This window comes from Passer montanus, unplaced genomic scaffold, assembly GCF_014805655.1.
Source record: "Passer montanus isolate IOZ18808 unplaced genomic scaffold, ASM1480565v1 scaffold16, whole genome shotgun sequence".
Classification (NCBI taxonomy): domain Eukaryota; kingdom Metazoa; phylum Chordata; class Aves; order Passeriformes; family Passeridae; genus Passer; species Passer montanus.
Genome location: NW_024363160.1, coordinates 3,383,649 through 3,527,827, shown reverse-complemented (window position 1 = coordinate 3,527,827; position 144,179 = coordinate 3,383,649). Strand labels below are relative to the sequence as shown.

General features: G+C 39.1%; 1 protein-coding gene across 5 annotated transcripts; it reads right to left on the bottom strand.

The window, feature by feature from the left end:
* Positions 1-48,495: 48,495 nt before the first annotated feature.
* On the bottom strand, positions 48,496-131,905 carry JPH1 (junctophilin 1). Of its 5 annotated transcripts, none has more exons than XM_039702748.1 (6): positions 131,340-131,905; positions 124,195-124,951; positions 76,534-76,652; positions 58,802-59,463; positions 51,245-51,340; positions 48,496-51,138 (listed from the first exon to the last, which is right to left on the bottom strand). In XM_039702748.1, the coding sequence occupies exons 1-5, from the start codon at positions 131,716-131,718 to the stop codon at positions 51,260-51,262; spliced, it is 1,998 nt and encodes a 665-aa protein (XP_039558682.1). In that variant the 5' UTR covers positions 131,719-131,905; the 3' UTR covers positions 48,496-51,138; positions 51,245-51,259. The 5 variants fall into 5 exon arrangements, with proteins under 5 accessions (XP_039558682.1, XP_039558681.1, XP_039558683.1 ...); XM_039702747.1 differs by having other exon boundaries at positions 48,496-51,079; XM_039702749.1 differs by having other exon boundaries at positions 48,496-50,995.
* Between the last annotated feature and the right edge of the window lie 12,274 nt (positions 131,906-144,179).

The window sequence follows — 144,179 nt, the reverse complement described above, 5'->3', positions numbered from 1 at the left end:
TGTAGGAGATGAACAAATTTAAATGTATTTCATGCTTGTTAATGCAAGAGAGATAACTAGTAGGTTTTAACTTTGACTTATACCAACCATGTGCTAAAAAAAAATCCAAATAGTTAATAAAAATTATTATAGTGTCCAGACAGGGTCAGTTATAGGTGAAACACAGTTTCCACTGATTTTTGCTGCAGAACACTCATGTTGCTCCATTATTTCTCAAAAAGTCTCACTGAATGCAAGCAAAATTATCCTGGAAAAGTAAAGGAGACACTCTGAAATTATTTCAAAGCTTTTTTGTTTTCCAAGGTGGAATGTGTTCTGTATCTAACACATACAGTGCTTTGCAGTGAGATCCTGCCTAGCTGGAGATGCACACTAATGCTGGCAACACTTTCTGTTGCTAGAGAGGACAGGGACAACTGTTTGTAATTCATAAAATCATAGAATGGTTTGGGTTGGAAGAGATCTTCAAGATCATCTGGTTCCAACACCCCTGCCATTGGCAGGGACACTTTAAACTAGACCAGTTTCCTCAGAGGTCCATCCAGCCTGGCCTTGAGCGCTTCCAGGGATGGGGCATCCAATTTTTTCCTAATCTAAATCTACTCTCTTTTATTTTAGATCCATTCTCCCTTCTCCTGTCACTACATGCTCTTGTCCATAGCCACTCTCTGGCTTTCTTGTGGCCCCCATTTGCTACTGGAAGGCTTCTGTGAGATTTCCCTGGAGTCCTCTCCAGGCTGAACAACCTGAAGTCTCCCAGTCTGTCTTCATAGGAGAAGTGCCTCAGCCCTCTGATAATTTTTGTGGCCTCCTCTGGACTTCCTCCAGCAGGCCCACATCCTTTTTTACATTGAGGACCCTACAGCTGGATGCAGCATTCCAGGTGGGATCCCATGAGGGCAGAGCAGAGAGGCAGAATAACCTCTCTTGACCTGCTGGCCACTCTGCTTTTGGTTGGCTTTCTGGGCTGCCAGCACACATTGTCATTGGGTCATGTTGAGCTTCTCATCAACCAACACCCCCAAATCCTTCTTCTCAGGGCTGCTCTCAATCTGTTCTCCACCCAGCTTGTACTCATGCTTGGGATCCTCCCTACCCAGTGCAGGACCTTGTGCTTAAGCATTGTCTCACCCCAAGCAACCCAGGTGGTGTGAATTGTCTTTGGGATAAATGAGGGGGAATACTGTAACAGTGCCAGATTTAAAGTTGTTTGGGAGTTTTTTGTAAACATACTAGTGACCTTATTTTGACTGGTAGGTAGCCAATAGCCACTTCAGTTAGCATTCAGTGCTATAATTAGCTATAAAGAGTTTTGACAGGATCAATAATTCACCCATTGATTTTTTACATTCATTATTTTGCATCTAAAGGGTGCCTAAGCATGAATCAGAAAATTATTTACTGAGATGATGTCTTGTGAAATCACTGTCTACCTCCTAAAAGGTGAGGGAAGGAAATGCTACATGGATTTCAGGTGAGTTACTGATGACCCCTTGTGTGGGTCTGGCAGGACCCAGTGGAGGGAAGTGCCTGCTACCCTTGCCACCACTGATTTCTGCCAGTGCCATGCTCTCTTCAGGCACCTGCTGATCTGTATAAATCTCCAGGGCTGGCCAGAACAGTTCTCTGCTTAAAGGCTTTTGGCAAGACCACCCATCTTTCTGAGAGCTTTGTTTGTGGGACAGTGTGGCCTGGGAGTGCAGGGTAACAGCGTCTGCCACCTCAAGTGCATAAATAGTCCAGATGAAGACAAAAGGCAGGTGGCAAATTAGGACATAAACTCTGTCTGTAGGACCAGCAGCCAGTTCCCTGTGTGTCCAAATGACACTGCTAATCATCAGGAATTTGTACCCTCCCCATCCTCACTCCTTGGCTAGCACCCACCCACCGTCTGCTGCAGTTTTGCAAGGCACTCACACTGTTTGTCCTGGTCCAGTATCTCACAGATTCAGTGCCATTGGGTGTAAAAATGTCTCAATATGCAGACAAGAGACCTGCAGAGAAGAGACAAGGACAGAAAAGCAGCCGTGGTTGCAGCAGAGGCTGTGGCCTCCTGCCACTGGCAATATTCAGGCTGATTCCAGCCTGGAGGCAGCTGCTGATGCTGGCAACACCAAAGCCAGCCTGTCTGAGGCCACCCACCCCAATTTAAATTTGATCTACCTTGCTACACTCTTAAGTAAGGAAAGCACCTTCTATGCTAGTACCTCTGTACCAGTTCACACTGTACAGTTATTTTCATCATCTAGCTAAAATGGTTGTGTTCTCTGCACAAACCTTCAGCCACCAGGAAAAACTTTTTTCCCCAGGGCCCCTCCCTTTCCAAGCTCAAATAAGTAGGAAATTAAAAAAAAAGTAGTTATTATATGAAGCTAGGAAATATGTTATAGAAAAGGACAAATAGCTGAATAGCAGCTAAATTCCAACTGGAGCATATCTGTCATTCTCCCAAAGACCTTTGGACACATGCCTGCTTCATGCAAGCTGGATTTGTATTTCAGGGAATGCATGTGCACTACTACTGTGCTATAAATAAACAACTGCTGTACCAGGTCCACTGGCTTAGTACATCCAACTTCTCTGAGCCCTCCCACCTGTGCTTTTTGCCTTTGGATATGCACTGCCTGACCCAAGCAAAGAGCCCACCTCGTGTCTCAGAGATAGGAGGACTGAGGTCTTGAAATATTTTTGCTGTTTAAATAATGCTGTGATCATGTGTCAGTTAAGACAGGAAGAACTTTCTGTGGGTTTTAAGACTGACTTATATCACTTTGGGTTGAGCCAATAATTAATTTGAAACAGGATTGCACACATGCAAGTTGTTGGCTCAGTTTCAGTAAAGCTGATGTGACTTCTGCACGTAGACATGGCCTACAGCTCTGAGGGAATGAGAGAGGGAAGGGATTGCAGAAGCAAAAGCTGACAATGCTGTGCCATGGCTCCCCTCTCTTCCTCCTCCGCTTTCTAGTTTCACACTGCAGATTAACTGAGTAAACATCTGATGTGTGGCATCCTGCACCTATGCCTAGCAAAGCTGCTCTGATTATACTTCCCCAGCTTTTCATAGGAGTCAAATGTCCATTCTGGGGTTGATGGTGAAAATCTCTTTTTAGGGTATATCACAGCCAAACTTGGGAAAAAACCTCCTGGTTTTTTTTTTATTTGTTTTTTTTTGGGTTTTTTTTTTTTTTTTGCAAGTATGAAGATGGTTTTATAACTGCAAAAATTTTATTGCCATTTTAAAAATTGAAATTTAAATGAAGGTTAAAGGAAGCAACACAACTAATCTTAATGGAGATTTGTTGTCATTTAAAAAATTGTACTTGCAATTTTTTCTATTTTCCAATTCGGGTCACCTTTTGGGCTCCCTCATCTTGAATACTGCTGTAATATTATGGTACACACATCGTATTTGAAAGCAGAAATATTCACTTAGGCAGGTGTTCTTGAATTTTCAGAGAAAAAAGTTCAGACCACAGTACAAATGGACTACCCTACAGTATGGAGACTGGATTTGATAATTACAGGAGCTTGGATCAGAAACTTATTTCTTGAGCCATACGAAGCATGCTGCTCCAGATATCTTCTCTCTAAAGCTGCAACTTTGGGGAGACATTGTATTGAAACTTGGCTGAAGCTGAGGACAGATTCAGAGATAAATATTCTCTGTTGCCATTTGTACAGTCTGATTATATAGCACGGCAAAAAGAAGACTTGCATTAAATTTAAACTACATATATTTTGATCTGACATGCTTACATTTTTTAACTTCCTTGGCAACATTAGGCAGCAATTATTTCTGTAATTTTACAGTGACAGGAAGTTCAGATTCATTAATTTAAACTTCTTCAAACTGTGAGACACTTAAATTTTGAATCTGAATCATGTTTTGGACCCATTTCTGCTGTATGCAATTAATACCATGATGAATTCCCAAGGAACACAATGCCAGCATAAGTGGTTCTTGTATTACCATTGCCATAATCTCAGTCACAAAGGTCACCAAGAGGAAACTGTTCTGAGTGCCTTTCCCTGGCAGACAGGTTTTTGATAATGTTGCTTGTTGAGACATCCTGAATCAGCTCCCCTGCAGCTGCATTTCCCAAGCAAAAAGTATAGGAGCTCTGACTACTTCCTTGTCTTTACATCTTCTATCTGTATTTAAAGGAAATAACCTGAGATATTTTGCTGAGGCAAAAGCTCTCGTAGAGTTCTTCTACCACACTTGAAGAAATAGTCTGAGTGGTTTTTTTGGGGGACCAGAACATCTCCCCCCTTTCCAAAATAATTGACTAGCTCTGCTCTTGCAAAGGACAAGGAACAGAACTGTGTGTTCATCTTCTCTTTCCTTCTTGTCTTTTTAAGAGCAGAAATTCTGGATTATTACACCTAAAATTCTGAGTCTTGAGTCATTCCAAGAAGTCATTAATTCAAAGGTCCAGAGATATTCAATCTCCATGTTATATTTTTGATCATTAATAAGATGACTTGCAATTTGATCGATTATTACACCTAAAATTCTGAGTCTTGAGCCATTCCAAGAAGTCATTCATTCAAAGGTCCAGAGATATTCAATCTCCGTGTTATGTTTTCATCCTTAATAAGATGACTTGCAATTTGATGACAATGCTTGTTCTCTTCAAAGGTGGTTTTGGGGATGTTAATGCTTGGAGAGGCAGAAAAGGTAAATTATTGAATTAACTTGTGATTACACTGAATTTTGGAAAACAGTGTGGCTTATTTCCTGGCTTTTGTTTTTTATTGTGGAGCTGCAGTACAGCAAAAGTAATTTGGATGTTAACAGCTTGTGCTACTCTGTGTACATTAAGTCTTCCAGTTTTGAGAAGAAAATAAATCTAGCTGCTGTCCACACAAACAACTTTTCATAATTTTTTACTTTTATAATTGGCAGTTGTGCATAGGGTGGAATAGGCATAAAATGAAAAGTTAATTTAGTCACATGCTTGTATTTTATGCAAAGGCAGAAAGGCATCCAAGCGTTATAGATCTGTTAAATATCCAAGAGACGTTACATTGTGTCAGTTTTTGAGGCAAAGTTTAGCTATTTAGTCTGTAAAGTCCTCAAGATAAGGGGTTTCAAGATTTTCTTTCAATTTTTGTTTAAATAGTTTATTTCAAATTGTTCCCTCAAAGTACTTCCAACACAAGAGCTGCAACATAGGTTTGCTGCCTGACAACAGAACTGATTGAAATACAAATGGAGCTGTCACCGCTCAAGTTGAGTGAGACATAAAAAGGAAACAAATTACATGAATGATGAAAACTAACTTAGCTTTTAAAGCATCTCTGTTATTGTTAATGTAAGATGTTGTTATTGCAGGCAGTTTACAGCACCTTGTGTTCTCTATCTTTACATATTTGTTGCTTATCTTTAAAAACCTTGATCCTGCATTTATGTATCTCCTTGAACACAATTGCTCTTAAAATTACTTTTGGTTTCTGCTGTTGGGAGCAGTGATGGTGACAATAGAAACAGCTCCAATGTTTTCTTTTATGATTTACCACAGGATATTCAGCTCTTCAGTCAGTGCTTGCAGCTTGATGTGCTGTGGCAATCATCACACATACATGAACCACAAATTGGTAAAGCTTGGCACTTTAACTTCAGAAATACCGCACCAATCTAAATAACAGAAGGTGAAGGATAGAAGGGATGTGAGAAGCAGTTGTTATAGTCCTGGGAGCAGTTGAGGAGAAAAGAAAAATCTGGGTAACTACAGAGTTGCTACTCTGACCTTAGTGTACATGAGGAGCTGTGTAATACTACAGCAGATACAGATTTTTAGGAATTATGATTAAAAGCTTTCACTTCTGAGCTATGAAACAGAGTACACATTACTAGCAATGACACGGCTTAGTTTTTATGGAATGTCAGCATTATTCACCAATGCTACTTTGATCTAAAAAAAAGGAACGGCATTTTTTTAGTTTGTTTTCAGTTAACAACGAGAACATGACAGAGAAACACTTTTTGCTGAACCAACAAGCCTTGATATGAGCTGGGGAAAAGAACACAGAGACTTCAGCATGGAGGAGACCTGGAATTTCATTGCAGCAACAGCAGACTCGAGAAGAAGCTTTGGGAGGATCTGTGCCATGTTAGCCCTTCTGAAGGGTAGGGAGAAAGGGCACAAGGAGCCCCAGTGAGCTCCCTGGGGCAGGGCAGGAAGAAAGAAGTCACTTTTCAGTCACAACGTGCTTGAGATGGTAGTTAAAGCCATGAGGCAGGTTTGATAAATCTTTCCAGGCAGTTTTTCCACCAAGTCACTGGAAAACAGCTGAAGCCTTTACTCTTGGTAAAAGGCTCTTTGAAACAGGGCTGCAAAAGGGCTGCAGCCTCAGACAGCAGAAACCCCACATTTTTTCTTTCATAAATCTCTCCTAGATTACTCTGATACTCTGCTACTCTGACTTCAGCATATGCAAGGATTTAAAATACATTTTGAAGAAGGCTTTTAAATAAAAAGCAGAAAGCAAATTCTAAATGTTTAAAATTCAATGTGAGAGGCATGAAAAAAATTTAGCCAGCTATTCTTTGACAACCTTGGCTAGATAGGGCACTACCTAATCCCAATTGCCTGCACTGACACCTTAGGTACAGGACCGCAGGAGAAGTTGTTTGAGCTGGGGAAAAGGGCTGAGGGACCAGGCACAGGGAGACAGCTGTGGACTGTATTGGAAGGATCTCAGTCAGACTGGGAAGAGGTCATGATTTCGCTCTGGTGCCAGTCCTGTTTTATGTGTTCGTTAATGGCCTTGTCACAGAGAGTACTTGTCTGTTAATGGAATTTGCTGATGACATGGTATTAGGGCAGAGAGGATTCCTACAAGAAAATAAAGGGATGACTGTGATAAATAAATAATAAAAATAGGATTGGATTTAACACTACAAAGTGCTACCTCATATGTTTAGGGAAGAATAGCAGCACTTTCTTGCAATATGGCAGGAGTTCATCTGTTGAAAATTACAGATTAAATAATAGAAGGAACTGTAGTAGTCATGGAGAAAAAAAAGTCATTAGGACACCAAAATACATCAAATATTTCACTTCCAGCAGAGATTTACATAGGAATTAACTCCACAGGGGTACATTCCACTATATACACCCGTCTGCAAGGCACTGGTGAGACCTCTCCTCCAGACTCATTGTTGTCATGGTCACACATAGTCAAGCATTACAATACTTGCAGAAAACAGAATTACCATTATATTAATAATGTTTTAGGACATATTAAAAAATATGTTACTTTACTCAGCAAAATGAATTGCTTTCTGGTAATGTCTCAAGGGTACAAAGGCCAGGGAGTGAAGGAAATACTTAAACTAAAGAACAGTGCTGTCATTGCACTAAATGCATATGTAAAATAGAAAGAAGTTCCTAACAGAGAAATGAGGATTTAGATCCTCTAATCAGAGTAGTAGGGCCCAAATTCCTGCCCCTTCCTCCCCAATACCAGTGTTTGATAATGATGGGCAAAGAGATGCAATGTTTTAGAGGTTGTCTAAGATGCAAAGAATAAAGATTTAGTCATGAAATACCAAACATTATCTCATTAAAGTTCTATTGCAGCAGCTGCCCTGACAGTTCATGACTGGTTTTGTCAGTGAAATACCACCCACATGAGAAGCCTTGGAGAGGTCTAAGAAGGGTGTCCCTTACAATACTGCAATCTACTGGGTTTTCATGGTGAGAAGGGGGACAGGTGTAATATTAATATGCCAATAACTTGATTGCAACACTCAATTGCATCCACAGATGATGCAAATGGACACATTTGCAATTGATGAAGAGGCTGCACTCACTCAAACAGGCTGGTAACACCTGTTGGCTGTTAGCAGTGTAATGCCCAGGATGTGGAGCATACTGGGTGTGATTCTGCCCAGTAAAGGGCCTTGGTAGAAACACACAGCCCACCATGCCCCCCAGAAGTGTTATCAGTTGTACCTTGCTGGAAACTCAGGCATGAGCCATGAGCCATCTTCAAGGTTGTAACAGGACATCGTTTTTTAATCTAGCCAACTTGTCTCCTCTTCCCTAAGAAAAGGAGCAGAAAGGATCTCTCTGTCCAAGGCCTGACCCCTCTATACATCCTGTCTTTCTTAAAATAACCCTTGTTGTACCCCGATTAAGGAAGTTTATCTTCTCCAGATCCTGTTACACGTGGTGCTGGTGTAACCCAATGCACAAAAATGCATTATCCTTTATTTTTGTTATGCACCTGAGCATGAATGTGTGTGTGTGCACACTGGCCTTTTAAATTATTTTCTTTGATTTACAAAGTGTTTACTGTTAATAAGTTACATGAATATATACCAGTATCTGAATTCAGCTAAATAAGCAGCCTTAAAAAAACAGTGGAAAGGTAAAAATACACTCAGATGTCTTTTGGCTCAATGGATTCACTGAATGCCCCATTTCTGGTCAACAAGCATATAAATATACCTACTAACGAAAACTTCAATTCTAATGGGGAGCTATGAGGGAGCAGCAGAAACAAATACCTTTTCCAATATTGCTCTGTTTTCCTGAGGTCAGATGTAGTGTTATCAATGGGACTGCAGGGGTACATGCTTGCTATGTGGGTGTGTTGGAAGGAAAAGAGAAGTTATTATGGTGGGAAATTGCACAATTTTGGGTTGTTTTGAGGTTTGACTGGCATGACTTCAAGTAGTTCTTACAAATACTCTCCTCAATATATTTTTCTTACTTTTTTATTTTGATAGAAAAAGTTTAAGCAAGAAGTAATCAAAATACCTTCAATTTTGAATATTATAATGAGGTAACAGATACATAGCTGATTTTACCAGTTAGGATGAATAGTCATTATTCAGATTAATGTAGATAACATCTACAAGATAAGGCTGAATTGGAAGGGGCTCTGAACAACCTGGTGTTGTGGAAGAGGTCCCTGCCCATGGCAGAGGGATTGCAATTACATGACATTTAAGGTCCCTTCCAAACCAAACCATTCTAGGATTCTAAGACAGATGACATCAAGATCAAGGACTTTGGGAAACATTAATTTATGTAGCCCAATGGCACAGATTTACTGGATGATTCTTGAAGTCTTAAAAAGTCTGTGTCAGTGTTGCAGATTATAGAACTCTTATGTGTAGGGAGATGTTTTATGGAAATATTGCAAGACAGTTTACAAGATATTGGGTACTTGTTTCTTAACAGAGAATTTGTTCTGGAAGTGGAAAACAAAATAAAATTATAAGCTCTTTGAAATTACAGGATTTCTTTTAAGCCTTTTGGACTGCTTTTTGTTTTCTCTTCCTTGTTCCTTCTTTTATATTTTATTAACTTAAATAGAGTGAAAAAGAAGATATAAAGGAATTTCATTTCAATTATTATAATTTTTGCAGGACCAAAAGGTAGAATTTTATGCTGGGAAATGACATATTTATTAAAATTATTCACTCTAAAGTATTTATTTTCCTCAATTTTTAATGGTGATTACTGTTGGAGTGATGGTCTGATTACTATTTGCTCCATCCACCACCGTGCAATAACACTGAATCTGTTTCACAGTTCCTGGCTTAGAAGTCACTTAATAAAAACCTGCAACTGCCACAAATTTCACTATTTCCAAACAGCAAATTTAGCCCTCGGAGTCTTCCCAAGCAAACAGAAGGCATATCTATTCCAATGGAAGCACCAGCCTGATGGGCTGGAGGAGGCTTTACACGGGCATGGCTGTGCTGGCCGCGCGCGGTGGCTCCAGGGGTGCAGAACCTCGCTGGCGGAGCAGCGACGCTGCTGCGTGCTGGTGGCTCGCTCTCTGCTACCACTCCCTGCTGAGCTGCCAGGGAGCAGGAGGAGAATTCTCCTCGGTTTATCCCCTATACATCACTTGCTTATTTAGCCTAAAGCACCCTTCCTTCCCATCTGTGAGGCTGCATATGTCTAAGGTCGGCTAAGGGAATTCTGTTCTCTATTAATGAAAGCTGTTTTAAAATAAACCCACCATGTGTAAAAAAAAAAAAAAAAAAAAGGAGAGTTAAGAAAGGGTATAAAATCTCAACATGGATATTCATCCTATTTTTCACCCTCAATTAAAAAACCCAACATTTTGTGAAGGAAGTATTTTCCTTCTGGGACTTTGTTGCTTCCATCATAAAGCCCAAATTAAGATTGCACTTTGCTGTATAGGTGAAAAGCTGTATCTTCAAATGACGCAGATTACAGAGCAACTCAGCACCCTCCAGATTTAATTCTGACAGGCAGGAGCAGATGTATGCCATGAAGTGCAACCTTGGAAAGATGACCCCACATGACTATTAATTTACATTTGATAGTTGTAAGATAAAGTAAGGGTTAATTAAGGAACTTCCAGAAGGGGCACAGGATGTTCAGGTGAAAGGTGGAACAAGGAATATGTGCTGACCCAGAAATAGGCTAGCTGGTTTATGTTATTATTTTATTTTTTCCCTGAGACCTTCAAGTGATTGTAAAGCTCTACAGGGAAATGTGCTCTGTGATGACCTGAGTATTATGTCAAATGCCTTAGAGGCTGAGGCACTGGTTTATCATATCCTGCTGTGAGAGCATTGGAAGCTAGGATGGTGCCTTGTAGACAGAGAACAAGGCAGGCATGCTTTGCAGTATTGTGTTATGAAGCTTTGAAAAAAATATGCTTTTCACCACAGGCAAGCTTGAAGAAATGGACAGGACCCAATAAAGACTTTATTTAAACTTCTTCCATTCCTTTCCTACCATTTTCTTTCTGCTAGCCATAATCTCATTCTATTTCTCTGTATCAGGTAAACTAGAATGAATGTTCCTGCTTTTGATGGTTTAACTTGTCTCTCATACATCATATCTGCTCATTAATTTTGCTGTTAGCAGTAATAACATGGGCAGATGAGCTACTGCTTCATCAGGCAGAGCTCCCATTTGGGAAAGGAGGTTTGCTTTGCTTTGGTTCCATCTCTTTTTCTTTTTTCCCTCAGGAATTATTAAGTCAGTAGGAATGTAAAAAAAAATTAGTAAACCCTGATGCAGAAGAGAAATTTCTGTTTGCAATATTTTGTGGCTGTGTGGTTTTATTTTGCTCTGCTAAGAATCCAAAATAACTGCACCTTCTCAGGAAGTGGAAAAGACTGTTCTCATTAGCCAGGGAGTTGGATGGCTCTTTTACCAAGAACAAGCCTTGGATCTTCTAGGCTGTGGTTTCCTCCTTTCTGATAAATACCTCCTTCCCTTTCTCATTTGTTCTCAGGCACTGCAGCTCTCCACATTGCACCATCTGGGCTGCACATGCTGATTTGTGCTGTTGGAAATAAGAGAGATTCTTGCTGTTGTGGGGAGAACTACATTTCACAGCCCTTTTGGTCATCTCTCAGGTGACATCTCTGCTCCTCTGTTCCACCTCTGGTGGAAGTTCACAACCTGTCCAGGAAGGGAGACTCATTGGTTGGTTTTGTAGTGACTTTCTAGCTGTGATATTGAACAGACACAACACAGCTTCACACTTGTAGATTTTTCAAGGTGCTGGAAGTGGCTCAGACCCACCTGAGTCAGCATCAAAGCGAAGCTTATTATTACACTTCCTCTCATTTAAATCTACTGCTTTTTGACACAAGCTTATGAAGAAAGGCAGACCTCTTACCCCAGCCTCTGGGCTAGAAGGAACACACTGTTCTTTCTTTCCTTTTGCTTTTCTTCCTTTCTTCCCCTTTCTCCTCCCATGGGATCACTGGTTGCCACTGTATTTATTCCCAGTCTGTCCACATGTTCACCTGCCTTGGTCACTCAAATGTGCCTTTAAAGATATTAACAAAAGACAGTGATGCTTCTAAGGTAGGGAATGTATTTTATCTTTTCCTGTCCCTTTGCTCTCCCTTTGTCAGACTTTTGATTTTACATTGCCAAAGTTTTCTGCCAAAACTAAATTTGAGTATTTATGTGGATGTTTTCAGCATCTCCGTGTTGCTCAGATTCAGGTAGTGAGGTAGGTTGATGGGCACCCCAAGTATCCAGGCACAAGACACTCCAAGGAATTTGGGGGAGCAGGAAGATTAGCACATCTTCTGTTCCCATGTTATCTAGATTTTCTTCCTCTCTGTCCCTCAGTGGGCAATGGCACACACCCCTCTATTCTGAGTACCAAGGGAAAAACACTGCTTTGGCACTAGACTGACCAACTTTTCCCTGTGTCAATGTCCTCCACAGCAAACAGGGCTTAGCACTGAAACACTGTTGATCTCCAACAACTCATGTATGAAAATTTTGATGTATATTGGACTTTTCCAGTTCTTTGGTACTTTCACATTTGCTCTTAAAAAAAATAATACCTGGGAAAATTCACAGCCATTAAAATTTGTCATGTGACACTTCCCTACCAGCTTTATTTAGGACCAACATTTTTCAGCATTCTTTTGTCATCCTTAATTCATGAATGAAAAACACCTTTGTTACAAAGTGAATCAGTTCAGTCAAGTTCCTTAATGACAGGTCTTTCTTCCTATGTATAAATAGTTCTCATAGTGCCAGACTTAAATATTCAGGCTTGTTTGTTAATTCAGGGCCTGGGTCTAGTGCCTGCCTTTGCATCAGCTACTAGTACAAGGGTTACACTCTTATGTTGATTTTGGTTGTTTTGGCATTATTCAAAGCTTTAAAGATAGCTCCCTATTTTTTAAAAACAAACAAATTTTAAAATTTAAATTTTAAATTTTAAAAATCAGTGTGTCAACTATAAGGCTACTTGTCATGTTAAGAATAAGGCAATTTTTTCTGTTATATTAAGAGAAAGATTTGGCAGAAAATAATCCCCCTTTCATTCCAGCTGGTTCTCAGATATCAGAGGGGCTGGGGGTGGCTGGGCTTAGGTTTTGAGCACTAAGCACCAGAAGTGCAGAGCCAACTGGCTCTGTAAATCCAGCCACATTCTCCGAGACAACCACGATTACAGATTCACAAATAGTGCCACACACTGTAGGTCTGGTCTTGCGAAATGAACTCTCCCAGCTGGATTAGAAGTCTGGTTGTGTTCAATACCTCTCATGGGCAGGTGCAAAGTAGCTTATTGAGTAACAGAAATGCAGGTTTTTATTGGATTGTCAGTGATAAAGACACTGTCTGCAGAAACACGTGTGAATATACAAAATTCAAATAATGCAGCCAGCAAAAAATGCTGTAAATTGAGAAATGTCTCCATAGTGCTAAAGGCATGATCACCACAAGGTTGCATTCTGAATTTCCCAAGGAAGTATCCAGTACAGGTGACAGCTTCAGTCATACCCAGTGGGTGTCCTTATGAGGGAGGAGATGGATGCAGCCATAGTTGACCATCCCAGGATACCAAGATGAAATCTCTGACCTCCCTTTCCATTGAAACTAAATGTATATTGGTTTGGGTGTGTTTCTTTTTTTTTTTAAGGGAAGGGGATATATAATGTTGCAGTTGATGTGATTTCATGTTTAGGAGGAGTTTGAATGATTTTAGTCATACATGTAAAGCATGTACAGGTTTTACTTAATTTGCATATGCCAGAGTATGAAAAGTAATATGTGTTTTTGAGTCAATAGAGCAAAGTTCAGCTTTCAGTCATTGTTTCTTTGACTCAGTTCCTGTTAGCTGCATTGTTTTAAACAGAGCATGACCACAACACCTCTGTGCCACCCCATCCTTTGTTCCATGTCTCCCCCAGGGCAGTACATCACGTTCCTTCAGTATTCCTGCTCCTAAGGAGTGCAGTCTGTTTCTGATGAACTATAACCAATGCTTGCACTCCTTCTTGATGAACTTTGTTTTTCAGTATTTTCTCCACACTCCTATATGTTAGAGAAATTAGGTTCTGTAATAGTCTTCCAAACAGTTCAGGAATTGAAATATGAATGGAGATGCCTCAGCTGATGTTGTCTGTGACATCCTGGGGCTGAACAGATCCTTTCTACTGCTGCATTTAGTGAACAGGAAAAGGAACAATGCCTTTAGTTGTGATTCACTGTCATATGTAGACACCTTCAACAGGAGTTTATTTTATGCAGAAATATACAGTGATTGGTTTTGAAACATCAGTCCAAAATATTGAAGTTTCATGTAGCACAGCCAAAGCCTGAGAGTTCATTCAGGTCAGAAGGAATCACCCCTGTATAAGCGAAGGAAACATGAGGGGCCTTGGTTTGCTTGAGGAACCTCTTGACATCCAGGCGTGCAAAGCTCAGAGGGTGGCTGTGCCCAGGCTTGAAGGAAAAAACAAGCAGTTCTGCAGTCCCAGACCCTCCTGCCACGGCCCAGCTGCGGACACCTCCTGGGGCAGAAGGAGAGGTTCCGTGGGTGGGCAGGGAGTGCTGCGTGTGCTGATGTCAGATGCTCAGGTGCCAGCCCTCACCTGCCTGGTGACAGCCCCGAGAGGGCTCCGTGCCCCTGCCAGGCTTGGGGGGTGTTCCTGCTTTGGGTGTTCTGGAGCAGAACTCTCTCCCGCATCCGCGTACCGCGCCTCACCCTTTGGCGTGAAATCCAAGCCACCTCAGGAGTGAAATGTAAGCATTTCCTGGACCCTGCAGAGGGAAGGGTGGCACTGGGACTGCGATTTCCATCTGTCCTTGCATCAGTATTGTACAAATGAGCATTTGTGTGGTGTATTTTTAGCCAGTATTGAAAAGTCTCAGAAATTTTGATACCATATGGAGTTAGTGATTGCCTTCAGATCTAGAGAAATAAATTGGTTTTTATTGTCTTTGAAACTATTTCTTTTTTTCTTATTTCTAAGGAATTTTTTTTGTTTTTTGAACACACCTAGTGTCTTTAATCCTTAGCTCCTTAATCCTTTATTAATAGGATTATTAAACCTGACAAACAGCTTAACCAGAGAAGCAAATCCAATGGCAAAGCAGAATTTGTGTCTGAGAATGTAAGCCCACAGAGTAATTGGCCTGCACATAATTCGAAATACAACTCTCTGGGTATATGCTCATCTTGTAGTATATAAACTGCAATAAATCACACAGAAAAGACAGACATAATATTAAAATTCTTCCAGGAATATGTTTATAGTGAATTTTATCTGTCTAAAGTGATGTATTTTCAGAAAAAGAAAAGAAAACAGCACTACATCTTTGACTTCAGAAAGCATTTTTTAAATTTACAGGTGTTAAATTTAATTCTGTGTGCTGGAAGCAATTTAAAGTGGCAGTTCAATTATCATTTTTTTCACTATTTCAGAGTTGGTCTTGTAATTCCTAAAATTCCAATAATATTCAAGAATCTTTAAAAACACACAAAAATTATAATGAGGTAATAAAATCTTTGAGATATTGCAAAATGCCTGCAGAGATGTGGAAAAAATATAATTCAGGAAGAGATTTTTCTTAGTCTTCATAACCCAGACAAGACATAGAAAGCTCTTACTTTTTGATCTCAAGTTAACAAAGAATTCAAGCATATATGAAAAATATAAGTATAAAATGAGCTCATGAGCACATGAACAACAACATAAATATATCTGCATAAATACAAAACTATACATATATAAATACAATGTTATGCACAGAAAAAAAAAATCCAAATGTGAAATTGTTATTTCAATGAAGATAAAAACCATAGTGATCAGAACATTCAGGGAAACATCTAAATTTAAAAAAAAATAACTTAAAAAGGACTAAACATAGTCTCATAAATTATTGTCTTCTTCCTGGGGAAAAAATAAGTATATTTAAGTTTTATATTTATCAAACTGTTGCATCACAGAATCAAGTTACTTAGAGCTAGATTTTTGCTTGAAAAATATCTCCAGTGTATAGAAGAATAAGGGCTTGAATGCAGTTCCAAGTGAATTAGGAAAGCCTTGGCATGCTATTTGTTTGGGGAATACCAGTAGTATAAGCTGGAAGTGGGAAACCAGAGCATAGCAAAAAAGTGACTCAAAGGAGATGCAATGTTTATCTCTGACAGGAAAAGAAAGAGGAAAAAGGGATTTTGATGCACAACAGAGAAAGGAGACCCTTTGAAAAGCTTCCTGAAAAGCAAACTCACTCATTCATTTCTGTGACTTCAACAGATGCCTGAGAGCCTGGTACCTTGAGAGGGTGAATGTCCTGATCCCTCTGGTGCCACCGAGCCCAGGGAATTTGGTGGCCTCTTATGCATCCCTTAATATCAGGTCTCAGATGAAGGTAATTAAGGCAATGCAGATTTATGTGGTGGGAGAAAGTAATGGAGGCAGCAATATGTGCTACGGCATCAGGAATGGATTCCTGCAAAGCAGCTTTGGAGAAGACAGAGCAAGTTGGTGCCAGTGATTATTGATTTGGGGGCAGGATATCTCAAGGACAAGGTTTGCTGTGTGGAAACCACAATGGGATAGAAAATGCACTGTCCAGCCCTGACAAAATGGGCTTAGCTGGAGAGGTCAGCGTATTTTAACAAGCTTTTTTCTACTTGATATAATACTCTGTGATGCTACCTCCTGTAGTCCTTTAATTGTGTGTGATACTAATTTCCCTTTCTAAAATAAATTATGGTCTTACTGAGATGCCCTCTCTAGCTGAGCAGGCCATCTGTTACCCCAGGACTGACACCTCAGCCTGTCCACACCTTCCACACTTCCACCATCCACAGACTCACCTGGACCACAGCAAGTCACACAAGACTCACATGAGAACTTACACAGAAGTGGTCATTGTCTAGCAGACCTTGATTACTTGGGTCTCCATCTCCTTAAGGTTAAATTCAATCTGGCCAGTTGAAAACAGAAACCGTGTAAAACAGCCTTCACAATCTGCCAGTATTTTGCACGTACATGTTTTTGAAAGCTAGTTATTAGTGATCAGCTATACCAGCGACTGGGAGAAGCCACACTGCAGTGATGGAGCTTTGTGAATGCAAGAGCAGCAGTGCAGGACTGACTGCTGGCAGGCTGCCAGAGCCCCTTGCTGAGGATCTGTGGAGCAGCAGGAATTCCTGAAACGGAGGATCCTCTGCTCTGTACCCCGGGTATTCCATGGGCTCTGATGTGCCCTGATGAGTGGCTTTGCTGGGATGCATGGGCTCTGTCACAGGGGGTCTCAGAACCAGGCGCTGCACAGAAAGGAAAACTGATGAAAGTGCACAAAAGACTCAGACACCAAAGTGCTCTTTGTTGCAGTTTGTCCTGCTTAGCTGAGTGAAAATTTTCACACTCAGAAAATAAGCTGTTTAGGTACCTGGTATCTTAATGCAAAACTATTTCTCTAAGGTCCAGACCTTTCAGGTGGCTGACAGAGTTAAAAATGAACCTGATAAACATGTGGAAGGCCTGGATCTTAGTTAGAGAAATGGCTTTGCAAGGAAGACAGGCAATTGCTTTTGTATTAATTTGTAAGACTGACAGCAGATCATTTCCATCATTGTTACTGAGCTACAGGTAGAGAAAGTTTCATGCTGAAGAACTGAGCAATATGATTCAGTGAGGTCTTAGACTTCCACAATCATAGACTTAGTCAAGGCATGGAAAAACACCCCAGTTTTGGCCAGTTTGTCCAGTTTTCTTGGAACAGAAAGAATGTAATGGTAATGGAACAAAAAAGAAAGGCTGGTAACAGCTCTGCAGTTGGAGGAGATGATGGAAGAGAGTGCTCATGAGCAGCACAGCAAACTCATCCCCCTTGGCTTTACAGAGGGGATAAAGTATCAGTAAGATGAGCTTCCAAAGTGCAAGCTCACAGTTTTCCCCACTGTCAGAATTAGGACACCTCAGCTCCCAGAGCATGTGGAGCTTTGGGTGAGGGATTTCAAAAGCAAGGCTGGATCTTACCATGCCCCCAGAGCACAGGCAGCACAAAGCTCCTGCTGCAGGTGCTGGATGAGTGTCTCAAGGTCTTCTGGCTGTGCCTCTGCAGGCAGCTTCTTTGTTCACTTACAGATATACAAAAGAAGGTTTTTTATTTTTAAATATAAAGTAAATAGGACTGCATTTCTTGATGGGCTGTGAGGGCAAGTGTATTGTTTTGTTATTGACCAGCAGCTGCAGCTCTGGGGCAGGACTGGGCTGTGCTGGGCTATTCACCTGTTAGGAGGGGAGTTTACAGCCAGCCTGGACAATGAGAAAATGAATGCCTTCAGGTGGAGGAGGACAAGGAAGAGGCAGATAACTTCACATGTTGTGCTCTCACCATATCAGTGGTTTTCCTTACACCATATTCTTACACTCCCTATTCAGTGAATAAAATATGGAGGTTTTGGATGACATTTAAGCCAGCAGTTAAACCATCCACTCACATAAAAACAGCCTGTATTTCCTCAGGAGTTGTCACTGTAGTCCCCTGATTAATTTAATTTATCATCCTTAAAGTGTAAATAAAGGTAATACAGCAAACATAACATAACATGACAGAAGTAGGAAATAGGGCAAAATAGATCATATTAATCCCAGCTCATGTGATCCTTCTGCACCATGAGTCATATAGACAGTAATGGTTCATTAATTGTGTGGAGAGAGATGGCCAACAGACACATTCCCTTTGTTTGGACAAGGAGTTTTGGGAACAGATATCATTACTGGGTAAAATCAGTTAGCTAGAAATGTTAGTGCTGTAGGAATTGAGGCCTTCTTCCACTAAAATCAATGCAGGAAACATGTCTATTTGCATGGTAGTAATGAGCAATTTAGCCACATTATGTGGGAATTAATGTGGTTTTGCTACTCATTAACAGATGCCCATCCCATCCTTCTCCGTGTCTGGAGACTTACCCAGGCCTCAGCCTGTGGTCCATGGCTGGTCTCCTCCAAGAGGTCAGCCAAAGGCAGCTGTCAGAAGTGAGGCTGGTGTGGGAAGGTTAAGTCTGTGAGACTGGAAACCATAACCAAACCACTGGGCACATAGAGGACCTTACAAATCAAAACAGCTTGATCACTGCTGCTGCAAATCTAAATAACCACTCAGGAAGGCACAAGAACAAATGTTAACCACAGCTGTTGGTGGTGATTTGATGCTGCCAAGGCTTTGTTGATCAGATTTTGCCCTCCTGTGCTACCTGTAGGTTGGCTTCACTTTTTTGAAGCTGCAAATATTGTGAAATGGAGACTAGACGGGTTTGTAATGTGCCTCCTCCTCTTTATTCTCTGCCTTTTCCTCAGTGCCTTTTCATGACTTGGCTAGCTATGTGAAGGTACTTATTTTATAAAATAGTTATTTTCTAAAGTATGTTATAAAGTGAATAAATACTTTATATATTGTGTATATATAAGAATATGTGCTTTATAAAGATATATTCCAGGGCCGTCCTGTGGCAGCCTTCCATTACTTACAGAGGACTACAGGAAATATGTGGAGGTAGTCTTTATCAGGCAGTGTAGGGCCAGGACAAAGGAGAGCAGCAGAGATTGTAGCAGGAGATTCTGTACTGTGAGGTTGCTGAAGCACTTGAACAGGCTGCCCAGAGAGGTTATGGATGCCCCATCTCTGGGAGTGTCCAAGGCCACATTGGATGGGGCTCTGAGCAATCCGGTCTAGTGAAAGGTGTCCCTGCCCATGGCAGGGGGGGTAGAACTGGATGAGCTTTGAGGTCCATTCCAATCCAAACCATTCTGTGATTCTACTCAACAGAAATTACTATGACCGTGGCATGTTTAACCCCTTCTTTCCCATCCCTTCCCCCTCCTTCTTGCCCCATTCTGTTTGTGGGGTCTCTGTTGTGTTTTTTCCTGCAGTTTGTGTTTTCCAGGTTATCATTAATGTAATTGTCCGGGCTTCTTCTATCCATGGCAAGATGCAAACCTGTCAAAATGTAAATGTTTTGAAGTAATATGAGAATACAGTATATGTAGATTTTAAGGTATTTTCTTTGACACATATACACAAATATAAACATTTTTAAGTTGATAAGGTGTTCATCTCACAGAATAGACTGAAACATCACCACCATTATCTTCCTTCATTCTTTGGTTAAAAACCAAAAAATCACACCACAAACAAACCTCATATTTTGTCTTTCTTGTCAGTGTACTTTTTCTTAAAACATGGTTAGGAATATGTTTTGGTGAATAAGTGATATAATAAATCCTGATTTATAACACATCACAGTTTTCCTTATCCTAAATTTAAATACAATCAATAACAAATGTTAGTATCTGGTCTAAGTTAGAATTTTCAGGGATGGGTTTTAACTAACTTGCTGACATATGACCAACCCTCTCAGTGGGACTGCATCCACCCCAGCAAAAGAACTTTACTCTTGGAAATAACAGGCTTTGAAATAAACTAAATAGGAAGCACAGGCCTGAGAGTGTGGGCAAAGATGATGTGCTCAGGAATCAGCTCTAGAAGCTCTGTGCTCTGGGAAGGTCTCAAAATGGTCCAAATGAGTGGTTTTGAACATATAAGCAGCAAAATTTACTTTTGGAAGAGGTGTCTCTTAGAAAATATGTATGGATCTTTTCCTTACTACCCTTCCTCCTTCTCTTTTTTTTTTTAATGCCAAAAATCCCCCTCAAACCAACCCAACACCCACAGTTTTTTCAAATGTCAGTTTTAAAGTATCAGACATGAAGTTTTAAGCTGTACTCCCTTCAGACTCTTAAGAAATAACTTTCAAGGTCAGGAAATTAGAAAACATCTCCATTTCTCATAATGAAGCTTTTATGCCTGCCTTTCAGGTTTAGAAATTGCCCTCCCTGTGTCTGTGATTTGTGGGTTAAAGCTTGATGGCTGCTGTTCCAGAGGACAAACAATCTCTTACAAAAACCCCCCAAACCCTACAGAGTGTGGTACTGCCTGTCAGTCACCTGTAATTTCCTTTGTTGGCAATCCAAAAAGATAACAGCAGAGCAGCCTCAGCCCAGCAACTGTTCCCAGGCAAAGCACCCTGAGAAAGCTGGGTGATGGGAGGAGGTTTGTTGTGACTAATGGAAGCTGATAGTCCTTGCAAGGGGATGGCAGCGCCTGGGGGCCCTTCGCCTCCTGTTGTTTCACGGGAGCCAGTGGAAAGCAGCCTGGGTCAGGAGGAGCTCTTAGTATTCCCTCTCTGGAAGAGAAAATGTGTGCTGGCACTAATGAGCGTGGAAAAATTCTGTGATAGAGTTCCTGCATATTTCAAAGACAGAGATCAGGGTTGAAAATAATGTTTTCTTTTTTTTTTTTTTTGACATTAAGGGGAAACTTCCCTCTTGTTGCATGAGTTGTATTTTTAAAGGTGGTTATTTATTTATCAGCCGCTGCCATATTTCCCTAGCTTTTCCTCTGACTGGCCCTTGATATCCCTGCTGACACATTTTTTCTCCCTCTTTATACTGTTTTTCAAAAAGAAATGCCATAAACAGATCACTACCAATTGTATAACCTTCTTCTGAATTAACAACCTCTTCATCAGATGCTGCCCACACTTTTCAGGCTCTTTGTCCTGCTTTGTTTTGAATGCCTGAGATTGCCAGCTGGGAAGAGAAGACAGAGCTTTCCCTTTGCTTCCTCCCCTGCCCACTCCTCCTTCTCCTGTTGTCAGATGTCAGATGTGATTGCCCTGTCCCAGAGAGGGGGATCCTTGCTCTGGCACCGTGAGAACCCACAGAACCGGCGGTGGCGTGGAGCTGGTGGGAAGCAGGATCAGCTGGACTTGAGCACGAGCAATAAACAGCCAGCTTTTACACACTGAGAGCTCTAGCCAGGCTCACAGTTTAATCTGCAAATGCTGGTGGTAAGAGGATGATAATAACAATAATATGTCACTGTGGGTGATGCCACTCCTGCTGTGAGTGGTCAGGAAGCTGCCGGCGCTTCTTGGAGGCGGGAGTGACCTCAGGTTCCCTTCTGCATCAGGATGCTTTGATGGCAGTGCAAAGCTGACCTTTCATGAGCCTGCCAGCATAATTTAGAGAAAAAAAAGGATGTGTGAGCTTAAGGAAGAAGAGGAGGGAGTGCCAGAGATTGTTTTATCCTCCTTTTAATAAAGCTTTTCAGGAATAATTATGAATAACAGTTAATAAAACCTTGGAACACTGTGTGGGTTTTTGATCAGAGTGGGAAAAATATAGGGTACTGAAAGGTCTCTTTTGTGTTTCTATAATAAACATGCTGGTAGCTAGAGAAAACTTTTCTGCCTGTATGGGAAACCCACCACCAATTGTCCCAGCAAGATAGACATCAAATCCTTGTGCCAAAAAGGGAATTTGGGTTCAAATACTTTTCCATTGTGCAGAAAGCACGTGGATGGGGAAAGCTAAGTGGGTACACGAGGTTATTTCCAGGTCAGATTTAGTGGCTAGATGGAAAATGGGATGTCCTGAATGTAGCTGGGGTGTTTGACACTGCCTGGGGCTTGGCAGCAATTGGCACAGCCTGTGAAAAGGAACATTGGAGAAGAGTGAGAGTTCTGTGTCCTTGTTCTGCCAGGGAACTTGGGTTGCTGCTGCTTTTGCACTTGCATTTGCACTTGCATTTGCCACAACTTCTGCTCAAGAATACACCTGTGAATGAAGGAGTTTGGGAGATCAGGGCATGATGAAATGGCTCTTAAATCAAGGAGTTTGAATTTAGTAATCTAAATGCATTTATTTGAATGCAAATAAGAAGCCAATGTAAATCAAATCTGCAGCCAAAATGGTGGCTGTTTTGAAAAAGTTATACAAAACCAACATCAACTCTCCAATAAATCAAACTAGCATCTCTTCATATCCACAATTCCATCAAAAAATTGTCTAGTTTTAAAAAGAGGTTTTTCACAAGTGTCAGTAAAATTGGTGAAAGAGGGAGGTACTCAGTGCTTTTGGAAATAGATCTGCATGGATATAGAAAAAAAGTAAGTTCAGTGCCTAATGATGATTTACATTCTTTGTCATGTTCTGACTACCTTTGCTGTTCAGAAGTCTCTTGTTTTGCATGAAGTGAGCAACCCCAAACCCCACAGGCCTTAATCTCTTCAAGAGAAGCTAACTTAATGATTTGGAAAGCCTGAAGTGATGGAAAAATGGAATAACAATAAGTGATTTGAGGATGGCTGGTCTAGAAGACAAATGTCCAGATGGAATAGCCTTGGTTGGAATAATTTGTGTATGTAAAAAGATGACTTATTTAGATCTCTTAGAAAAATAATTCATCAATTACAATTACTGAACAGGTCTAGCAAATGCTTGGCTTTGTTTTAATATTACTTACCATGTTGGTGACCACAGTGAAAGTGGGATTTTATAAATAACTGGAAAAAAAATTGTAGATTGAAGGGTTTTGGCTAGAGAAAGGTACATATAGCAGATTAGTTCATTGTTTAAAACACAAAACTAGCAATACCTATTTTATGTAAGTTTTTTTAAAACCTGTCTCTGGTAAATGGCTGCAGAGACAAGCAGTGCATTCAGAAATGTGTATCTGAAATTGTCAGTGGAAAAGTTGGTGTCTTAGGAGAAAAAAAAGAGAGTGAGCCCAAAATTCAGATATCTTCAGATGCAGAGAAGATCTGGCAACACTGCCACAGTACTGCTGTTATGGCAGACTCATCATCTCCATGATGAATCACTGGCTTCCTATATTTTCTTTCTAGAAAACTTTCACCATGTGTTTTTGAATCACATATACTGGGCTCTTTGGTGCTTTTTTTTTTTTTAAGATACGTAATTTGGAGTTTGTTAAAAAGTACTTATCAGGTATGCCTCAAAACTATTTTGGTAAGATTCTATACAATTCAAATGCTAAAAATAAAAGTAATTCAAGTTGATCAAATTATAGAATTATTGTTACCATACTGTAAATGTCACTGTGACAGAGCAACAAATTTCAAAATTCTGAAGACATCTGTTGGTTTCTCAACTGCTATCATTATTTTGCTGCAGTGAATATGATTCTTCTTTTTCTGTACCATTTTTAGGTTGTTTTTGTGCCATATGGGCATCTTTTGATATTTGGAAAAAACTTAAAATAGAGTTACTTTGATGCACAAAACTTGATATTGAATGTATTCTTTGTTCTCCCTTTATTTCTAATTTGCATGGAGTGTGATCCATGCATGCAGAAGGAGGAGAGAAAATGTGCAGTGCTTTGTTTATTCTATATAAGGCACTGGCTTCTGTTGTACCTTGTACCCTTATGAAATAGTTTAGGATCTCCCTCCAATTGTTTGCAAACAGCAATTCCAAAAGATAGTTAAGAATCTCTGCCACTCTGGCAGTAGGGTGAGCAGGACTTTTTCCAGGCTGTACTGCCCTGAGGAGTGTTCCTCCTGCTCTTGGCATCTCCAGTGCCCAGCAGCACACCAGCACTGGTTTAAATATTACTTCTCTCATGCTGGGAAGTGATGAGTACAAAAAGCTCCTCTTTCCTGACTGATAGAAAATATTAGGACAACATGGTCCAAGCCAGATCCTGGGCTGGTATTAGTAGGCACATGTACACCAGCTGAGCTCTTCCTTCTTGTCCTCATCAATGTGGAAATATCCTCCCACAAAGACAAATGGCTGTTTGATTCTCTCTGAGAGAATGGGGTGAAGGAGAGAAGGCTCTTGACCCCCAAGGTGTTCTCAATTCACCTACTCAGTTCAGTGTCAGCCCATGTGCACGAGGGGCATCAAATTTTGGGGACTCACTGGTCACCCAGCTCTTTTGGGGAGGTCAAGCCAGCAGCCTGGAGGACACATATGAGGGGCACCTGTCCTGCCAGGGCTGGAGGGGAGGGGAAGGGGACCAGGGACTGTGCTCTGCCCTCTCATTCCCTGGTCACAGCTTTCCTGCCTGCTCTGTGCCTGTCCCGTGTCACCCGGGTCAGGCTCAGGGCTGGGCTGTTTTTAGTGGGCCATGAGCCAAACCTTTGGATAACTGTTAAATTCCGCTATTTTATGAGGTAACATTCAGAAGTGACTGAAAGGTCAATTTTTCTTCTAAAGCATTTTTGTTTAAATTTAGTTTTTTTCTCTCAAATATATAGTGTTAAATTCTCAGAAACACATTTCCTCCTATATTCTAAACCTAACTAGAGAGAATTGGCTTCTTTTTTTTCACGCAGAAATATGCTTATTAGAATGTTAATTTAATACACCCAGTCTGCCCTCTCATTCCCTGGTCACAGCTTTCCTGCCTGCTCTGTGCCTGTCCCGTGTCACCCGGGTCAGGCTCAGGGCTGGGCTGTTTTTAGTGGGCCATGAGCCAAACCTTTGGATAACTGTTAAATTCCGCTATTTTATGAGGTAACATTCAGAAGTGACTGAAAGGTCAATTTTTCTTCTAAAGCATTTTTGTTTAAATTTAGTTTTTTTCTCTCAAATCTATAGTGTTAAATCCTCAGAAACACATTTCCTCCTATACTCTAAACCTAACTTGAGAGAACTGGCTTATTTTTTCACGCAGAAATATGCTTATTACAATGTTAATTTATTGCACTTTCATCAATGATTTCCAGTTCTCTGATTCATATGATGGAATCAAATTGCACTGGAGCAAGTGAACTGCAAAGCACAGCCTTCTTCCTACAACATGTATCTCCAGGCATTAGAAATGTCCTCATACTGAAACAAAAATATATGTAAGACCCTACTGTGAAGAGGGGAGAAGCCAAGCATGTTTTTGCTCAACTGACAAGCTTGGGAAGTCAAGAGACAACTTAATTGAACAATTGATTCATCGACTGGATGAAGTCCTAAGTTACATGAATGACAAAACCATCAATTATTTTTTTTAAAAGACATGGTATTTCTTGCAGCTGAGGCAGCATGTAGTAATTAGAGGTTGGGTTTTCTTGCTTTCACAGCTCAGGAGAAGGACTAGACTCCAATTCCAACTGACACAGCATAAATGAAGTGTACTTTCTCATAATGTAACTTTAGAAATCCTTTGCATCTTACATGTCACTTTATATTTTTCATGGGTTGTAAAGAACAGTTGGCAAAGAATAGCTGTCTTACCTCAAACAAAAAAAAAATAAATTCTTACTCCTCCTCAACATCTCTGCTTCCTTCCTTAAAGCTGGTTTTCCTCATTGCTTGGTTTTTTTCATGGGTTGTAAAGAACAGTTGGCAAAGAATAGCTGTCTTACCTCAAACAAAAAAAAAAAAATAATTTCTTACTCCTCCTCAACATCTCTGCTTTCTTCCTTAAAGCTGTTTTTCTTCATTGCTTGGTTTCCTCTGTGGTTGACAGGCAGGATGCTGGTGAACAGACAAGGTAATCTCCCAGCAAAGGTATCAGGCAGCAGCTGAAGCTCAGCAATGGGTTATTCCAAGAGTGATGTCTCCTCAGTTCCTGTGTGCTGGATTCCTATGAGCTGCCTTGAAAAACAGGACTCCCAGGCTGCAGGAAAACCCAGGAAATGAAGAACTGGGAAAGTAGTGAGAGGGAGACTGGAAGAGTGATGTCTCCTCTGAGTTCTGTCACTGACCTTCTGAGCTTCTGCCAGTTCTGCAGAGCTCTGTCCCTCATGTAGGTTTACTTATCTCCAGTGACAGCTTGAGCAATGCAACACCAGAGCTGAGTCTTCAGCAAAATAAAGTCCACAGGTTTCTCCTTATCTACATTAAACCTACCTGCTCAGTGTTGCCTCTAATTATTTCTAAGGGTGAATAGAAACCCTAGGCCTTTATTCTACCTGTCTTCTGATTTATTCTGTACAAGGGCCTGCACACAGGTCTGTAGTATTTAGGTTTGTATCCCCTTGAAATTTCCCATTGTTGAGTTCAGGCTCCAAGAGTAAACACCACTGAAATGGTGTTTACTTTCAGACCCCTTGGCAGGAGTCTTTGAGCTCTCTGAGGATGGCAAGTTAAAAAACCCATATATGCTCAGTGAGATCTTGATAATGTTATGAGCCCTGTGGTAAAGGAAATTCTAACATTTTTCTCTTTAAATCTTGCCATAAATACAGGGAGAGCTGTGTCACATCTCTGAAAACTCTGTATATTGGTGATAATATCTAAACTGAAGCATTTGCTAGTTCACGCACATAAGTGCGATAGATTACAAAAGTATTTTCCTTTGAACAGGAAAAATCATGAAATTTTGAGCAACACCCCCATCTGCTTCCTGGCCTTATGCTGTTCTCAGTTTCAAAATTTCACCAGTAGTAGTGGGTTGACCATGGTTAAAAAACCCATATATGCTCAGTGAGATCTTGATAATGTTATGAGCCCTGTGGTAAAGGAAATTCCAACATTTTTCTCTTTAAATATTGCCATAAATACAGGGAGAGTTGTGTCACATCTCTGAAAACTCTGTATACTGGTGATAATATCTAAACAGAAGCATTTGCTAGTTCATGCACATAAGTGAGACAGATTACAAAAGTATTTTCCTTTGAACAGGAAAAGTCATTAATTTTTGAGCAACACCCCCATCTGCTTCCTGGCCTTATGCTCTTCTCAGTTTCAAAATTTCACCAGTAGTAATGGGTTGACCATGGCCAAACACCATGTGCCCACCACAGCCACTGTTTCAGTCCCCTCCTCAGCTGGGCAGGGGAGAGAAAAATGAAAATGTCAAGATCAGGACAGGAAGAGATCACTCACCAACCACTGAAATAGGCAAAACACTCAATATGTGGAAATTAATTTAATTCAAACACCATGTGCACACCACAGCCACTCCTCAGCTGGGCAGGGGAGAGAAAATGAAAATGTCAAGATCAGGACAGAGAGAGATCACTCACCAACCACTGAAATAGCCAAAACACTCAACATGTGGAAATTAATTTAATTTATTACCAATGAAATCAGAGTAGGAAACTGAGAACTAAAACCAAATCTTAAAACACCTTGACCCCTTCTTCACAGGCTTCACTTTTCTGACAAGACCTCTACAGTCTCTCCCCCAGGGGGATGGGGTAATGGAGGTTACAGACACAGCTCATCCCACGTTGTCTCTGCCTCTCCTTAAGGACTCCTCATACTCTCCCTCTGCCACAATGTGGGGTTCCTCCCAAAGGAGACAGCCCTCCACCAATTCCTGCAGTAAGAGTCCTTCCCATGAGGTGACAAGTCCCACTAGCAAAACTATTCCAGAGGGGGCTGCTCTCTTCATGGGGCCACAGTGCTGTCAGGAGCCTGCTCCAGAGTGGGCTTCCCACAGGGACACGGCTCCTCTCAGGCATCCACCCGCTGCACTGAGGAATCCTTCATGAGCTGCAGGAGCATCCCTGTGGTCCTCCATGGGCTGCAGGGCAGAGCTGCTTCACCCTGGGCTGTACCACGGGCTGCAGAGGAATCCAGGAGAGGAGAGGAGAGGAGAGCACCTGCCTGGAGCACCTCCTGCCCCTCCTGCACTGACCTTGGTGTCTGCAGAGCTGCTGCTCCTCTCACACGTTCTCACTCCTCTCTTCTCTTGCTGCAACTCCTTCTGTGCAAGAGCCTTTCCCTCACCTTCCATCTGTGCCCCAGTGGTGCTAACACAGGTGCTGGTGGGCTCAGGCTTGCCTGGCAGCAGATCTGTCCTGGAGCCAGCTGGCCTTGGCTCTGTCAGATATTGGGAAAGTTCTGGCAGCTTTTCACAGAAGCCATCCCTGTGACTCCCCCCCCACCAAAACCGTGCCATGGAAACCCAATATACCAGTTACCATGGATTTGGGAAATTGACAGGCAGACCAAAGAGAGCACCACAGCTTTAGCAGTTTATTTTTAAGGAATTTGAGAAAATTGGGATGCAGAAATTGTGTACACGACCAGTTTAAACAGTGAAGCCTACTAACCAGTGGAACATCACTAGGATCTCAATATGCTCTTACATTTACAGGAAGATTGACAGAATAACAGAACATTTTTGCAAAAGATACAAAACTATTCAGAATATTCTTAAAGAATTGATTGTGCAGAGCTACAGTGAGATCTCCAGACCTCACAGTAACATGTCAAGAAAGGCAGATGATATTCAGTGCTGACAAGAGCAAAACATGCACATGGGGAAAAGGAAGTTCAATTATATCCATGAATCAAACTTGCATACTCTACCAGAAAGAGATTTTCAGGAAGCTGCTCTGATCTTGCAGAGTGTCAGTTCAGGACTCAGTGGTGATGCAAAAGACACAGAGATTGTCAAGGGTCTTGGAAGTGCTATTGAGAGAAAGGTTTGTTTTCATTACTATTATTGCTAAGCTGTAGAACTCTGTTTTATAGTCCTGGGGGTGCAAATAAAGTGCAGGACATTTGTGCATTCTGAAGCTCATGAGCTCTGAAGAGAGAAAACCAAAATAAAGTCCTTTGAAATGTTATTAGAAATCTGATTTTGTAAGCATATTGACTCTGAAATCTCCAGATTAAATACAAATTTATTTCAACGCTTGGGGAAATTGTGTTACAGGAAAAAAAAGTCTCTTTTTGGGATAAAGAAGTAGGGGTTTTAATGTCTGAACTGGATCATAATCTTTCTAAAGACAGATTGCAGCCCTCAGGAAAAAAAAAAAGGAAAAAGCAAAAGGGAGAATTTCAACTCTTGAGCTCGGTTGTAAAACCATTTTGATTTTTGCTGGTCTTACTGACATCCATGGGAGTTCTACTTCAGACTTAAAATCAATAAACCAATGGGATAAAGAAATAAATGCAGTATTTGGTATTTTAATTAGTGGTAAGAAGTTATGAAATATGAGCATAATGCATAAAGGAGAAAAAGCTGAACTCAGGGTAACCTCCTTGTTGTTTATGTCAAAGTTGGTCTGACAGCACAAATATGAACTGAGACACCACTGCCACATTTTTTAAAGAAACATATTAAGTGTTCCTTAAGCTGATTAAACTAGTTTTATTTTAAATATACAGGTTGTGAGCTAAAAGTCTCTAGTTACATTACAGAGTTGCTAGCCCCGGACATACAAAATGCATGAATCAGAACATTTAACTTATGGTATTTTGAAATAGGCTACTGTCCTGCTTTTTATTTTCTTTCTGGATTTTGAGCTTAAAAATACCACACTGTCTTTGTAACCACAGAAGAGAAAAACTTTTCCTTTTCCTTTTCCTTTTCCTTTTCCTTTTCCTTTTCCTTTTCCTTTTCCAAAAATGCAATTGAGAGGCTTCAGGAGTTAATTCTCACTGTCTGGTCCTAGCAGATATGAATGAAATTGCTGTGACCATGGAATACCCCATGACTTGCAATAGGAAAATGAGACCTGACAGCTGGATGGTTGACATATAGGTAGTGTAAAAAGAAAGCAGGAGACCAGAGCCTGAGAGGCTGGTGTGGGGTTTGACAGCTGCACTTCTCCAGCCATCTCCAGGCAAGGCTCAGGTAGCTCCCAATGACAAGCCATTCTGCTACAAACTTCTCCTAGAAATTCATATTTAACTCCAGAAAAATGTGCCTACAATAGTAATTAAAGATGAGGATTTGTATCCTCAAGCACCAACCTCTTCATTATTGTTACCACATGAGAAAAGGGCTTGAGAAAGGGCTTGAGGGAAGCTGAGCTGGGGAGGACTGGATTAGATATCAGGAAAAGGTTCTTCACCAGGGGGTGTTTGGGCCCTGGAACAAGCTCCTCAGGAAAGTGGTCAAGCACTAAACCTGACGGAGTTCAAGAAGTGTTTGGACAACGCTCTCAGGCACATGGTGAGACTCTTGAGGTGTCCTGTGTGGGGCCAGCAACTGGACTCAATGATCCTGATGGGTCCCTTCCAACTTAGCATATTTTGTGATTCTGTGATTCTAAATGCTGTGTTTTTTCCAACCTCTGCAGTCAGGAGAAAGCCATGGTTTATGTTTCACTGTGGATGGATGTTTGCAGAGAAATTAGGTGCATTTAAGTACAAACATGCATCTAGAGAATGTTTCACTGCATTCAGAAAAATGTGCTTTGAATTCTTAGAATGAGATACCTGATGGAGAACCCTCTCTCTTCTCCTTTGTGTCTGTGGAAGGACAACTGACACTTCACTCAAATGCTTGGGGTGTGGTGTTGCAGGCAGCTGACCAGACCTTGAGAAGGTAGGTACTGCATTTCCCCCTAATTCCTCATATTTTCCTTCAAGCCTAAAATAAAACTGGTCCCTTCTCTTCTCTAATTTTTGGGATTCAAAGATAGGCACATTGTGCTATCTCTGAGAGATGGTGCCTTGTGGAGTTAGTTTGAGAAAAAGTTTGCAGAGAAATTAGGTGCATTTAAGTACAAACATGCATCTAGAGAATGTTTCACTGCATTCAGAAAAATGTGCTTTGAATTCTTAGAATGAGATACCTGATGGAGAACCCTCTCTCTTCTTTGTGTCTGTGGAAGGACAACTGACACTTCACTCAAATGCTTGGGGTGTGGTGTTGCAGGCAGCTGACCAGACCTTGAGAAGGTAGGTACTGCATTTCCCCCTAATTCCTCAAGCCTAAAATAAAACTGGTCCCTTCTATTCTCTAGTTTTTGGGATTCAAGGATAAGCACATTGTACTGTCTCTGGGAGATGTTGCCTTGTGGAATTTTTGAGAAAAGGCCCCCATTCTTGTTGGATTATTCCTGTTAGCTTCCAGAAAGCCAGTAATATAGACTTCTGTAGGAAGCCAGCAGTGTGCACTGGGAAATCAATCTGACATTGATTTAGTTTCCCAAAACCCATTCATTCTCTATTCCTTTTTGTTTGGTGGGTATCACCTTTGGGTTATTTCATGAGGGCTGTGAAATCCCATGGTGTGATCCCGCAAGCCCCCACACGAGCCAGCGTCCCTGAGCACTGAAGTGCTCCTGCAGCTCTGGTCACAGTGCTCTAAAGCAGGAGCATGTTTATGTGCTGCACAACTCAGATTGGTAATTTGGCTCAGCAATACAACCTTAAAAGTCTGGCAATACCAGGATTTTGATTCCTTGTGGATGTTTGATGATTAACTGCTTGTGTCCCCAAATGTGTTGTTGAACAAGGACAGGACATTTTATTCCAGGACAGTTATAAAGACATTCAGCTGGTTTTGGCTGAGGTAGAGTTAATTTTGTTCACAGTAAGCTGGTATGGAGCTGGTTTAGATTTGTGCTGGAAACAGTGCTGATAACACAAAGATGCTTTTGTTATAGCTGAGCAGGGCTTACACAGAGCCAAGGCATTTTCAGCGCCTCACCCCATGCCACCAGCAAGGAGACTGGGGGTGCACAAGGAGCTGAGAGTGGGCACAGCCAGAACAACTGATCCTAATGGACCACAGGGATATTCCAAACCACATGGCACCATGCTGAGCATATGGTGATGGGGGAAAAAGAAAGGGAAGAGAGATATTGGGAGTGATGGCATTTGTCTTCCCAAGTCACCATTATATGTGATGGATCTCTGCTTTCCTGGAGGTGGTTGAACACCTGCCTGCCTGTGGGAAGATATAAATTAATTCCTTGTTTTTCTTTGCTTGTGTGGAAGGCTTTTGCTTTACCTATTAAACTGTCTTCATCTCAACCCACAGGATGTTTTCTACTTTTACTCTTCTGATCCTCTCCCTGATCCCACTGGTGGGGGTGTGAATAAGTGTCAGTGTGAGGCTTAGCTGCTGGTTGGGTTAAACAACAGTGCCACATTTTAACAACATTTAAGTACATTTAAACAATGTGCCACATTTTGTGGGACGAGCATGCCTGTGATTCAGGGATACAAAAAAGACTCCCCTCTGGGCATGCAGCAGTGCCCAGTTATGAGATGGATTTATTCAGATTTCTGCCTCTGTTTGTCTATCCCTTACACTTACCACTAAAATACTCCCACTTCCAGAAAGAAATGCATCAACAGACTGAAAGCTCACAGCATCCTACGTAACAATCCTTGTCAGAAAGTACCAAATAACACATTAAGTCAAAACTACTGCAAGAATAACACTACTGTTACGTACAGAAAAAAAACTGGCTAACGTGTATTCTCCATTCTTGGAAGCAGCGTCATAAGATCCATATTGATGACAACTGCCAGACATCAGCTCAGAGTGATTGAGATTTTTTATCTTCAGCATCTGTTCCCCTCTTTTCCTTAGCAGTACTTTCATTCAAAGTAAGACATGCAGATCTGAAATATTTGATCAAGTAGCTTGATTTTTGCATTATATAGGAGGAATACAGAAAGGAAATGTTCAGAAGTTGAATACCTTAGAGGAAAGTAAAATTCTCCAATCACAAGCCCAGAATGTAGATCTTGATCAATGGTTTGCAAGATTTTTTTGTCAGAGGCTCTGTCACAAGGTACAGAAGAGGTAGGACAAGTAACCTTTCAACAAGAACCTCCTGCTCACTGGACCTGCTGAAAAGCATCATCATAAGACAGAGCTTTTAAACCCATCTTTAGCACAGGCCTGCTGAAGAGTATGTATTTAAACAATCTTTCATCTTGGACCAGTTGTGAGTTTTCTGAAACTTACTCTGCTTGAATGCTCATTCCAGTGAATTTAAAGCAATCTCATCTGAAATGTGTGAACATTAATGACTTGAGACATTAATTTTTTTTTTTTTCCTATGTGGACTTTCTGCACAGCCTGCCAAATGAAGGAGGGGGATTTGTGTCCCTGGGGAGGTTTGGGAGCAGGCTGAGCAGACTCCCTAGAAGCCGTGTGGGTGCTGCTGGTGCAGTGCAGTTGTAGCTGAGGGAAATGGGCACGAACCTCCTGAGCTTACTCCAAGAGAGGCTTTGCAAACTGGTTTTCTGTGAGGCACCCTCATGGCATCACTTTGATGAGCTTAGAGATAGTAGCTTTCAGCTGAACCTGTCCTGGGCTCCCAGCACTAATCTCCATGTTTGTAAGTGGGAGCTGAGGGTAAAGGCACCTGTGCTGGCTGGAAGTCTAATTATGTTCCATCCTAGAGTGATTTGCAGGAGAGTTCAAACTACAAAACTCATAATTCTTTGTGACAATACCATCTGCCATGGGTGATCTATATAATCAGGGAGAGTTCACTTAGGACCCAGTTATTTCAATGGCTAGAATTATTTTTTTTTATTTTATTCATATAACAGTTATTTTATTTACTTCAGGCCAATACACACGGCTTCTAAAATAATTAAATGTGTAGATAGATTGTAATTTTTGAGATTATACTGAAGAACTTTCTAAATTATGATCAGATTGATTAGTTGACACTCATTTAGGAGGAGATCAAATAGATGGTAACTCAAATGTAAATATATGCTTGACAAAATGGCCAAAATTATATGGGCTTTTACATTCCTCTGGTCTTAGGATGTCAATTACTGTCCATACAATCAAGAGGAATGATTTTGTAAGTCTTAAATGGACGGAAAATGTATGTAGATGTTGGAAACTGGTTCTTTGCAATTTTTGCTTTCATGGTAAACAATTTGCTATATATTACATTTCAAATGGGCTGATATCCTTTCTCTCTTCTGCTAGCAGCAGGAACTATGTGCTTCCTTCCTGCTGAATACATATGTGACATGGTTTTTGCATATCTCATTTTAAATTGTGTCAGAACCATATAACTCAGAGACACCAGAAAAGAGTCTGTACTTTAACACTTGTATAGTCATTGGAAGGACTACTCAAACATAGTCAGGTATATTTTAAAAATCCAGGATGTAGAACATATAATTTGGTCTTTAAATTATAAACTTGGCCCTTTTCTTTTTCATGATAAACTCAGTCCAAATACTTATAGTGCTATTATAGACTCTGAAGCTTTTATTGTTAATTTGAAGATCTCTTAGGATTCACTTTTTATAGCTAAATGCAGGCTTGCTATGAGAAGAAGAGACCATGTCCAATCACATCATCCAGATCAGCTGATGATCCAATTTCTCATCTCAGTAATGGGGATGCTGCTTCTCTGAAGTCTTTAATAGCCTTGAGATGAAAAATTGGCTTAACAGAGCTGCTTGTGATTTGTTCATTTTCCTGAACAGTGCTACACTGTGCCTGACCCTCAGGATGCCCTGAAGTTAACAAAGAGTATCAATGAAGTAATGATAATTGAAATAGCATTATAAATTCACTAATTATTCCCAGTACTAGACAGCTATCCTGCTGAATATATGCAAACCAGAATGCAACCAGACAGTGCCAATTATTTTTTCCCTTCCTACTATAGCTGTCTTGATGCTGATGTAACTGTGCAACGATGACTTTGAACAAGCAGAACCAACAAGCAGTGAACTTACAGTTCTGGTATCGAAAGCGTGTCCTCTCATAGGGCCTCAGCTAGAAGATAATCTCCATGTTCCTTCTATGTCTGCAGAAGAACTGAATTCAAATCAAACAAGTCCTCAAATGGGGGCAGAGTGTGTTTCAGAGTTGGATGTTTGCTGCACAGCACCCGGGGGAACCCGGGAAGCTGCAGGCAGGGGATCCACCAGGAGATTTGTCTGGCCCCAGCCAGGAGCTCCTGCAGACTGTTCTGTGTATGCTAAGCATATATTTTTTCAGCCAGATAAATCTAATGCAAAAATACCCTCCCAACTCCATTATTTCTAAGGGAAGCAGTGCTTCCAGATCCCTCAATGGGACCCCTGAGTGCAGTGATTTCAGGACACCAAAGAGTTTGGACGCTAATTTCCATCTGTAATCTTTCCGGTAGAAGAACTCTTTGGTTTTGGGAACAATGGTGCCCGTTTGCTTAGCTCACCAGATTTACACCCTGCCCTCTCCCTGTCTCACAGCTCCATCTGTTTCCCTGATTTCCTGCTTGTGTGCTCTCCTGGGCTGGGCCTTAGGCCTGCCCCAGCCATCCCCACTGGGGACAGCTCCTTCAGATGTGCTTTCTCCAGCTCAGCCTCGCTTTGCAGTTTTGGGCCATTTCCTGACAGCTTCCCATCCTTCTTGATCTTGAGGCGTTTTTAAAAGTAGGGTGGACTGGCAGTCTGGTAACAAAACCATGAATCCTTTGTTTCTCAGCTGGAAAGGGCTAAAGTAAAATTACACTGGTTAGAAAAAAATCTGCATCTCCAAATAGATGCTAAGTGGTGACAACAAAGAAACACACATTATTTGTTTGTGGCTCTACAAGTGAAGTATACATTGTACAAAATAAAAGCATTGAGTCAGTCCCATCTTGACCCATCCTAGAGAACTTGCCTCTAATGCTCTGTGCATATGGCTGCTTAGTAGGGCCTCCAATAGTGACAAAATTGTCAGTGAGGCCTCTCTGCTGTCAAATATAAAACCCCTTCAGCAATTTGTACCTGAAAATCCATTGTGTGTGTGCCAAATAAGCAAGCATCCAGATTTTGCTGCTAGTTTTGAAGAAATTTTTAAATTGTGGTGTTTGCTGTAAGAATGTAGCCTGTCACTACAGGGAACTGGAATCTTTTACAAGTTATGCATTTTCTAGCAGTCATTACTTTGCACACTTTGTATTCGTCCTGTTCAAACAAATAAAAGTAACTATACTCCAAAAACATCAAAGGGAGTTAAAGTACAAAACAATGTGGATTTCTATGTTTCAGTATTCATCCTTCTCTTTTTAAAATTTATTTTAGGGCACAAGTGGAAAAAAATTAGTTGTTTAGCTGGTTGGTAACAGCTGGTGATACTTTATTTCAGTCTTATCATTATTAACATAGCAGATAGTCACCATAATAACATTCATCAATAAATTAAATGTTCCATCTTATATGCTTCAATTGGAATCTCATTGTAATTTAGCACAACTGAAATGTTCATTTGAGACAAAGTACTGTTAATACCTGAGTTAAACAAAATAATTCTCCGTATGCCTGAGCTCTGGGATTTTCACACTGTTGCTTTAAAGTTGCATATCCTGAACTAAAGATTCAAAAATGCTGAAGAACTTCAAAGGGTTCATAATGCTCAAGTAATCCAACAAGTATTAACAGTCTCTCCTCCCTAAAAAGAGAATAATTACATAACTAATTAATTTGCCATAGTACATAATCCGCTGACATTTACAATAAGCACCCCTATTGGCGGTTGAAGTAAATATTAAGTTGCACATAAAACTATAAATAGCAAGAATTCTGATGCCAGGCAGTTTCAAAATACTGTAGAAAATAGATGAGCACTGGCTAGATGAAATAAACTTGAAAGTCTCAGCAACAGGACCATGGAAGCACACAACTATCAGTGAATGCAAGCACGGAGCAGACATACCCAGTGCCCTCTGGCCATGCTGGCAGGGAGCTCTGGTCAGGAGTTCCTATCAGGGACTAAAATGAAGGGTCTGAAGTTTGGTTTTGATAACTTTTAGCTTTTTGGTCTCAGCTGGAGGGAGTCTCAGCATGAAGTCTCCATTTAAAGGCTGAAGCAGAGCTGTGTGTGGGATGGGATCTCCCCTTCTACTGCCATGGATGGCAGGGACAACCCCTCGTAGGATGGAGGCAGAGCAGTTCTGGTGTGAGACCTTTTGGGCAAGGATTTAATGCAGTTTTAGTTGCTGTCACAGCTGCTGATCCTAGCTGCTGACAAAGCTGCCCATCGTGCCCCCTTCCCTCCATGGAGGTTATGGAACCCTTTGGTTCCATTGCTTGGATGGGCTTGTTCTGCTACTGTCCTCTGAGTGCCGGAAGCGGGAGCCTCTTGGCTCAGCTCCAGGGCAGGTGGCACAGCTCACAGAGTGATTTAAAGAGCCAAGGATGGAAGCTGCAAGCACAGAGTGCTCCTGAGTGTGGGATATGCTGCGCAAACTCAGGCACTTTGAGGTGCTGGCACAGGATTGCACCTTGGCTACCAATTACTGCAGGTCTGGCACAGGTGACATAAAAGCTCACATCTCTCTCCTTCCAGTGAAGTGCAGGTCCCTTTGCAAATGCTGTCTCAAATTTGTTAGCAGAAAGGCTTCAGTTTCTATGTCAAGGATGACCCCCCCAAGATTTAGCACAGTGCATGGGCTCCTCAGTACAAGAAAGACAGGGAGCTACTGGAGGGGGTCCAGCAGAGGCCAAAAGGAGACTGCAGCATCTCTTATGAGGACAGACTGCAGGAGCTGGGCTGCTTAGTCTGGAGAAGACTGAGAGGGGATCTCATCAGTACATATAAATACCTCAAAAGTGGGTGAGAAGAGGATGGTGTCAGACCCTTGTCAGTGGTGCCCAGTGACAGGATGAGGAGCAATGGCCATAAAGTAAAACACAAAGAATTTCACCTCAGTGAGGGAGAACTTTACATTGAGGGTGGCAGAGCACTGGAACAGGCTGCTCAGGGAAGTTGTGGAATCTCCCTGTCTGGAGACACTCAAAACCCACCTGGACACATTTCTGTGTCAGCTGTTTTAGGTAACCCTAAAACAGGGGTTGGACTAGCTGACCTCTAGAGATCCCTTCCAACTCTAAAAATTCTGATATGCCAAGAGTCTCAGGTTCTGAAAAGTTTTAATTGAATTTTGCTGAATATTTAGAAGCAGACTTATTAAGGCTTTATTTTACAATGGAGGTAAAAAAAAAATTAAAATATTAATTTTACTTCATTGTTTCATCTTAATTGAGAAGAAGCTGAAGATTGTTCTGCAAATGTTCCTTCCTCCTGAAAAGATAGCATTCCTGCATTTGGATGAATGTTTATTTATTCACTTGTAACAGTAAGTCTATAATTAATCAGATGTTAATTACATCCTTAATGCAATAAAATTAATGCAATAAATTATCACCTATCTTTTTTATTAGATTCCAAGTAATTATTTATGTGCTTGTGATATTCTGATTTTGTTTACATGGCATAAAATCTTCCTAAATTTCCTATTCTTCCTGGTGAAAACAGTAAAGGTGTCAGTGGGAGAAGGTAAATCACCTAATGTGTTGGTGTGCTTGAACTTTTCCAGTAGGTGGTACTCATTTTGAAGTCTTACAATCTTGACAAGAATTGTGTATGTGAAGCCAAAGAGAAACAACATGCAGCATCTCTCTGTCCTTAAACAAACACTAAACAGATATTTTAGTAAATATCAGAGGTTTACTGGTGAGCCAGAGGAAGAAGAAGGAAAGGTTAAGACTACGGTTGAGACTGCCATTTGTAAATTTTAAATCACTAATTTGAAAGCAGGATGACAATTTAGACCTTTGAAGTCTCCTGGGCTGAATGGTGTGAATGCTCACTGTCGAGCCCTCCTGCTGCCTCTCTTTGGAGCTGTGACAGTGCAGCACATTTTGTACCCATGTCCTGACTGAAATTTTTCTTCTCAGCATTAAAAAGGAAGATCAGTGTAAACTCTTACATATTCATTAACAAAATGCTACAATTTGGATTGCTGATTCCCCTTTGTTTTAAAGACCAAAGGGACAAATTGTATGAATCTCTGAAGAATATGGAAAAACAGGTGAGACAGGCAGACCTTAGCATGTCAGGAGGAAATAGGCAGCTCATGTTTCTGGCCTGGCTTTTCTACCTGCATCATTCATCTAAAGTTGCCAGTCAAGATTCTTTCATATCAAATAATTTTGCTGTAAGAAAGCAAATCAGCTTATAAGAGCTCCTCTCCAGCTACACAGCAACTTTGTTAATTGCCATTGAATTTCCTACAGTTTATAAAAGATACAGATTTAATCAACATTACCACTGAATTAGCATATTAACTGTCTACCTTATATGACTTCAGTAATGCAACAAAGGTAGGTGAAAATGGTCTGTCTGCTGTAGATGTGCCATGAGCAGCACCTGTGGCTTCCAGGAACAAAGTGTCCTCTATAAGACACACAGAGCACTAAGGATTCAAAGGTTGTTCTGGAGTCTGATCTGTGCTTGATGTTGATTACCTCTGCTATGGTAAATATTAAAGTTTGTTACAGTGGCATTAAAAAAAAAACCAAAAACCAACAAAACACAAAAGGGAAAAGGTAAGGATGGCAGAGAGCAGGTCTTACTCTGTTCCTAGTTAAAGTAGTTCTATAGACAACAGTGGTATCTCAGGTCTGCAAAATTAATTCACCTTTGTAATAAATTCTGGAAATAACAGACTTATTTTCACATTTTCTTACCTTGACTTTTCCCAGATTTTCCCAGTGTCTCCACAGCATGCATTCCAGATCCATTTTCTCCACTGCTGTTATTATTTGAGACAATATTCCAAATGCAATTCTACTCTAGTTAAATATCTTAATAAAATGAATATATTGCAAATGTATCTGTAACTATCCCCTTGGAATATTTGGTGCCCTCTGAAATGGGTTCCTGTTTAGTCTCTTGATACAATGGGAAGGTCTAGAAGAATAGGAAATAAAACACTGCCTGCAAACTCATGTCATGCCAGCTATTTCATGCCAAATGTTGTTCTCAAGCACCTGGCAAGCACAATTCATTCATTTTCCAAATGTCAGTGGCCAGCCAGCTCCTCAGGACATTCCCTCCCAACACAGGGACACTTGATAGGCACAATCGGGCAGTTTTGGCTGCCAGCCTCATTCCTGCGTCACGTGCATGAACTGTAAGGACGGAAGCGCCTCTTGTTTCTGTTTTTGTCTTCCAAGTGGCAACTTTTTATGCTCTCCTTCCAATTTATTTCACTCTGCCACCAGTCTTTGCACAGTAGTTCAAGAGAGCTTTGACAGAGGCATATCTGGAATACTGAAAATACCCTGTAGGTGCCTAGATGCAACAACTGGTCCCTGCTGTGACATTCCAACCATTAATGGCACGCTGCAAGCACCGAGCTCTGGGGGGCTGCAGGAGCCAGGCATGTGCAGGTCTCCTGTCAGCACCATCATACACCACTGCCCTTTCCAGGACACAGGGAATGCTCCAGACCAGGGCTGCTGGGGCAAGTGGAGGTGTCAGGAGGTCTCTGCCCCAGCCCAGGGTGCTCCAGCTTCCTAGCCACATCACCAGTCCTCTGCCCTAAAGCTTGCACCCACAGCTGGCTGGCAGCTGGAATGCCGTCCAAAGAGGGAACTGAAAGAAGCCTTGTGCCCACACAAGGGTCCTCAGTAGGGCGTTTGTGTGCAGCCTGTCTGGCCGGCCTTGAGACGCAGGCTTGGCCCCTGTGTACATAAAACTGCTGTACACAAAAGGGCTTTGAGGTTCTTGGACTCATAAATATGACCAAAAAGCACTTTTCATTTCCATCCAAAGTAAATTCAAGTGATGCTTCTTCCCATGCCTGAAAATACATTTTCTTCAGTGTTTTCAGTCTCTCTCATTTAGTGTGAAGAATGTGAGATGTGTGAACGCAGGGTTTTGAAATGTCAGCCAATTAGCTACTAGTCATGAGGTGAATTGAAAATATTTTTCTTTCTGCTTTTTTTCTTCGCAAGATGACATCTCACCTATCTGAACACTTAGCAGTCCCTATTTCTGGCAGCCAAAGCCTCTGATTGACATTTTTTATGCCAATCACTGAAGACCTGCAATTTATGCAACCAAAAAACCTGCCCTGATGCTTAAAATAATTTAAAAAGACGTTTGTACGAGTGGCCAGAAGCATTAATGGTAGACTTTACAGCTGTCTATATGATCTATGCATCCTGTATTTTTACCTGTTTGGCAGCAATGGACTACAGAAGTGCTCAGTCTCCAGGGCAAAGAATGAAGTTCACATGTCTACACTGACTCTCTGAAATGTCTCTGCTGCCTTCAGGCTGCTTGATGGGGAGAAATGACCAACTGCTGGCAGGAAACATCAGATCTGCTGTTTCTTGTTGCCTGAGAAGGATGGACACCAGACAAGAGCAAGTGCATGCATGAGCGTGTATGCAAAAACCCCAACAAACTCCAGTGCCCTGCCACCCAACCCCACCTTCCATGAAAGAGGTGGGGCTTGGATGAATCCCTAAATCCTCAAAGGGGTGCAGGTGCCCACACAGCTTTTTGAGGACCTGCTATAAACTAATTAGCATTCAGGTAACCAGAGGAGATTGAGTGAAGTCTGGTTTACTAGAAGGGGTCTGTGGCTAAAAATTGTCCTTGACCCTACACCTTTAGGGAAAAGCCCATCTTTCCTCTCAGCATGGTCAGGCAGGAGAAAGGCCAAAGGTGAGTGGTCAGGAGGCAATGCTGATGCTTTGGAGAACTGTCATTTGTTTGGAAGGAGGGCTGCATTACTGATTATGCCTTTCAATGGTTATGTTCTCACCCTGGTTCTGGTGACATTTACACTAGCATGCAGCAAGGAACAGCACTCTGGATACAATTAAACCCCACTGCAACTGCTAGCTGTGACAAGGAGGAGGAGAGGGCAGCACCTGATTACCAGCACATATGGCCACTGGTGTCAATGGAGCATTATAGTTTACTCTCTCACTGAGTCATCTCCCCTTGAGGAAGTTGCATGAAAATAACATTTAACAAGGGTGATAAAGACTGTAGAGATAAAAGAGAGTGAAGAATCTGTTAGCAATATTTCTGTAGCAAGCAGATGACTGAATGTATTTCCAAATGTTACGTAATTTGTGTGACTCACAACACCACAGTCTATAGAGCATATGCAACATTTGGTACAGCAGCGAATCACTGTAAATACCAACAACATTTCTGTAGTCTGAGATCACTGAAGTCTGAGATGTTTGGAGACATAAACCTGCATATTTGCATTAAGGTTCTTTTCAAATAGCTGATAAGATTGTGCAGTGGTTAAATTTTTTGTTTGTTTGCTTTATCACATCTTTATGAAGAGCAGGAAACTCCCATTGTATAAAGTATTCTTGGAGAAATTTTACACAAGGAGTTAAGAAAATGCACTGCAACCATGTCTGCATAACTAACTCTTTTCAGTGGAACTCAAGCCAGCCTGCTGTAACAGCAAGCTGTTGTTTTTTTGCAGATTTTGCACACAGATGTTTCCCTGAACATTTAATTATTAAAAGGAGGCTTCCTGGTAACTTCAATTATTCCCACAATTTAAAACTTGTATCAAAGTCCACAGAGTATCTTCAGCTGAGAAAACGACAAAGATGGACACCTGTGGTGTTGCTGAACACCTGATGCTTCCTTGCTTTACGCCTTTGTCTCCTAAGCCCTTTTGGCTGTGCTTCAGTGTGCTGTTCTTGCAGGACTGCCTAAGGCTTCCCAGCCCACTTCCCATCTGTATTCCTTCCTCCATTGCAGCCCTGCATTTCTGGGTTTTGCCCATTTATATCCTTCGCTCTTGTGTGCCTTGTGTCAACCCCGACACTCTTCTTCACTCTCCATGGCTCATGTTTTCTTGTTCCTCCCATCTGCCTTATCCAAACATCCTCCTACTTTATTCCTGCAGTACACTCTCATTTAAGTTTCTTCTGTAAATAAAGAACAACTCATTCTCTTGTCCCCCAGTTCCTTCCCACCACACCTCTCTCTAATTTTCACATTCCATAATAATTATCAGAGAATCACAGAAAATAGGCCATTAATGGACATTCATCAATCTTTCGATCTGTAATCTTGTTCAGAGTAAACATTAAATAAATATTCTCATTCCTGTGGTAATCTAATTCAAACATATTATTCTTATAATTAGAGAATTTTTCTTTATGGCTAACTTGGATCACAATTTTCATGCCATTTAAGTCCATCTGTTTTTTTCTTAATCCCCATGAGCTTGGAAAGCAGCTTTCTAGAGCAGCTGTTTGAGTGCTGAGGATGGTGACTGTGGTGACTTCTAAGTCTTCTATCCCATTCATATTCCCATCTAACAAATGCCACTTTCTTCTGGGTCCAATATTTTCCATTTCCTTAGTATTTTTTCCCTATAAACAATCTCTTCCCCTTCCTTTTAGCAAATATAGCTTCCTCATAGCTTCTCTTTTCCCCTTTCTTCCTTTTCCCCATGCTTTCCTCTGTACTTCTGCTTTATATTTCAACATGTCTGTTGTCCCTAAAGATTAATTTCCAATCTTTCTGACAATGCCTGTTCTGCTGTATACCATTGGTGCATGTGGAGGCTTGCTGCAGCCTATGCCAGGAATGTGTTGTCTTGGAATGGCAGGAATGCACGGAAGCCATCCGCTGTGATGTAAATGTCTTTCAATTACCTTCTCTTTGCAGAATGTCTTTTTTAGTCCTGGCCCCTGTGAAATGCTGCTGGTGCTCTTCTGTCTTCACTGTTTCCATGGTAGCCGATCCCATCCTTCAGTGACTTTCTCGTCAGTGGCCTAAACAAAATCTAGAACTGAGCTGTCATAATTAAATGGAAGGCAGTTTATGATATTTTTGAAGACTTGGTGGTATTACAGGGAAAAAGTACCCCGCAGCTAAAACTGGGTAAGTAATTAAGCACCATTACCTTGAATGATGATGCTTTCTGAGATATTCTGTGGAACATGTCCTGAATACAGTAAAATTGCTATGTTAAATAAAGTTAATGACACTGTTCCAAAAGTACAGAATGTAATGGTTTAATTAACCCAGAGTTACAGCAGCCTGATTTTAAGTAACTCCCTCTCCCTCCAGCTCCTTCCTTAGCAGCACTCCTGGTTAAAGTATTTCACTTGTATGCCTTAGGAATCAGATCCAGATTTGGATTCTGACTGAAATCCCAAAATCAGAGCCTGTAGCTCCAATGATGATTCAAAACCCAGATCTAAATGCTTTCAACTTTTGGCACATTTTGTAGGCCAGATTTAACATTTTCATAGACTGCCATTTTCAGTGTAATATCTGACTTTCCCCTTTGCCTCTTCCCACAATGTCTCTGAATACTAACCATGGGGAGTTCAGAAGCTGGGAAATGCTCAAATTTAGATCATCAGGTGCAGATGAAGAAACATAAATATGATGCCTTGAGAGGCTGACCTGGAACAGAGGCTAGGCAGAGCTAAGAGAATAAAGCAGGTATTTATTAGGAGACCTCAATGGATACACCTTGGGCAGCACAAGAGCCCAGCCAGGGCTACACCCAAGATGGACCCAAAATGGTCACAAAATGGACAAACGGTCACAAGGCCTCACACTTTTATGCGTTTTTGGTCCTTTTGCATATTGGGGTTGCTTGTCCAGTTACAGCTTCGGGTTATGAAGTCCCATCCTTCTTGTCTGTTCTCCTCAGTTCTTCGCTGTTTATTCTTTTGTACCTGAAGCTCATAAGGGCTGTCTTGCTGGAAAAGGACTGTTTTGTCTAACCACCCTGTGAAGAGAGCTTACTGACATTTAATATGAAGCTCAGAGCTACATACCCAGGCAGCACAGAATCTGAGAAATATGAAAGTTAGAATTTAAGGCATCAAATATAGGCAGCCATTCTCAAAACTCTTGGTCAGTATCTGTGTTTTGTGGTCTAACACAGTGTCTCTGTCAAGCTGCTATTCAGTGAACCAGACTGTTCAGTGAAGTTGAGAAAGACACATTTCTTTCTCAAATTAATGTATTACCTCAAAGGAATTGAGGTACTTTCATGGATTAACATACCTATTATTGCGAAATACAACATCTGAAATTCTAGTCTTTGACCGTATTCTGTATTTTCTTCCAGTTTGGAGAAATCAACATTAAGAAACACAGAGCTTAAAGCTCATGGCTTAAAGCCTATGATGCACCTATCATTTATTGCACTTTACTTAATTAGTATTGAAGGCACTTATGAATGTAAAATTTAGTCCTTGTCTAAATATATGTGACCAATCTTCTTCAGAGCTGCTTGATTAATCAGTGTAAGACATAGAGGAAGACATATGTAAGCTCAGGCAGGAGAGCAACCCCAGATATCCAACACAGGATGTATTTTATTCTGTCCAACAATCCACATATATATATATATATATATATCAGGTCCAGAAATCATCCTACTGCACCATCCCAGGAAATTACAGCCCTCAGGCTTCTTGCTCTTCTAATTTGAGAATCAGCTTCAGCTGCATGGCCAATCTTTTTCCCAGTCTTACTGTAGGAATTTGTAGAGGAGTTCCTAACCCAGCTGATACCAGATGTTTTAACTAATAATGCCAGCATTACCCTGGTTTCTATGAATTCCAAAGAGCCATCAGAAATCTCTGTGTATGACATCACTTTCAGTATTTTTCATTTCAGTTCCCACACACTGTATTTAAATCACTGTCCTGACACTGGAGACAATGAGAGTAGATTTGAAATTATAATACAGTTGCATAAACCAGCACTGACAGTATGCAGAAGATGGACCCAGTGGAAACTGTGACACGACACGTGCAGTTTGCTGTGGGGCAAACTGCAGGAGAGATGGGCTGCACAGCCAGAGAGCAAAAACACTGAACAAGTGGCCCACAGAAAACACACATTTCTGGAGCGAGAGGCTGAAGTCCCGGGGCAATGTCCACACGCAGGAAAAAAATGATTAAGTTGAATTTGTCAGAACTGGGAGGTGGGTGGGCAGTGAAGGACAGAAGATAATTAGAAAAACAGTGATGGCACAGTGAAAGTATCACCAAACCCATTTTTGCTGGTGATAAGGGAAAATAATGGGCTTTTTTTCATTACTGAGAAAAACTCAAAACTCTCTTGAAGAAATGACATTCAATATACTGCCAGTTTGTACCTAAAATCTCCTAGATAACCAGTCCCAACAGATTGTGAAAAGCATTAGCTGAAGCAAGCACATACTGGCATGATGAAATTTAGATTATCAGGTTAAAAAAAGCTGTCTGTTCCCTGTTCTCCCCCCATCCCATCTTTGTAGCAAATAAAAGGAAGAAGCATGAGAGATTATTATCAAATTCTGCTACCAGCTTTATTTTTGCTATTGGTTTTAGGAGGGGTGAGGAATTTGTTCTGCTCTTACAGTCATGGTCACAACATAAACTGTTCAGATAAAGTAAGTGGCTTTTTTCCTTCTAGTTTATAGCCACAGACATTATAGACTGTTTTTCTTAAAAATGTTGAGTATGGAAATTGTATTTACCTCCTACAATGGTGGGAAGTGTAATGTTTCTTAGTTTGCAGTTTCTATGAGGAGTAGGAAAAAAAACGGAGCCAGATACCGTAGATGGCTCAGCTACAGCATGCCTGCATACACAGCTTCTTGCTCAGACTTAACATAATTTCTATTTTTGGCCATTTCTGTGAATATTAAATGACAGAATGAGAAGACTACTTAATTTGAAAGGCTTATTTAATCTCCCTTCTCTTAATTTGCTTTGTTTACTGAATTACATTTCCATAGGAGAATGGCCTGTAGAACTGTCTCCCCTGACTAAACAGTTCAAATGAGCTATGAGTAAAACCATTCAGATACAATTCACAACCATGTTTTATTAATAACAACTAAGACTGTTAGTGAGGCTCAGCATGTGCTGAATTCTCCAGGCTTTTATCCTTGCATCTATGTTATTGTCAGAATCTTCTAATATTGTGTATCTTAATAGAGTATTTAATAAATATGTGATTACAGAACATCATTAGAAGTTATGTAAATAAATATTTCAAGGTTTTTAATTTAACTTTCATAAAGAGGTGCTTACTTCTTTTAAAGTCAGCACTAGGCTGTATTCATGATTTTTTAAACATCCATCTGTAGCTGAATGGCAAGTTGTAGCCATGTCTCAAAATTTCTACTTTCAAAGTGAACCCCTCTCTTTGGAAAGCAAATGCCAGCAATTCCACTGGAACTCTTCATATTCCTTACTGATTTCTTACTGATTTTCTGATGAGAAGGCAAACTAATATATATATATACACACACTAAGTAAAGAAAGGTCTTAAAAGCCATGACAGATGATTCTCTTTTTTCCTTCAGCCTGCAGCACCTCACCCTTGCTCACTTGCTGTCTGTGTGCACTGTACATATGGTTTAACTGGATAAATGGAGCTGTCCAAGAAGCCAGGTCTCAGATTCGAGGGTGACAGAGCTCACTGCTTACTGGCACCTGTGGGCAAACACACAACTATGCTAGAGAAACTATTTTGCCTGAAAAAAGCTTTCCTTGCTGGAAGTGAGGTGATTTTTTTAATGCTGGAGCAAATGTTGAAGCATTAAATTGTACTGTGTGTCCATGGGTTTGTTTTCTTTAGACACAGAGACATGTGGCCACGTAACAGCATTTGTAATATAAACCACTAGTAAAAACATCTCAGATGGGAAATGACTGGAAAATTATGAGAACTTTCTTCTTCTGTTTCTGTGCACACCTTTTGCTTGTGGCTGTTCAGATTTTTATATGCCTGAGCATATTATCATATTCATACACCTTAAGAAATATTTCATGGACACTTTAATTTCTGAAAATACACACTGTGGATCACAAATGCCAGAGAAGAATCATCTCACTGAAGCTGATGAAAATTTTCTGGCCTTAAAGTTATTTCTGTTCATTTTTCTTGAGAATGCATTTTTCTCTCTTTAAAGAGCCAGAGATTTTCTTTAGGGAGCAGGTATTCTGCAGAAAATAAAATTTCTTAAAGGTAAGCTTCATGCTCGTAGAATTACTTTAAAGAACAAGACAGTAATAACTACTTCCTAAAAATGTATTTCCATTAAATTGGAACTACTAATAAAAATTGCTCTCCTCTTCAACTAAACATTAGGATTTCAGTACAGTTGGCTACTACTATGAACTGGAATCATGGAAAATAAAATTTGCAGCTGATTGAGTAGTTCAGCAACTATTGTGATTTTAAGACAAAGGGCAAATTTTCTCCGTGTAAATACTGGCTCACAAACTTCATGTTAATTTTGAACCTATGAAGATCCTGAGGAGCAGTGAGGCCCAAAAAAATTAATTCCCCTACAAGAGCAGCTGTTAATGAACCCGTCACTCACAAATTAAAACAAAATTGATCAAAACATCTTGTAGTGGCAGTGTATTTAAGATACTACACTTATAAAGACACAAAATCCAGTATTTGAAGATAAAAGAAGACACAAAGGGAAGCTTGACTTTTTTATTTTAATTTATTTTTAATTGTTTCCCAGAATCACTTTTGTTGAAAACAGTAACTCACAATTATATCAAAGGGACTAGAATTTCACCCATTTTCCTGCTTCACTCCTGTTTATTTGATTAGTTAGAAAAATTTGCTTCCAAAGAGTGAACAAAATAATTCATAAACAGGAAAAAGTAGTCTGAAACTCTATTAATAACCAACTTATTTTTATTAGAGCAAATACAGTTGTGAAAACTGTACATTGTACATTTTGGGTCAAGAATTATAAATAGAGAAACTCATAGATAAAGAGTTGATTCTTTGACAGCAAGAAACTTTAAATAGACAAAATGACATTTTTAAGTACATTGGCAGGCTTCATTGTGCTGTCCAAAATGTAGTGTACAGTATAACAACCAATTATAAATAGCCTTTCATGTAAAATACAACTGTGCACGTTTTAGAAAAATACCAACAATTTGTTTGAGCTTTGTTTTAAAAAAGCTTATAAATCATACATATTTATAAATGGTACTAACATGCTTACTTAAATTTATAAACATTTTTCATAAGCTTTGTTACCCATAATTTCCAGAGCATAAAGTATTTTAAATAAACATTTAATAGGAATTAAATATGTCAGTTACAAAATTATCTCTCCACGTAAGGAGACAGGGGGTGATTTAACAGTGGGATGGAACATTTCATCCATTAATTCAAGGCTTACACAGTAACTTTTAAAATTTTGTTCTTATTTAAAAATCACTTTCCTAAATTTAAAACACAATTTAAACTTTGTTGTTTTATTTTCTTTAAAAATAAATATACAAGTTTTATTTTCATTTGCTCTCTTTCTGCTTTCTTCTTTATCCACACTGGCCAAAACACAGGATTCTCAACATACTTCTGTAAAAAACACCATGGTGTTACTGCCCTGCTCGGAGCTGCTTTGCTGCACAACATTCAGTCCATACCTACGGTACTTTACTACGCTGCATCAAAAAATAGCTCATGTGTTTTGTAAGAATGTTGCCCATTAAACCATGCAAAAACTTAGAAAGTTTACAAACAGGTTCAAAAACTATACTGTATGAAAGATTCTCTAATAGAGATAAAATAAACTGTAATACAAGCCCTTTGCTTTTTGCAGCTTTAAATTAAAATGTTTGCTTGCCAAATGATCACACCACATATCTTCAATAAATAAGCATGCATTTCATTAATACAGGGTACAATAATTACAGTATAATGGCACGTAAAAAGAAACGTGATCACATTGTTTGAACAAAGGGCTATGAAACTACTTAAGACAAACTTTCCAAATGAAAAATTTTGAGGCTTTTGTAATGCTGAGGTAAAATTATAAATTGACTTTAAAAAGACACTGAAGGCATCAAATCGATAAACAATCACTTAACATTTTTAAATGCTCTACCTGAATGTATTCAACACAAATCTAGCATTTTGAAGTTATTATTTATTATGAGCATTAGCTAACTGTCACTGGCATTAATGTGCACCCAGACGAGACTTTATTTTAACTGCTGTCAAAATACCTCAGTGTTGCAACATAATAATTCAAATTACCACAGCACCAAAATTAAGAAAAAAAAAAAGAAAAAGTCAACATGCAAACCCTACATCTCACCTTTCTTGGGTTATTTTGATATTCTATATCCTGTTTAGAATGTACTTCTACCAATGTAAGATTTTTTTTTTTGATTATGAAAAAATTTGGTTGGTATTTGCGTAAGTATTTGAGCATTTTAAGGAAGATAGCAGTATCTTTAAGTTTTGCAGTAATGGTGAATTATTTACTGAACCTTCATGCAAAATGACTCTTCAGGTTTGAGAGAATGAATTTAAGAATTTTATCCCTGGACTAGGAAAATATATTTGATTTTCGGCTTCGGCTGCTAGGCAGAACTGGTAGCTTTCTCCAGGTTGGACTAAACACTACTTATGGCTATACATCAAATTTCATAAACAACAAATGAACAGAATCATGCACAGGCAAATGAAATTCGATCTCCCAGAACACTGCAGGAGATGTTAAAAGCAGCAGGTAATGGAATAAGACTGGTGACTGATGTTGCTAACTATTTCTTCTAATGAGATAGGAGTGAACGCTGGAATCACTTCCACAGCAACAGAATCCTCTGACCACATTCCTCTGGCAGTCGTTTTCCCATCTCCCCACTAAAAACATCAGACGGTAAAATAGTAAGGCAGCTGTTAACTTCCATCAACAAAAAGTGCAGCTCCGTACATTTCCACTTTAGTCACACTCTGCTGGAACAGATGGACAAGCCAACGCGCTTCACTGGCGGGGCTGCTTCAGCAGATTATTTTGTTTGTTTTCCAACATGGCTGCTTGCTTCAGCTTTCAGAGGACCCCAAAGCCACGAGCCACCAGCAGAGAAACTGATCTGGGCCCCTGGCTGAATTTTCCAAGTTTCATCTCTCTCGCGTCCCATCCTAATTCCAAGCCTCCTTCCCTGTGTCTGAGTATGACAGGTGCCATTTAAAAGGCTGATGACACAACTGCAGAGAACTGTGGGCTAACACCACTAGTTGTCATGACTTCACTGAAGGGTCAAAACAGTTACAATATTAAATAACTATGTTGAATCACATTCAGGCATAGCTAAAATTAAAGTGGGGAACATTAAAAGTATGTGAAGAAATGAAATCTTTACTATTTAAGGTGGGGTGGATATGGTGATTTTATATGAAAGCGAGACCTTTCTTACCTTTCCTAATTCCAATCAAGTTAGAAAATGGACAAAAAGAATGGCTAAACCAATATTCAACAGCATTACCAGGGCGATCATGACTGAGTTAGGGCCCTGAAAATAAAATAAAGATATTAGAATTAATGCAACCCTCCCACACAAGCACAGTAATGAACAAGACCCAACTTCAAAATTTCTATAGGTTTGGACCTTGTTCTGAAGGAAACAGACCCTGCTGCTGAAACACAGCCCCTACCCTTGATACTCAGGTGAGATAAATATCACCTGTGTGAAAACAAGCTGGATAAATTCAGGTGAGAGTACATTACTTCTCTGCTCCTAATCACACTGAAATTAAGCCACCTGAAAAATACAACTGCATCAACAAATGAAAACAAACCCATCAACACAAAAACAATGTCAGCTTAAAATAAAGCAATATAAAGAATGTGAACTGCTTTAGGGAAGCCAGAGCGCTGCTCTTCATCCTTACAGAGGGATCCTTTTTCAGTTCCAGCCCATTTCAAAACAGGTATAACAAAGATGCTTTTTGAAAAGAATACACTTCTGTGATAACCCAAATAGAAAAGAAAATTTACTTACCTTTGCACTAACAAACCTGTTTACATTACAGATTAAAATGCATTTTGCAGCTTCAAAATTAAACTTGTTTTGATTTACTCAGACACTTACAGTAAAGACCTATGCACTGAAGAATTGAAAAGTCCAAAAACTCCTTCCACTCCTAGCTACAGCTAAAATTGGTTAGGAAGTTTAAATCATTACACAATTTTAGTATTTCTGTGAAGCCAGAGAATGGTTTTAAATTATTTTTAGCAATTTTTTGTGTTTTTTATTTTTAAAATGGATGCTTTCTAATGATCAACTTGAAAATATGTCCCAACAGATGAAAATACTCAATTCTCTTCTGCCCTTAACAAATTTGGTTTATTATGACATGATTTCACAAAGATTTTAATACTCCTTTATTTTACAGTTGTGTTGCACTGTAAGCAGAAACTTTTCATTTAGACAATACTTTCCTAAATTACGAATCATGAAGCCCACTAGAAAATCTGTGCAGAAAACTATCTTCTGAGCTGAATCACTGGCTTGCATTGAATGAGAAACGATACAGTGTTTTCACTTTTCACATGAGGCATGCCTTGGAAAAGTTCATTATACTTCATGACTACATAATGCTAACATCAGCTATATAATTTCTGGAATGCTAAGGTGTAAGATCTTGTCATTAGTAATGCGCTGCAGCAGTGTAAGCGGGAAGCTATGGGACAGTACTTGTGTCATTATTATATCACAGTCTCCTGAAACAGTCTCACTGAAGATCTGTCAGGACACACCTTTACACAGCAGTTCAGATAGCAGGCCAGATGTTGAGCACATCACAAAACATGTTACATCAGGCACTGCTTAAATCTCTGGCCAGCCTAAACCTCATCAGCACCTCTATCCATAACAGCCATCAGGCTCCCTCTGCACACACTCAGAGGTGTCTGTTCACATGCTGAGAAGCATATGTTCAAGTTCAAACAGGGATTGAGATTATAAAAATGCCAATTAAATTATGCCATAGGGGTAATAGTATTGGCTACAGCACCCACATTTTGCTTAATGGTGGAATGTCTAAAATATTCACGAGGAAATTGAACATCAGGTTTAATGACACCTTAGTCAAAGTGATTTTGAATAACAAGCTCCCAATTAGCAGTGGTATGTTTCAACCACCAGGTCACAGAACAGAAGTGGAACCATGTTCCTTCCTCCTTAGTGGAAGTGACTCACCACGTGCCAAAGCATACTAGACCCTTGGGGGCAGAGAACAGGCATGAGGGAAAGCACAGCTCCAGACATGGTTACCACAGCACTGTGAGCAGCCTTGCTCTCTACAGAAGTGTGATTTGATTACACTGTTCATTTCCACTAAGATGTGGGTTCAACATCTTTCTTTCTGGTGTTAGGCACAGGAACAGGTTGCCCAGAGAAGCTGTGGCTGCCCCATGACTGGAAGTGTTGGATGGGATTTTGAGCAACCTGGTCTAGTGGAAGGTGTCTCTGCCCATGGCACAGGGGCTGGAACCAGACAGTCTTTAAATGTCCCTTCCAAGCCAAGCACCCTATGGTTCCACAATCCTATGATTCTACTAGGGATTGCCCATATGATTCAACTCAGGTCAATGGTTCCTTGATAGGCTGGAATCCCACCTGAAGATTTTACAGGTATACTGCACCAAGAATTCCAAGGAACTGTGAAGATCATTGCCAAGTACCATTAAAATTTTTTGGGATTTGGCCATCTAGGACTTTGCATATTTGAAAATAACATCTGTGAAAATCACATTGATTTACTGCAACTGAAAACAAAATTTGGAACCCACGGTCTCTTCACAGGAGCCAAGAACTAGTTAATTACCTGAAACACATAATGGAACAGCATCCTGGAAGCTGCAAGACAGATTTTTGCTCATTGCCAAGTTGGGACTGCAACGCTAATGGCAGTTCCGTATCATTAGTGCACAGACTCAGGTAATTAATCTTGTTGGAGGGGAAGGTGATTTCTCTTTTGATGCATCTGTCAGTCAGGTTAGATCTAACTATCTCACCACAATAAAATCAGATAAATTAGGCTAAAAATGTCAGAGGCTATGCTCTGAATCAACAAGTCTCATCTACAAAACAGAAGCAAGTGACACCTTAAGAACTGGGCTGTTGAGTTCACATGAAGATCATAGAAAAATATGTTATCTCTTTATGATAATGAAATACCGTAACGATATCTCTTTATACAAAGAACTAAAGCTCATGTTCTTTGGCCTGCTATGTGCATGATATTTCACCTTCTGATAACTATACCTTTCAGCCCAAAGCAGGATTTCCTGATTCACTAAAAAATGATCAAACAACATTTATGAAGCACACAGTTATTATGCAATGAACTACCACCTGTTTTGGAGACACCTATGAAGTAAGCATTTAATGCTTTAAGACAAGTACCACAACTAAGACTTTAGTGTCCCGCAAGGGCTTAAAATAGCAAAAGCCAAAATTAGTTTGAACAGTCCTAGAGTGACTAGAACAGGTGCACTAAAGAAGCTGTAGTAGAAAACCTTCAGTCCTGCTTGAATTTACCCTTTCAGCTTCTTTAAGTTAGACATTTATGTGGTTCAAAATACAACTATATGATTAGTTTCCATCTGGGGAAGAAAGAAAGTTATTTTCCTAAAATGTAGTGCCAGGAAATAAAATACTAGGCTTTTAATTCCATTGCATTAGGAATGTTCATTAAATTTAGCCTAAAGTTCTTGCTCAGAGGTTTTTTTTAGGATCAGGCAAATACTGATCTATTTTTCAAACATCATGGTATTTACAGCCCTTACTAAATGGATGTTAGGTGAACAAAAAGATGACACTTGAATGAAGAGATGGGAATAGAATAATTGAGTAACATTCAGGTAAAAACCAGGCTCAACAGTGCGTATTTAAGAATCTTTACCTGCCAAATAAAAAAAAAGTATTACAGTTCAGTAAAAGACTTGAGCCCAGGATTGTTATTTATCCTAGAGCATGGATATTTATCACATGGACACATATGAGGCAAAATAAAAAGGCTATTAATGAAACTACACTACAATAGGGTTTTGTGAAATTGAATCCTATTTTTCACTCAAATCCAAGAGAATATCCAGTCAGCTCATATTCAAGGTAGGACAGCAGTGTGCAAGCTGAAACTGGGGCTGGAGGCTGCTAATGACCAGTAAAAACAACAGAACTGGATTGTGGTCAAGGGTCTCTGTGAACACTGCACACAGTGGTAAGTGCAAGGTAACATGAAGGAGCCCCATTCTCAGTGAAAGAGGAGTGATTTATCTCTGTGATAAATCACAGAGTGACTTTGTCATTGTGCTTTATGAAGGATTTCACCTTGATAAAACTGTGACTCTTATGAGTTCTGGAATAATTTCAATCTTTGATTTTTGAACATCGGGGAGTAAGTAAGGAAACACACTTATGTGTGGCGTAAGAAGTATGTGCTGGTATTTTTCAAGTATAGCCAGAAATGGGGATATCTGGAGAATCAAGACTGTTCCTATATCTAACTTATTGCACAGATGATATTTGAAGACATTCTTAAGAATGTAACATTCACAGAAAATATGAAACATGAATTTGATCACTAAAACAAGCTGCTACTAGCTTCTCTGCAAATAAAGTCATTTAAAGTTCCTAATCCAAATTAAAGCTGACGTTTCATTCAGGTATGAGAAATGGCTTTGATTTAGACACATAGAAGGAAGAATTGAAAATCTTCCCTTCTGTATCTGCACTCTTAATGCGTTATCATTGGAAACCTGGAATAGCACAGCACAATTTTATACAGCACTTTCAGATAATCTAACAAAAGTGCTCGAGAAATGTTAATAGATTCATTTTTTTGCATTCCAAAACCCTGTTTTATCATTCTCATTTCATGACAGTAAGAGATCTTTTCTCTTTATATTCCTTAACAAATATATTTTAGAACTTTTGTGGAGGATATAAGGCAGACTTACTCTCAAAGCATAAGAAAATCATTTGTCAGAATGACTAAAAAGCAACTGCAGTTTCTTACTGAAATAAAATCATTCCCCAATGCAACTCTAGAATTCTTAAGTCTCTCAACATTGAGAAGCATCTGAGATAAGGAGAAGTACATTAAGTAGGAAAAGGGAGAATAGATTTAAACTAGAAGAGATTAAGTTTAGATTAAATGTTAAGAAGAAATTCTTTACTGTGACAGTCATGAGGCACTGGCACAGGCTGCCCAGAGAAGCTGTGGATGCCTCATCCCTGAAAATGTTCAAGACCAGGCCGGGTGGGGCTCTGAACAACCTGGTCTAGTAGAAGGTGTCCTGCCCATGGCAGGAGAGTTGTGAAGCTAGATGATTTTTTAAGGTCCCTTCCAACTCAAATTATTCTATGATTCCATGAATCTGGCTTCTCCTCAGAAACTGTGCTCTCTTAACTTAGTCACTGCTTAATTCTGACACGCTGTTGAGCTCAGTCCAGGAACACCGCAGAACAAGCTACTGTTTTTCTGAAGCTGAAAGGTGATGCTGAAAATTAAGTGTCCAGCAAAGTAAATAGTCACTCTGTACTGTTTCTCCCTCAAACTGCTAGGCCAGTAGGCCACTCTTTTTTGCTTTAATCAGTTTAGCATTTATACTCTCAGCCTTTTGAAAAATTAAGCATGTAGGAAATTTAGTCTATAAGGGCCAATTTACAAACATGTATAGAAGACTAGAATCTTTGAAAAACACCCACATACATCTACATACATCTTAAGATACTGTTACAGTAAAAATGAATTCCTAAAATCTACCTTTGTTCCATAATGGAATGCTGGTAATGAGAATAATGCAATTAGGATGCTCCAAATGAAGTAGAGTGACCCAGAGTTCCCAGATATCACTGCAGTATCAGTGAACAAACAGTAGCTAATGCACAATATCTCATCATTTTTACACCTTTTGTGATAACAGGCTGTAGGTTCATGGTCCTTATCCTGATTATTCTAGAAGGTAAATAAACTGCTGTAGAGATAGCTTACTTGTTAAGATGAAGCCTCCCTCAGCTCCAAAATATTATTTGAAATGAAGGAACAATAAGGACTATTTCTAGTGACTTATTTTCACCAGAACTAAAAAACAATTCAAATTCAGCCTAGAATTTGTACATGCTCCCTCAACATTTACAAGCCTGTCAGCTTTGTGTTACCCTACATAGGAGTAATATCTGTGAGATTTGAGAGGTTAAAGGGCTGATATCAGCTGTAATACAGATTTGCAGATTACAAAACCTCTGTGAACATCTACTTTGATCCGCACAAAACAGAATGAAAGCTTCCAGCAGAACTAGAGAATATCATCTTGGCAAAATGCTCATTATCAAACTACTCAGTGATGGCTCAAAAACCCTGGCATCTGAAAACTGATGGCACATTTAATCAAGATCATTAAAATCCACTTAAAACAAGACTTTTATCTGAATCTTTCTAGCTGTTGGATCTTCTGACACATTTGCTTGTTAGCCTGGGAAACTGTTTTATAAAACACACTTTCAGAAATGATTTAGTACACCAGGGGTTTTTGTACCTTGAATCTTTCATTGTAAGATAGGTTTTAATCATTCTTGCAGCTCTTTGTGTGACTTCCCCTCAAGGCTTTTTTTTCATTTTAAATCCCCGATTTACAGACACTATTTTATCCCAGAAGTGGTTGCACCTGTGCCAAAAGCAGATAGAACAGACTCCCATGTACTCTTGCTTAATCTTTTCTGTTGATAAATCTAAGGATTATATTAGCATCTCTGAACAACAGCAGCAGACTGGGAGCTCATATTCAGTTGCCTCTCTTGCTCCTGATCCATCAACCTTTTCCAGTTCTGATCCTGCAGTGCCAGGCTCTATAAAATGTCTTTCATATACAATAGTATATTTTGCTGTGCTGCCATGGATAATTACACTTTCAGCCTTCTCAGCAGCTGATTTGCATGAGCTTGTATTTGCCTTCATTATAGACTACTCTTCTGGTCTCTGTGTCTTCTATTAACTTCATGGACAATATTCTCATGCCCTCTTGTATGTTGTTAACAAGAATGTGATGAGAGTAACAGAATTAATGTAAGAATGACCTCACCAGAATAATATCAAATAACTGATAGTTTTTTAATTACTTTTTGAGAATCATCAGTCAGTTTTAAAAAATTCTTTTAATGTGACATTTAGCCTTTGCATTACTCTGGTTTCCTTGTCAGAATACATGATGATGTAAAAGCAAATCAAGTGACCTTCTTGACTGAGATGATGATTCTTCTGCCACACCTGAGGATATCAAACTTGTTTGACAAGACCACTTACAATTCATGTTGGTTGGAAATTACTCCCCTTCTTTATTTCTAAATTTATTATTAATGAAGTCTGATGTCAATTATTCAAGTGTTTTGCATGCAGTAAGTACTAGGCTATCTGGATCTCTTTAAATGGGTCATTCTGTTTATCCCATCAATAATGAAACACTGTTTGTTTTGTAGAGTACCACCAAAAATGACTCAAATAAACAATGCTTATAAAAGAGAAACATTATGACTATTATCTAAAACTCTTCATTCACGAAAGGTTGACTTTAGTATGCAAAACTAATGTTTTCCTGAGTTTCTCTTGGCCTAAAAATCACAGAAACATTATCAGAGATTCTGAGTTTCATACCCTGTTTTTTTCTTCTAACATGAAATAGAAATGCTACTAGTCATGGCTCCTTTTCTGCATAGCTATTGATAATTTTATTATTTTTAAATAATAATGAAGTTAAGAGTTACACTGATCTGAAAGGGTATTTTAAAAACTTCTTTGCTCATTCCAGACTGGAATATTTCTTCCTTACTCCAGGTGAAGTGGATTTTAGCTAAGTGTATCCAGACTGAAGATTTGACAGAAGTGAGCAGTGCCTGTGCTTAGGTTGTAAAGCTCAGCACTCAGAGGTAAAAAGGCAGTAAAGTGAGAATGTTTTTTGTAGTACTTACCGAGCTGTTTCCTACTTCTTTCTCCATTGCTGAATGTGACTCATTATTAGCTGGGTTCTTTGGTGCAGCAAATTCTGATTTCTTAATTTTTATGTCAGGCTTGTTTTCTTTGGCATCTGGCTTACCCCCAGATCTAGCAGGACTTGGCTTCTGAGAGGGTGGTATCCGTGCAAGTGTTGATGGTGAAGGGTTGGCATATTCATCTTCTTCCCTGAGCTCCTGTGGAAGTGCTGTTGGATTCATTTTTACATAATAGCCATGGTAGTGACCATGCAGCTCCCCATTCTCGGTGCTGCTGGCATTGTGCTGGGCTGAGAACTTTGGCTGGTGTTTCCCAGCTGCTTCCTCCTTCACTGGTGCTTTTGAATATAAAGGCTTGTTAGTTGTGGGTGTTATATTCTCAGTGGCTAAAAGCTTTTTTTCTTGACTGAGTCTTGCCCCAGAAGTGGAGCTTTGCCTTTTCAGTTGTTTTGAAGGAGAAGTCTCAGAAGAAAGAGGAGGACTATTTCTTGGGCTTGCTTCTGGGGTTCGAGGGGGTGTAGTACCTTTCCGATAAAAGTGAGGTGACTCTTTTGGGGTGGGTGGTTTCTCCTGACCTTTTTCTTCAGATTTTTCTTTTGCATCCATTCCTTCTTGAAATTTTTGTTTGATATAATCAGGGCCTGAAAAACAGTGTAACAGAAATATTAAGATCAAAACAAAAGTTCACAGTAAAACTATTGCACTGGGATGTCAGACTGCACTGCCTTGCTAAAATGCAGGCAGGGGTAAATATTACCAACAGCTCATTGACATCCACAGTGATTTACTCCAAATTGCTCAGGCACTGGAGTTCCTGTAGTTTTTTAGTAATTCTTGGATAGTAATACTTACTAACTTGGCTCACTCTAGATCTTCAGCTTTTCAAAGGGCCACAGTATGCAAATTTCTCCTGAGTGAAGTCTGAGTGACTCAAGACTGTCTAACCTTACATCACCTACCATTCCTTTTCTGAGAGGCAAGTTTTGAGGGTTGTTTTGCTTGATTACTCTCACTGATTTAACTTCTCATTATCAGAGTACCTGTTTGATATGTAGATAGTTAACCATGAGAATGAAATGTCTCTTCTGTTCTTATAAGCTATAGGAAAAAGGGCTTCAATCACTTTTTTTGCGTGAATGTCAGCTTGTCTTATATACACATATTTGTGCCTTGAACTCTTACATGCTGGCTTTGTCTTCCAGAACCAATCACTCCCATATGAAGACCCAGGTTAACAAATCTAGTCACTAATAAAATTCCTGCTTAGAAGGAATTTTCACCAGGAATTAGGAATTTTCACCAGGAAAATACTTACAGAGCAGCAAGTGTGAAGAACATCCTCTCCCCAAATTCTAGTTAAACACCCACATGCACATTCACTACTAGGACTCACTTATCAAAGTGCATGTCTATACAGCTGTTAACATAAACAGAAACTGGCTGACATGCTCTGCTCCAAGTTTTGGTTCTCCAAGATTTAATTGTTTAATGGTAAGACTTCAGCAAACACTGCTGAAGAAACAAATTTGCCGTAAATCTGCATGCATTGTAGGCAATGTTTTCTGCTTTACTTCCTAGAAGTCACATCTCAGATTTCAGGATCAGTTTCCCTAAGAAGTCAAAAGTTGGGAAGCTCTGTGAACAAAGAACTGCCAATAACCTTCCTGTATTTTCAAAAATGGCTTCTGAAAGACATATTGCAACTGTTTCTTCAGTTCTATCCTTGCTAGCACAACAACTTTCCTTTGATTTCTTTATCCTTCTCCAAGTGAGCCTTATCTGTGCTTTAAGTCATAGAGAAATTCTGTGCTCAGAGAAGAAAGTCTGCACACATTTTTCTGCTTTCGAGTTTAGAGGAGGCTCTAACTGTGCTAGGCAGATACAGTGTTTTTACAGATGCCAGAAGCATATGCATATCTACACAGTGTGAAGATGAGAGGAAGGAAGAGCAGCATGAAGCTTTTGGAAGTTACTGAGTCATCTGGTAAGTAAGCATTGATGAGAAGAAGAATTACTCGGCATGCAAGGTCTTTTGAGCAGGAAACATTTTTGGCATCTCTGAAAACCAGGGGTGGAAATAGGGAGCTGTTAAGAAAGAAAGCTAGACAGAGACAAGCCAGGATTTGTTCTCAAATGACATTTGAGGAGGAAGTTTTGAGGAGTTAAGCCTGCACAGAGGAAGAGAACTACAGGCTTGATTCACAGATTTTTATAATCTTCCTGGTAAAAGGGAAAGGCAGCACAACACAAAGTAAGAGTTTCCACATATAAAGTTACAGGTATGATCGCCATTCCAAAAATTCTCAATCCTGTTGGGGATTTCCTTCCATCTTTGCTGAGATACATAAGGTGAGGGGTTTAACATGCATAAACTTTATTTTTCATATCTTTTCACATTAGATATAATTAGGGGTGTAAAGAGAAAAGGATACCTAAAAGAGCTCTGACTAATCTTTAAGCCCAAGCCACGGAGCTGTCAAATTGCAATGATTATTTATTAAGGACAGACCCATATTCACATTACCTTGCTCTTTATGACTGCTGTGGTTAAAGCACCCAGTTGGAACACTGCCTCTTCAGTCTTACAATGCTGCCTAAATTCTGAAAATTCACTGTGACATACTCTGCACTGCCTCATACATTTAAAGATTTGACTTCTACTAATATCTGACAGCACTTGACAAACTGAAGACACTTTCATTAGGAAAACATCAGAAAATGACATAAGAAATGACCTCAGAAATGTCATCCCTCTCCACCCTTTCCTGCGATCAACTAAAAGCCTCTCAAAGTTGGCCAGAGAAAAATGCCTCTCATCAAGAGACCTCCAAGCTGACAGCACTTGACAAACTGAAGACACTTTCTTAAGGAAAACATCAGAAAATGACATCAGAAATGACCTCGGAAATGCCATCCCTCTCCACCCTTTCCTGCGATCAACTAAAAGCCTCCCAAAGTTGGCCACAGAAAATCCCTCTTATCAAGAGACCTCCAAGTTGTTGGAATTTTTGAAAATAGAAGGGAACCCATGGTCTCACCAAGAGACCGGTGGAGTGAGAAGTAAAAAACTTAAAACAAAAATATAATCTGGAGCCTTCCAAAGAAGTTAAGTTTCAACAGGCTAACAATGCCACACTTTCACTGGGTATTTGGCAATATTTGATGCATGTGACACCAAGTTCCACCAAAGAATGCTGCATCCAAGTAACATCTGAGGTGTCTGATCAGACATTCAGCCATTGCCTTTAACACAGGACAGTAGCCCTCCCTCCCACCCCCACAACATCACATAGGCATATTACAGATACATTCTTTGCCTCCAATCTTGTCAGGCAAGTCTTTCCAACACTGAAATTCTTGGCTCTTTGCTGAAGTTCGCTTTGGAGATTGTCCAAATCCTTTTAAAACATCTGTTCATTGTATCCAATACAACTGGACTGTGCACCTGTCCTGACCACTGACTATAAGCAGCAAGAACTCAGTTCCCACTCCTTTCTAAGGACTAAGAGCTGTCAGGATTTACTTTGTCCCCTTTGTTAAAGACATGATTCTACAGATATGGGTAAGGGAGTCCTTTATCATAAGAGCAATCTACAGCACAAGTTCAAAGAACCAAGGGCCAAGGGAATTTGTAAAGAGAGTCACTAACATCCTTTCCTGTAACATTTCTTAGCTGGCTGATCTTCATGAGGAAGAGAATAGATTTTGAGGGTAAAGAGTGACTATCTGACCAGGAAATAAACATGGCACTCTGGTTCTTCAGCAAGCAGATCTAGACATGATACATCTCAGTGCCTAAGGAGAACCTGGTCTGGAAAGCAGAACCAAGAAATGTTATCTAACCAAGTAAAGGTAAGATGAACCTGCATGTTTTCTTATGGTGACATGCTGGCTGTGCTGCCATTGGATCAAAATTGATGCAGCTTTACTTGATCAAGGTCAGCCGTGGGGTGGTTTTGGCTCATATGCCTGTTGCGATGCCAGCAACTGGATGGCACCATTGAAGTGTGAGGTAGCCAGTACCTGGGGAGAATAGCCTCTGAAAGCCAAAGGACTTGTGAAAGTGTGCAAGGTATGCACTGATGGTCAGCTTGAACAGCATTTCATTGATGGCTGTGGGGTGAGGGAAGCTTTGATTTGGCTGAAGATGCACTCATGGCTGCACCAAATCTAGAATTTCTTGTGAATTTCTTATGTAATATGTCCTTCCTCCTGGAAGGGCTCCAGTAAGTATTGTGACAGCATGGCCATCCCTGTAAATGAGAAGAGAAGGATGCCCTGGTTCTGCCACAGCATTTTTAAGGAGGTGACAGCCACATGCTTTCCCCCATGGCCTAGTGAGGCACACGTATTGGCAGCATAGGGCTGTTGCAGGACTGTGGCTCAAGGAGCATCTGAAAATGTCATCCTGGAGGACACTGTAAATGCAGCCACTGTTCCCCAAGAAGGCTAAGAAGAGACCTCGTGCCTCATCAGATCACAATGAAATCTGAAGCTTGAGAGGGATGGCAGAATACATCCCAGATACTGAGGGAAAAGGCATACATGCAATTGCATCAGTGATTTTACAGACATCTTACCATTCTTACAATTTAGGAAAAATAAGCATTTCATATTACAATTTTTTTTTGTCTACTGAAAGCAAAAAAAGACTGTAATGCCACTAATGCAGGCTCCAGAACATAATCTTTTAAGAATATAATACTTAAAGTACTATCGATGCTGAGTGACGTGATTCAATTTCAAGGTATGTTAGAAGTACTTATGAGATAAAAATATGCTTACTTTTGCTTTTTAAACTGAAGTTCATGTTATTTGATATAACCTACCTTTAGTGCTACATAGAGTGTTAAGAAATAGCCAGGGCTATAAAGAGTATGAGAAACAATACTGTAATTTCATCTTTATAAGAAAATTCATGTTGTGCTTATAGATAAACTCAAAATGTGAAGCACATACCACACTTCCTAATTTTGTTCACATGTATGAACTGTTAGTGGAAGGATGCTCCATTTTCACCATAATGTTTAACAACTGTCTGTGGGTAATGGTGACACAATCAAAGCTACTTGCTCAACCAGAACACTGCAGTCTATATGCAAACCTTCCAAGATTAGAGGCCTCTTTTTACTGAACTACTCAACACTTCCACAAAAAAAGGAGAGAATTCCTGATCTGAAAAGTTTACAATCTATAAGTACAAAACTAAAGCTTATACTAATAGCCCATTTTAGTGATGGGGAAGCTAACCCAAAAGGAAATAATGACCCAAAACACATGTTTCATCTGAATAACCTTTCTGAATTTAGTGCTCAGCTGTGAATAAAATACCAACAGACTCAAAGCTTTGCTAAATCTCTGACAAACCTAAACATGTGGAGAAAGCCTTTGTTAAAACTAGGAATGGAGTGTAAGTCCCCTGAGTAATCAAAATTCCACACAGCACTTTGGCCACACGTTTGTTGCCCACCATGTCTTCTTGCTGAAAAAGCTGAGAGCTGATCTACCAAATCTGAATTCAAAGAGAGAAGGAAATAATAAACGATGAATAAGTTTCTTACTGCAGATTATACCCTAATACAAATCCAGAGCATGAGATGGTTGAAGCAAAAGCTTAAGACTTTTGTATTTAAAGGAACTGTACTAAAAAAGGGAAGTATATACTTCAGTGTTGGTACTGCACGTTGATATATACTATTCATGAAATAAGCCAGTGAAAACAATTTTGTTTATCTTCTGATGTTTTTGATGGCTTTCTAACATGTCACTGTTGGCAACAAGATGTATGCTCTCACAATAAGATTTCTTCGCTATTCTGATGAATTTAACAAAATCAAAAAGCCAAGTGATAAATCAGAGGATCAACTAATATAGGATCTTGTCTTCCTTATGTTAGGCTTTTTCAGGATAGGACATCCAGTACAAAAGAATTCCTCAGGATGGTGACTACAGGTGAAGAAATATAAATAATCAATTATCAATCTCTTAAAATAAATGATTCAGTGAGTCATTATGGAAGTGCAAATAACTATATTCAGTAAATTTTAGAAGGATAGGGTTTATTATTATTTTGTCATTGGGGAGATATGAAAGGAGGGAGAAGAACTATAATTAATATCATTAGTACTTCCTCTGTTTTGTTCTTAATTTTCTGACGGTTATACTGGTAACAGGGAACAAAAAAAACCTCCTAAGTGCCAGGCTGCTATCTTGAATTCAGCCCAAGTGAATGGAGGGCTGTGCAATGTCATGTGCAAAATGTCATGTGCAAAATGGAGCAGAGATATGGTTACAATTTTAGTAATGTTTGGTAGACTGAACTGGGAATGAATAGGTCTGGAAATTAAAAATTATTGCCAGAAAAATTAAAGGATATAAGGCAAAGGGCTTAAATAGCAATAGGGGTCTGAGACAACAGCTCTGCTTGACTTAGGTATGAGTAGAATAGAACAGCACATTTCAGTCGAAAGTGACTTAGAACAATCATCTTGCCCAACTCACTGACTAATTCAGAGCTGAGCAAAAGTTAAAGCCTGTTACCAAGGGCATTGTCCAAACACCTCCAGAACACTGACAATCCTGAGGCATCAATCACCTCTCTAGAAAAGCCTTTTCCAGTGTTTGACCACTCTCCTGGTAGAGAAAGTCTTCCTAATGGTATTTTCAGAGGTTATTGCTCCAGTGGGCAGTGCCCTTCTGATGGATCCAGCAGCAGGGCATAGAATAGTGCAGCTCCATCATGGCTGGGTCAATGTGTGGCAACATAAGAACTGTCTCACTCATAGTGATGCACAGATAAGTTATTTAAGAATTCCTTAATTCAAAAACACTTATGTAGGCCTGGCTGCCCTGTTTCAGCTGCATCTGAAGTTGGTTATGCCACCTGGAATAATGGCTTTCTTTAACTGTACTTGAGAATGCTTTAGAGAATAAAAAACCACATTAGTTAATGCTTGAAAATAAAGCATGCCACAAAAGAGAAAAAAAAAATTGAAATGGAAGGAATTGTTGACACTGTTTTGTGAAATGCAGAAGAAACCCAAGTCTGGATGGCTGATTTAACTTTTGGCCTCTGATGGCAACTGCATTTTGGTGAGGTATGAACAGCATTTTAAACACTATTAAGCAGCTTTCCTAGCTAAGGGCAAATAAAAAATCTTTCCTGGATCAATTTTAAAATTCCATTTGGCTGCCTTAGAATATTTTTTTTTTTTTTCCCCCTGGACTTAATATACTAGCATATTCCATTTGGCTGCCTTAGAATCCTTTTTTTTTTTTTTTTTTCCCTGGACTTAATATACTAGCATGGAAGTATCATGGCAGCCTAGGAAAGCAAACTACAATGCAAACAAGAGGGAGAAGAGTCAATTTTTTTCACAATCCAAAAAGTACTCCAAAATATAATGTTTATTATTTAGAGTCTTTCCTAATTCCCTCCTAATTGCAAATCTTAATTTCCTACTCCTCCCTCTTTGAAGGTATCTTCCCTTTGCTGAAGTTTTCTCCAGCTTACACTTTCAGGGCTTCTCAATCTGTTGCTAGCATTGCTGTTTCCTTAAGCAGTATTCCTGGTGGTCTTCCTTCTCCTGCTGGAGGCAAGACTGCAGCTAGCATGTGCCAACAGCTACTAACCAAATCCATGAGAGCCATGGAGATTGATGCCTACATGTGTTTAGTTTATGGAACTATTCTGATGTGACCTGGCAGACTGCTGTCTTTGAAACCATGTACTACCAACATGACTGAAACATATGACAAAGAGGTAGAATATAAGGCGATATTTCACTATTGCCACAACCTGACAAAGCCACATCCTCATTCAGTGATGTAAAAGTCAGAACACACACATCTCCCTGAGGAGTCCTAGTCCACTTAGGACTAACTTTAAAAGGCAGCATCACTGAATACAAGCAGGCTTCAAAGCAAAGGGAAATACAACTTTCCCTTCTTGCTGAGTAAAGATAAGGACCTACAGAAAGTATTCACTGTTAGAAATTGCTTATTAAGTGTCTTGTTCAGAAGAACCCCAAACACATAAATTCTTGCACATCAAGGTTGCAACTTTATACCTGCTCAGGAACAGTTTTGTGCAGTACCCTGAAAAAATTCTGCATAGTTTTGCTAGAATATGTATCTACCATACTTAAAGTATCTGCTAATGCTTTATTTTCCTGACTTTGACATCAACAAAGGCGACACAGCCTTCTCAAAACCCCCACCAAATGCTTCCTGACACAGACTAGACTGAGATCAAAAGCCTTGAGTTACTTATTCACTAGCCCCACATACAGAGACACACACACATACACTTTGGCCAAACCCAAGGCTAGTATTTATGCCTCAGTGTTTACTCTGCTGTGACATTTACACAGCACAATACAGTTCTTGGTGTGACCTGACTACTTTCCTGCTAGTGTCTCTGCATTTCGTACAGGAATTTGTTGAAAAGCATATGACACCATGTTATCTCACAATGCTTTTGGAAAATATCAAAACATCTACTCAAGCACATTCGAGCTGCCAGCAACAGTAATGGCAACAGAAGAGGAAATGGACTTCAGCCAGAAAATTCACATCACAGGTAACATCACAAACTTGTGAGTCTAGCAGTAGGATGATGACACAGATATTAATGCAATTCTACCAGTACGAAAACCAGACTGCCTCTTCTCTCCATGTCAGATCCTCCAAATCTGAAATTGAGTTACCCTACAATTAACACACCTGCATACAGAACCTAAACAGTGTTTTTGTAATTTGCATTTTTGTATTATTCAATAACTAAAGAATCATTAAGGATAAAAGAATCCCTAAAAATAGGATTTTCTTCCTCTAAAGGTTTATAAATGCATCGTTAAAGTGAAGACACATACACACTGAATGATCTGAAGTTAGGAAAGACTACACTAATGAATTTCAAAAACTGCCTGGAGTCAGCACCAAGAACAAGGAATTTATTCTATGTATCCAGTCTCTCATCCTGTAACTGCTTTAGCAGGTGACTGAAATAGCTGTGGTATTTCCAAAACAGGGCAACACTTCCTAAATGTGTCTGCATACCAGTGTGTAAGCCTTTATACTTCTGGATTCAATACCATCAGAAAAATGTAACAAATTTATCTTACCTGGTAGAGGGCACTATGAGTGCTGCACCTCTATCTCTAACACCTCACTGGCATATCAGCTTATGGACACAGAAATTGCCTGTGACCAGCAATCTTAACTATGGCTTGCTTTACTTACCCTGCCTTTCTGTTGATGAATACTGACAGAACTTCAAAAAATATCTGTCAAGATTACATGGTGATGCATATGACTCCTGTATCTAGGACAGGCTTCATTTTTCCATGGTAGATAATATGCAGACATTGTATTTAATGTGAATGATCCCAGCCAAATAACACATGCACTATAATCTACTTGAATGCTTCTAAGCCTGCAGGCTGCTTAACAGGCGATAACTGAGAAGGTAAATTTTTAGCTTTTTCACAAAAAACCTAGAGACTACTTTACTTCATCTGAACTTCACAGGGGCAGCTGTTAACTGCAAAAGTAGGTTTTTTTAAGCTCCTAAAGGATGGGCAGAAGTGAAAGGCTGTAATCCTATTCTCACTGCAACTGCATTTTCTCTGAGAAGATGAATTTTAAATATAGAGAGAGACTGTTAATGTGGCATAATAACTGTCTTTACCCAGTAGAATTCACACTTCTTTACATTTCTCCCAGCATGTCCAGATCTTTCTGACATGATGATCCCCAAAGTTATACACAGTATTTCAGACTCAGTGTCACTGGGATCATGCAGAGAAGGGACCATTCTCCATGACGTGCTTCTGTATATTCAGCCTGGAAGGGTATTAGCTACTTCTCTTATCACATTTCAAGTGCATGGCTATCATCCTGCTCCATGGGAGTTTGGCAACTGACCTTAACAGGAGCAGGTTCATGTCTGCTGTCCAACTGGCCAAGTCTGTCAGCTAGTCTTAAGAACTGTTTTTCAGTAAATTCAATAAACATGTGAATTTTTTGCCAAAGACCTTCTAACTTTTGCCTCTTTTAAAATCCTTATTTCATAAACAGAAAGTGCCTGTTTTTCTGAGAACACCCTTCTGTTCTTCCACTACAGAAAAAAAGCAGAGGCTAGAATATGCACTCAGAGCTTGGGTTGTAGATATCAGCATTTCTTATGCCTGTGGAATATCTTCCAAAAAGGCTCAAAACTGGGAAGACAGTAAATACATGTTTGTCAGCAAACAAGCAACATTACTCTTGAATATATAGGCATAGATATAGATAGGCAAAACAACATGGAAAAGCTGGACAGTTTCAGACTCCACTGATTCTACAGATCTAGAGATGCATTACTACCTTTAATTAAAACTCCAGATATTTCTAAGGGATTCATGATTATATGACATACTGTCAGACTTAATTTTTTAGAAGTCTCCTTTATTGCCTTCTGTTTATAGAAAATACACTGGAAATTATGAACAGGAGTAAAATAAAGAGACTTGAAATTTACTGCTTTTGAAATATATGGCTTCATGAATTTTCTCAGAGGGTTGAGGGTTAATCCAGTATTTTTCAATAACAGTACTCATTAAGCTGTACCACACTTCCAGCAAAATTAATTTCTTTTATCTAGCATTGAAATTAATTATAAAGTGTAAGAGCCTGAAGTAACTGCTGCACTGCAAATGCCAGAACTGGAGAAATACAGCAATCAATTTAATTCGGGTAAAACTGGGGTATGTGAGCTGCTCAGTCTTGCATCCAAATCTGGCTTCTTTCCAATACGTTCTTTTCTTTTGTATTTTAAGAGAAACCCCACTCACCATGCCACTTACCATTCTGACCTCACACAGTGTCATTTCTTCCCTTTCTCATCAGTGCTCTAAGTTTTCATTTCTTTTAAAGTCTAAGTTTGCAATATCCATTTACTGCTCCTCTCCTCCAAATCTATCCCACACTCCTAAGATTGGCAACTGCCTCTGACAAAATACTTTCTGCTCTTCATCTGATACTTTTTGAGGAGCCTCTGCGATTTTCTTAGTCACATTTCAGTATCATTGCTCCACTCTTACCCTCCTTTGACATAGGGGACCATTCTCCTCTTCTAGAACAAGTCTAGTCTGTTAACATCTGTGATTTATTCTTTTAATTCACCTGTATTTTTCTTTCATTTTTAAACTATACTTTCAAGGAAAAGAACCTCCGATTATTCTGTTGTTCGACTCTCTACCTTTGTTTTACAATTTTCATCCTGTTTAATTTCACCATACAAAAACTACCAATTCCATGCTGGCTGTGTTTCAGTTCCAGGTTTTACTCCTGCTCAGACAATGATTTGAACGAATAACTATTACTGAACTAACAGGTAGAAGTCTTCATCTTCTCCAAATTCTCAACATGGTCTTCCAGATCATACTGAACATTACATTATTCAGGTCTATAATATGAATTAAATTTTTCATTTTTGGGTATCTCCCTAGAGTCTCTCTAATTTTAAGTAAGTCTTAAATTTTGCAAACTTTCTTGGAATAAAAGGGCATGTATATTAGCCATCTACTTCAGTGGCCTTGACAAACACAGAATGCAGCTGCAAAGATTATTTTTCTCTAATGGTCCACATCACATGTTAAAAGTGTAACAGGAGAAACCCAACCTTTTAAACATAATTTAAATCTCCACTCGTATAATAAAATCCTTTCAAAATAGATCACCATAGTTGACTGAAAATTAGCACTGTAAGGAAAGTTCGCAGTTCTTTGTTAGCTGAATTTCAACATGGAACAAATATTTATGACACGGTTATAAATAGGATTTATAATGGAAATTTTGACACTGTGATAATACTCCCATGTGATAGACCCTACTTCATCTTGTCCTTGGCTGGACACCATGATAGACCAATATAGAAATTCACTGGAGCAGGCCAACAGTGTCCTGGAAGGAATGGTTCTTTTTCAGAGTGAATGAACAATTTTTAACAAGAGAAAGGAAGCACTGACCTCTTTCTCTCAGCTTACATCTGTAATTAACACTCCCATAGTGCCAGATTAGGTATGTACACCTAGGCTAGAATTCAAAAGGTTACTTTGAGACAGCAACACAGCACTGAAGTTAGCCCAGGCTTCAACTAGTTTCATAGTCAGATCCTGCAGCCTTTACTAAGCAACCACAAATTTCATCTGGATGCAAATTAACTAGCTCACTACTTATGCAAGTCTGTGAAAATTACAGTGATTGTAACAGCTTTATCTCTCTACAGGAAACTGGTTCTCTGTTATTAGTTTTAAAAGTTAATTTGCTCAAAACTAATAAGGCATATTTTTCCTAAGCAAATAACTTGATTATGTGACTCAAATGTATCTTGGAGAGACTGAGAAAGCATCCTGAAGAATTATGGCTATGCCTCTGCAAACTCTCTTTGCTTTGCCTTCTTCCAGGCAGGCTCTCCTGTCCCGGCTGCATTGCAGGAACACTGAGGAGTGGGTTGAGCCAGAAGGTGTGTCAGGCAGTGCAGGAGGATGGATGCAGACTCCCAGCAAGCTGGATGGCCCTCATCCTGGGCAAGAGGAAAAATGTGGAAGGAAGGATGGAGGCATCTGTACTGAGGGCTTGGTGAGACAGGTGATAAATCTGGAAGTCATGTTGTGAAGACTGGTATGACATGACTTAGAAGCGGGGGAACAAGAATAAAGCTTGAAATTGGCACTTTTTCTTTTAATGCACCTTCTTTCTTTGATTACTGGATGCAACAGAAGTGCATTAGGATATGTCTATAGGCTCTGTCTTCTCTAGGGTTCTGGAGAAAGAGGACAGAAGCAATAAATTGTAGAGAAAAAATGGCACAGCAAGAAATCCAGTAACAGATCTGTGAGGATGATGAAGTCATATGTAGAATAAATTCAGAAAATGAACAGGCTCTTTTATGACTAAGAATAATGAGCGAGCTTCCGTATGCTTTAAGGCACAAACTGATGGCATGGCTGGTTACTTTAATCAGGCAAAATGCTCATTGTAATTGGCTTTTTAAATAAAACTACTTGGTCTGGCACACATGCATTTAGCCAGGACATTCCAGTTAATTAGCATCAGCCAGAAATCTCTCTTTCCTGTCCATATGGAGTTTGCATTTTGAGAACTCGAGGAGGTGGTGATGGCAGAGGAAGATGGGAAGGATGTTTTTTTTCCTTACACTACAGATATCTACCACTGGTGAAAAGAGAATGCAAACCACAGTTCCTCTTTAAGGCATTAGTGGCCATTACAAACTGACTTGTAATAAACTTAAAATGCTTATTTCTGAAACTAGTAATGTTCAGCATGTTAATACAGAAGCTTTAACAGTAACCAAATCTTGTAGTAAAAGATACTAGTAAACCTTGCCAAATTCTTACCCCTATCATTAGGAAGTCTTTGCTCATATAGTCCACCTAAAGAAATTCAGTCCATCTCTGAACTTGGACAGCTTTAATTTATGAACTGCTCCTTGATTTCTCTCATATGCCTTGTTTAGGAGGTCAAAGGCTGGATGAATTGTTTTGGTGACCCATGTATGTTTATCTGGCAGCTGTTTGGCCTGACAAATAATCTGTCAGAAAACAATTCAGATCTGAATTTCCAGACCTTAACTGATCTGTGGTAAAGTGCCCAGACTGCTCTTACCCTGCAGCAAAGTAGTTGTACCCTTCTTTCATTTAATCAAATGTTATTCATTCAAAGTGAATGAAAGAGCAGTATCCATTTGCTGCAGGATATACATGCACACAGACAATTACGGCTTAGCTCTCCAGTCTGTGCAAGTCCATACTTCAGTTTACCTCCTGATAGTGTGTTTAGAAGACCACATCCCAAAGACAGTATGGGAATTTAGAATGCATGTGCCAGTCAAAGCATCCAGTAACCTTGTGCAAGACTAGGACAATAGTCCTAGTCACTGTCCTAGTCCTAGTCACCCCTTTCCACTGAGTGTCAAAAACCTTTATTTTCTGTTACATCTTTGATACAGTATTCCCATCAGTCATATGTTCTTCTCTAGGTCTTACAAGAGACACAAAAAAGCACTTATTTTTTTTCTCTAAGCGAAGAGAAATCTCAAACTGTCCCTGGATGACTCCCTTGAATGAGGCTATGACTCAGGTTTCATTTGTTTCCTGTCCTGGTGTGCTCTCTTTTGACACATCCACAAGTTTAGCAATGCCTGGAGGAAATAAACAGGTCAGAGCTGGGATTTCTCAGAATTTGTTTTATCTGTTGATAAAAAGGCCAGTAAAGTATGAATTTTAAATATAGAGAGTATGGTAGTATGGTCTCGATAAAGACTACAACATTTGTTAAATCTACAAAATGTAGAGCCTTGTGGGTAGGGCTCTGCAAAGACACACATCTTCCTAATTATTAATCACTAGCCAAATATCTGCTACAGCAAAAGCAGAAGCAGGGTATTGCCTGAGAATAGCATGAACAAACTCAGGGAAAACAGGTCTCTGCAAGCTTGTAAGTCCTTACACTATGGCTCTGACCTTTTCAATCATACTTGGCTTTCCTTATATGCAAATACTACGGCAATCAATCACTGGGAGACCTGAATCTCAAGATTTCTACAGTACCTCATTATTATTCTTACCTGCTGGATGCTACTTTACTTCCTACTGCTTTGTTCTCCTTTTAGTCTCCTTTTAAACTATACTACAAAGGTAAAGCCTGGAGCTTCTGATGAATGCCTTAATGAACATAAAGGTGAAACATGAGAGAAAGGATTTGGGAAGTATAAACTGCCATGGTACAATGAATGATGAATATTCACTGTAATTATAATTTGTGTGTAATACTAGGCTATATATGGCCCAGAAAGTTGCTTTTTAAGAACCCGAAATTTAAGAGCTTTATCAAAAGGTTTTCAAATATTGAAATGGTTTTAGGCTACAAGTAATTCAGAGATCACTTATTAAGACAGAAAAGAATGCTTTTGTTATTTAGAGAGAGGTATTTATTTAACTTCTTTTTGTCTCTGTTTCAAGAGGCTTGTTGATATGCTACATACATTTGCTGCTGACAGCATGCTTGCCTACCATACTAAGTAGTTAAAGAATGAAGAGAAAAATCACACTTTCTCATCATAACCTATTTTCAAGACAATTTAGAACAATGGAAAGCTTTCACATAACTATAGTTTCAGAGTATGAGACAGAACATTTACTGATACCTTTTAGTAGCACTTACAGATACTGTAAAAATAAAAAGCTCAAGCAACAAAAGAAACCCAAGGAGTTGGTATTAGTGAGCAACAACAGTTACCTTCTTTTCATTCAAAGACAGGAAAAATGCTATTTGTAAAGCAGATATGTACTTCTGCTTGTGTGAGGAAATGTAAATACTTCGAAATATTTACCTATTTTATTACCATAAATGACAAAAGCTAACAGTAACATTGTCCGGTTACTTACTCTTGGCACAATTCTTGGGAAATGCTTAAACAAACAAGTATGTGTACAAATGAGTGAGTTAACAGGTACCACACAGAAAAAGTGTATCTGAAAAAGGTATCATGTACACCGAGCCTGGAAAACATCTCAGACATGATAGCACATGAAATCATCACAATGATGTGTGAACCTGGTCGTTTGCAGGAGTTTATTTGGGATAACTGAGATTTAGTTAACACCTTGGCATTTAAAAGTTGTTTACGTCATGGGAATAGGGTTTTTTTTCCAAATGTATACAGATATGCTATATTTGACTATCTTGGAAACAATTAGAGAATTCAAAATCTGGAGTCCAGAAAAGGTATTTATCTTTTGCTAGGAGCTAGCTAACTGAGAGGTTTTCACACAGAGTAAGTAAACTTTGAGAAATGCTTTGCTGCGTCACTCCACACATATGTGGGAAGGGATACAAACTCTCCTCTTCTGTAAATAGAATAAAAGTTTCAAATGAGAGGAAAATAAGATCCCACACCTTCTCTCCCATATCTCAGCTGATCTGTCAGCAATGCTACTTCAATTCCTGTGTCAGAGAGTAAAAAGACACGTGATAAATTCTTGATCTGGGTGATTTCTTGGTGTCAAATTTCACACTGTCAGATGTTGGCATTTACTCTCAAGTACTCTAGTAATTGCTTTATTTGAAGGGTTTGGCAGTTTTTTATTAGTTTCTTTCCAAATGCTTCAATTCTTTGCATGGCTAAGGTTATAACTTAACTTATGAATGGCAAGATGGCCTGCTGCTGTAAACTGGGATTTCTTCAGCTGGTGGAGAATGAAGTAACGAAAAATGAAAAAGACTTGATTATGACTAGCAGTAAGTATGGGCCAATAATATAAATCCACAGGAGAGGTAGTACTGAGATAATTTGCAAAAGTGAAAAGTACATATTTATACTGTTTAAAAGCTAGTAAAGTCTTACTACTGGAAATAGTTCTGCTGAGTTTTGCTAACAGTTCTGGACCACCATGTTTAAAAAAGATGAATTTCTATTAGGATGTGTACAAAGAAAGTCTGCAATACTGGTAAAGGGGATGAAAATTCCCATCAGGTGAACAATCCTTGACTTAGGCACTAAATGAATACATAAAGAGGTCCTCAATCCCCCCAGTCCCAAAACACATTCTCTCTCTACAACAAAATACTTAGAAATAAAGAAGAAATCAAGTATTCTATAAGGTAACTGACAGTAAAGATTTAGTAACAAATATATATATAGTGACCACTTGAACTAAAAGTTGAAGTCAATAGTTGTGTTACTAGAAAATGATGCAGAATGTTGTTCTTTGCTTCTATGGGTCATTATAGCCTGCATTCACTACATGGGTGCATTTAAGATAAGTAAGTTTGTGTCTGAAACAAGGATGAGCAGAAAATGACAGTAAGTGAAAATGAATCTCAGAGCTATAATCTCTATTAGCATGCGAGTACAGGCAGATCCTTGAGAAGTAATAACAAGATATGACTCAACTCAATTTGACAGGTGAAAGAAAGGGCAGACATGAAAAGACATTAAACTGGCAAATGGAGTTCCATTTTATCTATCAAATTTTAAGCTAAAGAGCAGTACACAGAAATATGAACCTCATGGAAAGACAGCAGAAAAACAATGCAAAACCAGCTTTGCTTCTTCCTGTAGCAACTTTCCAAACCCTGTGACAGATGAAGATGGGCTGCAATGCTGATGGAAGTGGGACAGACCTAATTCCATGCCATTATGAATATAGAACTAAAGTTCCACAGAGCACCCCAGGCATAACAGAGGAAGACTCCCTTGCAGATTATGTATGTCTAATGGTAAAACATTCTTCAAAATTCAGACCTTAGCTAACACCAAGACTGTCAGGAATTCCACTGGACAGTAAAAAACCTATAGATCTCCCCACTAATAAAGACATTATAGAATTAATCAAAATTTCTGGTGATTTATGATTGCTGAAGTCATTGATACTGCCCTGAATCAACTACTAATCTGAGGCAAAGTTATGTGCTTGATACTGACTTTTCAACACTCAATTGTTTTCATACAAATAAACAGTCACCAAATTATTCAAAATGGAGAAGAAAATCTCCTTGAACAAATGTGTACCCTTCAAGACATACACATGACTTACTTCTGTATAAAAGACAACATTCAAGATGGAATCAACACTGTAACTTAACACAAAATCTTTTCACTGCAATAAAACAAATAGCCACATAAAGCCCCAATCTACAATTACCTGGTTGGTAGAAATTTGGTGAAAGTTCTCTGGCAACTGCTCTTGCAATATCACATTCCTGGCGAGCAGCCTGAGCAGCCTGATCCGCAGCATCAGCTTTAGCTCTTGCATGTGCGGTTCTGTACAAAGCAGAAAACAGTTTATATGCAGAGGAGTCTTTTATCAGGTGCAGCAAGCATGTGAGAGCAAAGGACCTCAGCTATAATATACTATCCTGTACAGTGCACTCTTAGACAAATTGTTGTGAGGAACTGCAAATCAGTGAAGTATTTCAGGATCAAAACAGTATTCCTCTCAGCTCTTCCGTCCTGTTCATCCTTGGATCATATTTACTTGCAGCCACACAATTTACAGCCCAAGCTTGTAATTAAAATTTCTAAAGAGAAGAATAGAATAGTATCCGACAGAAACACAGGATTAGGATTTATTTACATGCTACCAGAATGTGTACAGAAGTGCACAGAAGGTCAGACTGGGCCACCAGACTGACTCCTACACAGGATTCTGGGAGTTCAGGACACATGGTGTTCGAAGGGACTGAGGGATGCTACTACCTTTAGCACATTTCAAAGTTAATGCTGGGTCAGTGCTGGGTGCCATGTGAAAATTTCTGAAAGGAAAAATTCAAGTATATTGGCCCAGAAAATAGGAAATATCTTCCACAATCAGATCATGTCATTAAGGAACAGCCTGGAAAATGTATTTAACACTTCACCAAGCTTTTGTAGAAATGGGAACTTAACTGTCCTAAATTCTTGTAACTCTCTGAATTTCAAATCCAAAAACAATCTGAAAAGACAATTTTTCTGAAGTCAAGACAACAGTATGCAATACTTTGGTAATCTGCACTCTGCTTCCACTTTTTTCTTCTTGCTATTTCTCAAAAACCCCCAAGAACAGCTTCTGCAAAGGCTTCTGATTCCAGACTGCAAACTGATAGTTGTGTTACTGCAGGTTTGCACCACTGCATGCCCCATCTTCCCTCTCCACTTCATTTTCCAAACAGTCATCTGTTTAAAAATTCCTGATGGTAGCGATCTCTCTGTGACTCTACAGCATTAGCACATAGCCTCGAGCTATGAAATGGCTGGTTAGAACAGAGGGGAAGCTAAACATGGCAAACCAGCAGAGTATTTTGATACACTAAAGATATTACTAACATTTTTGAACCAAATACATTACATTTTGTGATCGCATCACTTTTCTCATAACATTCTAATAGAAAACTGACACAGAAGTAAGAAAAGAATTAGTTAACAGGACAACAATAGCAGCAAATTTTATCCCAAGTGCCTGGTAATAGCAATGAGTAGCAATTAAATAAATGAAATTTTCTAACAACTTCACTGTAAAAATTCAGTTTTATTTTCAAGCCATAATGAAGGGTTCTATGTGTTTTAGATAAAAGAAGAATTAAATGTTAGCATTAACCAGAATGAGCATCAAGAGATTAACAGTATGGCAGACTTTGCATTTCTAAAAGGATGTTTAATCCCGTAGGGTACTAGTATAAACACAGACATAAAAAAACCACATAGACAGTTTCATCTGTGGTGCCTGGAGAAGATTTATTTAAGTTACACCCTCCCTAAAATGTGTGTGGGGATAAATGTTGAATGCTCTTTCAAAGCTTAGCTTGTCATAATTTACTGGATAAATATTAGCTTATGCTGGCTTCTTGAAGGTCCCCCTAGGTCTGTGAGAAAAAAAAATAATGAGCAAATGAATTGTAACACCTTTGCTTTTGTACTCAGGATGGGGAAAAGAAACTGTTAATAAAAACAAATAGACTGTATAATCCCATATGTGTTCTGTGGCAGTCCGTGAATGGGTGTATGGTATGTGCCTGCCTAGTAACAGTAATCAAACCCGTTCTTTCTCTATAATCATTATTTTCAATTAGATGAGCTATTCTTAGCTCCTGCATAATTATGTCTATGTAGCATAAACCTAATGAAGCAGTACTAGCACTGGGACATTGTTTTGTGAGACAATAATGCAGTCTGCTCATAGATAAACTAGACACTGGTCATCTTTTTGTGATGAAAGACAGCCAGACTACTCCCATACAAAAATAGTCTAATACTATTGCTACTGCTAAGACAGACATTTTAAAAGCTAATATATTAAATAAACAGCATCAGGAAAGCATACTGCCAGGATAATGCATTTATTTATTGATACCTATTAATTTTCTGTATTATTATACACAGAAGAAGCATTATTATAAGAAGCAAAACAGACATTCTGTTGAAAAGTACAGTATCAATTAGTTATGGAATTAAGTGGTGGCATGAGTAAGAAGCCAGTGTAACTTTGCCACATGAAGCTGGGCAGAGCAGGTCACAACAGGAGGAAGCCAAAGGAACAGAAGGTAAACGAGCACAGCCTTCCTTGGCTGCCTTATCTCACACCTTTTTTCAACTCGCCCTTCCTGCTGCTCTCCCCTCTTGCAGTGCCAGCGCGGAGCTGCAGCGGGGCAGAGCAGCAGCGAGCCCTGCCAAGGCGTGTCCCGCAGTGACACACGGAGCAGAGCTCAGCGCCCGGCCCTGGAGGGCAGGGCACACGAACGCGTTTGAGCTCCTCCTCAGCAGCCCTTCGACAGCCAGGCCGAGGAGCGTGCTGAGACACTTCCCTGACAGCCTCTTCAGCGCTGACGGGCGGTGACAAAAGTGACAAGAGGGGGAAGGCGGCAGAGCTGATGCTCCCGCAGAGCAGAGCAGCTCCGGCCCTGCCCGGGAACGCGGCCCTTCGCTCCCTGCAATGTTTGCTGCTCATCACCTCGGCATTCGGCCGCTTCCCGGCTAACTTCAGCGACGTGTGCTTCATCCTCTCCCTTTGCAACTGCATACTGAGATAAAATGTAACTTCTTGCACACTTAATTCTAAGTGTCAGACTCAAATGATTTTCTGTTGCTATTCATTTTCTTTTTTTTTTCTTTTTTATACTGACTTCCACATTAGATCTGCCTGTATGTTTTCCAGATGACTTGCTTACAATTACTGCTGTTTGATACTTCATTTTTGTCTGTACCTGTTTTGTTCTGCCTTGAACTGACTTGCACACTATCAGACTAGTATTATCAGAAACTATGGAGAAATATTTTAGTTTTGAATGACCACGTTTCTAAAGGAGAACTATCCGAGCAGAAATAGAATCCATTTGCTCCATTTATGCTTCCCACAGTTTTGGAAAGGTTTATTTACCTTTTATTTTGGGAGTGAATTTGTCGCTCTAAGGTCTCCAAGTTTTGTTTTCTATCAGCAATTATTCATTGAAATTTAAGTCTGTGATATATCATGTTAAAACGACCCACAACTGAATGACCACTATCTACTTGAGAACTGTTTTTTTCCTCTAGGGAACTCTGCGTCCTTTGCTATGACAAGAGATCTTTATGAGAACTCTTGAAAGCAAAAACTCAAAAAAAAGTCTCAGTTTCTCTTCCCAGCCAAGAAAAAGACTGCAGTAGGTTTTTTCCAGGAAGGATTGATCTCACGTTTCAGCAGCAAAATAGAAATTATGCAGGAGAGAAGGCAGCAATCCACAGATAGCAAAACAGTACAGAAAGATAAGTAACCTGCTTTGCAATGCTGCATTATAATCCATAGCAAAGGACCTTTAACGATTTTAAGTGAATAGCGGGCTCTTTGTAAAAAATTATTTCTCAGCAACTGTACCTAATCCACACTAGTAACTTTTGAATTACTGTGTGGTTATATGTGAACGATTTTAAGTGAATAGCGGGCTCTTTGTAAAAAATTATTTCTCAGCAACTGTAATACCTAATTTTATTTTGTAACTTTTGAATTACTGTGTGGTTATATGTGTATTTGTCCCAGAAAATATCAGGATATCATAAATATTTCACATTATGTGGCAAACACATGCTTGAAAGCTTTCAAATGAATACAAAAATTAAAGTATTTACCAAAATCAATTCATATTTACAGGAAATATCTACCACTTCACTAATGAATGCACAGAGATGTTAAATTTACAAGACAGGGGCTTGAAATTAAATTGTATCTATGGCAGGAATCAAACTGCACTTACATTAAAAAGGATTTTGTAGCTATAGCTCATGGAGTGTCCTGGTAGCACATGGCAGCATGTGGAGTCTCTATAGATCCCTGGTAGATACCAGCATATCTGATACCTGGCAGGTACCAGATACCACCAGTCTCTGTGATCAGTGAGTGACCAATGCTTGACTGAAAACCTGAGAAACCAGGGTCTGATTTTTAGAGCAGCCTAAGTTTTCTAGACTGTGGGACAACTGGTATTACCACTGATATCTCTTTTTTCTGTGTTTCACTGGGTAGGTAAACAGGAACACATTGTATTAACTAGACTCAAAAATTATAAACACAGAGCAAGAGGCTTCTTACAAGCAGCTCCTTCTTTCAGCAATACTATGGTCAGATTTCTATCTATTTATGTATGAAAAATAACTTGAAGGAGAAGTGCTGAGGTTTGAAGAGCTTAAACAATATTATCTCCCTTTCTGCAGCAACAATGCTTATATATAATGCTATGTGCCTGGAATGCATTATGTAATGTTTAGCTAAATTTAAAACCCATTTAGAACTGTCCATTACCCTCCAGATTATTTTGTATTTCCATGGCATCCTTCAACACACTTGTAATGCTGCCTCATTCAGAGTCAACTAAAAATGTAAGCAGCATATGTTTACTTTGTTTCATTTTTCAGATTTTATTCAACACAGTGAATCCAGCATAAAGCTTTCCAGGAGCTTACTTTCTATTTCTTAAAATTATAAAAATAATTCTGCCTTTCATTTGCCAAGTATATGACACACAATTATGCTCCTATCACATTATCCTAAACTAATAATATTTACAATGTTAAATGAACAGATTTCCATATTGTAAGCATAAAAATATCAGTGATGACCCAACTTACATAAAGTTCTCAAGAGATATTTTTTATTAATGACAGATATCAGGTTTATCTGTGTAATATTATATATTGTGTATGTAATGTTACCAATTACCATCCTTCTTGAAACTGGAATTCTCTAAAAACAATCCTACCTTCTTAAATTCTAAAATGCAGTGATTGTTGTAGCAAGCAGACAGTATTGTGTTGAAGTTTTTTCCCAAGTATAACACTTCGTAACATTTTCACATTTGCTTCTATCTGTTGGAGAAAAACTTTGCAAACTGCAAAACCAAGTTCTGGTAAAATTGGTACAGAGATCTGTAGCATTTCCAGGTAAAATTAGCAGGACAGAAATTATTTAAGGGAAGTTCTTTGGTAGACAATTTTTTTCCTTGCCCCCATTTTATTTCTATATTCTACTGATATATTAGTAATGAATGCTTAATACATATAGAAAATCTATGCATTTTTTAACACTGCAAGTGAGAGACTGGCATTTATCAAGTGTGGTAGTCATTTTTCTCAGCTTCTTTCAGTGATAATACTGGATGAAAACCAATATTGTGCTATGGAAGAAATAAAAATACATACTTGCATGGCTAAGAACTCTTGGCCTCATAACTCTCAGCAACTCATTGCTATAATAGCTTAGAAGTGAGGGTAGGTCACTTGCTGAATACCAGCAAGAAATGGGGGTGTCTGAGAGAAACTGAAAGAGGAAAAAGACTGACTAATATATAAAGCAATACAAGAGCTTCACGTCAGTAAGTAATTTAAAGAGATTCTAAACTCCAGATTGAATTAATAAAATGAGACCTGTGCCCTCAGCTAACTTTACTTCATCAATCTCCTTTGTGCTTTACTGATTTTTCATCTCAACCAAGCCACTGCTTCTTTATGAACTGACTTCACTCACTAACTGGACTAGCCTGGTACTACCACTGAAGTCTGATGTAGTAAAGCATGAGCAAGTCTATTATGCAAACACTGCTGGCACATCAATCTGTATCACCTCACCTAATGGAGTTTGCTTCTGAAATCCTCCTTCCCAGCCTAAATTGCTTTCTCATAGTTTTCAGTCCTTACTCAGAGGAACTTCAAAAATACTAACTTTCAGTTAGTAATGCCTGAAAAACTGAGGAAATTCCTTACACTTGGCAAACAGCCAACCTGGTTTCAGTACTTGAAAACATAACCTGGGGCTAATGACTAGTAAACAAGATGTCAGTTTTAGGCATAAATAACAGCATAAATAAATTCAGTCTATGTCCACAGAGATTTATAGACTAACAGTGTATTGTGCCAGACACCATAAATAAACAAAGTATTTTGCCAACATTTCATACACCTGTAAAGATTATGGGTCCTATACCTTATCTTGCTTGCCTTGATTGAACATACTTGGACTATGTTTTTTTAAGGTTTCTGATTTTGTACCCTATGGCAATGTCTTCGAACAATAGCATAAATTACATGCAATTAATGAAGTACATAAAAATGGATTAAAAGCTAACTGTAACACATTTCAAAGCTTTATGCAGAAAACATCAAAGAAAACGGCTGACCATGTGCATTTTACCTTAGGAGTTAGCTTCTTGTTCCAGAATTATTTAATATTTCACTTTCAGAATGTGTCAATACAAGCTAAAACATACTGTGGTAGAGCTGGCAAGTTACACAACTTTGGAATTCTGAAAAACCCCAAAGACAATTTACTGTAACCTGAAGTTACTGTAATCTACAGTTTACTGCAACATGAAGTTCAATCATAGCAACTCCAAACCCCACTGTATTTAAGTGTAACAAAACAAAATACTGGGAAACAAAAATCTAGCCAGTATTGGAGATGGTCATGGAAAGCAGCACAAAAACAGGTGACATCCTGCTGGCTAGTCTCACACACTGCTGCAAAAGGAAGTGTTAACGTGCACTTGATACATTCAGAGACAAAAATCAAGTATAAACCAAGGAATTTGTTTTTGCTGTACTACATAATCTAGCACCCATAAAACCACTAAGGGAACCAGCTCATCCACATCCACATCCCAAGAAGGAAAAAGTAATGTCAGGACCACAGAATAACTGTGGATCTAAAAAGACAAGCTTTTTGACTTACACTTCTTGAGCCTCCTATCTATTGGTTACTGAAAAGAAAACACTGAGAAGCCACTTACCAAGGTGTACACCCAGGCATCTGACAGTGGAATACGGGGAGGACATAATGGGGATGAGAAGTGTTTCATATAAAGACATAATTGCTCCCATGATAAGAAGCTGAATTTGGGCACAGTCAACTTTGAAACCTTATGGGTGTATTTTAGAGAGAAAACTGAATATTTCCAAGTCTTTGCAATGATATTAGGCACTGTAGTAAAAGTGCTCTTTAATCCATTTTCTGAGAAAATAATTACATAGTATTTTGTTTACAGGAAGCGAGATTAGTTGATTTTGGGACTGTTTACATTAGGTATTTCAGACAGCTGACAGAAGGGCTCTAATCAGCTCATTGGAGACACCCATCTTACTCCATTAAAGTAAGAAACTTTTTCAGTTTGGACCTCTGAACTGTACAAATGTCAGACTCCTACAGTGGTGAGCAAGTCTGTAGGCACATTTACATGTGCCCTGCTCTGCCTACAAATATGGCAAACATCAATCCACGTGCTTGTTGAGGAATCAGCTGCCTTCTTATGCCAAGATTTAGAACATTTTTTGTATTCTCCTTCAGACCTCTAGGGTCCATATCAATAAACCCAGAACATCTTAGCAGCTCAGGAGTGCCAAGGTACTAATTTTTGTAACACCAGTCTATTATACACAGCAGTTTAGAAAGATTTTAGGTGAATGAAGGACAGTATCCTTGAAAGAACGTATTTCTGAAAATCCACTTTCAACAACTGACATAAATTAGTTCAATCTCCCTAGTCTGTCTTTCAGGCCCTCACTCCTGCTCACCTGTTTGGAAGAAGACTCACATACAAATGTCTGAATTTACAAAGTTTTTTTGAATTGCTGTTAGCATCCCTGGAGAGGCTTCTTTTTGTGGCATTCTCCTTAATTTCAGGTGTCCTACTAGCCTAGCATTATTTATATGCACACCAGATACTCTGTTGCTGTAAGGAGGAGCTGGCTCTTCATGTGATGGTACTCAAACCACTCTGTCAGTAGTTTGAATGAATGAGTTTTGCTTTCATATTGATTTACTTGACTATAGCACACGGCACAGACATCATAGAATCATTCAGGCTGGAAAAGACATTTAAGACCATCAACTCCAACCATTAACCAAGGACTTCCAAGTCTGCCACTAAACCACATCTCTGAGTGCTCCACATCCAGAAGTCTTTCAAATATCACCAGGGATGCTGACTCAACCACATCCCTGAGCAGCCTGTTCCAATGGTTGGCAACCTTTAGGTGAAGGAGTTTTTCCTAATATCCAATCTAAACCTCCTAAATGTGTCACTCCAGAGATTGTTTCCTCTTGTCTTACTGCTTGTTACCTGTGACAAAAGATTGACACCCACCTGGCTATATGTTAAAGATGGCACAGTCTTCAATTTCATCAAGATCAGCACCATCACTTCAAGCAGAATGCAAGTTTTCCTGTGGGAATATTTACACTTGGAAAAAATACACTTTTGTATACTATGGTCATTGGGGATTTTCCCCCATTTTTGCCAATGGTGAGTCACTGACATTATTTTTTCTGTCACATAAATCTTGATGTGTATTTCTCTACCCTACTTTATAGGACAGATTGTATTCTATTCTATTTTATTATCAAGGCTCCTCAGTGAGCAGTATTTTCTTCCAGTTCCCTGACCCCATAATTAAATTAATTCCTGCAGACAGGAAGGGACTATTTTTTGAAAGGGATAAGGGAATAGCTGCAAACAATTTGTTGTTTCCAATAACTAAAGCAAATTATATTATTTGGCTGAAGAGAGCTTCTGAATCTAGCTAGAAGTGTGAAAAATGATAACCACTAGAGCTTCAGCTGCTCCTGATGACATAGTTAAGTGAAGACAAACAAAAAGGAGATAAATATATTTCTTCTCCCTTCATCGTAGTTTCATGAAAAGAAGAACTTAATGTAATAATGAAGTGCACAGTAAAGGCAATCCTACTCAAGGAAATAGGAATAAATGGACCACAGTGATCATTTGCTCAGATAATTTTTAAGGTATGTTTAGTGCATTGCACTTCCCCCCACTAGAGATTAAAAAAAACCAAACTGTTATTCATCTGGGACAAATAAAATAACATATTAAGTATGATGACTGCTATCATCAGCACCAATATCTGGAAGCTGTTCTACATTCTCTAAATATAAGAAAGCAGTAACATTGTTTCAGGGATACAACTAGATGAAAAATTACAAGAAGAGATTGGAATTTTTTTTGTATACAAATGGACTGTTTTTTCCGTTCAAAATATTATGTTTTTCAGTGTTCTACTGATTGCTACCACTTTAAATTACTTTAAAAAAATCAGAAAATATGATATCAAATGTCATTATTTAGAAATTTCTTCTTGTTAGAATAGTTCTAGTTAGAAAACTTTTGGAAGCTCCACCAATCAGTAAACTTACTCAGAAAAACTATGTCAAATGTCATCCATGACAAAGTCTGCATTCCTTAATTGCTCCCTTATACAAAATTGATGTGGTTTTTTAAACTTATTTTTTAAATTTCAAGGAAAAGGAAGTCCACAGTGTTAGAGATATTTCAGTAAAGAATACCAAAACTTTTAGAGAGTAGCATGTATAATGTAAGACCTACATCTGATCTCTGAACATCAAAATATATGTAACTCGCAACACACTTGTTGCATGAAAACTACATTCCCAGAAAAGAGAGGGAAAATGTGAAAAATTAGTTAAAATTCTGTGGGGTTTTAGTTGCTTCAAAAAGTTCAAGACAAACTCTCCAATCATGAGTACTTCTAGAAGCATGCTTCATGCTTTGTCCAAGTGACTTTGGCAGTCTGTCCTTACTATATTGCGGTTTTAGTACATGCTTAGTGTCTTGGTGCTTATTTGGTTTTCTCCATTACAAAAGCTTCAGCACACACATTTGCTTACATTTTCTCAAACTAAAGTCATAGTATGAAATTAAAATCCTCATAACAAATGAGAACAGAAAGGATACACTGACCACAGAATAAACACAGAAGAGCTTCCTGCATTGCGCAAAATTGTCTAGAAAATAATACAAAATGAAAATACTACCTAGAACATAGTTATAAACAAAATAAATTTTTATGAGATATAATAGTGGCATTTATGCACTTGTAACTAAAAAACAATGTGGTGTAATGAAACTATTTAAATGACAAACATATTGCCATGAATTCAAATAATCTGTGGCAATATTATGTTTTTTTTAACAGCTTTTAAAAATCTTTGGACATTAAAATCTATATTCTCAGCCTTTTAAAGTTTAAAGTTTAAATTAAATTTACTTTTTTGTGTCCTTAGCAATCTAAGAGCCAAAACTAAATTGGGCTTATCTTGCTTTGCATGGTTCGTTTCTGTTCCCTGATTAGGTGCCAGATGTCCAGAAGAAAAGCATTGATAGAAAAATGTTTAGCAAACCACTCTGGAATAAGTTCTTCCTTTTTCAGTTATTTAAAGATAACTGTTACAAAACTCACAGGAATATGTGAATAACAGAAAACACACATATATTACAATTGAGCAGCTTAATTAAAAATGGCCTAAGCTCTCCATGAAAGACAAGTTCTCAAGTGCAGGCATGGTGTAAGTAATTTGCCTTTTCTCCAGGCTGACAGATATGAATCAGACTGTTCATATTATATACTAAACATCAAGAAACCAAACAGGTTAAACAAGCAGAGGAAAGACTTTGATGATCCTTCCATCTGTAAACATGTAATTCCTCTTAACTAAAGAGCACTTCAGATTGAAAATAACACCACATAATTTCAGACATAGGGCAGCTGACAGCTATTTCACAGGTTTTGCTATCTCCAGCATGAAGGAAATGCAAAACCTGAGTTTATGACAAATGCACTTAACAGCTTTAAAATAATCTTCTCTCATATACATACCACCCTCCAACAAACACCTATGCATATGTTTCTCTCTGTACTTCTCCATAATGCTGCCAATATAGCTTTGAATAAACAACCACCATGTCCTATCAGCTACCAGAAAAATTGAAAACGCAGGAATGTTGCTCTGTTCTGGCTCACATAGGGCTGGTGATCTTGCCTAGATGCCCAGAAGGCTTTTGTGGCATCCAGAGACTGCTGAGAGCTCACAGCAGCTTATTTGTTCCTGCTTAGAGCAGTCCTTGACTGCTTTGTTCAGCTGAAGTCATGCAGATCTGCAGAGCAAAGTTGAGGATTTGTTGTCGTATTACATATTTATCAGTAACCATTCACGAGAGCAACGACTTACTGCAGACTTATGAAAGTCTACTGTTTTAGACCCTCTGAACAGAGCTGGTCATGGTCTATTTGCTCCTTTTTTTTTCCCTTCTTACCACAGGCCTTGTCTGGAGCCCTGACATTTTCTCCCAGTCTCCTCTAAAAAGGAAGCTCTTTCTTTTCTGAGTCACTAATAGCAGAACTTTAGTGTAAACACTACTGCATGCCATGAAGAAGAAAGCAAATCCCCAAATAATCAGTCCTACAGTGTCTTTGCCCTCTCTTCACACAAACACAGATTTATCAGACTTTCCAAGACCATCTAAAGGTTGATGGGTTTTACTGACACATCTGTGACACTGGAGCAGCTGGTAAGACAAGAATCTTCCATCAGGCAACACCATGTGCTCTCTGTCCCACCAAAAATTTGGTCTCTTCCTATTGAGACCCAAAATTGAGATCTGGTGCTTGAGATCAGGATTGGCAAGCAATTCCTGAGCCTCAAAAACAGATCTCCTAGTGAAGAAGTTACCTTTCTAAACTGCAGGTATTTGAGCTTTTAAGAGCATCAGAGAAGGGTGCTCATCAGATGCTCCCTTTTGCACAGCAGGCTTGCCAGAACCTACTCTATCTGCACTGAATAATGGTGCTGCACGCACACGGCAGCGTTTTCCAGAAGTGCTGGCCATGGCTAAACACACACCCATCTAAGTCCTGCACTTGTTGTGTCTTCAATAAATAACACTACAGCAGTAAGTGCTGCTACTAGAGCAATTCATGTTGCTGACAGCCTGTGGGAACTGCAAGGGTCTGAACCACCAGGGAGTGACAGGAAAATATTTGCACCTGCTACTTTTCTTGAGGACATTAAAGGAGCCTCACCATGTCAAGGGCATGTGTCTTGGCAGGGAAAGGGCTGATAAATCCTGGGAAAGCAGTGTCCTGGAATAACCCTCTGGGCTGAATGAGTTATCCTAGAATCACAAAATCATAGAGCGGTTTGGGTTGAAAGAGATCTTAAAAATCATCCAGCTTCAACTCCCTGCCATAGCCATGGTCACCTTCCACCAGACCAGGTTGCTCAAAGCTCCATCCAGCCTCACCTTGGGCACTTCCAGGGATGGGGAATCCATAACTTCTCTGAGCCACCTGTTCCATCATCTGACCACCCTCACAGTAAAGAATCTCTTTTTAATACATAATCTAAATCTACCCTAAAAATACCCTACATAAACCTTCTGTTTGAAACTCTCTGTCTTATCACTATACTCACTGACAAAAGAGTTCCTCCCCACCTTTCCTCTAGGCCCCTCCTGGGTACTGGAAAGCTGCTTTAAGATTTTCCTGGACCCTTGTTTTCCCTGGGTTAAATCACCGAAACAACACCTTATTTTGCCAGGTTGTATACCAAGATGGTCCTTCCTAGAGACTGTACTGATCCACCTTCACCTGAATATATACCTTATTTTATGAATCCCATGGGGAAATATGAAGGTCATAACTGGGAAGGCTTCAGTCATGCCCCAGCTCTTCTGCTGAAGCCTGCATTGCTTGGGGCTTAAAGGAGGAATGGAGGACATACTTTAAGAGCCACTGGAAGGGCAGGGAAAACAAACACATGCTTTCTTGGAGAATTTGATAATTCAATATGATCACTGCAAGGTAATTCAAAGATTAACCCATTTTATGTAATTAGCAGAATAATAACAGTAATAAAAATTTCTCTCTCAACAAATGTCAGAATTCCAGCTAGATCTACTGATCAGTGCACGTCCACTGAACATGGAATATGACATGTTATGCTTAGCTGACACTATTGAACAAAATGTGAGGGTGTGTTCCATGTAGCAGGTGTGCTGCTCTGGCACAAGCATACTCCAGCAGCAAGCAAATGCACATGGAATATGATTTCTCATTGGAAAGGTGAAATAATTTCATAATAAGACAAAACTTACTCTGCAATCTTATTAAATAAATAACATTTTTACTCTGTGTGAGATAGATATGCAGTGGAAATCTGCCTGAAATGAACCAAACTTTTGCTACAATCTCCAGTGTTTAGCAGACTTGCTGAACTACTGCAGTGTGTTAGTTTGCCAGCAGTAATGAAGAGATCCTTCAGCAGAGGCTGAAATTTGCTTTTGGCAGTTTCTTTTTCTACCTCTTACGCAAGTGAGTCCAGCTACAAAATCTTGCAAACTACTTTTTGTTTAATGATAGACATTTCTAGTAGCAGAGCCCTGTTTTCAGTATTCAAATACTGAGAAAATAAGATAAAAATTACCTCTTTTTTAAAGGTCAGTATGGGAAGTAGATTTCTGCCTGACAATCAAGCCTGGCATTCTACAGAATGGGCAGACATACAAAGAAAGCTTTTAGGAGTTCTTAGGTGTAGGATCTTAATGTACTTTGATCAGAAACTCAACCTTTCTCTAAGTTTGTAAGGAAAGCCCTCAGTGCAGAGAAAAACAGTATCTTTTACTCACTTTTAATAGATTTGAATAACAATTCAAATGCCAGTGCTGTTAAACTCTGTAATATCTGGACAGAAAGCATACAGGTCACACTATATCATGTATCACTGCACTGTATTTTTCTCTTATTACCTAGCTGACTGGGCAAAACCAGAAGTGAGTTCCCTATTTTAAACACAACATATGTTTTATAGAGAGGGTGAGCATCATGGGAAAGTTCGAGATGCAGCATCCTTTATTGATAATTTCAGATATATCCTGCACTACCACTATAAGAATGCCAGAAAAAATGCATTAATCTTACACTTTAAACATGGTATGATAAAATTAAGTATTACCAGCCTACAAACGAGACAGCATTGCGGAGAACTTTGGATTTTTTTTTTTTGGAGAGGAAAGAAACTGCCTTTCTTATCTACCTTGAGAAAATACAGATTCCAATGCCAAGAAAGCAGGATCCTCATGTAAAGATCTTCTGTGAAACAAGAGAGCCAATTTTGTTTGAAAAAGACTTCACAGAGGAAAGAAAAATAGTCTTTGGAGAAGAAAAAGAAATAAAACTGTCTCTGGCATAGAAAACGGAAACTGAATGGACTAGTCAGGAAACATGGCATTTAAAGACCTAGCCATCTGAGATGCTAACAATTAATCTTGAGGGAACAGGGAAAGATGGGGTCTGAGAGCCTGTATTTTCTGGTCTTGGTTAAAAAGAGTTACCTGCTTTTTTATTCAATCTATCAGGTTACCCCAGAAACAAGAACAGTTCCAAAGAACAAGGAAAGCTGACTCCACAGCAGCAATACAGAAACATTGCTAGTAATGTGTGTAATGCTGGGACAATTGTTTTGGTGACTATAGGGTATAGTGGCATTTCCTACTCTAGGCTAGGAAATGTGTGTTGCTCCCTCACTGCCAAGGGTGAGAGATCCCAGTTTTTTTAGTGAGTCTACAGTACCAAATCTCCATACTCTAAAAAGGTCCCATTTCCTCCAGAGCAACTGAAGCTACACAGTTATATGTTAAATGGCCAGGATATCCAACGTGTCCATTTCTTCCTGCAAAGCTACCTGGCTAATGTTGGACCCTTTTGTTTCACCAAAACTGAGCTCGTTGCTGTCACGTGAACAAGGTGTCTTCTCACCCTACATGAAATCATGATTTCTTACCTGCAAGACTTAGCAGTCAGCCAAAGAGCTGCAGCAAAGCTGAAGTACAGTTTCCACACAGAAAGGTTATTTGGGGTCTTTGTTCTTAGATGCTTCTGCTTGTCAGAATGCCTCTAACACCACTTAGGAGGCTCAACTGGAGTCTAAAAATACTCAACCTCTTTTTTATTGTCTTGCTCTACAAATTTCATCTCTTTGGCTCACGCTTACTACACTATTTTCAGTGAATCTAGCAGTCACCTATTAATATGGAAGATAACCTTGCATGAATAAGAAGCTTAGTCTAAAAATACTCAACCTCTTTTTTATTGTCTTGCTCTACAAATTTCATCTCTGTGGCTCACACTTACTACTCTATTTTCAGTGAATCTAGCAGTCACCCATTAATATGAAGATAACCCTGCATGAATAAGAAGCTGACATGACTTCCCTGATGCTAACCATCCATGTATGCCTCAGTCTTCTGAGCCTCCACACTCATTAATGATGTGTCATGAGAGGAGAATGGGGATTACAAACATCCTCAGTGGTAAAGCCCTCAGAGGGTGACAGGGTAAGACTGCTGTCTCTCATTGGTGCAGACCAATTCTCAAAGGACAGTGGAAAAAGTGAAACAGCAGTTGACAGCTGAATTGCCCACTTTCAATCAATCCTGAGAAACACTCACAGGACTATCTCATAAGATGCCAAATAAGCTGGGGCTGGGTAGAAAATTCAGCACAGGAGAAGAGCTCCCTGTTCAGTGGGGAGGGCAAATACCGGAGAACCAAACTTCTTCCAGGAACATTGTATAGCTATAAAATGCACTTGGTACTACAGTTTTTATTTGGGCTAGCTGCTGTCTCAAATTCAGTGATGGACCAGATTAAGTGGATCTATCTCCCTGTAACTGGAATCAATGATGAGTTACCCATGGCTACTGATGTCCATGTTGGAAGCATCAGTGGTGCTGTCATTCTGAAATTTTTATACCTCAGCAGGGTGTAAGGGCATCAGTATGTTGCTAACTCTTTATTATTCTGTGACATTTTGCTCTGGCAGTTGGGTATTAGTCCTCTCAGTGGTGTACTTAATGGACAGTAATTGCTTGCAATCGAAATGCTGGAGCTTGCTTAGGGTTTGATGAGGCCATGAGCTGCTGCAGAAGACAGTTTCAGCCATCAACCTCACATTCTGTGAATTACAGCAGATAAGGGCAGACATACACAACATCCAAACATGCAGTTGCCCTAGCAGAAGAATGGTTGACTTTATATTGCACAGGAAGAGTATGTTAATTGAAAGGGGGACTAAATTTAAAGTTTATGATTTTCTAACTGGGGGCATTTGAACCAGGGAATAATAAATCAGGGCAGAATCATGATTTTCTATGTTCTGGAAGGTTTTGGGAAACGTTTGGGTTGACAACAAGTATTTTCAATATCCATCACATTCTTTCACAGTGAGAGGGAAATAAAGCTCCTTCTGTGCTATCCTTCTACTTGGAAGCTTTACACATCTTGTACTTTGCTATTCTACATGCAACTCTCAAAGGGCTAAGATGGATGTAAGTTCAGAAAATATGCTGCTATTAAAAGCCAACTGACCAGCTCCCACTGTCTAACCTGGCTGAGGTGTGTATGTGCCTAGAGTGACACACCTGGAGGAGAAGTGCCATCTGGCGAGATTGGAGCATGATGTACTGCAGTGCTGCTGCTGTGTGAATGAGATTTTTGCCAGCGTATGTCAGAGCTGAATTTAGCCCTCCTGGAGATGGGATAATTAAGCAAAGAAGAGTCCACCTCCAGTTGATTACTTCGCCTCCTACAATATATCTGAATTAAAGAGTATGAGTTACATCTAACACAAGCTTTATAAACTTTGACAAACCGAACTTTGAAATCCAGAAACTTAAATACCCATTTAAATTTTTTTAAAGAGATATTTGGTATCCATCTGTCCTTGAATTAGATTGAAGTAAAAAAAGTATGTTATTTGGGTCAATTAACATGGCCTAATGCCTAATAATCAGTACTAATACTATCCTTCTATTCTCTTGAGTAGTCTTCTTTCCCACATCTGAAAATTATTTCAGAATAAGGTTTGTTTTTATTGTAAAATGTAACAATTATTTTAAGTAAATCATGAAGCCAACTGCCTTCTCTGCATCAAGCACTTTCAAAACACACTAGGAAAAGGCACTGGTATTCTGAAAGTGCATGAATGAACTATACATAGTTAATCCAGTGGATTTTATATATAGGAAATTTTACACAGCTAAAGAATAATATAGTTAGGGAAACAATCTCTGCACTGGTGTTGTCTGTTGATTTACCTACTCCAAATCACATTTTAAAAAAATTAAAACACTTTTTTTTCTTTCCCTTATTATAATGATTTTTGTATGGAAAAAATCGTATTTCTCTCTCATAATTTGCTGTGATGAAAGGCTGAGGAACACAGAAGCAGTACCCTCATTTCAGATAAAAATATTTATGAAAGATCTGACAATTTTTCTCTCTGTTATCCTTCAGATGACATTTTTTTAGAGCGCTTAAAAGGAACAAAGCATATGTTGTTGAAGCAAGTACCCTGAACAATGGTATTTGCCTCTTAACAATGTCAGGCTTGTGTCAGAGATCAGAAATGTTAAAAGGCAAGAAGACAAACAGGTTAGTAAGGAAACAAAACATGCTCAGCAACAATTAAACTGTGAAAGCAGCTAACTGCTACACATGGGGACAAACAGCATGACACAAAAAATATTAGTATTTGAGGGAGAAACTGAGTGAATGTATAGCAAATAAAAACTGCAAATCAGAAAAATGTAGCCTTTAGATATATTCTACCAATAAATCTGTAAAATAAATATTAGTCTTTAAAAATTCCTTGGCACCCATATGATCTTTGATATGGGCCATTTTTGTCTTTATGCTTGTGAATTACAGAGGCAAGAAAAGCATTAAGGACAGTCGCTGAATTCTGGAGTTGTGCTACATCCACTCAAACAGAACACTGCATCCTTGACACTTTGGGTAGAGAAAAAAATTCAATTCTTGACAAGGCTCCAGAGGGAAAGAAGTTTTTGTATATGTTTTGGGGTTTTTTGGGTGGTGATGGTAGTGGTTTTTTGTGTTGGTGCTTGCCTTTTTTTTAAACACCAAAATTTCTTGCTTAAGCAGTTTGAAGCTATACATTTCAACCTATAGAAACAGACTTCTCTGTCAAGCATCAACAGCTCGTCTATCTTTACTTACATGAGTGGAAATGAGAGAACACTGTCTCCTTGTGAGCACATTTATTCTTAAAATGATCAAAATGGTAATTTTTAAAATTTGTACTTTAAAAACTCAGATATTAACATATGGATTATATATATTATATAATTATATGGATAATAAATTAATATATGGAACTTGTTTACTATTGTAGCTATATTCTCCATTCTATTTCAATACCACCAAGAAACAGGTTAGAAATAATCTTTACATATCATAGTCCCAAAGTCTATTTACCAGGATATTCATGAGAATTTGAATTTCAAATAATGATTGTCAAAATAATCAGCATATTGACTACAGAAAACAAATAGAATTTACCAAGAATAAACAGGGCAACCTGTGCTTACTTTCACAATTGAGTGGAATGATGTACAGTTGTCTTATAGCCTTTGATGTGGCAAATATGAGATTGCTTTGATTTTAAATTATATTTGTTTTTTATTGAACTAATTTCATACTATAAAAACATGTACATGGTTTCAGAAACAATAATAACTGAAGCATTAAAACACCCCCTGCTATTACTTTAAAGGGAAATAATATAGAAAGAAATACTAGGTCCCATGTGCACAGTCCTACTGTTCAGAGGATTCTCTGGCTGGGATTTTGCAGGAATACATTTTTTCCAGGTCATCAAATTCCAGATTACACTCATACAACAAAGGAACACATGATATCCCTTTAAGGGACTGTGTAGGAAAAAAAATCAGGTAAAACAAGGCTATAGTTGCACGTATGCTTAAATCTAAGGAAAAGCACAGCTGAAAGGAACCATCTTTTCTTCCCCCAGTCTCAGACAGTCATTCCTGAACTCGGATCAGTCTGTGTCTCAGGTTTGCAGCTGATTCCTGGTACTGGTTCCTGGTACTGCAGGCTAAAACATACTTGAAACCACAGGCTTCAAGAAAGAAATAAGGAAGTGAGAAGCTTAAGCAAATAAAAGGGCTTGGTGTAAAAAATACTCAGCTATTTTTTTGGCTCTGGGGGCTATTGAGTCTTGGGTTATTCAGCTCCTGTTCAGAGAAGAATTATTTCTGGGTTTGTAGGAAACACTATCCCAGAAAATGCAGCAACAAAAGATGAAGCAGCTGCTTCTCTTTCCCCAGTTTTTGCTCCAAATGCTGGATTTGTTTGGATCTCTCTGTCAACGAAAAAAAAAGGATCGGTACATGACGACAAAGTCTTTCTCTGGTCTGTCTGTGTGATTGTGAAATATGTGAAAGGACTTTGTACCTCACAGGGTATACTTCTACAGGTGCTCAGTTTGCACTATTACACAGGTTTGGTGAGGGGAAATTAAGAAATGAGGTAGCTCATGAAATGAAGATAAGCAGATTCATAAACTAAAGCATAATACTACTTAATAAAATCAGGCAAAGCAAAACAATAACTGCAAGAAGCCTGTAATGGTTGTTTTGGCTCAGGCAACTGTACAATATGCTTTCTCAGTAACTTCTCATCCTTTGCAGCTGGAAGGAAATATGGCATTCCTTACACTTCCATGGCAGACTTTCTCTCAGGCTACTTAGTGAGCTGTGTTTTGGCCAAAAGGATGAATACTCTAGGAGTTGTGCAGTAAATACTTCCAAAAGATTTAAACAATTCAGTAATTCAAGACACTGTCCTGTAGACTTACAGTGTGCAGAGATACCCTGCTTACTTGAAATATCAATCCAGTTCTGGATTATCTCCATAGGTAGTGCATTTATGTTTATACTATAACTCTCACAATATCCTTTAAGAGACTGATCTACTGAGAGATGATCTTTGACATTCTTTAACAAAACATCCCTTACTGCAAATGTAGGTCAGGAACATCCAACAGAACTTTGCCTATGGCAGCACAATATTTTGAGACTTGAAAAAACTCTTTCCTATAGAGAACCCAAAAACACTAGTAGGAGAGAACCCAAGATTCTACTTGCATTTTCATATAAGATAATTAAGAATCATTTTACATGATATTACATAATCAAATACTTCTCTGTTGTTCAGGTCCTCTTGTGGACCTTAAACCCAGTAATAAATGTAAAATTTCACTTGAGATAAGATATGATCTTGCTGCTTTATTGACACACAATTTAAAACAGGCACAAGCGATGCAGATGAAAAGTAGATTAAAAAGTCTGCACAAAACTTCCTAAAACTAAAAAAAACTCCACCAAATCTGGAATATGAGTAAAATCAGAAATACAAGAGCTGTTCATATGCTGTCCAGCAATGCTGGACACAATATGGTTACATTTTTAAGAGCCTGACCTCTTAGAAGGAAAAGGAAGACTGACTGTAATGAACACCTAAGTATGTTTAGACAAACAGTTTTTTAAAAGCATTAACTTAAGTTCAAAGAGCTTATTCTAAGATCCATGTTTATCATTCTATACACCAGTGTCCTACTTACGGCTCCAAAGCTTGCCATAACATAAAGCTTGTCCATTTCCTGAAAAACATGGTGCTGGTGATAAGGGAAGGCACATCTGGCCTCAAGGCAATATTGTGATGGGCCACATGCTCATTCTGCCCTTTCTCTTGACACAAATCTGTTGTGTATTGCATAGGACCCCATACAGACCATATTCACCAATTTTTACCTCTGATGACTCTGTAACAGGTCACCTGGCTTACTCTCACTACAATGCAGGCATCCCTCTGCACTTAACCCATATGTACCAATTCTCACTGAAGGAAAATAAAACTGCTATATGAAATTTTACTGCAACTATCCTGTTTCCATCACCTTAGGTAACAAAAACGATATTGCTGCACTGAGACATTATTCAGAGATTTACCAGATTTTCCACATATTTACTACAGAAGCCTATAGACTCTGAAATAATGAAAGGAGAATAATCAGCTGTATGCACCAAAAATAAGCTTCCTTTCATAAATCTACTTAAAAGTTCTTGGAGGCTACATGAAGATTGTTTTAATGAGTACACAGATTTATACACAACAAAATTAGAGCTATCTTGCTTACATTCACTGCATCTTGGCGACATTAAGTCCCAAGACAACAACTATGTAGCAAAACAATATCAACTGATATATATATAAAAATAAAGATCATGCGTTGCTTGCAGCTATTCAGTTGATGTGGAAAACCAGGTTATAGCTGATGAGATGGAAAGAATGATCACCATAGCAACAATTTACCACTTAACAATGAAGGGGGAAGGGTGCATCATTTCTTCCTACTTGCACATGTAAACAGGATTAGTTCAAAATTCTCAAGTTCAGTGACTTATTCTGTTCTTTCAGTAAAAAATGCACTGAAAATTGTATTACATACTACTACAGCATTATATTCAGCATCATATGTCAGTTCTATTGGCAAAGACAAGAAATTCAGTACCAGAAGAAATATAATGATGGTTTTAATTAAAAATTCTCCTTCGTAACATAAGCTGTTGTGGAAAAGCTTGTCTCACTGAGAAATAAAACATTCCAGTGAAGTAGCAAATCAAAAATCTAAATTGCTTGATTTTAGCAATGTTATTCATGTATTAAAAGAAAACCTGAATTATATTATCAACTTATTTTGAAATAAATCTTTCGATTAAAAGAAATATAGACTGTGTATGTACCAACTTAACATTATCTATTACTGCTGTGAATAATTTAAAAACATATGATTTAAGTGTGCTTTCCCACCCTTCTTTGGAGTTATTTTTCATGTGATATAGAAAAAATGTGTATAAATGAAATAGACTTTAACTGTTTTTCCTGTGTCTGCTGCACCATTCCTCTCCATGGACACAAGAACCCCTCAACACCTGTAACTTGTATCACCTTGAAGTTTACCTCAGTCATCTTCAGTATTGTCCACACTGTTCAGACATATTAAGATGAAAACATCACAGCAAGCAATGAATTAACTGTTCAGCAGCCACTGAAGACAAACTGAATGACACTGGAGTCTTCATTAGCTGTGCTGGGCACTCAGCCTTTGAGGCAGGCACTAAGTTCATTCACCCACCCATTATTTTACTTCCTATTTTTACCCCATCTCTGCAGCACGCACACTTTATCCTCAAAGTGCCGTGGTATAACAGATATTTAAACTGCTCTCATTTTACACTGCACAGGGATCAGAAGCAAAGCATTATGAAGCTCAACACTGCTGTGTTTAGATACAAGGAGTAAAAATCCTAATACTTAGAAATAATACTTACATCCTCTCACAGTGAATGGAGGAGAATCCAATGTACAGATTAGGTACTGGGCAGCATTGAAACACTAGGAAAATTCAACTTGCCTAAAGGAGATTCTTAGAGACATCTTCAAAATACATTCTCTCATCTGTACTTATGCAGCTCTGTGATAATGAATATCAGGCCTTAAAAAAATTTTCAAGAATTTAAGCTCTAAATTCACGCATTTAAATACAGATGAGTGGCTTACAGTCAGTATTCAGAAAACACTGCCAAAGGCACAGTTTGCAGTCCTGCACATCCTTTGTGTCTCTGCTGATAATTAGGACACCAACTCAGGAAGTGTGAAACATGAATTGTGGGTGCCTGCTTCCAGTGTGAATCTGTACTACCTACATACCAGAGGGCGTGTGCAGAACAGTAAACCTTTTGACAGAAAAAGCTTTACCTAAATTATCCAAAAGTGGAAAAACAAGTCTTTAAATTACCTACAACACACAGGATGTAAAAGTCGAAATTCAGTTACAGGAGAATACAAATCTGTGCAGAGCTGCTGAAGACAGCTCAGAAGAGTCAGGAATGATGCAGCCAAGAACAGCAAAAATGGTACAGGATTTCTTAAGGCACTCTCCCTACAAGAAGGAGGTGCCAGACTAGTCCTGATGATCAAAGTGCCTTAAGAGAAAGCAGAGTTAAAAAAAAGCTAGCTAGCAGTACTCTGTCAGAAACATAAAGGAGATATTAATGTACAAAGGGCTTAATCACTTCCAAAAGCTGAAGAAAACACTACAAAAAACACTACATAAAAGAGCCAACATAAAGCACTCATGAGTGTCAGTAGCAGGGCTGCATAAAAGCACCCCCAGGGAAAAGGGATCAGCGGTGCTCACACTGTCACACAAAAACCGCATGCAAATAAGTCATTATCTGCCACAGCACTCAAATATCCTGAACCGTAGATATAGATATGGCTGCAGCATAATAGCTGAGATCTTCCAGAATAAACACACCACATTACTTATGCCTGAAGCCCATTCCTGGTTTTGGGCAGATCAGCACAGGCACAGTTGAGGCACGGCATGGCACTTGGCCTAAGGACACAGTCTCTGTGTGTGCAGATGCAAGCTCCTTCCTGCTTGGCAACAACCTGCTGCCCACCACTTGATACTCAGGAAATCAGAGAACGGAAAAGTGGAGAAAAATGCTTTCCCTGCTCTCCTATTGCTGCTAAATAACTGTGTCTGCCATGGAGTAATGGCGTCTAAATGCCCCACCGTGGCAGGGCAGGGACCATGTCACCAAGGCACCTGGCAGCAGCAGCTCCTCACTCCACTCCACTGCTAGACAGACAGACACTGTCACTGCAGAATGTATATATCATCCAAGTCTGATGTTTCCCATCCGTGTTATTTCCACCCAGTAAATCCCTACCCACTCCCAGCTGTGTTCAAGAACCCTTGGGAGTCAGGGTGGGCTGCCATCAGCAAGACAATCCCTTCAGCCTACTCCTAAGCCCTGTTGTTCAAGGACACTGAGGAGGCAGCTGCAGACAGGCTGTATGGTCACCCCCACTCCCAAGTATATTCTTAACAACTTCTAGCTTTTACATCGCCAAGACTTCGGCACATGATCTCACAGCGACAAAGGTAAAAACTTGAAAGTGAAATACAACACTGAAAGAGAAATTCCTTTGGCAGATCTTCTTTCCCTCACCCCTTCTCACCCTGCATTTTCAAGAAAGGACAAGATGCAAAAGAGGAGAAAGATTTAGAGGAACAGGTGCACATTGCAGTACCCATCTTACCAGGGTCTACAAATAAGCCAACAGAAATAGTGACAGAAACATAGAATGACAATGAAATGAATCCCTGAAAATTAAAAATTCCGGGAAAACACAAGTAAGCATCTCCTCAGTTACCCTGGTTATTTAAAACCTCAACAACTGAGACAGCTTGTAAAATAGCCAGCCACCACACACCAAGACTGAAAGGGACCACAAAAGACAGGCAAGGCAGTAAGGCTCCATAAAGGAAAGATCATTCTCAAACATGCTATATTATAGATAAAACACTGGATTAAACCGTGGTAAAGAAATAATTATAAACTGCTGCTTTTGTGTGAAATACCAGGGCAGAGAAGCAAAAAACCCCACAATAATTTGTTGCATGATTAGCCAAAACCCAGCAGCAACTAACAGAGCCACAAGTGACTTGGTCTGCTCAGCCTGGCGAAGAGGAGACTGAGGGGAGACCTCACTGCAGTCTACAGCTTCCTTGTGAGGGGAAGAGGAGGGACAGACACGGATCTCTTCTCTGTGGTGATCAGTGACAGCACCCAAGGGAATGGCCTTTGGTTCTGTATGGGGAGGTTTATGTTGGATGTTAGAAAAAGGCTGGGCACTGGAACAGGGAAGTGGTCAAGCACTAAGCTCAACAAGAGTTCAAGAAGTGTTTGCACAATGCTGTCAGAACTCTTGGGGCTGTCCTGTGCAGGGCCAGGAGCTGGACTCGATGATCTTTCTGGGTCCCTTCCAAAACAGTGTGTTCTGTGCTTCTGTGAAGCCTAACTACAAGACGGTGCTGTGGTTGTTAAAGCGCTAAAAAAATTCCCAGAGACACAGGGAAAGAATTAGAGACAAGGAGCAGATTATGAATATCAGTATCCATAATTATGGTTTATTTGTTGGAAGTGGAAGCAAAGAGCTAATGTATGGTGCTGGGATACAATGTGGCAACTAAGGTGGTATTTCTGAGAGAGGCAGGAAGCAACTAAGCTTCCTAGTTACCCAGGATGTGTCTGCACTTGCTGACATTGCACAGCCTCCTAAAGGTCTGTTAATAAATATTTGCTTAGCATACTGTAACTTGAGCATATGAGAGAAAAAGTACCCCTTCATATTAGTACAGTACAGACAACCCTTACAAACCTCACATACTTTTCATAGCGAAGGAGAAGATTTCTCTTTCTCCTAGGAGGAATAGGTTCTTCACAGAGATTACCTCTCCACATACATTTCAAAGAACTACCCAAGTTTCTTAATAATCTTCCTTTAAATTAAGTCCTTACAGAAAATACTGGGATATACACCCCTCAGTATCAACTATACCAAGGAAGACAAATAATTATAGAAGTTTGATATTTTTATCACAAAAACAATGGGACTTCTTCTGGTAATTTCAGCTTTACCAGAAACAGACAAAATATTTCAAATTAAGGCAGTTTGTAGGAGAAAACAGTAACAAGTCACCATAAATTTGGAGTAATTTCATGTTCAGAAAAGTACACATTTACACAGAGCAAACCGATCTCAGCCTCTTTATTACAGACTATATACTCAGGACTTGCCCCTCTCCTTTACTATAGCTTTCAATACATGCAGCAGGATGTGTCAGGTCCTGGGTCTAGCTAGACAAAGTAGCACTTGGTCACCTCTGAGAAATCCTTTTGCGCCCCAAACCAGAGTTTGGGCTTACAACCTGAAAACTGCATCCATCAAAATCTTAGAAGTTTCATTGGAGACAATAATGGTCCATGAAGACCATCAGAGGGCTGGAGAACCTTTCCTACAAAGACAGGCTGAGAGAGCTGTGGCTGTTCAGCCTGGAGAAGAGAATGTTTTGAGGAAATCCCATTGTGGTCTCCCAGTACCTTTAAGGAGGCTTATAAAAAGGAGGAAGAGGGACTTTGTATACTGGAAGATAGTGATAGCATAAGGGGGAATGGCTTTAAACTGAAAGAGGGCAGATTTAGATTAACTGTCAGGAAGAAATTCTCTACTCAGAGGGTGGTGAAGCAGTGGAACAGGGAAGGTCTGTGGATGTCCCATCCCAGAAAGCATTCAAGGCCAGGCTGAAGGGAGCTCTGAACAACCTGGTCTAGTGGAAGACCTCCCTGTCCATGGCAGGTGGGCTGGAACTACATGATCTTTAAGGTCCACTCCAGCTTAAACCATTCTATGATTCTAATATTCTCCATAAGCAGCTGGTAAAATGTATTGAAAGAGATTTATCTCCCATAAAACTTCTTCATTTGTTCTAACCAAAACTATAAAGGAATGTGAACCAATGTTTCAAAAGTATAAATCAATTTTTTAAAATAAATTTCAGAATGAAAGCCTTCAAAACACTCATTTTAAGAAGATGAAGTCACATCTGCACATCACAGACTCTGCTTCTGGAGTTGCAGGATGAGCAGTAAACACTGCAATGTAATGAAGGAAATTCTGAATGGATTATCTATTACACATGTGGGACTTCACCTTGTTAACATATAATGTGATCCAAAAGCTAAATCACAGTTAATGAACAATAAAGTTAGACTCTCCCAAGAAAAGCTTGGAAATTCATAGCGTACTAAAAGTTACACAGTTATACAGTAACCGTATAAAAGTACAGAATGAACTTTAATATGATGTTGAAACTATAGTCTCATCATAGCAAAGTGTTTAATCTCAATATAAAAATGTCTTTCCACAGTTAAAAAGTGTAATTTTTTTGGGCATCCTTCTCTGTCGCTAACTTTCAAATTCTAAATTTCCCAGCAAAAGGCCTAAAAGTTGATTTTTTTTTAAAGATTAAATAATTCATGGCTATTTTCCAATATATGCATTTGGCTTTTTAGTGAGAACATTTAAGTTTAAACCTGAAGTAATTATTACAAAGAAAATATGATAGTGTGAGTGGGATCTGGTTGATCATCTCTGATGACTAAACTCCTTTCTCAGGGGCACTTATTTTTTGAGTTACTGTTCAGCATAAAAATAGAGAGAATACATCTCTAAAATATACCAAATTTAAGGTCTTTATGAGTTCTTCATGTATGCCAAACACACATACCATGAAACTCACTGGAAGTTGACATGCTCTGGATAAAAATTTGTAATAAGCTCATAGCCCAAGCTGATGCATTTCTTAACTAGTGTAGACATTAACTCAACTTCTACAAAGGCTAATTGTGTTGTCTCATTTAGCAGTTTAAAAGACTGCTATTGAATGAGTTATTCCTTAGAAGTTCATTATTTATCAACATTTAGTTTCCATGACAATGTATAATTAATAATACATAATATAGTACTACAGCTTGCCAAACACTTGCTGTGATATAGAAGCATATTGAGGTGCTACAAGGCCAGTTTTGTAGAGCCCTGGACTGCTTGAAGCTTTTTTAAACTGATACATACTTCATTAAATTTGTGTGCTATGAAAACATAATAAAATATTTATAAAGAGAAGAGTATGTTTAAAAGAACCAGAAACGTGAAATTGTAAGTCTACATAATTAGCATGATTACAACAATTAAAGTATTTTCAAAATGCATTTTCTAAAATTAAAAAGATGAAAGTAATTAATAAAATTCCTCAAAATAAAGTAGCCCTGAATGACTAAAGAATTTTAATAACTTTATTATACTTGTCTGCATAGTCATGGCACTTAAATTCAAGGCTGTACAGCTTCTCTTTTTCTCTGGACACATCTTATTTCTTTCCATGCAGATCACACAGGTGTATGATAGACACACTCCAGAAAACTAATGGAGTATTTTGGGCACAGCAGGAAAGTGCCAAAAAGGCAGCCTGAAAGTGTCCTTACTTGCACTGTAGAAGTACTCTTATTTTGGAGGGGAGCTATTACACACATGGCAAACAGTCCATTACACTGCGCATCTCCTGCGAACCCTCCCAACGTGCTCCACTGGCAAACATCCCAATGAACTGCTTATTCTCCCAGGACCATTATCAGAGATGGACTCAGAGCACAGAATGACATCTCTGTTTCACATATTGCATACAGCAACGCTACTGATGTGTGAACTCACATTAGGGCATTTAAGCCAGCTTACTGAACTGAAGATGGATCTCAGCTAAAATTGCAGGGTTTGGGTTTTTAAAACATTGCATTGGGTAAGAAGAAAAGACACTGTGACAACAACCGACTTTTGAAGAGTGCTTGCTGTGCCAACAGGATTTAAAGCTTCTGATTAGGAAATGGTACATTGTATTTTTGCGACACTAAGTGGTGTGCAAGAAACTAATACTTCAAGCATGTACCCTGCTAGAGAGTACAAGAGGTAAGCATTCTCCCCATGGCAGAATTGCAAGTCCCTTCTTTGTCCTGACTGGAAAGTAAATCTTGAAGGAAAGAAACCTGATTCCTCATTGCAAGCTTAGGGAAGTGACAGCAGGAAGAACAAACCAAAACAAAAAGCCTCACAGTCTTTCTTTTCAGATTTATCTGTTACACTTTCCCAGGACTGTTACCAGAAAACTCCTCCCTAAACTGTTATGGGAATTTTAGTCTTTCTCTGATCATTTTGCATAGAGTATGTTGAACACTTAAACAGAATGTGAGGTTCCCACAAAACAAACCTGGAACCTTCAGAATGCTCTCAGAATGAGGCCAAGCCTCTCCATTCCTCAGCAAGTTCCCTGTACAGAGAAGGACAAGGCGGGGAGGGTGAATACTGATGATGCTGCTCTGAAAACAGGAAAACAGTAATGGAAGAATATGGAAGAACAAATAAGCAAGATATTGAGTGGCCAAAGTAGAATACTGGGTGGCAGAAAGTACATACAAATATACGGTTAAAAGGTAGAAGTACACTGGATCTGATTTTATATGCAGAAGTTTATAAAACCTGTTTTCCATTTACAGTAAAATCAGAGTAACTAATTTATCAAGACTACTTTTACCTGAATGTGCAAAAAGCAATTTGGGCACACATTTGATAGGCAGGTATAAAAGGATGAATGTGAGAAGACCCAAATCAGTGGCACAAATAAAGATGACAGTCCATCCATCCATCCATCCATCCATCCATCCTTTTCTGCTTGACTTGAGAAGACAGCACAGAATGACAGTCAGTAGGAACATGAAATTAAAAGTGTGCTATAGAGAAATAAAGAGGGTTTTCCACTATTGTCTTAAATTCATACTTGATAAAAAAGGTATTGATCACTTTTTTAACAGAAACTTTTACCAGAAGTTCAACCACCTTGGCCTTGCAGTTTAATGACTTGAATTTGCAAAAAAAAGGAGGAATTCTCAAATCACTGACCTGTCTTCATGGTAAGGAATAAGAATTTAGTGTCTGATATTTTTCAGAAATCCCTTAGAAAAAGGCCACACATGCAAACAGATTTGCAGGTCACCAGTTTGATTGTTTTGGGACATTCTGTAGCAGAATGTCTTAAGAACAAATCTTAAAATGCATTTATTGGCCTAGTAATTTTATGGATAAAATTGTCAGATCCCAAAAATATGAATATATGGATAAAATTGCCAGATCTTGCACAACATAGGAACAAAGTCTGACAACCAAGCTCAGAATAACAGAAAAGATGACACTGAAAACAGTGTTAAGGGTATTTTACTCTGGGTATTTTTAAAAAGCATGTACAAACATTCAAGGTGCAATACTATTCCTGGAAAGATCACTGGGAGCTTGGACACTCATTTGAGCAGTATCAGACTCTCTGAGTGAAGAACGCACCATCAGTCAGGACTTGCTTTTATGAAGTTATGGATGATTTATACAGGCATTGCTTAGTGCACAGCAGTACCATAAGGGCACAAAAATACATGAAGTTTCCTATTTTTTATTTATATTATCAAACAAAATTCAGAATACACTATATGGTGGGAGAAGAAACAGAAGGCACAGTGTACTTCTCTAAAGTTTGAAAGTTGACAACTTCACATATGTTTTTGTGAAAATAAAAAAGTATTTGGCTTCCTAAGGGTTTCAGCTCACTTGTATTACTTTGAGCATTCACTAACTAAAAAGAAAAGGTGGAGGGCTGTTTTGAGTACTATCAGCAACTGAGCAGATGATAAATGTACATCTGTGTGCCATGTAGAGAGACGATGATAGCACAGAAAAGATGGGCTACTGTATCAGCTGTTAGTGGACTGTATTCCTGTCAAACGCTGATAAGCTCTACTCGAGCATTGCCTTATTTAGTCAGACTTCTCTGCTGACACACCAATGCACAGCAACAAGTGCATATAATGATTCCAATACAGACTTCAGCTCCTTTCACTCTGAGCATAACAAATATTAAATGGCTTTGTGTCATTTTCTAAGGCCAACTGAAAAAGTCTTATTTTCTCATTTAAGAATACACTGCCAGTAACAAAACTGCATTCTTTGTAGTACTTAATGGGGAACATGATGTAGACTGAAATAGAATGGTCAGAAAAAAATGCAGACTTTTTCATAACGGAGACATTTACTCTGTATTTTGAAGATTAAGAAACTTATTGGAACATATGTAATGTTTCATGAGCCTGTTGTTTGGAAATTACTATTTTAAGAAGGAGCATAGGCTAGAATAGGCTTAGGGCTGAAGATATAAATTTTTATGAACTTTTTATTTACATAAATACCTGTATACTATTACTGAGATACGATAACTCTTTTCCCAAGTAACTCTAGCTACTTTTATTCCACATGACATGACACATATAAGGAGGGAACATTTTTATTAATGTTAAAAGCCAACATCTGTTACTTTCAGAACCATTTCAGTGACTCACACTTGCAGAACTAGTAGATTAGTCCTGTTTCTCTAAAACTATTCAGTTTTAGTTTAGGCTGCTGTACTACAGTGTAATTTTAGGAATTCATCACTGCTTTAATTAATAGTACTACTGTCCATTAACTCATCTATTACAAATATATTTACAGCATAACTGCTGCTACAGAGGAAATTAGCAGAGTGCATGCTGTTAAAGTGTGCATCCCTGAAGTTTTGTCATCATGTTTCACTTACTTGCTAAGTTGTAAAATCAAGTAATCTGTGATGGGTCTTTTAAGTAATTAGCGTGAATTAACAAGATTCTGCTGTATATTATTTCACTGCTACTGCCAAAAGGTCAGATCTTGAATACAGGAGACCCACTCAATGTCACATATTCCTTTGGAATAATCACAATATATTCTATTAAAATTCACTCTGCATTGCACTGTACCATTAACTGTGTTAGCTAAAACACCCAGTTAATATCCTGCTTTTTTAAGAGAAGGCAATATGGCTTTCAATGCTGCAGATGAACACCAGTTTTCATTGGATTTTATCCTTAGAGCAGGTCAGCTAGACTAGACTGCGTACGCACAGAGAGTTGGTGCACAAGCTTGATGTACAACAAAAACCCGTGCTTATACACTCATACATCCCTCTGGCTCTCTTTCATACAAACCTAAAGGAGCACTTGCTCCCAGGTCAGGTATTTCTAACACAGCACCCCACTGTAACTAACTCTTGCTGAAAGGTCACACTAAAGTTTATGTCATGCTGGGAAAGCAAACCCATGTAACCAAGTTCTGTTGTTCAGTTCCATTGGATGAACGCCCTGCCTGTGGCCTGGGAGCACGTGCACCTCACTGGGCCAATTCACCACACCCAGGGCTGGCTTTTGACTGACAGATACCCGGGGAGGAGCAGCACAGGTGGATTGCCAATTAAATTACTCTGGAAGTAAAAACAGCCCACTCCTGATCATGATCCTTCCCAGAGCTGCTGCCTCTACCACAGGGCTGTCTGGCTGACTCTACCAGAATTTCACAGCACATTCCACACCCGCTTCTAAAGATCCTTTGGGGAAAAGCACAGCCGGGAGCCAGCTGTCTGAATGGCTTCAGCACCCTCTTCTCCTTGGAAGCCTCTGATGCACTGCACATGCAATAACCCACCTAGCTTTCACTGCCACTAGGTAAATCACACATGCATCTAGCCAGGGAAGTCTGGCACCACTGACTGCCTAGATGACCTTCCATTGCACTGCACATGCAATAACCCACCTAGCTTTCACTGCCACTAGGTAAATCCCCTAGCCAGGGAAGTCTGGCATCACTGACTGCCTAGATGACTTTCCAGAAAAGGGGCTGAACAAGTAAAGCTGAGGAAAACAAATCGCGATTAGAACTCCCTCATGTAAGAAATGCTTTTACCTGGTTAGCTAGTACATTGAGGATATTTGAAACACAGAAGAAGCTATACTGCAAAAATAATAAAGAAGCAGTAACCTCTATAATCAGATATTTACACTGCAGACCATGTAATCTGTCAGCAGTATTTCTTACATGTATGTAAATGCAGAAATCAGATTCACTAGTAGAGCAATAAAGCACAAAGCTTTATATACCCAGTTACTTTTCAGAGAAAACCCTCACCTGATTTCCAGAAATATGAATTTTCTCAGCAAGTGAGTTGACATGTCTTTCTAGAATAAATTCTGTCACACCTATTCATATTGAGCTGTACCATACTCAAATCTCAGGTTTTGAGGACAGTATGCAGAACAGCATAGCATTCAGCATGAGTAACAGCAGACAGAATTTGTGTGACATATGGATTCATTACAGAAGCTTCATTATTGGCAAAGAGAAAAGACTAAGTCTCAGAAAGTACCATTAGCTCCTTTGGAATTCATAAAAGAATTGAATTTTAGTTTTTCTGGAAATTAGGATTAAGTGGACAGCATACTGAGAACCTAAAAGTTTCCTTCAGTGGTGACTGAGCTGTCTCCGTATTTGATTATCCCTTCCTGATCCAGCTGGGAACTTCTAGTATCTTGACTTTGGCCTTTCAACTGCTTGTGACTCCCACAAAACATGCAGCTCACAAAGAGCACTGTTCCATCAGTGATATCCTGCTATCACTGGAACCAGGGGGAGTTCTGCTGTTGATGTCAGCACGGTGAACATTTCCTATTTCACCAGCGGCCTATGCAAAGGATAAATTAAAAGCCACGATCAGCTCACACTTCTATCCTCCAAAGCAACAGGAGTAAGTGAAGTCCAAAGCAAATGGACTGTAAGACATTTATCTGCTCTTTGATTAGAAAGGGATGTTTTCTCTGCTCTTAAAGAAAGTAATATCACAGGAATTATTTTAGTAGGAAGGTGAATATTTTCAAGTCTTGACCAATTTTCTTCCTCCGTGTACTGAGCAGCAAGCTGCATACTCCTTTCCAGCTTCTCTTAATTTCAGAATTTGCCAAGTAACGGTCATAAGGGGTTGCTGATCAGAGCATGAAACATGATCTCATTCCTTCAGAACAGGTGCAATAAAACCCTAACACCTTACATTACTACTATAGTCCCACTAGAACTTTATTTCGTAACTACCTTCTAGGATTAATAAAGTACACTTTAAAGTATTCTTTGGGGTCATGAAGGGGTAGGCTATTTAAAATTATAATATGAAAGCATTTGCCGCTTTTCATATTAAAATCCCACAATATTATCACCCTACTGGTTGTCTATTTCAAATCCATTTAATAAGAAAATAATTTTCTCATATTAATGTTATGAATACACTACTACGAATGCAAGCATCCCCCCCATTAAAACCCTCCTGCTTTCACTCTGAAATACCATAAACTGAATCATGCCAATCTTTCCTTGTTCTTGCTATTGAAGAATGTAATGCTGTCACTGTAATATGCTCACTCTTGAAGTCCCTACTTCATTCACTAGATTCATCCTAATGCTTTTATCTATGTTTGGGGGTTTTTGTTATGAAATGTGTGCTCATTTTCTTTGGCATAAATATTTGGCATATTTCAGCAGCAGAAAGACAGAAGAGACCAAAACAATGCCTCCATACCATTCTCTCTAGTGGCTAGAAGAAATTGCATACATCAGAACATCCATGGGCCACGGCTAATTACTTCCTTTTGAGAAGAAACTGGACACTTGAAGACTAGAAATCTGTATTTTCTTTCCTATTAAGTCACGGGGAAAAGTCCCCAACAAACATGTTCATTCTTACTAGCAGAATGCTTATAAAGATGGTATTGATGAAGTAAAACAGGACAACAGCATTCCAAAAAACCTCTAGAGGAAATCATCTTTTCATTGCTCCTCTTATTATTAGTGAATACACTTGCTAAAAATTGCATGACCACAAGTAGACTAAGTTCCACCATTTGAAACATGGATGATGAAAAGGCCTGAGAGTCTATGCAATTTAAAAGATGAGACGGAACATGTGGAGACAAATATTCCAGACCAAATGGAGCAAAAACAAATAGAAGCACAATATTAAGTTACCCCATCAGAAACAACTGGTACCATCTCCAGGTCTATACTCATACTCTACAAGAAAAATTACTGCAGGTATGAAGTCATTCAGAGAAGGATCTCCAAAAGCCATACATTTCTCCCACTCACTTGTAAAGAACATCATGGTGAGAGCACAAAAAAACAGGTCAAGAGAAGTCTGAACCCATTGTGTACGTACTCTTCCAGAAGTAGTCCATGAACTGTACCAGCTTTAAGATGATGCTGAACACTGTGATAACTGCAGCTTTTGGCTCTGAACAAAGGCCCAGTAATGTGCCTCTTAATGGGATATATCAGAGTATTTCAACAAAAAGTGCCCAATTACCTTTCAGGATGTTCTCATGCCCTTTAGCCAGCTGATTATATGTGGAGTCTTTTCCCTTAGATGCAAAGTGATTGCTCTGATGGCATCATTTCCTTTTTTCATGCAGTCAAGTTTCTTTCTTTCCAATTAAAGCTACACAATAGAAAAACAAACAGCAGGAAAGGATGTAACTGCAGACTAAGGTGACACTTGGTTGACCTTAGGATACAAGTGGACTTGTCTTGTCACATTCTCAACGAACAAAACCTTTCAGCCCTATTGCAGGGAACCTGACCACAGTCAACAGCTCCACTGCAATACAACACGATCTTCTGCACACAGAGAAATAAAATACTGCCATCAAACAAAGTTATCTCATCACAAACATTTATGATGAGCATTTCAATCAGTTATCTACATGTTCAAATTGAGCCTCTGTTTTCTTCACTCACAGCTGCAAACTGAGTTACAGCATCAACTTACTACTAGTCCTACGTGTACAGTCAAATACTGCAATAGCAAACTGAAAGATAAATCACTTTAGATCTTCACAGTAAATTTAGAGAAAAATACTGGAAATATTACAAAAATTTAATTAATCTAAGGGAAGATTAATAATTTTAGTCTTGTTCTCTCCTTACAGGGGTCTCTGGAATTAGCTCTTTATTACACGGCAAGTACAGAAAAATGTGACACTTAGTTTTAAACCAGGTCATGGTGATCAAATATTCTCTTGCATACATAAAGAACTTTCTAGAAAATCTATTCATCCTATTTCAGAATACCATGGCCCTAAGCAGGGCATCTGATCTAAATTACTATTCATTTAAAAATACCTCTCTGCCAAAACAAGCAACAGACCCAAAGCAAATATCAGACATACCACCCTAGAGTGATAAAAAAATAGAAGAAATATATGGTATAAAAGTAGCACCATTGTCAAATTTTGAAGTGAGCAGAGTTATCAAAAGCTTTCAGTAAACCCTACTTTTTTAATAAAGAACGATGTATTAAAAAAAGATGTATTTGATACTCTGAAAGAAGATCTGATGTTAATGAAAAACTTTTTTCACTTGATGTAGATTGTAAAATGTAGATTTCTAAACTGTATCACAGCATGAGACCAGCAGACAACAGAAATCGGATGGTTATATAATTTGGTGGTTAAGCAAAGATATTTTTAGTGCTTTGCTAATCCATCTAATGCATTTCTTTCCAAGAGAAGAAAATGCATTACACTGATAGCAATAACAGGGTCAAAACATGAGGAATATTGACGAGTAATTTATATCTTCTAGAAAATAAAAATTTAACTAAAATTATTTAACAGCATCCATTCCTAAGGAAGGATTGGGAATGAGTGACACTTACACATAAGTAACTGAAGAGAAGACCAAAACAAAGAAGGCAAACTTTCACAGAAACACTTCAAATAGGAATCCCATAATGCAAAACCAGCTGGTGACACCTCAAGAGAATCAAACAAATAGAAAATTAAGTGTGTAGGCAATTTCTGGGTGGCACATAGTTTATGCTGTCTGGGAAACCTGAAGAAACTTCTACATTTTCTGGAAGAGAATTTTTTCAAAAACAGCAGAAAAGACATAATTTCCCCTTACATTCTACTTCATATTAATCTTGAGAGGAACAAAGCATATTTAATCTGAAAATATGGGAATAAGACCACCAAAGGACAACAAAAGTATTTTTATAAACAGCAAATATTCTTGAAAAAAGATGAGTTAAACCACTCCTTAGTGTAATCTGAAACAAACTACAGCGGACTTAACACTAAAAGGTCCCAGTCTACTTTAAAGTTTCATTTATTAATAGATGGTCGCGTCAAAGTTGTGCACAAAATGTTTCCTCAGCTGACTTGCACCTCAGCAGGCTCAATTTCTGCTCCCTTGAAACTTCTACTTGCAAAATGAGACAACTCAGTGCCAAAGAACAGAGAAAAAGATGCAAACCTGTGAATTAGTTTCACTAATGGAAAGACAATAAAGGGTTTCAGAGTCAGAGAGAGGAAATGGTTTTAAGTTTAACAGTGACCATATAAAAGCAGAAAATCCGAGAGGAAACCGTCACCCTAATTCTGCAAAGTGAATTTCTTGTGCAAAACCAGAACTATTTTCTTGAATGGATTAAGCAGTGCTAGGTTATACATCTGCTCAAAACCACATTTTCATGTACCAGCAAATTCCAGGGAAATTAGTCATATTTTTCAAAGAAAAGTATCTTTTAAGTATCACATTAGATACACTAAAAGCAGAACAGCATTTCTTAAATTTTCAGGGACCTTGAACAAGCAGGCAGAGTTTCGAAAGATAGTTTAAGCTGAGTTTTCTCAGACTGACCTATGAAGACCCAGTCAGTATGTTCTTTGAACCATCAACCAAAAATGCCTTCATTATTACAAAGAGCTGATTAAATATGTTGTGAAATAGCAAATAAATGGGAGAACTTTTGCTATGAGGAAATGAGCTCACACATTTCACAGACCCAAGTCTTGCGCAACCCCTACTCAAATACCAGGGCACAATTCAACATTTCTGAGAACTTTTAATAATGGTCCAAAATGTAATAGTATTCTATACTGAAAGGATTCCAGTCTGGCTTCATCCTTGCTGTAAACAGCAAAACTCTAGGTGTACAAACAAGTTCTGTGTGACCTCTGAGAGTCTATTTGTACTGTATGCAGACCTTCCTGAAAGAGACACCTGCTCCTTCCTATTGCTCACTCACCATGGAGGTCTGCAGCCAAAGTTCAGCATGTTGTGCAGCATGACATCTCTCAACACGTAACTCACAACTTAACTGCTATACAGACTTCATGATCACTTTCATAATGATCTAACCACAAGTGTAAGGAGCAAGTGAATTCAAATCAAGTATCTGTTACATTACAAAGATGGAACTAACAAGTGAACTGTTAAAAGGCATTTTAAAGCATATCCTGATCAATTAAAATTTGAAGAAAACATCAAATCAGATTTAGCCCAAACTCCCTGGTAAATTTATTCAGAACTACAACTTTGTCTAATGGCTTTCTGCATTTATTGTTCACTAACCCAGGAAAACTTTTTAAAAGCTAAATGCTATGTACTTTAATCCTTCTGCTAAAAAAGCTTCACCCTCAGAGCTCCATCAACAACTTTTTCATCAGAAATGCATCATATCTGTTCATGTCACAGACACAGACCCTGAGGTGATAATGTTTAGTGCCTTTTCCTGACAACAAGCAGTTGTATAAAGCTCAATTATGAGCCAGTAATCTAACTACATCTCTTGCAGGTGGTCTACATTTTAAGCATACAAAATATACACTAATTTTTATCTGTCCCATTTCTGTCTTAAAATCAATTTCTGGAACAGGTATAAACTCTGAATTAGGAAATAAAATTACACTCTTTACCAATATGTACTATCAAACAGTCCTTAGGATTGTAACACATCATTATGATTTTTTTCTCATATTTCATTATCCACTGAGAATATAAAACAATATTTATACCTGTACATTGCACCTTTAAGAAACTTTGAATGCTGGGCAACTCTCAAGATGAATTAAGTTTTGCACAAGGAATCTAGACACCACTGGAATAAAGAGAAAGCCTCTTCACCAGAAACCACTAATACTTCAACAGATCTGTACAAATCAAACATTTGTGAACATCACAGTAAGTCACCAACTTAGCTGTTCTGTTGATTTTTATGGAAGTTATTCCATAAAGATGCCATTCCCACCTTTATTGCTAATCTGCAATTTCCAAAACTGAACTCTTCTCTGAAGCAGAAAAATGATGTTGTGAATGGTAATAAATTTAGAAACATTTAAAACATGAAAAATCATTCAATACAACTGAAAGTCCTTCATAAAGACACATTAAGGTAGAGGTGGGACTCCCGACACAGACATATGGAAAAGACACCCCTGTGTTTAATGTGGTTCACCACTGCATCTTCACAAAGCATTCTGACAACTGGCACCTCTCTGGTTACAGTCTTAACTTTTGCTTAACAGAACCACAGAATTGTTTAGGTGGCAAAAGACCCTTAAGATTTCAACTCCAAAGGTTAATCCACCACTGCCAATCCCACCACTGAACCAAGTCCCTAAGTACCACATCTATATATCTTTTAAACACCTTCAGGGATGGTTTCCATATTTTTCCTGAAATACATTTTGTATCTTAGCACTTGGCACTATATTCTTTGTTTTTAGGATATTCCTAAAATGCTTATACAACTGACATCACAAATTCCTGCAAGTGAAGGAGCTTAAAAAGTGAACTTGGGCAGAACACACACACACACATGCGTGCACACACACAGAGCCAGATCCTAGGAAGTCACTTCAGTTTAGTGATCATCCAGATTTTTGGTCTTCTTTCTCTTCCCTTTGGAAATCAAGTTTTTAACCAGCAAATGGTACAAAATCCCAGCTCCAGACAAGAACACACCAGGGCTGTGATGCATGCTCGTATCTGCCCACAGGCCACCTCAACAGTGACAATATTTTGAGTCTTGCTTGTTTCCACATTTGGATTTTAAATTCTTTTGCAAAACTAAGAGTGTCACGATCCAATACCTTTATTTATGAAGTAGTCTAAAAATTCAGAGAAATATCTTTGAAATTATTCACCACAATGCCAGAAAGGAAAGCTACAGCAGCAGCAAAATGACTTATGCCTCTTCTTAGATATTCCAGTAACATCTGAGGCAAGCACGAAGTGGAGATGCTGCATTATAGTAGTAAGGTAACTAAATAAGCCTTACCCACCTGATTCAGAGTGGTAAGAGAAAAGAGATGTAGATACCTGTCTTCTTAACCTCCTAGAACAAAAGAGCTGAAAATTCACATTTAACTGATTTCAGTTTAGTCAGATACTAGAAGGAAATTTCTGGCTTTTAAATGCAAAACAGTAATACCATAATTTCTCATCAATCCCTACTTTTAATGTAGGAGGACCGAAGTATAGCATTTCTCACCAGAAAGTCTTGAAATAAAGATTAAAAAAATAAAGAGAAAGAAGAAGTGCTTAAATGAACAAAACATTAATTCAGAAACAGAACATAACGGGACAGACTAAATGACTGGCTCTCCCAACTGCAGTTTAATGCTGGATACCCATAGGGCTCAGGGCTGAGAACCCACTTCATTCTTAAATGCCAAGGAAAAGCGTGAACAGCCAAGCGACTGAATTTGTGAATGGCAGCATCAGAGAAGTCTGAGGCACAACTGCAATGAAGGGCTGCACAAAACTCACCGATCACTCTTAATGGGGAATGAAGTTCAATTTAAGCGTAAGAGTGATGTGTAAAGCAGAACCACCCTGACTTTATTTATGAGTGGCTTTAAGGTGACCTTGGGAATGAGCTCTTGGGAGATAACTGCTATTCAGCAGATCTGGGAATACTACATCTTGAGAGGACAACAGGAATAATCAATAGGTTGTTTCAGATGTTAAACGCTTACATGGGTTTGAGGAAGGGAAACTTTAGTGGAGAAATTTATTCCTGGACCCTAGCCACAAAGAGATTGTGCCTCTACCTCCACAGACAATGAGAGCAAAGAACTGCAGAAGAACAAAAAAAGCAGAAAAACAAAGTGCAAATAGAGGAGTACTGAAAGAGGAAGATCTTAGTGAGATAGGCAAAAGAATGCAGGTCAGTGTATGCAAGCATATACTGAAATCTGTTACATACATAAAGCAGATAAATTTATTAATCACCAGAAACGTGAAGAGAAGTCATAATATGTATCACTGAACCATTAGTATTCAAACAAACAGTACTACTCATTGAATTACACCGGTTTTGAGAAAATGAATCAATTGTTATTTGGGAAATATAGAGTTAGGTCAATGTAGGGGGCATGAATTAATCATTTTAATGAGTATTTTTCTTTTGTAGTTGTTCAGTGGGAAATATGCTACTGTACAGAATACTGTTTGACAATGTTACAGTTAGATGGTAGCAAGTTTTCTCATCTCTTTGAAGAAATAAGCTGAGCATGTTCTATATGAGTTGATTCAAGTAAACATCAAGTAAAAATAACATCAAGTAAATTACTCAAGCTCCAACTAATACCACTAGATGTATGTATGCAGTTGTACTAAATACATATAGTGGACAAAATACCTTTTTGGTTTTGAGAGTATTTTTATAGCAATCAATAACATAAATCTAATGACTTAACACTACAGTTCACACATGACTAACCAGTACAAACGATCCAGATTTTGTTTTTTAAATGGGTATTTATTTCCATCACAGAAATTCTCCTACAAGTCAGTAAAGACAGATGCTATTTGCAGCTTAGCTTTTGAACAATTGTTGTAATACAGATCAAAACTGACATGCTGTATAAAAACTAAGGGGAGAATCTGCCTAACAACTCATCTTCTGTGACTACAAAATAATGCTGGTCTCTTTGTGTATCCCAGTATCATTAAAAAAAAAGCCTTAATGTTGTCACGTACATTTGCTGGGCTACTACTGCAAAAATCTTCTCTGTTTCTGAATTAAGTGTTCTGGAAATTGGGGAAAAAAACCCCTTATCATCTGAATAAAGATATATTTCAAGAATGTTTGTACAGCAGTAAAAGGCTTTCTTAGAAGGTTATTTTAAAAGCAGTGGTGCAGCATTGTTTCATGTATGTTCTGAAAGGACTGAATATTTCCAATCTTGTAGTAGCAATCTCCTGACTTTAAACAATTTAGAAAAGCAACTCTCAAGCAACAATTCTGTGTCTAATACAAACGCAAGGTAAGACTGGATACACTCCAGAACTGCTTTAAAAAAACTTAAATCCCTATTAAGCTTATGGCTGTAGGTAGGTATATTTGGATATAAGTAACTTGATAAAAAACCAAAATACTAGAGGCTTTTTAAAATTTCAACCTGAGAGATGGTACAGGACTAATTCTGCATATTTTCAGCCACATAATCTTGGTGCATTAAATACTAAGGAAGTAAAACAAAAAAAAATCTGTGTAGTGATGTTTATATGATTTGTGTATTTCAAACAGCTGTATTATTCATTCCCCAGCGAATAACTGAGGAACAGTTCAAGATTATATTCTTTTACCAGTGAGTTGTTTGTGAAATCTGAGGAATATGTGCCCCAATGAAGTTAGTGGTGTAACTCCCACAGGATTCAAAGAACATATGGTTTTCTATAAAGAATGCAGAATTAACTTTAAAATTACTATCTATAGAAGCTCAAGACCTATTTTAAGTTTTACCACAGCATTTCATTTGTTATCTTCAAACAAACTATGTAGCAAAATGATTAAAAGTGATTTCATTTTGAACCTCAGGCAGCTTTTTGTACTGAAGCGAGCAGTCTTATATAAATACCTTTGGTATTTGCTGGATTCTATTCCTAAACACAATGTTCATATTTCAGCTATAATAAGTAAAGCATCTCTAAGGCGTGTGAGGCACCAGGCTTGCAAGTGTCCAGTTTAGTTTCTTGAGTAAAGTGAGAGTGGTAGAGTCAGCTAAATCCATCATGGAAAGCTGTGTGTGGCACAAATAATTCAGTGCTGTTTGGAATGATGGGCAGCTGCCTTCTAGTGTGGACACAAACTGTGCTATCACATGCGCGTAATTTCAGCTCTCCACAGAAATCAGAGTTTGTTCAGGTCAAGCTGAGCACACTGGTCACACAAGGCAATGAACACAACAAAGGAGCTGCCTAATAAATCACGTAGTACTGCTTCCTGAGACTTCCACACGCTCCATATGGCCCCACCATGCAGCACAGCATACTGAAGCTTACTCTGAATCAAGGTTATGAAAAATATAACCAGTGGGTACTTAAGTAACTGCTGTACTGTGGACATGGGTGCTCTGGGGTGGACAGCTGAGCCAGAGGCACTGCCCAGCAACTTGAAGCCAATGCTAAGTGCCCAAACTGGGGCAGCACCAGGCCAGGACTCAGGGTAAACTGGAGTTCTCGGACTCATCCTAGCACTGGACATCACACAAGTCACTACTGGCCCAGGCCATGATGACTGCAAGGGAGAGCAGGATCGCAAGAAAATGCATGTTGTGAAGGTGGGTTCACTCCCAAACAAAACAATTATTCTGGGTTTCCACTACCAAGTCAATCCTGCTGCACTTTCCTCCTGCATTCACTTCTAAGAACTCAAGACTTTTGGAGCCACACAGAACAAAGGAGCCTGCTTGTGAGACAGGATCACAACCAGAGTTTCAGCAGTTTCTATTACAAAAAAAAAAAGCTGAAATTTAACTCTAGCATCTGAGGACTTGGACACAAACATGTTAAAAATAAAATTGAGCTGTCTAAAAAAGCTGCTCTGAAAAAGAAATCACTGCAGAAGATGCCAGTTAATCCTCCTTCACTGCTCCACTTAAAAGGAGCACTAGAGTGACTAGAGGCTTGCTAGTCACTGCTGTCTGAGCACAGACAGCTAATTAACAAGGAAGAACTGCTCCATATTATTAGTAGCAAGATATTGATTTTACTGTTATCTTGCTCTCCAATGCAGTCTTTTGCCAGCTTCTTTTCATATGTTGGGCACTGCCATTTTCCCAGACTGCAAGGTCTCCAGACAGTATAAATTGTTTGTGCAGTGCCTAACACAAAGGAACCATTATGCTTCACCAAATCTCAGGTGCTCATGTAATGAGAGCCCATTACAATATTGCTTTTAAGGTGGTCACAAGTTCTCATGGCATATTATGACAATACCTACACTTCACATAAAACTCACTCAAAACTTTAAAGTAATTAAAAGTATTTTGCTTCTGTGAAAAGGAGAATAAACAAGAGTTTAAATTCTGTTTGTTTTATGACCTGAAAGATTAATGAAATGTAAGGAAAGTATCAACAAGGAAATATTTTTCTCTTTTGATTTCTTTCTCCCTTTTCCTTCATACACGATCTTCTGGTTCATATTTCTTATCCTTACTGTATTTTTATCATGTCCCTCTGTGTCCTTGCAAAGTTTGTTTTTCCTCAGAGAGTTGACACTTAAAGGAAAAGACCTTTTAACGGGGGAATTAGCTAGAAAATATTTGAAAGGAAAAAAAAGAAAAAGGCCTGGCTCTACATGCTCAATTCTGAATGCATAAAATTGACTTTTCTGAAAGAATAAGGAATATAAAGGGTTGTTAGTAAACAAACATCATTCCTTCTGCTTCCAGTGCTCCATGTTTACTTACACAACTGATGTATTTTAAAAACACCCAGCGACACTGAGTATTATAAGGTAAGTTCATGTTCAAACTCTGAAAATGAATTCCAGAAACAATACAGTTTTATACTGTACATAAGTACTAATGACAACAAAATTAATATAATACAGTATAATGAGAATTTAAGTAATTTTAATACTAAGAAAGAAGTGCTCTAATGTAATTCCAGTTTATATTGAACTGCAGAGGGATATCTCCTTTGAATGAGACATATGACAGTGATGAAAAGGAAGTTCAAAATCCCTACAGTGAGAATTACACGATATCCTCAAAATGAGTTTCTACTTGACTCGACTCTTGTTGAGTCAACACATGGAGTTTTTCAGTACCTTCCAAAAGGCTCTCCAAACATACATCTCCCAGCATTTAAAACACTTCACATGTATAGAGAAGAAACAAACATTTCTGGAAAGCAGCTTCTCCTCTTAGACAGGAGGACCCCAAATAAGGCATATAAACCTGATTGCTTTTAGCACAATGCATTAAATATTAATTTGAATTACTTCCCATAATAATGATATTTTAAAAAAGGTACCTTAAAAGTTTTGAAAAGGGAAAGTTTGAGCATACTTTTGAAGTTTCTCAAATTCTCTGATTTTTGTATTTATGCCAAAACATTTTTCCTTAAATACAGCTGGCAAAACTAATACACAATCAAATCTATTAATTTGCACTGTAATTTTAAAAGAATTTTTATTAACTGCTAATTTCTAATCAGTTTTGAATACACATATGTGTAGTAGAAGCTAGTAATTATTTTCCTGATACAGCAGCTTTTTATACATCACACAATGTTGTAATCTGCTGTCTTTTGAGAAATGCTGCTCAAATTTTCAAAGCACCTCAGTACAAATACATCAAAAACCCAAAAGCTAAATCAGAAGAGACAATGTAAATTCAAGTTCAGAGAAGCACTACTTATCCCAACTTTTATATTTTCCTGTGTGTACAAAACTGCCACTTTAGACAAAGGAAGATTACGCAGATTACTGAAGATGACTTTTAGAAATAAAAAGACAGTGGGAATATAAAGCAAAACAGTGGTTGGTCTCATTGAAGACCGTGTGGACATCTGTCACAGGTCAAACTACCAGCCAAGCCTGTCATGGCCAGCAGGGAGCTATGAAGAGGAGTATGGTCTGTTTCCATTTGGCTGAACAAATATTCTGAGAATAAACAATGCAGGAAGAATAGCAAACAACTCCAAGCTGCGTTGAAAAGGAAGGTATTTGGATGAGAGTAAGGATTTCTAGCTCTTTGGTTTGCTGGTTTTTGGGGTGAATAAAGGTCTATCTAGTGAGTTCTTCAACTAATGGAATGGAAATCTCCATCAAGCACACAGTGCTGGTGACATCTGTCCAGTCTGAAACAGAGAAGGCCACTGTGCAGTGAGGTTATGCCATATGGGCAGAACCACCTTTGCATTTATTACACTTACTAGAGAAATTACAGAAGGCATTTCTAGACTTTTTTGTGCAGTAGTAATTGTTGGGAAACAGACAAGACCACCATCCTCATATTGATCTAGGAAGACATTGCAAGAATGCTACAGTCCAAAGAATTATTGTATTATTAATGTATCAGTTTGGTAAAAACTTGGTAAAGACAGTTTGGTAAGATAGTTCTTTAGCTCACCAGTGTCCATGGCCTTGCTCCTACTGGTAGACACTCAAAACAACTCTGAAAATTTGTGAGATAGGAAAGGTCTTGCCATTCTTATTAGGGGAGTCCAACATGCCCTCAGAAGTGAAGTTAATATTATCTTCATGCCTGATGTTGCCCAGCTTGGTGTCAGGTCTCTTGGCCTTTGAATCAGTGCCAGTACAGTTGGTGCAGTGGCTACTAAAAAGAGAGAACACCTGAATCTGCAATCTTGCTGTCTATCCTGCTGTCATGGGAGTGTTTCAGAGAGATTTTTAGCTGAGAAACCAAAGGGAGAGACCGCCCCATGTCACAGCTGCACTACAACGGAGTCCTTCTATTGCACTTTGAAAAATGTATTTTCAAGAAATCAACATTGTTTGGATGAATTGTTCCAAAAGAAGAAATTTGAACTCTGTCCTTCACCTAAAAATCAAAGGGAAGGAAAAGCAAACAAAACACTTCAGAGACACTTCTTGAAGAGGAAGTGCATACACTGTGCCTTAGAATGTAATGGTCTGAGACAACAGCTTTTTAATAGCTTTATACAGACTCAAAGGGGTGACATCCCCTTTCCATACATCCCACCTAATTTTTTTTTTAAAACTAGGGCTTATTATGTACTGACAGAACATGAATGGGATCCAATACTTTCTTGAAGTTAGGTATTACTGATCTGCCTTACTAATATAGTATGCTGTCATATAATGCCTTACATATATTTATAGAAGTAACCAAGTATATGCTACCCTTTAGTTACTTACATGACCAGTTCTCAGAAAAGTCCTTTAATGGTATGCTACATTCTTCATCTTAGTGTCTCAACTACTTCTTGCTATGAGCATTTTATATATTCAAACTCTCCCACTTAAGCAGTTTTTTGTATTTTCTGTATTTCTTATGACAGTCAGGAAAAGGGTAGTCACTGGGGACACACTAGTGACCACACTAAATTAGGAGTCAGTTGTTCAGCTCAAAGAGTAATGTGACATCCTCTTTCTAAAATAGCATGAAGATTTTCTTTCATGCACATTCTGGACTCTTTTTTTTATTCAAAGCATATTTCAAGAAAAGCCTGCCTGAGGAAACAAACTAAAGCCATCAACAGAGAAACCGCCACAGAAACTTACTGGTAGGCAATAAAAATGAAGTAACTTTTTAAAGGACTCTCAAACTTAACAGTAAAATAAATTAAAATTGTCTGTACTTATTTAAATTGTAACAATTTCATTTCAAGAAACTTTGCTTGGTTGTTGGTTAGCAGTTGAAAGTGAAAATGACACTTTCCTCCACTACCAATAGCAATACACTTCTCCCATCTCAAACATTTGGCAGAGGCACGGGGAGAAGCCAACCGCCACTATTTCATGTGGTGGTCGTATGGTCAGATGAGTTGAGGAGAAGCATGCTCCAAAATGGAAGAGTCCTCATAAAGAATACTTTTGGCAGATACTGCCCTGGCAACCAAATCAACAGCCTCTTAAGCACAACATCCTCGACCATTATTCTTAGGCTGTTCCTATAAATGGAAGAGTCCTCATAAAGAATACTTTTGGCAGATACTGCCCTGGCAACCAAATCAACAGCCTCTAAGCACGACATCCTCGATCATTATTCTTAGGCTGTTCCTACCACAGTTTCGCAGAAAAACAGATGGATCTGAAGATGCCTATTGTCAAATGGGCAACTTCCGTGAGTTTCAGATGCTACCAAAAGAATCAGCAACACAATAAGCATAACTGGAGCACGGTTATGGAAAATATTAAAACTTTACTTCATATCCCCCAAATAATTCACTACATTCCTCACCAGTTTTATTTTCCGAACAGGTTTAAAGTCATAATGCAGCAGCTCTTGAGAGAAAGCAGAAGTATATCAAGAATGGAAATTTACTTTTACAGTACATTACATAACAAAAACAAACTCTGTACTCAAACGAGTTGAAGTTCTAAGTTCCATATGTATTATGCTACTAAAGTCAACAGGGCTACACACATGAAAACTGAGAGGTGAGCAAGTGTTCACTACCACAAAGGTTTACAACCCTCCATTTGATAACTTACCTTGAGGTTGCAATTTCCACTTTGGTTCTTGCCATGGCAGCTGCTCGCTGTGCACCCTCTATTGCTCTATCCACCTTTTCTCTAGTTTTTGTGTTTCGTATTGGTATAAGTTGCTTTCTTATTCCACGGACCAAAATGTTATTTTTGTACTTTCCCTCTTCTTTGGTGCCATCTGGAAACATGGTACATCCATATCCATGCCTCCTGTTATTCAGCCACTCTCCTTCATATTTCATACCATTTGAACGCTCACTGATACCAAAACCGCTGCGCTTGTCGTTCTTCCATTCACCCATGTAGGCTTCTGTAGTGGTAGCATCAACATGGTCTTCCAGAGGGCTATAATCACAGTCACCATCTCCAAAACTAATCGTAGAGTTGGCGTCACTAGAACTAATCCTGCTCATAGCAGCATCGCTCCTCACAGAGCTCCGTTTGCTAGATATCGATGACCTAGACTCCGATTTTCTAAGTTTTATACTACCAAGAAGGGATCCTCTTCTGAATAAGCCTCCTTTTTTCTTAATGCCCATGGCTTCTGGATCGCTGTGAAAATTGAGCACAAATCCTCCTCTTGTTCCAGCAGGACTGTCTGAAGTGACGTCATGCAGAACAGTGCCATTGCTCTGCTCACTTCGAAGTGACGCCAGAGATGTTCGGAGAGGTGAACGGATCACAGTGGCCATGCCATAGGGTACACTTTGACGTACACCATATCCATGTCTCATCCCTCCTGTCCACTGCCCCTGGTAGGTACCTTTTAAAGTAATAAGAAGTTAAATTTAGGAAGCTGTAGAAGACCTAGCCCTCTCCATCCAATATGCTACAGGCAACACTACATTGTCAGCTCTGATTTTAGTAAGAAGAGATGCCCATGACACAGACAGATAAACTACTTTTGTTACTTGTTTTTCTTATAAATTCTTTGAAGCAAATCCTTCACTTTCACAGCTGATTTATTTTGATAACTAAGAGACAGTAATTGTAATCATAAGCATTTTTTAATGGATCTGTTCAGGGGAAAAAAGTGAGAGAAAATTCTAAAGCAGGACACCCTCAACAATTGTTAAGGTGGACTGATAGGAAGGTGGCCAGCAGAAACAGAGACACATTATATGTAGTCAGCTGAGAAGGGAGAGAGCAGGACACTTACAGCTCTTGTGCCCAGCTGCCCACAGAAAGAGCAAGTAGAAGTATCCATTCTGTTATTGTGGGTTTAAGGTGACTACAGACCTCTCCTTGTCAGGAGTTATTTGACAGACTGGCTGCAGATGGGCTTTTGGATCCACTGTCATAAACCTCCATTGTAAAATTAAATCTCTTAAAATTTTTGTGCGGATTTGAATAAATGAACAAAACCTTAGGACCCCTTCTTCTTCATGAACTCTTCATACCAACACTTTCTGGAATCCCGAGCACATAAATATGCACTGCATTCTGCCGTATGTTCTGACAGAGGAATCAAAAGCACTAATTCTTTAGCCCTTTTTTTTGCCTTTCATTTGTTCTGCAGTATGTGAGAAAGGCAAGGCAGTAACACAATATTCTGCCGTATGTTCTGACAGAGGAATCAAAAGCACTAATTCTTTAGCCCTTTTTTTGCCTTTCATTTGTTCTGCAGTACGTGAAAAAGGCAAGGCAGTAACACAACACTGCACAACATTCTAGCAAACATTTAATTGCAGCTACTCTTGTAAAAAGTTTTAAATGTGAGGGAATATCGTATACGGTATGAAAAGTCATGGATGGCCATGCAAAGTTGCACTGGAGCCAAACCCCACCTTTATCAGATTACAACAGCGATTTTTCTTCTTGTATTCTCGAAAGGCATTTTCATTTTGACACTTGCCAGTGTCTGCTCTCTGAAGGCCATTTGTACCAGAGGCTCCAAAGGACGGCTGCATGGATACCACAACCAGCAAGTACAAGATAACTTATTTTGTGATGTAATTTCACTCTCATTCTCATTAAACTATTTTAAGCTCCTCAAAATGAGTCGCCCACCCACCTAGTGCTGAGTATTTAGTTTTTGGGGTTTTTTTTAAAAGATACTTTGAATATTTTTACAGAGGGATGAATAAGCAATCTCTATTTTTTTTAAGTTTTGATCTACTTCAATTGGAGCACCTATTAACTATTCAGAGAACTAAATATCAAATGTCAAATTCAGTGATTGACAAAATTTTTGTGAAAATATTTGTAAAGTACCAGCAGTTAAAGATGTAGATCCAAGATTCATTTGCTTTGAGATTCAGTCTCTTCCATATATACATACTGATTTGGTTGCGTACACGTCCACCATCTACCAAGTCCTGCCTTACCCTTTACCTCTTCTGCTAACTTGTATTTCAGTGTTAACACACAATTAAATTTGCTAAGTCCGTTTTTGCTATTATATAATACTAGATAGGTTCCAAAACGTAACTATTTTGTGTTGGTAGAAAATTCTACCAAGTGGAAGGTTTTTAACAGATGGCTGCTGACACAAACAAATAACTTTCTTAGTTTCTTTCTCATTCTCTGTATCCTGGATACCTACTACTGCACTGGTTGTAAGGCTGCTGAATCTAGGAACACGATTATTTTAAAAAACTCAGCATATGGGGAAGAACAAATAGAAACATGAGCACAAAGCACTGGTATGACATGTTCTGTAAATACTGCAAATATACAGCCACAATCTAATCTTTGTTGTTTTATTAGACAGAAAATTCCTGGAAATACATTCATATTCTATGAGCACAAATTACTTCATTTTGTCCCTAATTATTTCTGGGATCTGTAATGATATGCTGGAACTAAGAATCTGCCTACATACACTTACTGCTACATATTATAATCCCTTTATTGTTCTGCATTAGTTAATTTAATTTTGAAATAATAAATCTAAGCCTAATTTTGATTATACCACAATATTACATTAGAGCAGCATCTCATAATTATGGCTATCACGCTGCTAACATCAGACTTGAAGCACAGTCAACTATTTCAGCACAGAATTTTAAAGAAGTATAAAAGGTCAGCCTCTTTTTCTTACTAATATTTTAATTAATGAACATGTGTTTAATGGAAAGCTCAAAAATACTTAATTTAGGACTTATATTTTTCACTACTCTAGAAAGAAGGGAAGTGTTTGCTGCTGCCCTTAAGGGCATTAAAACAAGAACAATTAATGTGCTGCTATCCACTAGTCCAATTTTCTTTTCAATCTGGGTAATAAAATCAATGCCAGCTTCTTCTAAAAAGAAAATAGCAAAAAAGAAAATGGAAGATTCAAATTCATTTTGTCTTTAAAAAGTAAGAGACATTTAGGCTGAGTTTTATGTAGTGTAGCAGGTAACTCATATAATTTCTATCATTACAGATCTGTCAGTGCAAAAGTTTCTGATACTAATGCTAAAAAGCCAACTCATTTTCCTTGGTTTTTCAACTCACATTTTAAAGCAAAATTATTTTAATGACATATGGAGAGCTGTGTCCAGAATGTAGATACAAGAACCAATAATTTGACTGACTATATCAGACTTTAACTGCATCACCTTATTAAAAAAAATTTAGAAAACTTTAAATAAGCAAGACGTGTCAATATTGCAATATAACTAAATACAAAAATGTATGATATAACACATGATGATAAAGCTTTTCCCATATATGAAGATGAAAATATATGCAGTATTTACCTATCTCACTGTATAGAGAAAAACAGGAACTTTATATATCAACACACCACATTCTGTTTCACCTTATATGACAGCAGTTGACTATTCAAAGCAGTTCCTCTAAAGGTCAATTATTAAAATTTTTATTAACACTGCAATTACCAACATAATTTAAAACTGTATTTGACCATAAAATAGTAACACTGTTTAGCACTAATTTTTCAAAAGCTAGGCTTGCTATCCTTTGTAAATGAAGAAACTGTCAGCCACATCTGCTGACCATCCATCTGGTGTTTAATTGGTTCTCTTGAAAAGGTGTTCATATTTTGAGCCTGAGAACTGTAAGAAAGTGCATTTTTTTTCCCTTTTCTTTTTGTTGGCAAGTTGCTCTAAGATATAATTTCATAATCTGTTTCCTTAGTTACAGCGTGCCATCCCTTCTAAAACACCCTTGGTGCATCTTACAGCTGTAAATGTCATTGCCCACTTGCAGCTAAAATTTAAAACTACACCGTGAAAAAAACTGAGACATTAACTACTCCACTTGCTCTTACCCTTTACTTTGATATTCTGTAGTTTAAAAAAGTTGTTGCTTCATTAAGACTTTTGCATGCTTTTCTCACTCAAATGCTAAATAAGCGTAGATCTAGAAAGAAGACCTCTCAGAAATCAATGAGCATATGTGACCTTTGCTTCAGGGTGCTTTTTCCCCTGATCTCCCTTTGTGGAATGACAACATGCAATTGGTTTTTGCTGTTGTTGGAATGACCATAAAGAACCAATTTAGATGCACTGAAGTTTCAAATTAAGCCACAGTCACTCCTCCGGTAGGTTTGGCATCTTCACACAGATTAACAAAAACCTAGGGAGTTTAAAGGAGACACAAAAATCCAAATTGCTGCAGGGGACTGATAGATGGCCCTCCTGAAAGCCCACAGTAATCACATGCAATGAATGAAGTATCATGGTTTATAATTCACAGGGTTTTCCTCAGAGATTTGACTGAGTGACAATTTCAAGCATCTAAACACAGCATGGCATGTATTACTCATGTCATGAAAAGTGTTGTGTGCAAAAACTGAGGAACACTGTTAATGCTTATTTTCCTTTTCGCTCCTTCAAAGTTATCTCATAATATTACCAATACATTTTAAAGCAATGTGCTGGGAGTGTGCTAAAAAAGCCAAACAAAAAGCTAGCAGCGAAGAGATCTGCATTATAGCGAGTTTGAATATACACTGGCAGTTGGCATAGTGTAATGAGTTATTTCTCTACACTGGTATTCTCTGGTATTCATGAAGAGAGAGCTCTCCTGCAACTGTTTCAAATTATGTTAAAGATACATGTGTAAGTCTGGTTTCTTTATAAACCCATTTCAGATGTTGTTCTGGTGTGCAAATACATCTATTGTTCCCAGAGCATGAAAACAAAAGCACATCTGCAAACATCTATGACGTACTGCTCTGCTTCATTCATGAGTACTTTCATTAAAATCAATGGGACTTCACACGCTCTGTTCGTATGAGCTGCAACATGCAAAAGACTGGAGTCATGACAACAGATTTCAGCTAACAGTGTGAACTGGATCCTTCATACGTTGTTCCAAGTCTGAATATTGAGAGAATTTACCTCCAATAACCAGTACTGTATTAGGATTTTTTAAAAAGACACAAGAAGCCTACAGAAAAAAAGGATAAAACCAACTTTATTTTGAGAAAATATTTTCTAGAAGATTTACTGGAATGGCAATTTACTTTTCCAGAAGGGAAGGGAGGGAAAAAAAGCGCCACTGTTTGTATTTAGCCAAAACAAATATAATAAAAATTGAAAAGTGCATTGTGCAGTGAAAGAGAAATTGAAATTCTGATCTCTTCCATACTTTGATTTTGGTGGGGTTATTTTTTTGTTTGGTTTTGGTTTTTTGTTGTTGTTTTAGGTTTTTTTTTATTAATCCACAAACATAATTGCCTTTGAATATCAGAACTTTCCACACCAGGAAACAATTTCTGGTGAGCTACAAACATCTCTAAACAAGGGGCTAGCAAGGTGTAAAACCCACCGCACATTTCATTGTCTGAAGGAACTGAATCTTACCAACTTGCTATATTTTCTATTTTGGAAAAGAAAAAATAGGAGCCCAACCACAAATATCTCATCTTCTGCTTAATACAAAAATACCCATTGTCCTGAAAGTTCGACCAGAGATGATGTGACAAAATTCCTTGAAGAAACCAGCAAAAGCATCAGCTGAGAGCTGATACATGGGTTAGTCCTTTAGTCACATCATGTGAACAGTACCTCTGATTTTGGTAAATTCTACTACTTGTCTGTTAACTGAACACATTTCTGAATGCTGAAGCAAACAGCATTTTGGTAAAAGAATCCCAGCAACTCTCTAGTCCTGAATCTGAGACCCGTTTTTCCTCCTATTACAACAGACCAAACCCGCTCCCTTGTTCCTAGCAGAAGAGCAACTCTGCAGAAGTTGCAGGTGGCACTTCCAGCGAGGCCGATGACATTACACCAACAAAGGCTGAATTAAAGAGTATCAGACTTATTTATCATATAGAGCATTTATCACAGAGCATGAAGTGACAGCGGTACAAGAACTGTAAGCGAGCACTCAAGTAAGCTCCAGCCCTCGTTAACCTCACTGAACCCTGACTTGGCCGCTCCCCCCTTCAGCAGAGGGCGGATGGCCGTGGCCGCCCCCACGCCCACCGCGGGCCCAGCCCGGGGACACTGCCTTCGCCGTGCGGAGGGGTGTGAGAGGCAGGGTGTGCGACTGCACTGCCCACCTGCTGCTTTGAGCAGGATGCTTGAAACCATCCCGTATTTCGGTAAAAACAGGAGTTCTTATATGAGGGTGGACCCAAGTTTCATTGATTTTACGCAAGCTGCGTCCCCACTCCATTAGCTCCAGCCTCCTGTTTACAAGCCGAGCGCATCGAGCGCACAAAGCCCGCACATCAGCGCGACACAAGGGCTCCATTATAACAAGTTCCTGCCGTTCCCGCACGAACGCGGTGCGGTGCCGGGGCTCGCCCGCCTCGCTCGCTGCCCGAGCCGGGCGCGGCCACCCGGCCATCGCTACCTCGGGCAGAGAGCCTGTGAGCCACCCCGGCGGGGAGAAAGGAAAGCCGTCTGCAGGCGGCCGTAATGCGGATTTCTACCAGCTGGCCGGGAGAAAGCGCTGAGCCCGGACAGCTCAGCGCGCCCGGAGCGCAGCCGGGGCCAGGCGGCTCCTCACGGAGCGGGGCGGGGCGGGCGCCAGGCACCTGTGGCGCTCCCCGGCCGCCAGCGGGGCCTCGGGGGCGCCGAGCGAACGGCGCCGGGAAAGGCGCACGGCCCCGGGCAGCGACAGCAGAAGCGACCCCGGTGTGAGGGCGGCGATGAGGTCGCGGGGCTGGAAGGAGGGGCCCTTCCCGCGGCGCGCCCACGCCCCCCGGCGCCGCCGCGCGCGGGGCGCCCCCCGCCGGCGCCCACCTCCGTCCCCGTAGGTCTCCACGCCGTATCCGTCCTGCAGCCCGTTGCTCCAGGTGCCCTCGTAGCGGGCCGGCGTGCTGAGGCTCTGCCGCACCCCGTAGCGCCCCTTGAAACCGTGAGACCACTCGCCGCGGTACATCCACCTGCCCTTCGTCTCCACGCCCAGCCCGTGGCGCTTGCCCTGCGCCCAGTAGCCCAGGTAGGTGTTGCCGCTGGGCCAGGTGTAGCCGCCCGCCACCTCGAAGCCGTGGGACCAGGAGCCGGCATACTCGCCCTGCCCCTTGGGCCCGGTGCAAATGCCGTGCCCGTGGGCTTTCCCGTCCTCCCAGCCGCCGCAGTAGGTGCCGCCATCGTCGAAGTCGAACCGGCCGCCCGTCATCCAGGGCAGCGGGGCGAGCGCGGCGCCGCCGCCGCCTCCCGCCCGCCTTCCGCTCCCTTCCCTACTCCGCCTGCCTTGCCTCGCCTTCCCTTCCCGCCCGCCGCCCGACCGACAGCCCCGGCGTTCCCCGCGACTGCGAGCGCTCCGCCGGCCGGCCGCCCGCGCCCAGCCCAGCCGCAGCCCCGGGCGCGCGCAGGCCGGGCCGGAGCCCCCGCGATGCCCGGGGGGCGGAGGCGGCTCCGTGCGCTGCCCCGGCTCGGCGCTGGCCGCCCCGCGGGCTCCCGGCGGGCGGGCTGGGGCTGAGCCCGCGGCCGCCGCGCCTGGGCGGGCTCGTCCCCCGGGAGCAGCCGCCTTCGCCCGCCCGCTTGCTCGCTCGTTCGCTCCCGGGGAGGTCTCCGTGTGCCTTCTGCTCCCGGGAAAAGGTGCCCCCGCTGGCCGGGGGCGCGCGCGGGGCGGGGCGAGCCGGGCGCGCGCAGGCCGGGCCGGAGCCCCCGCGATGCCCGGGGGGCGGAGGCGGCTCCGTGCGCTGCCCCGGCTCGGCGCTGGCCGCCCCGCGGGCTCCCGGCGGGTTGCTGCTGCACCTGCTAGCCCCTGCAACAAGTAGGCAAAAAGAGAGGGCTTCCGGGTGCTCCTTGTCATTCTTGGTTTTGTTTTTTTCTTTTTTATTTCTTCCTTGCCCCGAGCTTGAAGACGAGGTTTAAGCCGAGGTTGTGCATGAAGAGCACATGTGTTTTGTCCCTTTTCCAAATCATGTGTGGAGCCCACCAAGTTCCACGGGTGGAGAAATACGGGGCAAAAAGAATGTGAGTGGTTTCGAGGCTTTTCAGGGACAGCACGGCTGGGAGCCTCTCATGATGCCATCAGCTCCGCGGTCATCAGGCGACTGAAGAGCTCTAAATCCTGCCAAGTACTTCTTTGCCAGATATTTGATAATCAGATAAAAAATTGTAAGGGCAAATGACAGGAGAAACACATAAGCATAGAAACTGCAGAGGGAATATCAGGGGAGGGATTGAAAGCTGCTGTCACAGTGTCCTAGCTTTTTGTTCTTTCACAGTTACAGACCAGGACTGAAGGAAATGCGAAAGGAAGTACAAAGGAAAGTGTTCCTCCTCATTGGGGATTTTGTTAGAAGCATGAATCATATTTGTTAATCATGGGTCATGGTACTATCAGGACACATATTATTTGGAAAAGAAGAGAAATAACAATGGTTATGTTAGCAGTGATGAATAAAAGCAGAAAAATAATTGCAAGTGGAAGATTTGAATTCAAAACATTAGAAATTGAAGCAGTTAAGTTTCAGAAATCTACAAAATTCAGCCCAAATGTAAGCAGTTTTGACTTAAACCTAAATTAAATTCAAGTATTACACATACTAAACATACTTTAATAAATTTTCAAATTTTGTGCTTCACAACACACTCTTCTGTGTACATTTTTATACCAGGTTTACACAATTTAGTGCCAAAGTATTTCTGCTCTTTCTAGGGGAGAGTTGGGCACCATAACTGATACTGCTGTTTCTTGTCATCGTAAGAAGTGTGAGATTCAAAGCCTTCTTTCTGTGCTGGAAGAGGATTTCTAGTTCTGCTTGAACATGGGAGGTGGAAGACTGTGCGCACGTTTGGACACAAACATAAAAAGAGAAAAAGACACAGTCAAAGACTTGTGCCTTTTCACAAGAATATGGAGAAGCTTTCCATGCCCCTTTGAGCCCAGAAAATTTTGTTCTGTAGTTTTGAAGTGTAGAAAACCAGACAGAAATGTTGTTTCTCTAAGACAGAGGTGCAGTCTCTCATGTATCATTGGACAAGGCTATGAAGTGTGCTGAAGTTAAGGACTGAGACCTTCACTGCAATATGGTGTTTTTGGAAAGCTGTTATTGAGAATGGAGGGGAAGTCTGAAAATGTTGTGGTGGGTGGGATTGCCGAAGAAGATACAGTGAAGTATTCTCTGAGTATTGCTTGAGCTTACTGAGTTTTATGCCCTACGTGTCTTACATTTCTTCCTCAAGAAAAAAATTGGAAGCAATAGTGGTGACAACCCATGTGCTTTGAGGAGTTTACTAATTTCATTCTATTCATTTATTTCCTGTTTTCTTTCTTCCAACAGAAGATAAAGCCCTGTCATGTTTGAACAGAATTACGGAAGATTGAAACGCTTTATATAGTTTGGGGAACCACTTGTTGGAAGTCAGCATGCATAATAGGTGATACTGGTATAAAATTTTCTAGGCAGTGATGCTGCCTGTTCATAAGTGCATGTTATTATATGAGCAGACTTTTTTGAAGTTGTCATGATTGAACTGGAGCTGCTGAGCATTGGGTATGTCTGTTACAGGGCTGCTGTTACTTTGCATGGTGTTTCTGGGTGCAGTGTGCAGAAATGAGGTGGAAAGCCAGAACTGCCTTGACAACAGTTCTGTGCCCTGTGCACAGCTGGAACACAACCAGCACGGAGGGGAGCAGAGGTGGGGTGTGAAAATGGATTAGCAAATGCAGACAGTGCACCTTGGCAGTGGAAGAGGTGGGTCTGATGAGGGAATGGGAGATTTACAGCTCCTCTGTGGATCTGAGCTGTCTCTTTGAAGGACCAGCTGTGTCACTTTCCCCGATGGCCTAGACAATAATCACAGTTGTGCAAGTCCTTTGCCAAGCTGGGTATCACTTTTGGCTTGGTATTGGTGAATAAATGAATTTGCTGTTGTAAAGACTTGGGTAATTACACCCCTGATGGCTTACTGTACTGTTACTTAGCAATGAATTGTTTATCCTTAAAGCTGTTGATGTTCTGTCTCTTAGGGTATCCCAAACGTATAGCTAATTCGGGCTGCCTTAGGTTCTTACATCTGTACAGTAGAAGATTGCAAAAATTAAATAGGCATCTGCCTATTAGTCCTCTGTTTTACCCCCTTGATTTAAATTTTCCAGGTTTTAATACTAGATTAGCTGAACCAACAAGATCAGGTGGGCCAGAGATGATCAGTGAAACTTTCAGAAAGGAATCATATTATTTTTCTTCTGTTTTCACATATGTGTCAGTGGGTCCTTTTTTAGTGACCTGCAAATCAGTGGTAATTTTGCATGTGGTTGGTATTTCCAGGTATACTTATTTAAATGAAGTGATCAGTTTAAATGAGCTTGATTACAAGATGAATTCATCACTGCCAGCCTTCTCTTATTTTACTTTTTGCAGGGGATACATTTTAATAGATATGAAAATAGAAGTGCTTTGCAGAGAACTCCCAGCATCACTTAGCCAGGTCTGATGATGTAAGAAGCCACAGGTGTCTCATTACTGATGAAGTTGTAGATTTATTATTTGTTTTTTTGGTTGGGTTTTGTTTTTTTGCAGATAGATTTTGCATTGACGAGTCTCAGCTTCAGTTTAGGCTGCGTCATATTTGCTTCTGGCCATGGTGTAAGTAACGCTCATATGCAACCTTTAGCATGTATATGTTAAATACCTTAGATCCACAGATTTTGCTTCCTTTGCTTCTTCCCAGAATTAAATTAAAAATTATTCTACAACTTCACAGATGCAGGAAGTAAGCAGTTACAGATATATGAATGAGTTTCTCTTTTGTCCAAAGTAAATGGAATTACTTCCACTACTTTTTTAATCTAATTTACAAGAGTTCTTTTCTGAAATATTTCATGCATGTAACACTCAAAAAATACAAGGACCAGGTGCAGTTTATTTATTATTTACAAAAGAGTCATCACAGCACCAGGTCTGGTGACACTATATGTATATGCAAAACATGAGTGCCTGATGACACAGTATGTATGCAAAAATTGTGCTGCAGGGTTATATTTAAAAAGGTCCTTGCTGTAGGGATGGTAGATGCAGCAGGTGAAGACACACTAACTCCAGACATTTAATATTAACTGGATACAAAACTGCTGAGTTTAAATTATTAGTCTATAGATATCTGATGCATAATAAAAATTAGGCACATTTATTCTTGCTCTTAAAAGCCTGATTCAGCAGGGAATTACTTTAAGTACTTTAGTAATCCCATTTACTTCAGTGGGACTACACATGAGCTTTAAATTAAACATCTGCAAGATATCTGTGCTCAAATAAAGCAAAGCTCTGAAGTCTGTTCTCAAGTGTTTTGCAGAATGGAGGCAGGATGTTTCACTGATGAGCTGCACGCCTCACACGTTGTATTGGAGGAGTTCACACTCAAAACTGCTGTGTGGGAGGCAGAAATACAGAAGTAAAGGTAGTACAAAACTCACAGCATAGAAATTTCAAAGGCAAATAGGTCTTTTCTGGCTCCATAGGAACAGCCACTTTTATATCAAATTTTGTGTCAGGAGTATGAGTTAGAGTTTTTAAACATAGTTCTTGTACAACTTTAACACAAATAATTTTGTGTGACTTCTAGAACAGGAACATAACACTTTTTTCTTATACACCGTAAATCCATGTAAGTTAGTATAAATACTGAAACAGTAATTCTAGAGGATGTTTTTTTTCAAAAAATCTGCTATAATATTTGAGCAACACTGTGTTATGAATCTGCTCTCCTAGGTGTATCAGTCAGTTCTGCCTCACAGCTGAAGCTTGGACCTGGTCAGTAAGACAGTATATTTAATTCCAGAGATATTGTGCTTACTCAGTGAATACAGTTATTATTTTCTTTGCAAAAGTGCTGATAAAGCTTAGAAAAAACAAAAATACAGATCCTATTCTAACTTGAAAACAAGATGAGTATGTTCTGTACCCAGACTTCTATTTTCAGCATTGTTCCAAGCAACTGAATTAGATTTGTTATAAAAATGCAGTTTATTTTTTTAAGGAAATGCAGCATTTATGTTGAGCACCTTTGTCTCTGAAGTGATTTGAACAGTAACAGAAATCTCTGTTCAGATAAGGTACAGTGTGTTGAAATGATTTTTTTTTCTAAGTATAAAGATACTACAATATTTTATTACAGTGGAAAAAATATGATATATTGTTCCTGGATCTTGTCAACATTTGGAGTTGTGTTGAGTTTGGTGTTTTTTATATATATCTACAGAACAAAAATTAGTGAATCACTATACCTTAATCAATTTATAAAGAAAAAAAAAATCTAAGTCATTATGTATTTTATTTTATAATATTTGATATGAGGAAAAATGTCATATCAGTGATTACCCTAAATTAGTATTCATATTATATAGGTTATTGTTATAGGAGTATACCTAGAAAATCAGACATATCCCAAGTAAATTTTTCCTAAATGGTGATAGGAATTGTGCAACTGCTATAGTTCAATCTTGTTTCCTTGGGGAAGATGGGAAAGGTTTATGGATTTCCTCTCTGGAGCAAATTCCCACTTCTTAAGATGGCTTGTCTAGTCTTGCTTAAGCATTTTTCTTTAGCCTAAGGAGGCTCTGTGATGCATTATTTTCTTGTAGACCTCATTATTGTCCCAGTTACTATTGTCTGGACTTTATCTAATTGTGTTTTGTTATTAGTTGCTAAAGTCTGATTTCAAATACAAACCACACTATTTGGCTAATATTGTGTCATATTAAAATAGCATAATTCTGTGTGACTCCCAAAAGACATTATTCTTTTTACACTGGTGCCAGGAATCAGTAGTATGATGGTTCTGTTCTCTTCCACTCAACAAGATGGTGTGTAAAAATGCATCTTCAGTTTGTGATTTACTGTTGTCCTAATCCTGTCCCATAGAACACTGTTTAACTAGTTGCTTCCCACTTTCTATTAGTGAAGTTGAGTTTCACTTAGCAGGCTTTCACCAGCACACTCTTTTTTTCCACTTTGAGATTATACTCCCAAGTTAATTTTCAGTTTTAATTCCACAGGAATTGCAGTTCCTCACAGGTTTTTAACAGTTTGCACATTTGCATGTGCAATAACTGAACTTTCCAAGATCAAGGTTACTCATGAAGGTATTGAATTTTAAAGCCTTTGGTACAAATTTAGCATTTCATACATCCTTCAGGCTTGGGACTTAATAATTATTAACCATTACTTCATAACTATAAACAAAGTGTAGTCTCTTACAGCTTGACTTAGATCACGTTTAACAAACATCAGCAGCTTTGCTGAAGTCAAAATACATAATATCTCTTTTAGTGAAGGCTGAAACAGAAAAGCTTTTAGCACTTTGGTTTATCTCACTGATGTGGCTGAAAGCTTTTTCTCCCCATTGAGCAGCGGCACAGCCCTTCCCTTCGCCGTCCTCCTCTAGGGCTGTCTCAGTTTCCTTTTCTGTTCCTTACTAAGACTCATTCTGTGATTTGGCCTTTCTGATTTTGCCCCTACATACTTGCACTCTTCCCTAAAATTCCCTTTAGTAATCTGACCTACTTTTTACTTGTGTATGCTTCCTTCTAGTGTTTCAGGACCCTTGAAGAGCTCTCGATTTAGTCAAGTTTATCTCATCATGCCCATCTTACTTTCCTTTTTCATCGAGGTAGTTTCTGTTTATGCCCTTCACACAATTTTCACATTATATTCACATTATATTTACAGATTTCTGTCTTTGGACTTTATAATAAAATAAAACCTAGTAGAGAGCAAATCTTAAGTTTGTCTTTTTTACAGGGCAGTCTTGGCAGACATTGGCTTGAGATATTCTCATGCCCCCAACCCTCTGTGCTGCCAGCACAACTGTTTCTTCAGTGAGCTGTGATTTGGATCAGGAAACCAATCCAGCTTAAAAATAATCCAGCAGAAAGATTTATTTTTATTTTGCTCTTAAAGCTGAATCCTTTGCTCTGTTTGCAGAACATCTATGCAAACAATTGCCCTAATGCAATTGAAAGCATACAGAAAAGCTGGCAGCTTTACTGTTCACCTTGTTTGTTTGTAATTCCATTCTCTTTTTCTAGGAATTACAAATAACATTTTCCCCATAATCTTTCACCCAAGTTCCCCTCAGTCTTGCACTTTCAGTCAGTTTGCCTGGTGTTGATTAAAAAAGAAGAGATATTCCAGATTTGATGTAGTCACATATCTGCTCAGTAACAAAACTTTTCTCTGTACAACGGTCTTCCAGTACCTGAGGGAAGGCTACAAGAAGCATGGAGACTACCTAAAAGAGTATGTAGTGACAGGCCAAGGGGGAATGGCTTCAAACTGAAAGAAAGTAGGTTTAAGTTAGATATAGGAAGAAATTCTTTACTGTGAGGTGGGTGAGGCACTGGAACAGGTTGCCCAGAGGAGCTGTGGGCTCCCCGTCCTGAGAAATGTTCAAGGCCAGGTTGGAAGTGGCTCTGAACAACCTGGTCTAGTGGAATGTGCCCCTGCCCATGGCAGGGATGTTGGAACTGGGTGGTCTTTTAAGAACCCTTCCAACCCAAGCCATTCTATGATTTTGTACTGTAATGATCCTGTAGGACCTTCCCAACAGGTCCCTTGGTTGTTGAAGTCCCCCATGTTCATCCTGTTCAGTGCTTTGATGATCTAGCAGCAGCACCCAAAGCTCCTGAGTCCTGCATTGCCAAATCCTACAGATTTTCAAGGTGCCTGAGGAGGACCAAAACCTGATTGAAGCTTTTCTAATTGTCTGGAGGATTCATATTAACTCTCACATCAGATAAGAATTTGGGTTGTTAAATGTTTATTTGTTAGTGATGTGCAAAGTGCCTCTTTTGCCTGAATCTGTACTTTGTGGCTTTCCTGTTTTTAAGTTGTAGAAATAGAATTATTTTGAGATCTTAATTTCTCTAGTAATTTTCATGTAAATTAGCTAGTGAATGAAATCATTTTCATACATGCTGCTATAATACCTTAGGAAACAAAAGTTCAGTGGCCTTCCTGCTCACCATAGTGCTATTTTTCTGAATACCTCTATTGAGAGTTCTATACCACTTATATCTTCCCAGAAATCTAGGCTTTTTGCCATGTTTTAGGCCACTTATTAATTTTAAATCCTCCTTTATTAGTTAGCATTTTCATCACCAGTGATTACAGACCTTCAGAGAGCTCTGGTGAAGAGAATTCCTTCACCAGACAGACAACTCCACAGTGTTTCTGTCTCATGTGACTCCAGTGAAGGAGACCAGAGCTGTGCAGGTCACACCAGGAGACCTTTGCAATGGTGAGTACTCCTCAAAGAAGGCAGCCATCCCAGCTTCCATAGGGATCACAGTTCTTCAGCTACTCCCTGGAGCTTGCAGTTCCTTATGATCTGCCTTGATTTTATCAGCTAGATTTTATCAGGCATAAGGATGAGGCCGTATGTCTGTCTGCATTCACTAATTTTGTCTTAACACGGGATGCCTTGTGAATTTCTTTGTTTTTTTTCTTATAAAAATTGATTTTTTTAAAAATTGAGTGGTGATAAATTAATGTTAAAATTGCAATTAGATATGATATTTCTAATTTTAAAAGACCTTTTGAAGGTTTTGGCTGATGTCACACTCCTGTTTTGCTGTACTGGATCAGAACAAACAACTGTTGCATTTCACCAATGAATTAGTGTTGGTGCTTCTTATACATCAGATAATTGGTTCTTCTGAGTGAATCCATTTGCAAAATTAAATGAAAATCACTGTCATTCTAAATATGACAGTGTTTTGGGTTTGTTGGTGGTTGTTTTGTTTTTAGTTTTATGGGGTTTTTTCTTTTTTTTTTTCTTCAATTTATGATGGAGAAAACAAGACAAATGGTACCAGAGGTGCAAAAGCTGAGAGGTTTTTTTGCTGTTCGATACTGAATGTAATATGGATATTTTGGGTACATTATAGTCACTTTTGAGATATGTTTCCATTAACAAAGTCTACAACAGAGGAATTGAGCTTTAGAGGACATTACCATAGGGCTAAGCAGGCTGTGCTGCAAAGACCATTAATAGAAAGCCACTCCCTCAATCTGCTTAAACTTTGGTGAGGATAATGCGGCTTACTCTAACTGATTTTTGATAAAACAGTAAAAGACAAACAGATGCTTGTTATGCCTGAGTTGAGAAGTGCACCCTATTGATAAGTTTCACCTGCTTCTTCAGGGATATTTATGCCATGGAAGAAAATTTTTCTCACCACAGCTAACATACAAGTCAAATATCTTAATGTGTTTTGATATTTAAGTTTATATAAAAGAATACAGCAAGGGTTAGTGCATCATAATCAGCCTAACCACTGAATTAAACCTCCCAGCTGCTATGAGATTTCATTTATTCTTCATTTGCTTCTCTTCTGTTGGCCATTTCAGTGTTTGTGACATAATGTCATGATGTTTTTATATGATGAAGTAACCCTTTCCCTGTGTGGATTACAGTATCAGCCCCCTCTGCATCTTGAAAACTGGCTTCTTAGCAAGTGCACTTATCTGTAATACCACATTGGTGCAAAGTGGTTTTCTATTTGTCCACTGAAATTTCACTTAAAAATTAGATTCTGCACTTCGGAAGACACAAACAACAATGCAGAATTTTGAATGTCTGTCTCTGTGTTGTGCAGGTGCAGAACCATTTTTATGCTCTTGGTGAATTCACATGAATTTGTGTTTGCAGCTCTGCATGTGAATAAGTTATGTATATCTGTGTTATGTGTTTCTGGCAAGTACAAGATAGACATTGGATAAATTAGTGTTTGCAGTATTTTTTCCTAAAAACAAACTGTATGATTTGGAGAATTTTAAGCCTTAAGTTTTGTTTAAAGGTAATCTCTTCCTCTTTTTTTAATCTCGGTGGAGTCTAAACCAGATTTTGTGTCTTTGTATGTACTTTGAGATTTTTGTATGTACTTTGATTTTTATCAAAATATTCTTTAGAAACTGCTGTTGTCATAGTAAGTAAAATATTTTTATGTAGAAGTTTATGATCTTGTACAAAAGGTCCTTTATGAAAAATTATCCATTATTTGAGTTTTTGTAAATCACCTATACTTTGTATTAAGTATGTAATGGTGGAATTTAGTCTAAGATTTCTGCAGAATATAAAAATATCTCTGACAGTGTCTGTTCTAATCATGGAATGTATGTCTTCCTAATAACAGTGTATTTGAAAAACAATTATATGATGTTCTCTTATGTCTGAATGCATAATGAATGTAATTGACTTACAGAATTATAATTTGTTTTTAGTTAGGCATGTATTCATCACTGAATCGTTCACTTGTAGGTATGCCTAAAATCACCATTGTGGAGATCACCTTAGTTTCTGTTTTAGGTTGTTAATTAAAAAAGTTGTCACTGACCTGCATGGTATTTCATTATGTTAGGTACAAAGTATTTATGTTTGGTACAAATTTTTTTTCAGCCGATATGAGAAGTAAAATTGATTTTGAAATTCTCTTATTTCATGTGATAATAGCAAAAATTATGTTAATTCACCCACAGTTATCTATCTGCTATTTTTGCTTATAAGGAGTTCTGCCCTGAAAAAAAAACATTAACAGAGCTGGAGGACTGTTTCTGTGATACAACATGCTAAAGTTAGAAGCTGAGAGTTGCAGTTTTGTCTTCACTTGTAAAGGGATATAGTTTTGTTTTTATGTAAATTTGAGACTGCATTTTCTGTCTAACGAAACTGTAAATCAGATTTTATTTTTACTAGTTGATTGCATATTTGCAAAATTGGGCCAAATTAAATATTTTAAAAATTTCAGCCAATTTGGAAAATTTATGATGTCAGGGTGTTCTTACCTTAAATTTCAGTAACCAGAAAGGGAATGAATCTGACACCATTCAACTTTGTGATTCTCTAGTTCTAGTGCTGAAAATGATTTGTGTAGGTTTAATGGACAAAAAAAAAAAAAAAGAAAAGAAAAGGTGATTTTTTCTGTGCCATTTGGTGTCAGTGGCATGTTTCTAGATTAAAAAAAATTGTGTGAAAAATGTGCATGTTATTTTAATCAGAAATTTTGTTGTGTTTTTCACGTGTTTGGATTTTTAAAATTTTTCCTCCTTTCTCTTACAAAGTCTAGCACAGATAGGTTGGGTTTAATCAATGACTGGAAGTGCCTGGCTCATTCTTCTGGCTATTGAGTGAGTTTCAGTTTGTAAATTAATTTGCCTGATTTTGGAAGAGGTGCACATTTGCTTTAACAATTGTACCATTGCTACATGCACAATTGCTTTAACAAATACAGTATTTTCCCCTCTACTTTCACAGTTTTTGGGACACACAGCTGCTGTCCACATTTGGAAGAGCTGTGCAGAGCTGGAGCCTACTGTGTTGCCATGTCCCGAGTTAAGAGTTCATTTATGGGGACAAATAAGCTTGTGCCCCCATAATAATTTGAATTATTTTATGAGGTAATACTTTTCTTTATCTTCTTATAGTTTTATTTTTTTTAATGGAACCTAAAATTGTATCCACCTAGAGTACAAAATCTTATTTACGTGATTATTGAAATAAGACTGTGAGTGTGCATGAATTTGTTAGAATGGAAGTCTTCAATATGCAAGTACGCTTGCTACCAGTAAATTTTGTTTTATTTCATCCTGTCATGCTGGGAGTGAGTGTTGAAAGACGAACGGGCAAGTGTTGCTCAGGCAGAGGGGAGAAGCACGTCATCCAGCCCCCAGAATAGCATCGGCAGTAAATACGGTCATGCTGTTCCTCCCCGAGATAGACCCAGATCACATTTGTAGCACCCACCGGGTCTGCTGCTTACCAGACCTTCAGGGCTTTGATGAAACATTTACAAATGCAGCTGCAGTTCAGAGGGATCTTCTGCCAGCACTGAAGTAGCTGACATCAAGAAAATGGGAGGAAACGGGATCACAAGGCATGGAGTTCAAACAAAACGCAGTTTAGGGGGAATACAAATTTAATCACAGTATGAAAACGCTGCTCCAAGATATGAACCCTGTACTTGCGTGTTAGCTTGTTTCTCAGTGACTTAGAACTGTTAAAGCATGAAGCTTTTGTAGAGGAGGAAAGGTGAACTAAAAAACAGCTCTTTGTTCAATTATCTTGGGTCACACACAATGTCAAAACTGGAAATAAAATATATTGTAAAATGAAATCAGAGAGAAGCTGAGATTAAATTTATTTTCCAGTTTTAGTTATTTCTAACTTTGTGCTATATATTGAAATTAAGTTAGATAGCCCTGAAGGTCTGTGGCAGTGGCCTATCTAGCACATTAGAGGTGAAATTTTAATTATTCAAGGCCAAGAATTAAACCCTGTCAATTTCTTCATCTTGAAAAGATAGATTATCCCGCTGGGCCAAAAGAATATTCTTACTGCCTTGTCCCAAAGTTCTGTCCATATTGACTCAAGTTAATATAACTGCTGTGCTTTTATAATGTTTGTATTTTGCTCCGAGGACTGTAACATACAGATCAACTTCTTCCTTTGTGTTCTGCCCTGTGGTCTTGACAGGACACTACAGGAATTAAGCCAAGGCACCATGTCTTCCTCCACCCCCCACCAGTTTGCACGTCTCTGTAAAATTTGAAAAGCTTGTTTCAGCTTCTGCAGCTTCTCTCCTCTGGCTTTGCCCCCACACCAGTGCATTAGCTCGGGTGTTAGTGG

What these genes read in the sequence shown, in the direction of transcription:
- JPH1 (XM_039702748.1), bottom strand. Translation starts at nt 131,718, where the DNA reads ATGACGGGCGGCCGGTTCGACTTCGACGATGGCGGCACCTACTGCGGC. An exon ending in ACCAAATTTCTACCAACCAG is followed by an intron (nt 59,464 to 76,533) that starts GTAATTGTAGAT and finishes ACTGTTTTTCAG; the next exon opens with GCCCTGATTATATCAAACAA. An exon ending in AAGAAGTAGGAAACAGCTCG is followed by an intron (nt 51,341 to 58,801) that starts GTAAGTACTACA and finishes TTTTATTTTCAG; the next exon opens with GGCCCTAACTCAGTCATGAT.